The sequence below is a fragment of the Mesoplodon mirus genome (genome assembly GCF_964341445.2).
Source record: "Mesoplodon mirus genome assembly, chromosome: 20".
Lineage (NCBI taxonomy): Eukaryota > Metazoa > Chordata > Mammalia > Artiodactyla > Ziphiidae > Mesoplodon > Mesoplodon mirus.
In genome coordinates this window covers 322,422-431,035 of record NC_138996.1, presented here as the reverse complement: position 1 = coordinate 431,035, position 108,614 = coordinate 322,422, and the positions used below count along the sequence as shown (strand labels likewise).

Sequence of the window (108,614 nt, the reverse complement as noted above, 5' to 3'; positions counted from 1 at the left end):
TCTTTCAGATATTTCCCAGATGCTTACATTCACACTTGTTCTATCTTGTACGTATTTCTACGTAATGGATATCCTGTATTTTATAGAAGAGCAGTATAGTATACACAGTCTACAATGTGTCTTGGATAGTGATGTTCCCAGTCAATTTTTGCATACATCCCTTCTATTCTCTTTAATAGCTGCGTCACATTACATAATTTACATGGCCAGTCCAATATTCATGGACTTTTACTTGTTTTCAGCTTGGGGATATTTTGTTTGCTTTTTGTTTTTGACCTCTGTTACAGATAGGCTGCAATGTGAACCTCTTTATACATGTGTAGAGCTATATATAAATTTCTAGACGTAGAATTTCTGGAATGAAAGAGATGCAAACTTAAAATATTGAAAGATTTTCAATCAATCTAATCTGCCTCATCAACCTTTAAAAATATTCTATCAACTTATACTCCACTCATAGTGAAACATTTATTGGGTTTCCATTATGTGGCTGGTATCATGCTGGAGGTTGGTTGACAGTATGTATTTACGTTTTAGACAATACCACAAAAAGCCTGAGAGAGATAAGAGTGGAGCTCAAGTACAACATTTCCTCACAGTAGCAGGCATAGGGATAAGTACCTGTTAGAAAACCTGTGAGTCCTGCCACAAGTGGAACAGCAAAGAACAGCATGTCCTACAGTACGTCTGAAGGTATAATGGCATACTAAATTCCATTGTTATTTATAATAACAAGTGTTGTTTGTTAGTTTTACTTTTTAGTTTTTCATTTCTGGAAGTATCTTACATACACTGTTAGTAATCTTCACAACCATTTGAGGTGGGTAAACTGAGTCAGGAAGCTCAGAATTATTGAATGAATAATTGAATGAATAATGAATGAATGAGTAAAAAGATCACTACCTTTAACGTATGTGGGACAGTCATAGTCTAACCAAGTTTCAATCCACAAGCATTTATTGACAATTCTGAAAACTTCCACATAATTACAAATGGGACGATACTAGTAAAGTACTATTTAAATAAAGAAAAGATACAAGTGAGCACAACGTACACAACGTACAAACTTACAATTAGGCACAGTCGATTTGGTGCTAAGTCATAAAATATTCTTTTGCAATTTATGAAAATTATCCAATAGGCTTGTAATGGCCAAAAAGTACAACTGATAGAAATATCTATAGACATGACAATGTACAAATTGTGACATAAATCTATCAGAAACTAGAAAATCTATGTTGGCCTTATAGTTCCAGCTTGCTAAAAGACACAGGCTTTGGGTGGGTACACAAAACAATCCAGACCTGGCCAGAACAGGGTTTCCAGAAAGTATGGGAAGTAGCAAAGAGTAGGCCTCTCGATGGGAGTGGGTGCAACATGAGATGAAACAATGCCTTAATGGGTATGTAGTATGCTCGCGTGGAAAATATAGGAGCAAGGGATATTTGGAGAATCACACAGCTAAGTACTTGACACTAACAAAATCGACCAGTATCCCATAGGGCCTCAGGTACCATGCAAGGATTTGAGGGATTCCAGTATTTAATTAAATCACAATGTGACAATGGGAAGAATTAAGGAGAGCCTCAGGGGTAGACGAACTGGGGATGTTACACCAAGACATGTCTCAGTTAACCTGATGGTTTCAAAATGCAGGAAGTGGGTATAGGGGACAAGACAGTACCCTAACTCTAAGAATAAAGGTTCAGGTCAGGGTAGGGCCTGATGTTCCTAAGTGTTGAAAGAGAGGTCTTTAGTTTCCTTCCCCTACATGTAAGATTCTTTTAGAGGTTAGGATGAAGCTGAGCCTGCAAGCTAAAGTTAAATGGCTGGAACTAGGGAGAGAAAATAAGTTACATAGGCTAGGAACCAGGAAAAACCTAACTAAGGGTTTGCCTCAATAGAATTGAATGTTGGAACTGAATATTTTAATATGTAAATATTTTACTGATACCAAAATATCTTACCACACTTCCCCCAATCTCACACCACCCACCCTAACCTGCAGTAGCTATGGGTCCCTTACTTTCCTTGGAAATATAGACAAAAGAGACTGATCTGGCTTGCAGGTATTTAGTAAGTTGTTAGCCTCACATCACATACTAGTATCATGTAAGTAGGCCATCTGAAGTAGGAAGCTTAGGGGAAAAGCCCTGAAAAAAACTTAAAAGCTTAAGCCACATCTCTATACTACAACACCTTTCACAATTTCTTCTCAGATAAGCATCATCCCCATCAGTGAAACAACTCATATCTCGTAACAGGAAAAACAGGCCTAAAAATTACACGTGTGTCTTTCGAGGTCCCCTCTACGGGATATCTTCCTGGTACTAGAAAAGTCCCCAGAAAGATCAATCTTTGCACCCCTCCCTGAAAGCTTACCACCAAGGAAAATGACTAGGTCCCTAGATTTCCTCCCTCAAACCACCTAACCTCACATATAAATCAACAGCAATCAGCCCTTACTCACATTATCACCGTCACAAGAGCAGTTAGGGAGAACAGCACTAACCACGGGAACTAAAACAGAGGCAATCCAGGCCAAATTGGGCTGATGGCAGATATCTGCTCCTTACGCTTGGGTGCATAATTCGATTCACCACAGTGTCTTTTTCACAGACCATTTTTACACTTTCTCCACAAAATACAACAGGTCAAGTTCGTTCATGATGCTTCAAGAGAAAAAATCGTCACGAGAAAAACATGCAATATGCCTTACAATGTTGGAGTCCTTAAAAATATGGCAAGGAAATAACCATTTGAAAAAATTTTTAAAAATTAAAAAAATTAAATAACCATTTAAACCATTTAAATAACCATTAAAAAAAATCTGTATTCTACAAACATACCAGTGAATTCTATTAAGAAGGTAATATGACAAAAAACAAAATGAGAAATACATGTAAGACTGTTCTCTTTAGTGTTCAGAATTCATGGTAGTTGCTGCACTATCGAGCTACTTATATCTATGACTGCCTGTTCTGGTCATACAAAATGCGGCCAAAGTGTGTCTACCTGTTTCCCACAGAAACCAACAAATCTACATGAATCTCTTTTCTCCTGGGCCCTTTCACCTTATCTGCTCCCAGTTCTCCAGCAATGTCCTCTTCCTTCTCTAATTATTCTCCTCTTCATTTAGCTTGGCCTTGCCCCCAAGCATACAAGACAGAGAATCCTAGAGGTCCAAGAGTCTAGAGTGGCTGTTTGAAAGGGGGAGGAGATTACAGTAACTGCCACACTCTATATACTTCTCTGCAAAGAAAAAGCCACAGTATTCAGAATGTCTCTCACATATAAAAGAGCTGGATGGCAGGATACCAGTGTGGCCCAAGGAAACATAGGTAGCAAATTAAGGGCAAAAGAATTGCAACCAAAGGCTGGAAGAGGAAAGGTCTGCAACCAGCTCTGTCTCCTAGCTCTCTGCTATTTGCTTCCCATGGGCAGAGTCTATTCTGTGAAGCATCAGGCACTGAAAAGAAGGCTCCTGCTGCTGGAAGTTGACAGCAAGTAACATCCATGAGGGTAAGAATGCAAGATCAAGGCTTGTCATAGAAACAATGCCCAAAATGGGAAAAAAAAGAAAGAAAGCAGAAGAGAAAGGGAAGTCCAACCTGGCCAAGCCTAGCCCAACCCAAGGAAGGCAGGAGTCAAGGAGAAGAAACTAAAAGAGAAGAGCCTTGGACCACAACATTCCCCACAAGGTACACTCAGCAAACTTCACGCTACTCTTTAACCAAGTTACAAAAAGAGCTTCTGAATCCCTACTTTTGCTCCTTAAAAGCTGCTATAAGTTCACGAATTAGACAGATATGATTTCAGAACAACTGTAATAGTTCAAACTAGATGGCTCTTTCCTTCCTAAGGATATTAATTAAATAACATATATATAGCTCTAAGTATATGATACATAAAATATAATACTCTGTAGAATATAAGTAACTGTTTGTTAATTATATTAATGAACGTCTGTAAGAACCATTGCAATGTTTTCCCTAATGTAAGAGCCAGGGGGAGGTAAATCTGTCTTCTAGGATTTCCTCCCCAGAGCTAAGAAATTTAGGTGGTGTTTTAGCTCTCCTACACCCTCTCCACCCATCCCTACCTTCCTGTTGGGGATCAGACCTCCCCACTGGCTATCTCATATCTTTCAACTGCCTGCTTTCTCACATCATTCTCCTACCAAACCTACTACCACTTGGTAGAGTCTTGGGGTTTCCGTGGAGTTGTCATAAATAAAGTCGGATCATCACAATGGACCAGTGACCAGTGACCAGTGACCAGTATCCAGTGACATTTGTACTGTTCAGCTGCAGCCACTCAGACATCTTCTGGTGTTGTCTCCTCATCCCTTCTATCTGCAGGTGATGTTTCCTCTTCTTCTCTGACCATGTCAGGTAAGAAAAGAAACTTCTTAAAGTTTTTCGTCAGATTAATTTTGCCCCTAAATTTAGTAGTAGATTCAAACTAGCACGGAATAATGAGGGAAACTATTGAACTACAAGTCTGGAGACCTAATTTCACTTTTGACTGTGGCATTTACTTTCTGTGTGACTTTGGACAAATCATTGACTGTCTCACAATGCCTGATTTTTTCCTTCTCTGTTATGTTAGGATACTACTTTGGTTGATCACTCTGATCCCTTTCTTTTCTAATATTGAGCCTTAAAGGGTACCCATGTAGAAAATGGTATCAGAGACTTCTCAAGAGTGTTTCAACAGAAACATAGAAACGCCAGGTGACATAGAAAACTAGCAATATATAGCAAGATGTTCCATCTCTAATGGTCTCCCTCCACTAATATTTCGACTAGTTGAAAGGAGAAAATAGCGAGAGAGGATGGAGAGTACTGGGCTGTAGGGAGGCCCAGAGTCAAACGTAAGGAAGTTTAGGATTGTTTTCATCAGCCCAGACTGATAGGAACCAAGTGATAGGAAAAAATATAAGAATGAAGAGGGAAAGCATAGAGGAGCTCTCAAGTAAAACGTAGTTTGCAATGGAATGTTGATGGGAACCAAAGATTTTAAATTAAAGCAGAAACAGCATAGAGTAAATTCTGCTCAGAGCAGCGCAAAACAAAGTGGATTGTAGCAAATCCTTATTTTAACACACTAAGGAGGAAAGTAAGCCCAGAACAGGGTAGCACCAGGAAAGGCAGATTATCAGAAAAGCCATACTCACTGTTTTTTTTCTTTTATTGCCTCTCTGAATACAGTTGGCACTTGATACTTTTGAATATCAACATTTTAGAAATATGTTTTAGTAATGATGCTTCCTATATGCAAGAAACCAAAGTGGTTATGTAGGGGTCTGCTTTTCAATGTTTTATTCTTCCTAATTTTTAAACTATGTAGACATATTACCAATTACAAATTTTAAATGATATCTTCTAAGTTGAATCAGAAGGACTATTTCCTTTGTGTGATATGTAGGTTCTACGGCAAGGTTGCTTTTCGTCTTTACAGTTCTTTCCCTCCTAACACAGAGAGCACATTGATCAACAGCCACCGTTCGTTTTTAGATCTTAGCTACCTAAGAAGGAAAAGAAAAAGTCAAGCCCCACATCTCTAGTTCCACACTGAGGGAATTCCCTGCCGGTCCAGTGGTTAGGACTGAACGATTTCACTGCCAGGGCCACGCGGCGTGGGAAAAAAAATCTGCATTTATCTAAAACAATATTGTGGAGTCCTTTGGATTTTCTTACATTTGAAAATCTTTTTTAATTGGATTCAAGTGATGATGGTTTTTCTAGGTTTTGGGATGTCATCTTCTTGGATGTTGAAGATGATTATAATCTAAGTTCTAGGATAAATACAAAAACCTTCTTGATACTTTTTAAGCTTCCTTTCTGCTTATGACATATTTCTATTCTTTGAAATATATATTTCTACCAGGCTTAATACCTGTGACTTGCTGGGTAAAAATATGAATGAGCACAATAATGAAATTCTTTTACACTTATTATTTGGCTGTCTGCTTTGTACCAGTTTCAATTGAAATACTTGTCTATATATAATTTGCCTACCTATACATTCATATTGATTGAATTTTGTTGCTTGTTATGCATTTTTACTAATATATCTTTAATTCTTTGAAAGGTCTTGATCAATCCAAACGTCCCGACGTGATGAAAGCCAAAGACACCAGAGCCATTCATCTTAAGATGAATCAGGTACAGGAAAAGCCAAGTGTCCTAAAGGTTCCCTCTGATCAACCCAGGAAGAACAAACATAAAGCCTCTGAGCCTATCAGTGGTGCTCCCAAGGCCAAAATCCAGCCAAAGAATCCAGAGTGCCTGTTAGGGAGAGAAGTGGTTCCATGCAATGCTGCAGTCAGTGACAGGGCTCCTGTGAACACGGCCAAGCATTCTAAAGGCAAACCTCAGAAAACTGCATCCAGAAAGATCAGCAATACTAAGCGCCATGGGCAGGAAAAGATCACAAGGGCCAGGGGAAGAAAGAAGGCTGAAGAGAATAAGCAGTCAGGGAACAAAGTCAAGGCAGAAGAGGAGCCAACAATTCCCCAGATGAAGCGGAAGGAACACCAAACTGAGCTTATCCAAGAGAGCTTTAAAAAGCCTCGAACCTCCCTAGGCATGTGCATGCTGGAGTCTGGGAAGGTTTTTCATGCACTGGGGGAGAAGAATGACAAGAAAACTGGGCTCTCTTCCTGTCGGGTCTTGGGAAATTCAAGCAACCCTAAAGACCCCCAGTCACCCCCACCTAGCCAGCCATGGCAGCGTACCCCACGTGAGGGTAAGAGCCCTGAGAAACCTCAAGTCAAAACCCAGAAACCAGACAGCAGTGCTGAAACAGAGTTTCCATCTCCATCCCAGGATCACTTGCCTCCTCGTGGGAAGGTCAAGTTGATACCTCTGCCTTTTTCTGCCTGGGACAAGCCTCAAGCTCGACCTGCTCCTCGGAGGCCACAGTCTCTGGTCTCACATCTGCCTACTGTGGCAGACCGTGCCCAGACTGCCTCTACTAACTCAGCTCAACCTGCTGCAGCCACTTCATCCCAGCCAGCTCCTGCCTCTTTGCCAGGTCCTGCCAAACCAGCTCAGCCAACTGTGACCAACCCAACCCATCCGGGTTGGACCGACCATACCCAGCCTAGTGTCCCTCAGTCTGTTGCTCCTAGGCCTGCATCCTACAAAACTTCATCTGGCGCTTCTCTCCAGCGGGAGCCGGTTCCCCCTGCTGTGACTAAGCGCCACTCCCCACCCAACCTCCAAACCCCATTTCTACTCCAAGACTTCAGCAAGCAACGAAGACCATGGAGGGAACCCAACGTTTCTGAGCCAGTCATGTCAAAGCCCATCGAACAAGAGCACAGACCAGAGCGGGAGGCCATGAAGAGGCGGGCTCAACAAGAACGTGTGAATGCTGCCAAATACACCTCTTTGGGGAAACTGCAGTTTTTCACTGAGAGGCAAAAAGAAATGGAAATTGCTTACTACTACGGATATTTATAGTAAGAGCTGCTAGGAATGTTGGTGCCGCCTGGGGTACCAGCTGTTCTTCCTTATATAAATAAGATAGGTATAAATTCCTCTATTTATTTTGATATATTTTCAAACAATAAAACTGAATAAGTAAATGTAATAGAATTAATAGATGAGTAATAAACCTTTTGAATTTTGAGATGCTGATAACTCTGGCGTGCTTTAATTTTTTTGGTTTTGTTTTGTTTTTGATGGGGTTGGAATCAAAGTCTGCATGAGAAAGGAAGGACTGAAAGTCGGATGGGAGAATGAAGGAAAGGGGAAGAAAGGGGTAAAAACTGAGGAAAGAGGAAGGAACGTGGCCCAGGGCCAGGAAGGTCAAAAGAGATTCATGGATTTAAGAAAGGAAGCAGGAGTGAGGGTGAAAGGGCAGAAGTGAAAAGCAGGGTCAGAGGTCAGGGTTGAAAGAACAAAATGTGAGTAGAGCTGAAGATGATGGAAGGTGAGTCTAGGTTTACTAGAAGAAATAGAAAAAGTCTCTTGGGGAGGTTGGCCTTAAGTCTCACAACCACCACGGAGGTATTTAAGAAAACAAGAGGTTCAGGACACATGTCTGAAAGGTTTGAGTTGCCTTATGCAGGTGTGATTATAGTGGGGGTATAGGGAAATCTCCCAGAGAAGTGGCTAGGGCTCAGAGTTATCCTAGGGGCAGCTGACGATAGGGGCAGGGCCAAGGGAAGTGCTGCATCAGGAGGGAAACGAATAGGGCCTGGAATGCAAATCACAATATACTCAACACCTAAGCACCAGGGCAGCTAATGCACTATTCAGTTAAGCCTGGCAACGACAGGCAAGGCCAGTATTCCTGTGCCACTTCACTTAGGAGAGGTGCAGCAAAGGGCTGAGGTCACATCGCATGTGGAGGTACAAGGCCTCAATTTGAGGCCCAAATGCCTCTGAAGTCCTCAGTATTTGCAAGTGCCTGCAGGCGTCCAACCTGGCTTTCAGAGCACAGCATGTTGAGGTTACTGGTGGACGAGATCAAACTTCTGGACAGGCCTAAGTATTAACTTGAGGGGCTTCCTCCATCGACCAGGGGGTGTGCCACCTTCTGTAAACATCACCATCAAGTGAAACGCTCGAGAAGAGTCATACAGACGTGCCCACTGTCATGGGTGAGAGCTGTGGGACACGGGCACTGGGCAACGGCTCCAACAGCCACAGGACGCAGGCGCCCAGTGGTTCAGGGGCTCCCTGGGAGGCCTCGTGGGGCTGCTCGGGGGAGTGAGGTTGGCAGATAGTCTCAGGGGTGGGCGTCAAAAGGAATGACGTGGGGAGAAGGGAGAGATGGAGGCAGTGGATAGTGGATAGTGAAAGTGGGAAAACTGGCAATTTTCATTTTCAAAATTATTTTTTGAGATGTCATTCACATGCCATAAAATTCACCTTCGGAGACTGCAAATTCAGTGTCATTTTGTACATTCTCAAGCCAATGCAACCATCACCGTCATCTAACCCATCACGTATTCGTCACTCCAAAAAGAAGCCCCTGTAACCATCAGCTGGCCCTCTTCATCGCCACCTCCTTCAGTCCCTGCAACCATTCATTTCCCTTCTGTCACTATGGTTTGGCCTTTTCTGGACATTTCATGAAATAATACAAATGTGCCCACTGTGTGGGGCTTCTGTCACTTAACATAATGTTTATAGGTTCGTCCATGTCGTAGCATGTGTCAGTACCTCATTCATTTTTACGACTGTATAATATTTCACATACACACCACATTTAAAATTTCCATTATTCCATTGATCGGCATTTCGGTTTTTTACACTAATAATCCCCATTTATTGACAGTTGATTCTGTGCCAGGCAGCACCAGGTTAAGTTACTGACCTTATTTCACAGATAAAGAGGCCTGGAGAGTGTGAAGAGTTTGCCCAAGATTAAGAGCTAGTAACTGGGGGAACTGGGGTTTGAACTCAGACGACCTTCAGAGGTATGAAATTCACACGACAGAACATTAGAAAAGGTACACAGGGGTATTCAATGAAAAGTCACCCTTTTCCCCATGTTCCTCAGCCACACATTTCCCTCCTCAGAGGCATCTGCTTTTGCCATGTTGTGGATCCTTCCAGAGAACTATTTATACCTCAACATGGATGTATCACAATTTATTGACTCATCTGTCCCACGGATTTGATATGTCACTTTCATGGTATAATAGATTCTTATACGTACTTATATTACTCTTTTCAGAGCTGTCCTGACTCCTTTTTGCCTATCCTTTATGCCTTCCATTTCTCTAAAATTCTTTTTATGTTCTATTTGATTTAAAAAACATTTTTCCTTGTCTTGTTTGTTTCTCTTAAGGCACTATCCATTATGTTCATTCACCTGTATTATTTTATTTTATTTATTTCTTTTTGGCAGTGTCGGGTATTAGTTGCAGCACGTGGGCTCTTCGTTGCAGTGCGTGGGCTCTTCCCTGTGACTCGTGGGCAATCTAATTTTGGCATTTGGGTTCCACAGCACGTGGGCTAAGTAGTTGTGGTGTCGGGCTTAGTTGCCCTGCGGCATGTGGGATCTCAGTTCCTCAACCATGGATCGAACCTGCATCTCCTGCATTGGAAGGCAGATTCTTAACCACTGGACAACCAGGGATGTCCCCACTCTTGTATTATTTTAAATTTAGTCGGCTTTTCTAACTTTTTTTCTTTTATTTTGAATTCTGTCCTGAGTTCTAGCATCTTACCTCATTCTGGTTTATGCTGTTCGTTCATGTTTTTTTTTATTATTCTAAAATATACAGAAAACAAAATTTAGTATTTCAACCATTTTTAAGTATACAGTTCAGTAACATTAAAGACATTCACAATGCTGTGCAGCCATCAGCACTATCCAAATTCAAAATAACTATGTCAAGAGCTTCCCTGCTGCTGCAGTGGTTGAGAGTCCACCTGCCGAGGCAAGGGAAACAGGTGCGTTTCCCGGTCCAGGAGGATCCCACATGCCGTACAGCAGCTAGGCCCGTAAGCCATGGCCACTGAGCCTGCGCGTCCGGAGCCTGTGCTCTGCAACGGGAGAGGCCACAACAGTGAGAGGCCCGTGTAGCGCAAAAAAAAAAAATAATAATAATAATTATGTCAAAATATTGAGCAGGACTTCAGAAAGATGGAGGCAGGAGCATAGTTTCTGAATCTCTCCAAACCCTTTCATGGAAGAAGATCAAGTAAAACCAAACACCCATAGGTGGCATTTATCAGCATTTACCATCTCCAGAACTTTTTTCACCATTGCAAACAGAGACTCTATAGCCATTAAAAAGTAACTTCCCATTCCCTCCTCGACACACGTTCTTTCATCTTTTCCATTGATTTTTTAACATCTTTTAGCCAACTATGAAATAATAGCTTACAGTTTTGATCTGTTTTTCGGACCTGTTTTTTCCAACTTGATTTTATTGTCTGAAGAGATGCTATTCTGCTCCTTATTCTCTTTTTTTTTTCTTACACTACCTCTGTACGGGACTTGATCCCAATCCTTTTCTTTTATTGATTTTTGAATGAAAAAGGTTTTAAAGCGCTTTGAAAAGGATGTGAGAGGCCAAGAGGAAACATGGTCTTCATGGCTGTTTCATCAATGCTTCACTTATACTCTTGTGAAATAACTGTTTTCCAGGAGGCATAAACCAGTGGGCTTTATCATTGGACAGAGTGCAGAGAAAGGACCCCATGAAAGCTGATCTCCTTAGCAAAAATGATTTAGTTATGATTTCACCCAAGATTGGTCACAACCCAGCCTGGGAAACTCAATGAACCAGACACGAGGTATAATGCCATCTTTCCTTCTCTCTGCCTCAGCTCTCAAGGGTTGGTCACCTACATGTTATTAGTGATTATTAGTTGGTTTCTGTTCATAATTACTATCAGAAGACACAGCACTTATGGTCCCAATTACACTGCCCAGCTACGCACCATTCTTCTTCGTTTTGGCTTCCCGTCCACCAGCAGGAACCTCATTTATTTTTGTTCTCCCTTCACCACAGCCCAGTAATGTTTGTGAATGACTCTCAGTCTCACCAGAGTCTGTATCTCTCACTCTGCCCCAACACCCCACTGCATCATTCGCTCCCTGAAGTGTACTCTAGAAATTTAGGTAACCTGGATATTTTACCACTGTTCACCATCTCTTATGAAACCGGAAGAAGAGCAGCTTTCTTATGGAACGACAGAGACCTTGTAAAGAGAAAACACCAGTCTGCAGGAGAAAGGGAAGAAGACAATGATGGAAATAGTTTCTGGAAAACTATTTTTACATTAGGTTTTGTTTGTTCCTGGTAAATAAATGGAAATCTTCTAAACATTTAAAGAAAATCTAGGGCTTCCCTGGTGGCGCAGTGCTTGAGAGTCTGCCTGCCGATGCAGGGAACACGGGTTCGGGCCCCGGTCTGGGAGGATCCCACATGCCGCGGCGTGGCTGGACCCGTGAGCCATGGCTGCTGAGCCTGTGTGTCCGGAGACTGTGCTCCACAACGGGAGAGGCCACAACAGTGACAGGCCCACGTACAGCAAAAGAAAAAAAAATCTAAACAACTAAATTCAGTAATACAGGAATATAACATTTTAAAAAATTTTCTTTGGCTGTGCAGCATGTGGGATTGCAGCTCCCCAACTAGGGATTGAACCCACACCTGCTGCATTGGAATGGCAGAGTCTTAACCACTGGAGCACCAGTGAAGCCCTAAGAATATAACTTTTAGAGGAGAAGTTATAAACCCCTTGGTTATATGAACTGCAGATTTTTTTTACTAAGAAGTCATGTATTTTAAATGACTTGGAGCTTTAAAGAAAGGAAAAAAGGAAAGAAGGAAGGAAGGAAGAAAGAAAAAGGGGCTTCCTTGGTTGTGCACTGGATATAATATCAAAAATAAATTAATTAATTAAATAAATTTAAAAAAGAAAAAAATGCTGAAATCCACTGACTAATTATTAAGGCTGTTATATCTATTTCCAGATACATCCCTTTATAAACTTTTACTAAAAGGTTATCTTATGTCAGAAGAAATGAATTACAAACTTTTCTTTTTTCCCAAAATTTGAGAAATTCCCATACACTTCTAACTTCAAATTTTATAAAAACGGAAAAGCAGTGAAATGCCTTATACTTACATCCAATTGCAGCATCTGGCCTCATGCCTTCTCTATCAATCAAATATCTACAAAACAACAAAATTCGAGTCATTTGTAAATAAAAAGAAAAGAAAATCAAGTTTTTGCAAAAAAGGTCCTATTTTGCTTTACAAATATATATATAAAAATCCTAAGAAAATATCAGCACATCTAATCAATAATTATTAAAGAATGATATACACCATGACTACAAAAAGGCGTTACTCCAAGGACGCAAGGATAACGCAACTTTAGAAGGGCTATTAATATAATTATTTACAATAAGACAACAATTTAATTAATAAATGAAAGAGAATAAAATACAGGACCAAACTGGCAGATGTTAAAAAGTTCTCTGATAACATGCAACAGTCAGTTTGGGTGAAAATGCTCTGTATGCTAAAAACAGGAGACTTAATATGACAGAGTACTCATCAAGAACCAACAAATAACAAAAGGAAAATCAGGATAAATATGAACATGATATCTACAAAACCCTATCTAACCAACCATTGGAGCCAGAAACTTAGGAATCACCATCACTGATGGCTATTTCTCCCTCGGCCTCATCCTCAACCCACCACCAGTGCTAACAATGAAGCTGCCTACATACCTCTAGAATCTGTGCACAGCTTTCCACCAAAATGACCACCACACCCTGGTCCACGCCACCATTATCCCCAATTTCTACAACAGTCTCCTAACTTGTTTCCTCTCTTCCACTCTTTCTCCCTGCAGTGCATTCTCCTCTCGGTAGCAAAATGATAGGTTGAAAGGGCAGTTGGGTATGTTCCACACACTCACCTTCAACAAAAAAAGTTCAGTTGTTTTCTATTACTCTTAAAGTCTGAAACCTTAAACATAAGCCTGAACGATCGAGCTCCTACCCCACACTTGTAGCTCCATTATAATCACATGCTCCCCCAACAGCCCCACCTTCCAGGCCAGTTCCTCCAACACAGCATATGCTTTCCTCTTATAGGGTCTTTTGCTATTCCTTATGCTCAGAAATCTCTCCACAACGTCCCTATCTGGTTAATTCCTACTCATCCTTCAGATATCAGCTGAAACATCTGTAAATAAACCTTCTCTAATCTCCATGATGAGATCAAGTCCTCCCTAAAATATGATCTCATGGTACCATGTTCTTCTCCTTGGCACTTGTCAGAGTTGTAATTTTACATGCAGAGTATGATTCTTGAATATCTATTCCCTCTCTGGACTGTTAGAATTCACAAAGCGCAGGTCAAGTCTCTTCACTCACAAAATTTCACAAGTCTTTTTGCTAGCACCCAGCACAGTGCTTAAACATAACACATGCTCAATAAGTATTTCCTGCATGAACAACCATAAACGGGTACAGTGTAGCAACATCCACCAAAAGCATAAGGACATAAACTCTATGATGCAGAAGTTCCATTCTGAATGAAGTAAACTGAGACAAAGCATATATATTAAATAGTGCTCACACAGGAATGTTCATTACTTTCATGTTTTATAATATCAAAAACTTCTGACTTTTATATGTTCATCAGTGAGCAAAGGAACAATGCAGCATTAAAAATAAATAAGTAAACAAATGGGACCTAATGAAACTTAAAAGCTTTTACACAACAAAGGAAAGTGTAAAGAAGATGAAAAGACAACCCTCAGAATGGGAGAAGATATTTGCAAGCGAATCAACAAAGGATTAATCTCCAAAATATATAAATAGGACATGCAGCTCACTATTAAAAAATCAAACAACCCAATCAAAAAATGGGCAGAAGACCTAAATAGACATTTCTCCAAAGAAGACATAGAGACGGCCTCCAAGATGGCCAAGAGGCACATGAAAAGTTGCTCAACAGCACTAATTATTAAGGAAATGCAAATCAAAACTACAATGAGGTATCACCTCACACCGGTTAGAATGGGCATCATCAGAAAATCTACAAAGAACAAATGCTGGAGAGGGTGTGAGGAAAGGGAACCCTCTTGCACTGCTGGTAGGATTGTAAACTGATACAGCCACTACGGAGAACAGTATGGAGGTTCCTTTAAAACTAAAAATAGAATTACCACATGATCCAGCAATCCGGCTACTGGGCATATACCCAGAGAAAACCATAATTCAAAAAGACATATGTACCCCAGTGTTCAAGGCAGCACTATTCACAATAGGTAGGCCATGGAAGCAACCTAAATGCCCATCGACAGATAATAGGATAAAGAAGAAGTGGTACGTATATACAATGGAATATTACTCAGAGATAAAAAAGAACGAAATTGGGTCATTTGTAGAGACGTGGACGGACCTAGAGACTGTCATACAGAGTGAAGTAAGTCAGAAAGAGAAAAACAAATATTGTATATTAATGCATATATGTGGAATCTAGAAAAATGGTACAGAAGAACCGGTTTGCAAGGCAGAAATACAGACACAGATGTAGAGAACTAACGTATGGCCACCAAAGGGGGAAAGTGGGGCAGGGCGGGGTTCGGTGGTGGTGAGATGAATTGGAAGATTGGGATTGACATATATACACTAATATGTAAAAAATAGATAACTGGTAAGAACCTGCTGCATAAAAAATAAATAAATGTTTAAAATGCAAATATAAATTTTAAATAATTAATTAATTAGTTAATTTAAAAAAAAAGAATGAGGTTGGAAGACTGTCAAAACAGCACACGGAACACACACTCAAGCCCTGGAAGATGAGGAAGTGCCTTAAGTCCCCCACTTCGGATGACATCTCCCTGCCTAACAAGTCTCAGTCCAACTGGGCTAGCTTTGCCAAGGGGACAGAGCTGGGTCAGGAGCTGCTGCTGCCATATCTGGATCAAGTTCCAGTTTTGGTCTATCATTCAACACCTAGCCAGGCTCGCCTAGCAACTCAGCTGAGAGGAACCAAATAGGATAGCTCAAAGAATAGGCCTCACACTGCATCAGCCTAAAGGTGTTTATGACCCTGGAAGAAATGGATCAGAAGAAAGGATCCGGGGGACTTCCCTGGTAGTGCACTGGCTAAAGACTCCACACTCCCAATGCAGGGGGCCTGGCTTCATTCCCTGTTCATGGAACTAGATCCCACACGCATGACGCAACTATGAGTTTGCATGCCACAACTAAGGAGCCCAGTGGCTGCAACTAAGACCCGGCACAAACAAACAAGAAAAAATCAATCAATAAAATAAAACCAATATTAAAAACAAGATGCGGGAGTGTGTGATCTGTATGATGGACTTTGCTTACGAGAACCCAGTTTGATTTCTGCTGTGTATGCAGATCACCTGGGCTGTACAGATGACTGGCTGATGAGATCCCTTACGTGCCCCTCCTGCATGGAGACAGTTGATGCAGCACTGCTTTTGTCCTACGAGTCTAACTGAGTCAGTGTCTCTCACCTGACTTCAAGAGAACCATCATTTTTGGTGGTTTTGATCTTTTGTCTTTGAGCCCAAAGAGCCGGGGGTTAGGAATTAAGATCATGCATGAAAGTTTCCTAAAAATTCCTTAACGGCTGCAGATGTTGGGGAAAAGTACGTGATAGTTTAGAAATTTAGGGGGAAAATTAGGATGCTATTTTTATGGAAAGCCTTCACCCAAGGTTTAAAAATATAATTGTATTTAGATCTTGTTATTGCTCCAGTATATAGGATTTATGTAAAGTGTTACAGCACCTATATAGGTTTTAATTCTGTGTCAAGGATTAGCATAAAGACAGTGGTTGTTTTTCCTAAGTGAGATAACATTCTGCTTCCCCCATCCAAATTCTTTCCTGAAGTTGCTGGCATCTCGGTCAAGGTTTTACTTAATAGCTACATTTTATAACACTGGCACACAAAAAAGTAGTTTTAAGCTTGCTTGCATAGTTCTTGTTTTTAAGAGTAAACATAGAGCATTTATTTTTTACTTTATAGGAACTCCACAAGTTAAGGTCCCATTATTCTTTTGCTGTGATTGTTGTTACTATTGATGGTGCTCTTTTCTGTCTTTGCTGGTTCTTTCTAATCTACCATTTGTCCTTATTGGCATACGATCATCTCAGGGTCACAAGATGGCTGCTGTAAAACCAAGGATCATATTCTAACAAAACAAGGAGGAAGCAGAAAAAGAGTCCAAATGGTCATTTTCCTAATGCATATTTATCTTTTTTCAGAGAAAAATATCATTCTCATAAGCACAATAACAGCCTTCCCCTTATTACTCATTTGCCAAAACAGACTGATATGACCATTCATAAGACAATTTATGGCAAAGAGGGGTATGATAATGATTGCCTCAGCCTAACAAGGATTTATCCACTAAAGCTGAATGCTTCACTCCTCAAAGAAATCAACACTTTTCTACATACAAAACACAAGTCTCTTGAAGGGTTCTTCATAAGTGCATTATTGAAGAATTTGGTATGTCATGAGCACTTAAGGATTGGACATTCAACTGTAGTAGTGTCCATGTTGGTTAATTTTCTTACAAGCCCCATGATGAGTTTGAGAAAAACTGAAAGAATCAGAGTATCAGGTTCTATTAAATTCTTACATATATCTTGCTTAAGTTTTTGTTCATTAATTTATATCCAACTACCTAAAGCAAATTTGGAGGAAAAAAATAATAAATAAATAAATAAATAAATAAATAAATAAATAAGATTGAGGTCTCCAAATATTTTCATAGGAAGATGTCCACCATATATTAAATTATAAACCAGAATGTCTAAATACTATACCATTAAATCACATGTACAGTCAGTTCTGTATATCCAACGGTTTCATATCCTACAGATATGGAAGGCCGACAATACTACACCATTTTACATTACGGGACTTGGGCATCCGAGGATTTTGGTATCCATGGGGAGTACTAAAAACAATCCTCTGCAGATACCAAGGGACCATTGTATATGCTTATATCTGGATTTTTTATGTCTCAAAAATATGTGCTAAATTATTACTGGTCATAACCTCTGAGTAGGGGGCAAAATTGCCTTCCACTTCATACATTTCTCTGACTGCATTTTTTGCATTCAGCTTACATTAACTTACATTACTACTGTAAACAGAACAATTTAAACATGGTCTGCCTCTTGGGGTTGGCCACTCACCTGCAGATGACGTAGCCAGTCCTGTTTAAATCAGGGGTACAGTGGACACCAATAAGTCTGTATATAAAAAGGGAATATGGAATTAAGTAAGCAAAGTAGAAACACTAAAAACAAGTTATACAATTTTCTGAAGAGTAGCCTTTATTAGTTACCACAACACGACCACTATCCTGAAAAGGAAAAACTCTGAAGAAAAGAGTGTTTTTGCAAAAACATACTATAATGAATTAAGTACTATAAAGTCAAAATTCATTGTGTTTTGGAATTTTTGCATAGCCTCCAATCAGATGCAATTGTATGGAATGGAGAATGTCCATCAGGAACTGATTTGACTATAGTAAAATGGAGTGGAAAAAAAACAGGCTATCAGAAGAATAGAATTTGTTTTTGAGTGAAAGAAATGGAATGCCTTCACATTTCATGCTCAATATTAAAAAGAACAAACAGTTTCTGAAGGGCTCTTGGGGTCCCAAAGCACCTCCATTCCTTCTCTCATTCACTGCTCCTCACTTGCCATGGGTCTACGTGCCTGAGCAGGTCTCAGGTGAGTAGCACCGTGCTTATTTCACAATGAAAAAGTAAGGCTTCAGACGTAAGCCTAAGCTGCACAGCAGGCAAACAGAAAAGAGACTAGAATCGAGTCTCACATTTTTCCAACTATGCCACAGTATTTCGTGGACCAGCACTTAATAAAATTATATGAGGAAGTAAATAAAAAACAACAACAAGTAGCTGATCTCTGCAAAAGGTATGTCTGTGACTACGTGGTGCATGGCATTCGTCATCTCCTGCCTGGATTACTACCGCCCTACAATTCTAACAATCACTTCTATTTCAACTGATCTTCCACATGGAAGATGTTACCTTTCTAAAATAGAAACTTGGCTGGATTGCTCTGTTCCTTAAATATCTTAACTTAGCACAGAATAAAGCCCAAGTTTTTAGCACAACATTGAGAACTCTTTATAAACAAATACCAGTCTGTCTCTCCAACTGAATGATAAGTTCAAACTAAATTACAAGGACCTACATCATCCACCTCCCTCCTTTCCCCTGCCAGCCTCCCTGATCCCACTCTCCACTGCTCTGCCCTCACTCACTTTCCCCTATCCAGCCACACTGGCCTCCGTACTATTCCTCAAACATGCCAAGCACCGTCGTGCCTCAGGGACTTTGCACCTACTATTCCTTCTGCTTCAGAACATACCCTCCCAAACCATCTCCACTCTCCCTGATATCCAATGGCTCTTTTCTCACTTCAAGGCTCTGCTCAATCGACATCGTAATAGAGGGGACTTCCCTGATCACCTACCACATTCCCTCACCTCTTCTTCTTGTTTTTCTATTCTCCAAAGCATTTACCACCACTTGACATTCCACATATTTACTTATTTACTCATCTCTCTCCCGCACTAGAATGTAAAGTACAGAAGGGCAAGAACTTGGTTCTGTTCCTACTGCCTCGAACAGTGCCTTCAACTTAGAAGGTGTTTTATAAATATTTGGTGTAAAGGAATGTATGAATTCCTTGCCCTTTCACACTACCCTCTAGTCACACAAGAGGCTGCCCCTCCAGAGCACAAGTTCAAGCCCTGTGCCTTTGCTACCTGTTCGCAATAGCTCAGCTGTCCTTTCCTCATTCCAGCAAAATCCTCTTCCACGAAGCTCAGCTCAAATGCTGTCTCCTCAGTCAGGCCTTCCTCAGTTTCTCCTCTATATTCCTGCTGCACTTGATTCTTTTATGATAATTAACCCACTTAGAGTCACTACATGGTTATCTTCCTACATAACTCTAAGTTGCTACTGAACAAAGACTTCTAGTCACCTCTGTATCCCCGTGCCCGAACAACAAACCTATAAGGCTCTCAGTGTTTACTAAAACAATTTATTTTCGGAGTCTCTTCGAATTCTAGGGAGTGGATAGTATCGTCTCCTCCTCATTATCAGTGAGCCTGCCATCTGTGGGAGGGGCTTATAGCAGAGGAAGCCACCAATGGATCATAACTAAGGTCCTGAGACTGCAGTGGCAGAGAGCATGGTGAAGTTAGCCCACTGCATGCAGAAGACCCACAGAGGAGTCAGCATATGCAATGGACTACACTTGGTATAACATGTGAACAATCAAGGTTGACAAACGTGCTCTCATGCACTTGTAAGGATCTTCTAGCCCACGCGGATCACACAGAACACACACAAAGGAGCCTGGAGGAAGTGAGGAGGCCGGCAGCTGCACCCTAACATCTTAAGAGGCCACATTTCTGTGACTACGGTTTACACAAATCAGAAAATTTGCCTCCTTTCTAGACACCCTGGATATCACAGGCAAGGCCAAGTCTCTCAAGTTTAAAAGCTAAAGTACAGGGAAGATCTGTGAATAGGGCTTAAGATATTTAAGAGCTAGGACCTGCATTAAGCAACCAGCTTATAGAATGAAAATTTATCTTGAAATTCCAGTCTCTCCCTCTCTTTCTCACCTCCTATCCACTATCTTCCCACCTCTATCTCTATTCCTTCTCGCTACTCCCTGTTTTATGTATATGTGTTTATCATTTTTTATATATATGGAATATGTACTGTCTGTTAGGTTTATTTAATAAAGTGAACACTCCTCAGGCTAAATTTAGAAAGGAAAAAACGAACACTTTCTCTTGTGGGTCAATGGTGATCCAAAGACAAAAGATACCTCAGTCTTAAAACATGGCAAATACCATGTTCCTTCTGACAGTTAGATGGTAGAAAAAGGCAAGGACGCTATTAAGACCTAGTATCAAGAGAGTACATCTTAAAGCAGAAACAAGAAAACACCAGCCTTTTAAGTTCTTCCTGTCTGTCAAGATAAGAATAAGAGGTCGTAGCGTTCTTCCTCACCTGCACCCAAAGTATAAAAGCAGCAAAAATATCTTAAACACATACGATGAGGAAGCCACTCTTCTGGTCCACTCTGCTTTGTTTGGCTTCTAGGGATCTGTCCCACTCCGAACTTTTGCTTTATGTTTTCTCTTTTATATACGCTAAGAACCTGAGAGTCTTAACCTTTTCTTCCACCTCTCAACCAATAAATAGGACAAAAGAACATTTTTATTTTTTTATGTCTTTTCCATTCAAATGTTTAAAAAAGAGATAAGTAAGCTAGTTCAGTTCATATTTCTCACAAAAATCACTTTCCAAACTAAACTAAATTGTTTGTGACCATAAACAGGAAAAACACCAAACTGTATTAGCACCATCTGACATTTCCACCTTCATGTTACCAAACACAACAGGCCTAATGTCACAACTATTAAAAATGTTAAAAATCCCAACCCCACTCAAAATGCATACCAAAGTTCAGGTAAAGGGAAAAAAAACAAAACAAAAAGAACTCGCCATTATCTTTATTTTCTTTCAGATATCCACTAACAGCACATTGAAATCTAATAATAGTGTCATCATCTGGCACCGGATGCCCAATTGTACAAATGTTTAAATAAGGAATAGTTTCTGCTAAGTCCTATAAGGCAAAACCATGAAAATATGTATTATTTCCTTTGTAGGGAAAGAATAAAAAATTAATTAGAGAAGGCGGAATATAAACCAACAGAGGACATTAAACTTAGTATGTCAGTCATTCTGATAAGAGCCATTTTCTCCAAAGCTGCTTTAACCAGTAAGTATCACTTGATTTTCATTAAAACTGCAGAATGGACAGTTACTAGGCATGAAAAACGAAAAGCAAATCTATGTGAATGAATGCACATGTAACTCAGAATGATATAAACAGTTCTACCTACATTTATGTTCTATCTTACATTTCAGGGGCCATACAGAGGCTGTGATCTAAGTAGAATAGTAGAATAGATTCAGAAGAACTTGGATTCGAATTAGGAAATAGAGCAAATTTCAGGCAGTGTTGAGAACTGGTATTCTTGGGGTGGGAGAAAGTAGACTATCAACAGAAGACAGAAAAGGATAAGTGAAAATTCTCTAGTTCTGAATTTAAATGGAAAGTAGCAGTATGAACCTACGACACATTTTAGAAATATTAGCAACAAACATACATATTGCCTAGCTCTGACTACTGAAAAAGTCTAGAAATAACTGATGTCATGTCAAAAGGACTCAGGAGTCACTGAAAGCTCCAACTGGTCAAACATAGGGCCTCAGTTAGAATAGTAACTGTAGCGGAGTCCACAGTGACATGAATAAATAAATTTAAAAAATTGGTCACCACTGGAGGATATTTGTCCATCAACTCATTATTTTGAAAACTGTTAAATCAAAGAAGAGAATCATGCCTCTCCAACTGGGCAAACAAATAGTTGATGAGGGGAATCTTCTCCTTATAGAAATATACCCAGCTAATAAGTGAAAAAAAGAAAAACAGAATTCACCATTTTATTTATTTATTTATTTAATTTTCAGATACGTGGGCCTCTCACTGTTGTGGCCTCTCCCATTGTGGAACACAGGCTCCGGACACGCAGGCCCAGCAGCCAAGGCTCATGGGCTCAGGCACTCTGCGGCATGTGGGATCTTCCCGGACTGGGGCACGAACCTGTGTCCCTTGCATTGGCAAGAGGACTCTCAGCCACTGTCCCACCAGGGAAGCCCCCACCATTTTTGGAAGCCTCAACTGAATTAATGGATGTAGGTATGAATCATCAGTGACTGCTAATATCACAGAAATAGAAAACTATAAGTCTCCACGGAACAACACATCATCACCTATGAAACTGTCTTGCCAAAACAAAACATGCAAGCTTCATTCTGATCAACTACCAATTTACAGGAAATAAAAGGACTGAAGAATAGGTTAGCAACACATGGAATGTAACCATCAAAATCTACATGGGACAAATTACCTGCTTTCTTTAAAAATAAAATTCAAGGAGGAAAAAAAAGTGAGAAAGACATGGAGGGAGAACTTATAGATTAAATAAGACTTCAGAGACCTAACAATCAACGGCAAAGTGTGCACCTTATTTGGATCTAATTCAAAATTCTTAAAAACAATTTTTTTATGACATTTAGGAGACAACTGCAAATTTGAGCACTCACTGGGTATTTACTATTAAAAAATGATATTAAGGAATAAAAGTCCTATATTTTAAATATACATACCAAATATGTATAGGTGGGCCTTCCCTGGTAGCACAGTGGTTGAGAATCTGCCTACCAATGCAGGGGACAAGGGTTCGGGCCCTGGTCTGGGAAGATCCCACATGCCGCGGAGCAACTAGGTCCGTGAGCCACAACTACTGAGCCTGCGCATCCGGAGCCTGTGCTCCACAGCAAGATAGGCCGCGATAGTGAGAGGCCCACGCACCGTGATGAAGAGGGGTCCCCGCTTGCCACAACTACAGAAAGCCCTCGCACAGAAACCAAGACCGAACACAGCCCAAAGATAGATAAATAAATAAATAAGTAAATAAATAAATAAATAAATAAATTTTTTTTTTAATGTATAGGTATAATTACATGTTGTCTCGGAGCTGCTTCAAGATAACATGGAATGGGGTGAAACAGGTGGGGGTATAGATAAAACATGACAGCCATCAGTTGGTAAATATTAAAGCTGGATGAGTTCACGGGTATACAGGGAAAATTTACAGTATTTTGTATACTTTTGTATATGTTTAAAATTTCTGATAATTGTTTAAAAACAAGACGACACTGTAGACAACCCTTTGGCAGTTTCTCAAATGTTAAACGTAGAGGTACCATACGATCCAACAACTCTGCTACTACCTACACGGCACAGCTAAAAGGACTGAAAGCAGGGATTGGAACAAATATTTGAACACCAATGATCACAGCAGCATGATCCACAATAGCTACAAGGTGGAAACAACCCAAGTGTCAATCAACCGATGAATAACGAAATACGGTATATACACACAGTGGGATTTATTAAGGCAAAAAAGGAATGGCACTGTGTTACATGCTATAACATGGATGAACCTTGAAAACACTAGGCTTAGTGAAATAAGCCAGACATAGAAGGATCAATATTGTAGATTCCACTTACACGAGGTACCTAGAAGAGGCAAATTCATAGACACAGGAAATAGAATAGAGGTTACTAAGGGCTGGTGGGAGGGAACATGGGGTTGTAACTGTTGGACGGTTACAGAGTTTTTGTTGAGGATGATGAACAAGTTTGGGTTATAGACAGTGGTGATAGTTACACAACACTGTGACTGTATTTAATGCCACTGAACAGCATATTTATAAATGGTTAAAATAAATATGATTTATGTATATTTTACCACAGTAAAAAAAAAAGAGGAATAACTGAGTTGAAATTTCAGTTCTTCCTTGTCCGAGACTCAGTTTCATCGTCTGTAAAATTAGTAACTGTAGTTGTCTATCCTCTGAGCTTAGTGCAGAGTAAGCACTCAGAAGGAGATCTCAGTACTACTTCCACTTCAACAGCAAAGGATTGTTGTAAGGATTAACTAAGTCAATGGATATGAAAGAACTTTCTAAATGGCTATACAAATATTAACAAACTTTAGGTGTTACTGTCTCCCAAGGCCATGGAACAGGTCAGAAGAAGGATAATTCTTTTGCACTGGTATGTCCTACATGGGCCAAGAGAATATATGGGTTTCTGTACTCTCTCAGAAGGTATTAGGAAAAGAAAGCATAAAACTTTGAGAACAATTGTCTTTTACCCTGATGCTTAAACATGCTCCGGCAACTGCTGCAAATAATTGCTAAAGACATAATGGACATACCTTTCTTTCCTTTTAGGCTACTAATATTCTTGCTAAAAGTTTACTTCGTTTTCAAAACATAGAACATGGAAGCTTATAGAATTTCTTCAGCATATCTACAGCCTACTGCCAAATACTATAGTTCAATTTATATCTTTCATCTCATTTTGAAACAGCAATTACAAATGTGTATTTAAGGAAACCACTAGCTTCCCTTTCTGAACCCATGAAAAGAAGGCCAGGATTCACCTTAGCATAAGATGATAACTACTGAATTTCTATGAATTATGACAGTATCAGAAAGAAGGTCGTTTTCAACTACGGGTTCCATTTACCTCGGGCTTAGAAGAGCGGCGCGTGTACGTTAGGTCAATTATCAGCCCGAGTTCTTCATTCTGTTCTTGGATTTCCTTAAAAAAGATGCAAGGGGGAAAAACATTCTTCTAGAGCAAGATTCTTTTCAAAACTCTGTCAGAAAGAATAAAATAAGAAGGAACATGTGTCTAAAATCCTTTACTATATTATCCATTTATTCAAACCCTGTGATGCTAACATATGAGACTCAAAGTAATGTTTCCTCCTCTGGAATTTACAAGTGATATTATAATCCTTTCTTCCAGACAGATTAGACAGAAGAAAATAAGCTCACTTCTATATATTTATTTCTATGTGTGTTTATTTCATGTTGGTGTCCTAACTGGGCTGTAAATTCCCAGAAGGCAGGGACCACATCAATTTTGCCTACCACTGGATTGCCAGCTCCAAGCAGAGTGCCTGTAAATAGACACATAAATAAATACTTCTTGAACATCTACCTATATGAAGGATGGCTTTCACTGCTAAATATTCTTTTATGTATTTGGCTTATTTATGTACTCTGTTCCATTGATCTGTTTGGTTATTCAAGTGCCAGCAACACACTTTCTTTTTAAACTAGTTTTAGAGCAGTTTGACATTCACAGCAAAACTGAGCGAAAAGTACACAGTTCCCACTTATACCCTCTCTCCTTCACCCACACAGCCTTCCCCATTATCAACATGCCATACCAGTGTGCTTCATTGGTGAGAATTCATGAACCAACACTGACACACCATTATCAATCGAAGTCCATACTTTATTGCATTCATGGTACAAGTAACTGACTATTTCTTTATTTCTAGTATAGTCATACCCAAACATTTACATACTGAGATACATATTGCTGTCTTAATCATTACTTTATTCTTTATTTATAGTTAGGGCATTCCGTTGGGATTTTTTTTTAATTAAGTACAATAGTAGGTTGTATTTATCTATAAATTCCATTTCTGGATAGTAAAGGAGGTATTAAAAAGTATTTTCTATAAAAAGGCAAAATGGAGTATGACGGTGTTGAGAGCCAGGGCTCTATATGGTGAATTCAGATTTCTGGAAGAATACGGTAATAACTTTTGCTTACCTTTTTTAAAGGAACTTTGAAAGCAATGAAACGAGTCCCAGGCATCCGCTGTCCAACTGGGAGATAGTCCTTCCAACTATTAATATATTTTTGTTAGGCAAATTTTATGTTAGGCTGTTTCCCTGCATAGGATGAATGTGCCCTGCAAATGGAAAGCATATCCCTCTATAGTAGGTCCCTCTTCTTTCTGCTTTGCAATTTGCTGCTCCACTTATTCAACCCCACCTTGTAATAAGCTATACTACCCTTGTTCCTGTTTCCCCATCTTGAAAACAGATAAAAAGCAACAAAACAATGCAAAGGTCTCCACAAATAAGGGATATCTAAACCCAGAGATGGCCAGACCTTCTGTATCCCTGATACAACCTAGCCCGGTGTTGACTACAATGGTATCATTAATACATGCATGTTGACTGAAAGTGTTTGAACTCAATTCTTCCACTTCACAGTTGTGTTTTAGTCCTCATACAAAACCTGATGATAAAATTCGTAATGCTAGGAATCACAGTGAACAATAATATCTGAACTGATTTCTGTAAGATGCGTGAGAACTAAGGTTAATTCAGTGTATCTGAAGCAAAGAAAGTGGGGGCAATAGTGGCACAAGATGGGGCTAGAGAAGCAGAGAGGATTCTAGACCAAGAAGAGTCTTAAAGGCCAACGGTGTGTTTTCTATTCTCAAAACAATGGTTTTGAGCGCTGACTATGAGCAATGTTCCAACTTGCTTTTAAGGTTTCTTGTGTGAAGAATGGATTGGAAGGAAACAAGAAATATGGACACGAGTTAGGACCTAATTGCAACAGACAGGCAAGTTCAGTATTAGCATGTTGAGGAAGAGTTGACAGATTCAAAAGAAACTCAGGAGATAAACTGAAGCGGGCTTAATGGGCTATGAGATGGAGGAAAGGAAGGTCTTAGGGAATTAAAGGGTTTACTGCACACATGAGCCAAGTCCAAAATCAATCATTTGAACGCACAGAGGTAGATCTCTCAAATGACACCGGTTAGCAAGCAACAGTATGGCCTTTATAATTCCTAGAGACACCACAAATCAACTGTTTCGATGGAAAATCCGGCAGTACCCGTGCGTTTTTTCACTCAACTTAGTTGCAGTTCCACTTACTCACATTTTCTCTGCCAAAACAACACAGCTTGAGGAATAGAAGGGGACTCCATTTTGGTAATTAAGGAGTGTCCACAACACTCACAGTCCCATCTTAAAAAGCAGTCCCTCTGCATTTTACCCGAGGAGAAATGGCCAGAGCCTCCCTTTTAAAACGGTGGGGGCAAATCAGAACATCTCACACTGTCCCTTTCAACCACTGTGAACTCAGCCGCGAGACGACCAATACCCTCTATAGCACAGCGCGGACGGGGCAGCGGCCGGGGGCAACAGTGACAGCAGACAGCACAAGACACGAAGCCCAGGCCCAGGGGCTCTGAGCTCCACCGGCAACGCCCAGGGGCCGAGGCATATTACCTTTCCGGGATGTGCTTTCCGCCCTTCCTCCTGGCCGACCAACGTCCGGAAAAGCCGCGACGATGACCCCAGTGCACACGGGCATGATGCCACTGGCTCGTGTCACCCCCAACATGCCAACCACCCAACGCCAAGAGTGCCAAAGTCGCCAACCCGGCGGCCCTGGTGCCAGCACACGGCCCAGAGCCACAAACGCCCAGGCACAAGCCCACGCGGCTCGTGCGCCTCTTTCTACTGCGCATGCGCCACGGCCCGTCCAGATGACGTCATCACGCCGACGGACGGAGACGCTTCATTAGGGAAGAGGCCTCTGACGGCTGCAATTCCCTCCTTAGCCGGAGGCTGGTAGCAGACGTTCATTAGTTCGCGTGTGTACCCTTCAGAATTCCACTCGTACGGGACATGGAAAGTTGTCCCACTCTCCCAGTTTCTTGTGTGGTTCTTTCAGATATTTCCCAGATGCTTACATTCACACTTGTTCTATCTTGTACGTATTTCTACGTAATGGATATCCTGTATTTTATAGAAGAGCAGTATAGTATACACAGTCTACAATGTGTCTTGGATAGTGATGTTCCCAGTCAATTTTTGCATACATCCCTTCTATTCTCTTTAATAGCTGCGTCACATTACATAATTTACATGGCCAGTCCAATATTCATGGACTTTTACTTGTTTTCAGCTTGGGGATATTTTGTTTGCTTTTTGTTTTTGACCTCTGTTACAGATAGGCTGCAATGTGAACCTCTTTATACATGTGTAGAGCTATATATAAATTTCTAGACGTAGAATTTCTGGAATGAAAGAGATGCAAACTTAAAATATTGAAAGATTTTCAATCAATCTAATCTGCCTCATCAACCTTTAAAAATATTCTATCAACTTATACTCCACTCATAGTGAAACATTTATTGGGTTTCCATTATGTGGCTGGTATCATGCTGGAGGTTGGTTGACAGTATGTATTTACGTTTTAGACAATACCACAAAAAGCCTGAGAGAGATAAGAGTGGAGCTCAAGTACAACATTTCCTCACAGTAGCAGGCATAGGGATAAGTACCTGTTAGAAAACCTGTGAGTCCTGCCACAAGTGGAACAGCAAAGAACAGCATGTCCTACAGTACGTCTGAAGGTATAATGGCATACTAAATTCCATTGTTATTTATAATAACAAGTGTTGTTTGTTAGTTTTACTTTTTAGTTTTTCATTTCTGGAAGTATCTTACATGCACTGTTAGTAATCTTCACAACCATTTGAGGTGGGTAAACTGAGTCAGGAAGCTCAGAATTATTGAATGAATAATTGAATGAATAATGAATGAATGAGTAAAAAGATCACTACCTTTAACGTATGTGGGACAGTCATAGTCTAACCAAGTTTCAATCCACAAGCATTTATTGACAATTCTGAAAACTTCCACATAATTACAAATGGGACGATACTAGTAAAGTACTATTTAAATAAAGAAAAGATACAAGTGAGCACAACGTACACAACGTACAAACTTACAATTAGGCACAGTCGATTTGGTGCTAAGTCATAAAATATTCTTTTGCAATTTATGAAAATTATCCAATAGGCTTGTAATGGCCAAAAAGTACAACTGATAGAAATATCTATAGACATGACAATGTACAAATTGTGACATAAATCTATCAGAAACTAGAAAATCTATGTTGGCCTTATAGTTCCAGCTTGCTAAAAGACACAGGCTTTGGGTGGGTACACAAAACAATCCAGACCTGGCCAGAACAGGGTTTCCAGAAAGTATGGGAAGTAGCAAAGAGTAGGCCTCTCGATGGGAGTGGGTGCAACATGAGATGAAACAATGCCTTAATGGGTATGTAGTATGCTCGCGTGGAAAATATAGGAGCAAGGGATATTTGGAGAATCACACAGCTAAGTACTTGACACTAACAAAATCGACCAGTATCCCATAGGGCCTCAGGTACCATGCAAGGATTTGAGGGATTCCAGTATTTAATTAAATCACAATGTGACAATGGGAAGAATTAAGGAGAGCCTCAGGGGTAGACGAACTGGGGATGTTACACCAAGACATGTCTCAGTTAACCTGATGGTTTCAAAATGCAGGAAGTGGGTATAGGGGACAAGACAGTACCCTAACTCTAAGAATAAAGGTTCAGGTCAGGGTAGGGCCTGATGTTCCTAAGTGTTGAAAGAGAGGTCTTTAGTTTCCTTCCCCTACATGTAAGATTCTTTTAGAGGTTAGGATGAAGCTGAGCCTGCAAGCTAAAGTTAAATGGCTGGAACTAGGGAGAGAAAATAAGTTACATAGGCTAGGAACCAGGAAAAACCTAACTAAGGGTTTGCCTCAATAGAATTGAATGTTGGAACTGAATATTTTAATATGTAAATATTTTACTGATACCAAAATATCTTACCACACTTCCCCCAATCTCACACCACCCACCCTAACCTGCAGTAGCTATGGGTCCCTTACTTTCCTTGGAAATATAGACAAAAGAGACTGATCTGGCTTGCAGGTATTTAGTAAGTTGTTAGCCTCACATCACATACTAGTATCATGTAAGTAGGCCATCTGAAGTAGGAAGCTTAGGGGAAAAGCCCTGAAAAAAACTTAAAAGCTTAAGCCACATCTCTATACTACAACACCTTTCACAATTTCTTCTCAGATAAGCATCATCCCCATCAGTGAAACAACTCATATCTCGTAACAGGAAAAACAGGCCTAAAAATTACACGTGTGTCTTTCGAGGTCCCCTCTACGGGATATCTTCCTGGTACTAGAAAAGTCCCCAGAAAGATCAATCTTTGCACCCCTCCCTGAAAGCTTACCACCAAGGAAAATGACTAGGTCCCTAGATTTCCTCCCTCAAACCACCTAACCTCACATATAAATCAACAGCAATCAGCCCTTACTCACATTATCACCGTCACAAGAGCAGTTAGGGAGAACAGCACTAACCACGGGAACTAAAACAGAGGCAATCCAGGCCAAATTGGGCTGATGGCAGATATCTGCTCCTTACGCTTGGGTGCATAATTCGATTCACCACAGTGTCTTTTTCACAGACCATTTTTACACTTTCTCCACAAAATACAACAGGTCAAGTTCGTTCATGATGCTTCAAGAGAAAAAATCGTCACGAGAAAAACATGCAATATGCCTTACAATGTTGGAGTCCTTAAAAATATGGCAAGGAAATAACCATTTGAAAAAATTTTTAAAAATTAAAAAAATTAAATAACCATTTAAACCATTTAAATAACCATTAAAAAAAATCTGTATTCTACAAACATACCAGTGAATTCTATTAAGAAGGTAATATGACAAAAAACAAAATGAGAAATACATGTAAGACTGTTCTCTTTAGTGTTCAGAATTCATGGTAGTTGCTGCACTATCGAGCTACTTATATCTATGACTGCCTGTTCTGGTCATACAAAATGCGGCCAAAGTGTGTCTACCTGTTTCCCACAGAAACCAACAAATCTACATGAATCTCTTTTCTCCTGGGCCCTTTCACCTTATCTGCTCCCAGTTCTCCAGCAATGTCCTCTTCCTTCTCTAATTATTCTCCTCTTCATTTAGCTTGGCCTTGCCCCCAAGCATACAAGACAGAGAATCCTAGAGGTCCAAGAGTCTAGAGTGGCTGTTTGAAAGGGGGAGGAGATTACAGTAACTGCCACACTCTATATACTTCTCTGCAAAGAAAAAGCCACAGTATTCAGAATGTCTCTCACATATAAAAGAGCTGGATGGCAGGATACCAGTGTGGCCCAAGGAAACATAGGTAGCAAATTAAGGGCAAAAGAATTGCAACCAAAGGCTGGAAGAGGAAAGGTCTGCAACCAGCTCTGTCTCCTAGCTCTCTGCTATTTGCTTCCCATGGGCAGAGTCTATTCTGTGAAGCATCAGGCACTGAAAAGAAGGCTCCTGCTGCTGGAAGTTGACAGCAAGTAACATCCATGAGGGTAAGAATGCAAGATCAAGGCTTGTCATAGAAACAATGCCCAAAATGGGAAAAAAAAGAAAGAAAGCAGAAGAGAAAGGGAAGTCCAACCTGGCCAAGCCTAGCCCAACCCAAGGAAGGCAGGAGTCAAGGAGAAGAAACTAAAAGAGAAGAGCCTTGGACCACAACATTCCCCACAAGGTACACTCAGCAAACTTCACGCTACTCTTTAACCAAGTTACAAAAAGAGCTTCTGAATCCCTACTTTTGCTCCTTAAAAGCTGCTATAAGTTCACGAATTAGACAGATATGATTTCAGAACAACTGTAATAGTTCAAACTAGATGGCTCTTTCCTTCCTAAGGATATTAATTAAATAACATATATATAGCTCTAAGTATATGATACATAAAATATAATACTCTGTAGAATATAAGTAACTGTTTGTTAATTATATTAATGAACGTCTGTAAGAACCATTGCAATGTTTTCCCTAATGTAAGAGCCAGGGGGAGGTAAATCTGTCTTCTAGGATTTCCTCCCCAGAGCTAAGAAATTTAGGTGGTGTTTTAGCTCTCCTACACCCTCTCCACCCATCCCTACCTTCCTGTTGGGGATCAGACCTCCCCACTGGCTATCTCATATCTTTCAACTGCCTGCTTTCTCACATCATTCTCCTACCAAACCTACTACCACTTGGTAGAGTCTTGGGGTTTCCGTGGAGTTGTCATAAATAAAGTCGGATCATCACAATGGACCAGTGACCAGTGACCAGTGACCAGTATCCAGTGACATTTGTACTGTTCAGCTGCAGCCACTCAGACATCTTCTGGTGTTGTCTCCTCATCCCTTCTATCTGCAGGTGATGTTTCCTCTTCTTCTCTGACCATGTCAGGTAAGAAAAGAAACTTCTTAAAGTTTTTCGTCAGATTAATTTTGCCCCTAAATTTAGTAGTAGATTCAAACTAGCACGGAATAATGAGGGAAACTATTGAACTACAAGTCTGGAGACCTAATTTCACTTTTGACTGTGGCATTTACTTTCTGTGTGACTTTGGACAAATCATTGACTGTCTCACAATGCCTGATTTTTTCCTTCTCTGTTATGTTAGGATACTACTTTGGTTGATCACTCTGATCCCTTTCTTTTCTAATATTGAGCCTTAAAGGGTACCCATGTAGAAAATGGTATCAGAGACTTCTCAAGAGTGTTTCAACAGAAACATAGAAACGCCAGGTGACATAGAAAACTAGCAATATATAGCAAGATGTTCCATCTCTAATGGTCTCCCTCCACTAATATTTCGACTAGTTGAAAGGAGAAAATAGCGAGAGAGGATGGAGAGTACTGGGCTGTAGGGAGGCCCAGAGTCAAACGTAAGGAAGTTTAGGATTGTTTTCATCAGCCCAGACTGATAGGAACCAAGTGATAGGAAAAAATATAAGAATGAAGAGGGAAAGCATAGAGGAGCTCTCAAGTAAAACGTAGTTTGCAATGGAATGTTGATGGGAACCAAAGATTTTAAATTAAAGCAGAAACAGCATAGAGTAAATTCTGCTCAGAGCAGCGCAAAACAAAGTGGATTGTAGCAAATCCTTATTTTAACACACTAAGGAGGAAAGTAAGCCCAGAACAGGGTAGCACCAGGAAAGGCAGATTATCAGAAAAGCCATACTCACTGTTTTTTTTCTTTTATTGCCTCTCTGAATACAGTTGGCACTTGATACTTTTGAATATCAACATTTTAGAAATATGTTTTAGTAATGATGCTTCCTATATGCAAGAAACCAAAGTGGTTATGTAGGGGTCTGCTTTTCAATGTTTTATTCTTCCTAATTTTTAAACTATGTAGACATATTACCAATTACAAATTTTAAATGATATCTTCTAAGTTGAATCAGAAGGACTATTTCCTTTGTGTGATATGTAGGTTCTACGGCAAGGTTGCTTTTCGTCTTTACAGTTCTTTCCCTCCTAACACAGAGAGCACATTGATCAACAGCCACCGTTCGTTTTTAGATCTTAGCTACCTAAGAAGGAAAAGAAAAAGTCAAGCCCCACATCTCTAGTTCCACACTGAGGGAATTCCCTGCCGGTCCAGTGGTTAGGACTGAACGATTTCACTGCCAGGGCCACGCGGCGTGGGAAAAAAAATCTGCATTTATCTAAAACAATATTGTGGAGTCCTTTGGATTTTCTTACATTTGAAAATCTTTTTTAATTGGATTCAAGTGATGATGGTTTTTCTAGGTTTTGGGATGTCATCTTCTTGGATGTTGAAGATGATTATAATCTAAGTTCTAGGATAAATACAAAAACCTTCTTGATACTTTTTAAGCTTCCTTTCTGCTTATGACATATTTCTATTCTTTGAAATATATATTTCTACCAGGCTTAATACCTGTGACTTGCTGGGTAAAAATATGAATGAGCACAATAATGAAATTCTTTTACACTTATTATTTGGCTGTCTGCTTTGTACCAGTTTCAATTGAAATACTTGTCTATATATAATTTGCCTACCTATACATTCATATTGATTGAATTTTGTTGCTTGTTATGCATTTTTACTAATATATCTTTAATTCTTTGAAAGGTCTTGATCAATCCAAACGTCCCGACGTGATAAAAGCCAAAGACACCAGAGCCATTCATCTTAAGATGAATCAGGTACAGGAAAAGCCAAGTGTCCTAAAGGTTCCCTCTGATCAACCCAGGAAGAACAAACATAAAGCCTCTGAGCCTATCAGTGGTGCTCCCAAGGCCAAAATCCAGCCAAAGAATCCAGAGTGCCTGTTAGGGAGAGAAGTGGTTCCATGCAATGCTGCAGTCAGTGACAGGGCTCCTGTGAACACGGCCAAGCATTCTAAAGGCAAACCTCAGAAAACTGCATCCAGAAAGATCAGCAATACTAAGCGCCATGGGCAGGAAAAGATCACAAGGGCCAGGGGAAGAAAGAAGGCTGAAGAGAATAAGCAGTCAGGGAACAAAGTCAAGGCAGAAGAGGAGCCAACAATTCCCCAGATGAAGCGGAAGGAACACCAAACTGAGCTTATCCAAGAGAGCTTTAAAAAGCCTCGAACCTCCCTAGGCATGTGCATGCTGGAGTCTGGGAAGGTTTTTCATGCACTGGGGGAGAAGAATGACAAGAAAACTGGGCTCTCTTCCTGTCGGGTCTTGGGAAATTCAAGCAACCCTAAAGACCCCCAGTCACCCCCACCTAGCCAGCCATGGCAGCGTACCCCACGTGAGGGTAAGAGCCCTGAGAAACCTCAAGTCAAAACCCAGAAACCAGACAGCAGTGCTGAAACAGAGTTTCCATCTCCATCCCAGGATCACTTGCCTCCTCGTGGGAAGGTCAAGTTGATACCTCTGCCTTTTTCTGCCTGGGACAAGCCTCAAGCTCGACCTGCTCCTCGGAGGCCACAGTCTCTGGTCTCACATCTGCCTACTGTGGCAGACCGTGCCCAGACTGCCTCTACTAACTCAGCTCAACCTGCTGTAGCCACTTCATCCCAGCCAGCTCCTGCCTCTTTGCCAGGTCCTGCCAAACCAGCTCAGCCAACTGTGACCAACCCAACCCATCCGGGTTGGACCGACCATACCCAGCCTAGTGTCCCTCAGTCTGTTGCTCCTAGGCCTGCATCCTACAAAACTTCATCTGGCGCTTCTCTCCAGCGGGAGCCGGTTCCCCCTGCTGTGACTAAGCGCCACTCCCCACCCAACCTCCAAACCCCATTTCTACTCCAAGACTTCAGCAAGCAACGAAGACCATGGAGGGAACCCAACGTTTCTGAGCCAGTCATGTCAAAGCCCATCGAACAAGAGCACAGACCAGAGCGGGAGGCCATGAAGAGGCGGGCTCAACAAGAACGTGTGAATGCTGCCAAATACACCTCTTTGGGGAAACTGCAGTTTTTCACTGAGAGGCAAAAAGAAATGGAAATTGCTTACTACTACGGATATTTATAGTAAGAGCTGCTAGGAATGTTGGTGCCGCCTGGGGTACCAGCTGTTCTTCCTTATATAAATAAGATAGGTATAAATTCCTCTATTTATTTTGATATATTTTCAAACAATAAAACTGAATAAGTAAATGTAATAGAATTAATAGATGAGTAATAAACCTTTTGAATTTTGAGATGCTGATAACTCTGGCGTGCTTTAATTTTTTTGGTTTTGTTTTGTTTTTGATGGGGTTGGAATCAAAGTCTGCATGAGAAAGGAAGGACTGAAAGTCGGATGGGAGAATGAAGGAAAGGGGAAGAAAGGGGTAAAAACTGAGGAAAGAGGAAGGAACGTGGCCCAGGGCCAGGAAGGTCAAAAGAGATTCATGGATTTAAGAAAGGAAGCAGGAGTGAGGGTGAAAGGGCAGAAGTGAAAAGCAGGGTCAGAGGTCAGGGTTGAAAGAACAAAATGTGAGTAGAGCTGAAGATGATGGAAGGTGAGTCTAGGTTTACTAGAAGAAATAGAAAAAGTCTCTTGGGGAGGTTGGCCTTAAGTCTCACAACCACCACGGAGGTATTTAAGAAAACAAGAGGTTCAGGACACATGTCTGAAAGGTTTGAGTTGCCTTATGCAGGTGTGATTATAGTGGGGGTATAGGGAAATCTCCCAGAGAAGTGGCTAGGGCTCAGAGTTATCCTAGGGGCAGCTGACGATAGGGGCAGGGCCAAGGGAAGTGCTGCATCAGGAGGGAAACGAATAGGGCCTGGAATGCAAATCACAATATACTCAACACCTAAGCACCAGGGCAGCTAATGCACTATTCAGTTAAGCCTGGCAACGACAGGCAAGGCCAGTATTCCTGTGCCACTTCACTTAGGAGAGGTGCAGCAAAGGGCTGAGGTCACATCGCATGTGGAGGTACAAGGCCTCAATTTGAGGCCCAAATGCCTCTGAAGTCCTCAGTATTTGCAAGTGCCTGCAGGCGTCCAACCTGGCTTTCAGAGCACAGCATGTTGAGGTTACTGGTGGACGAGATCAAACTTCTGGACAGGCCTAAGTATTAACTTGAGGGGCTTCCTCCATCGACCAGGGGGTGTGCCACCTTCTGTAAACATCACCATCAAGTGAAACGCTCGAGAAGAGTCATACAGACGTGCCCACTGTCATGGGTGAGAGCTGTGGGACACGGGCACTGGGCAACGGCTCCAACAGCCACAGGACGCAGGCGCCCAGTGGTTCAGGGGCTCCCTGGGAGGCCTCGTGGGGCTGCTCGGGGGAGTGAGGTTGGCAGATAGTCTCAGGGGTGGGCGTCAAAAGGAATGACGTGGGGAGAAGGGAGAGATGGAGGCAGTGGATAGTGGATAGTGAAAGTGGGAAAACTGGCAATTTTCATTTTCAAAATTATTTTTTGAGATGTCATTCACATGCCATAAAATTCACCTTCGGAGACTGCAAATTCAGTGTCATTTTGTACATTCTCAAGCCTATGCAACCATCACCGTCATCTAACCCATCACGTATTCGTCACTCCAAAAAGAAGCCCCTGTAACCATCAGCTGGCCCTCTTCATCGCCACCTCCTTCAGTCCCTGCAACCATTCATTTCCCTTCTGTCACTATGGTTTGGCCTTTTCTGGACATTTCATGAAATAATACAAATGTGCCCACTGTGTGGGGCTTCTGTCACTTAACATAATGTTTATAGGTTCGTCCATGTCGTAGCATGTGTCAGTACCTCATTCATTTTTACGACTGTATAATATTTCACATACACACCACATTTAAAATTTCCATTATTCCATTGATCGGCATTTCGGTTTTTTACACTAATAATCCCCATTTATTGACAGTTGATTCTGTGCCAGGCAGCACCAGGTTAAGTTACTGACCTTATTTCACAGATAAAGAGGCCTGGAGAGTGTGAAGAGTTTGCCCAAGATTAAGAGCTAGTAACTGGGGGAACTGGGGTTTGAACTCAGACGACCTTCAGAGGTATGAAATTCACACGACAGAACATTAGAAAAGGTACACAGGGGTATTCAATGAAAAGTCACCCTTTTCCCCATGTTCCTCAGCCACACATTTCCCTCCTCAGAGGCATCTGCTTTTGCCATGTTGTGGATCCTTCCAGAGAACTATTTATACCTCAACATGGATGTATCACAATTTATTGACTCATCTGTCCCACGGATTTGATATGTCACTTTCATGGTATAATAGATTCTTATACGTACTTATATTACTCTTTTCAGAGCTGTCCTGACTCCTTTTTGCCTATCCTTTATGCCTTCCATTTCTCTAAAATTCTTTTTATGTTCTATTTGATTTAAAAAACATTTTTCCTTGTCTTGTTTGTTTCTCTTAAGGCACTATCCATTATGTTCATTCACCTGTATTATTTTATTTTATTTATTTCTTTTTGGCAGTGTCGGGTATTAGTTGCAGCACGTGGGCTCTTCGTTGCAGTGCGTGGGCTCTTCCCTGTGACTCGTGGGCAATCTAATTTTGGCATTTGGGTTCCACAGCACGTGGGCTAAGTAGTTGTGGTGTCGGGCTTAGTTGCCCTGCGGCATGTGGGATCTCAGTTCCTCAACCATGGATCGAACCTGCATCTCCTGCATTGGAAGGCTGATTCTTAACCACTGGACAACCAGGGATGTCCCCACTCTTGTATTATTTTAAATTTAGTCGGCTTTTCTAACTTTTTTTCTTTTATTTTGAATTCTGTCCTGAGTTCTATCATCTTACCTCATTCTGGTTTATGCTGTTTGTTCATGTTTTTTTTTATTATTGTAAAATATACAGAAAACAAAATTTAGTATTTCAACCATTTTTAAGTATACAGTTCAGTAACATTAAAGACATTCACAATGCTGTGCAGCCATCAGCACTATCCAAATTCAAAATAACTATGTCGAGAGCTTCCCTGCTGCTGCAGTGGTTGAGAGTCCACCTGCCGAGGCAAGGGAAACAGGTGCGTTTCCCGGTCCAGGAGGATCCCACATGCCGTAGAGCAGCAAGGCCCGTAAGCCATGGCCACTGAGCCTGCGTGTCCGGAGCCTGTGCTCTGCAACGGGAGAGGCCACAACAGTGAGAGGCCCGTGTAGCGCAAAAAAAAAATAATAATAATAATTATGTCAAAATATTGAGCAGGACTTCAGAAAGATGGAGGCAGGAGCATAGTTTCTGAATCTCTCCAAACCCTTTCATGGAAGAAGATCAAGTAAAACCAAACACACATAGGTGGCATTTATCAGCATTTACCATCTCCAGAACTTTTTTCACCATTGCAAACAGAGACTCTATAGCCATTAAAAAGTAACTTCCCATTCCCTCCTCGACACACGTTCTTTCATCTTTTCCATTGATTTTTTAACATCTTTTAGCCAACTATGAAATAATAGCTTACAGTTTTGATCTGTTTTTCGGACCTGTTTTTTCCAACTTGATTTTATTGTCTGAAGAGATGCTATTCTGCTCCTTATTCTCTTTTTTTTTTCTTACACTACCTCTGTACGGGACTTGATCCCAATCCTTTTCTTTTATTGATTTTTGAATGAAAAAGGTTTTAAAGCGCTTTGAAAAGGATGTGAGAGGCCAAGAGGAAACATGGTCTTCATGGCTGTTTCATCAATGCTTCACTTATACTCTTGTGAAATAACTGTTTTCCAGGAGGCATAAACCAGTGGGCTTTATCATTGGACAGAGTGCAGAGAAAGGACCCCATGAAAGCTGATCTCCTTAGCAAAAATGATTTAGTTATGATTTCACCCAAGATTGGTCACAACCCAGCCTGGGAAACTCAATGAACCAGAGACGAGGTATAATGCCATCTTTCCTTCTCTCTGCCTCAGCTCTCAAGGGTTGGTCACCTACATGTTATTAGTGATTATTAGTTGGTTTCTGTTCATAATTACTATCAGAAGACACAGCACTTATGGTCCCAATTACACTGCCCAGCTACGCACCATTCTTCTTCGTTTTGGCTTCCCGTCCACCAGCAGGAACCTCATTTATTTTTGTTCTCCCTTCACCACAGCCCAGTAATGTTTGTGAATGACTCTCAGTCTCACCAGAGTCTGTATCTCTCACTCTGCCCCAACACCCCACTGCATCATTCGCTCCCTGAAGTGTACTCTAGAAATTTAGGTAACCTGGATATTTTACCACTGTTCACCATCTCTTATGAAACCGGAAGAAGAGCAGCTTTCTTATGGAACGACAGAGACCTTGTAAAGAGAAAACACCAGTCTGCAGGAGAAAGGGAAGAAGACAATGATGGAAATAGTTTCTGGAAAACTATTTTTACATTAGGTTTTGTTTGTTCCTGGTAAATAAATGGAAATCTTCTAAACATTTAAAGAAAATCTAGGGCTTCCCTGGTGGCGCAGTGCTTGAGAGTCTGCCTGCCGATGCAGGGAACACGGGTTCGGGCCCCGGTCTGGGAGGATCCCACATGCCGCGGCGTGGCTGGACCCGTGAGCCATGGCTGCTGAGCCTGTGTGTCCGGAGACTGTGCTCCACAACGGGAGAGGCCACAACAGTGACAGGCCCACGTACAGCAAAAGAAAAAAAAATCTAAACAACTAAATTCAGTAATACAGGAATATAACATTTTAAAAAATTTTCTTTGGCTGTGCAGCATGTGGGATTGCAGCTCCCCAACTAGGGATTGAACCCACACCTGCTGCATTGGAATGGCAGAGTCTTAACCACTGGAGCACCAGTGAAGCCCTAAGAATATAACTTTTAGAGGAGAAGTTATAAACCCCTTGGTTATATGAACTGCAGATTTTTTTTACTAAGAAGTCATGTATTTTAAATGACTTGGAGCTTTAAAGAAAGGAAAAAAGGAAAGAAGGAAGGAAGGAAGAAAGAAAAAGGGGCTTCCTTGGTTGTGCACTGGATATAATATCAAAAATAAATTAATTAATTAAATAAATTTAAAAAAGAAAAAAATGCTGAAATCCACTGACTAATTATTAAGGCTGTTATATCTATTTCCAGATACATCCCTTTATAAACTTTTACTAAAAGGTTATCTTATGTCAGAAGAAATGAATTACAAACTTTTCTTTTTTCCCAAAATTTGAGAAATTCCCATACACTTCTAACTTCAAATTTTATAAAAACGGAAAAGCAGTGAAATGCCTTATACTTACATCCAATTGCAGCATCTGGCCTCATGCCTTCTCTATCAATCAAATATCTACAAAACAACAAAATTCGAGTCATTTGTAAATAAAAAGAAAAGAAAATCAAGTTTTTGCAAAAAAGGTCCTATTTTGCTTTACAAATATATATATAAAAATCCTAAGAAAATATCAGCACATCTAATCAATAATTATTAAAGAATGATATACACCATGACTACAAAAAGGCGTTACTCCAAGGACGCAAGGATAACGCAACTTTAGAAGGGCTATTAATATAATTATTTACAATAAGACAACAATTTAATTAATAAATGAAAGAGAATAAAATACAGGACCAAACTGGCAGATGTTAAAAAGTTCTCTGATAACATGCAACAGTCAGTTTGGGTGAAAATGCTCTGTATGCTAAAAACAGGAGACTTAATATGACAGAGTACTCATCAAGAACCAACAAATAACAAAAGGAAAATCAGGATAAATATGAACATGATATCTACAAAACCCTATCTAACCAACCATTGGAGCCAGAAACTTAGGAATCACCATCACTGATGGCTATTTCTCCCTCGGCCTCATCCTCAACCCACCACCAGTGCTAACAATGAAGCTGCCTACATACCTCTAGAATCTGTGCACAGCTTTCCACCAAAATGACCACCACACCCTGGTCCACGCCACCATTATCCCCAATTTCTACAACAGTCTCCTAACTTGTTTCCTCTCTTCCACTCTTTCTCCCTGCAGTGCATTCTCCTCTCGGTAGCAAAATGATAGGTTGAAAGGGCAGTTGGGTATGTTCCACACACTCACCTTCAACAAAAAAAGTTCAGTTGTTTTCTATTACTCTTAAAGTCTGAAACCTTAAACATAAGCCTGAACGATCGAGCTCCTACCCCACACTTGTAGCTCCATTATAATCACATGCTCCCCCAACAGCCCCACCTTCCAGGCCAGTTCCTCCAACACAGCATATGCTTTCCTCTTATAGGGTCTTTTGCTATTCCTTATGCTCAGAAATCTCTCCACAACGTCCCTATCTGGTTAATTCCTACTCATCCTTCAGATATCAGCTGAAACATCTGTAAATAAACCTTCTCTAATCTCCATGATGAGATCAAGTCCTCCCTAAAATATGATCTCATGGTACCATGTTCTTCTCCTTGGCACTTGTCAGAGTTGTAATTTTACATGCAGAGTATGATTCTTGAATATCTATTCCCTCTCTGGACTGTTAGAATTCACAAAGCGCAGGTCAAGTCTCTTCACTCACAAAATTTCACAAGTCTTTTTGCTAGCACCCAGCACAGTGCTTAAACATAACACATGCTCAATAAGTATTTCCTGCATGAACAACCATAAACGGGTACAGTGTAGCAACATCCACCAAAAGCATAAGGACATAAACTCTATGATGCAGAAGTTCCATTCTGAATGAAGTAAACTGAGACAAAGCATATATATTAAATAGTGCTCACACAGGAATGTTCATTACTTTCATGTTTTATAATATCAAAAACTTCTGACTTTTATATGTTCATCAGTGAGCAAAGGAACAATGCAGCATTAAAAATAAATAAGTAAACAAATGGGACCTAATGAAACTTAAAAGCTTTTACACAACAAAGGAAAGTGTAAAGAAGATGAAAAGACAACCCTCAGAATGGGAGAAGATATTTGCAAGCGAATCAACAAAGGATTAATCTCCAAAATATATAAATAGGACATGCAGCTCACTATTAAAAAATCAAACAACCCAATCAAAAAATGGGCAGAAGACCTAAATAGACATTTCTCCAAAGAAGACATAGAGACGGCCTCCAAGATGGCCAAGAGGCACATGAAAAGTTGCTCAACAGCACTAATTATTAAGGAAATGCAAATCAAAACTACAATGAGGTATCACCTCACACCGGTTAGAATGGGCATCATCAGAAAATCTACAAAGAACAAATGCTGGAGAGGGTGTGAGGAAAGGGAACCCTCTTGCACTGCTGGTAGGATTGTAAACTGATACAGCCACTACGGAGAACAGTATGGAGGTTCCTTTAAAACTAAAAATAGAATTACCACATGATCCAGCAATCCGGCTACTGGGCATATACCCAGAGAAAACCATAATTCAAAAAGACATATGTACCCCAGTGTTCAAGGCAGCACTATTCACAATAGGTAGGCCATGGAAGCAACCTAAATGCCCATCGACAGATAATAGGATAAAGAAGAAGTGGTACGTATATACAATGGAATATTACTCAGAGATAAAAAAGAACGAAATTGGGTCATTTGTAGAGACGTGGACGGACCTAGAGACTGTCATACAGAGTGAAGTAAGTCAGAAAGAGAAAAACAAATATTGTATATTAATGCATATATGTGGAATCTAGAAAAATGGTACAGAAGAACCGGTTTGCAAGGCAGAAATACAGACACAGATGTAGAGAACTAACGTATGGCCACCAAAGGGGGAAAGTGGGGCAGGGCGGGGTTCGGTGGTGGTGAGATGAATTGGAAGATTGGGATTGACATATATACACTAATATGTAAAAAATAGATAACTGGTAAGAACCTGCTGCATAAAAAATAAATAAATGTTTAAAATGCAAATATAAATTTTAAATAATTAATTAATTAGTTAATTTAAAAAAAAAGAATGAGGTTGGAAGACTGTCAAAACAGCACACGGAACACACACTCAAGCCCTGGAAGATGAGGAAGTGCCTTAAGTCCCCCACTTCGGATGACATCTCCCTGCCTAACAAGTCTCAGTCCAACTGGGCTAGCTTTGCCAAGGGGACAGAGCTGGGTCAGGAGCTGCTGCTGCCATATCTGGATCAAGTTCCAGTTTTGGTCTATCATTCAACACCTAGCCAGACTCGCCTAGCAACTCAGCTGAGAGGAACCAAATAGGATAGCTCAAAGAATAGGCCTCACACTGCATCAGCCTAAAGGTGTTTATGACCCTGGAAGAAATGGATCAGAAGAAAGGATCCGGGGGACTTCCCTGGTAGTGCACTGGCTAAAGACTCCACACTCCCAATGCAGGGGGCCTGGCTTCATTCCCTGTTCATGGAACTAGATCCCACACGCATGACGCAACTATGAGTTTGCATGCCACAACTAAGGAGCCCAGTGGCTGCAACTAAGACCCGGCACAAACAAACAAGAAAAAATCAATCAATAAAATAAAACAAATATTAAACCAAGATCCGGGACTGTGTGATCTGTATGATGGACTTTGCTTACGAGAACCCAGTTTGATTTCTGCTGTGTATGCAGATCACCTGGGCTGTACAGATGACTGGCTGATGAGATCCCTTACGTGCCCCTCCTGCATGGAGACAGTTGATGCAGCACTGCTTTTGTCCTACGAGTCTAACTGAGTCAGTGTCTCTCACCTGACTTCAAGAGAACCATCATTTTTGGTGGTTTTGATCTTTTGTCTTTGAGCCCAAAGAGCCGGGGGTTAGGAATTAAGATCATGCATGAAAGTTTCCTAAAAATTCCTTAACAGCTGCAGATGTTGGGGAAAAGTACGTGATAGTTTAGAAATTTAGGGGGAAAAGTAGGATGCTATTTTTATGGAAAGCCTTCACCCAAGGTTTAAAAATATAATTGTATTTAGATCTTGTTATTGCTCCAGTATATAGGATTTATGTAAAGTGTTACAGCACCTATATAGGTTTTAATTCTGTGTCAAGGATTAGCATAAAGACAGTGGTTGTTTTTCCTAAGTGAGATAACATTCTGCTTCCCCCATCCAAATTCTTTCCTGAAGTTGCTGGCATCTCGGTCAAGGTTTTACTTAATAGCTACATTTTATAACACTGGCACACAAAAAAAGTAGTTTTAAGCTTGCTTGCATAGTTCTTGTTTTTAAGAATAAACATAGAGCATTTATTTTTTACTTTATAGGAACTCCACAAGTTAAGGTCCCATTATTCTTTTGCTGTGATTGTTGTTACTATTGATGGTGCTCTTTTCTGTCTTTGCTGGTTCTTTCTAATCTACCATTTGTCCTTATTGGCATACGATCATCTCAGGGTCACAAGATGGCTGCTGTAAAACCAAGGATCATATTCTAACAAAACAAGGAGGAAGCAAAAAAAGAGTCCAAATGGTCATTTTCCTAATGCATATTTATCTTTTTTCAGAGAAAAATATCATTCTCATAAGCACAATAACAGCCTTCCCCTCATTACTCATTTGCCAAAACAGACTGATATGACCATTCATAAGACAATTTATGGCAAAGAGGGGTATGATAATGATTGCCTCAGCCTAACAAGGATTTATCCACTAAAGCTGAATGCTTCACTCCTCAAAGAAATCAACACTTTTCTACATACAAAACACAAGTCTCTTGAAGGGTTCTTCATAAGTGCATTATTGAAGAATTTGGTATGTCATGAGCACTTAAGGATCTGACATTCAACTGTAGTAGTGTCCATGTTGGTTAATTTTCTTACAAGCCCCATGATGAGTTTGAGAAAAACTGAAAGAATCAGAGTATCAGGTTCTATTAAATTCTTACATGTATCTTGCTTAAGTTTTTCTTCATTAATTTATATCCAACTACCTAAAGCAAATTTGGAGGAAAAAAAAATTAAATAAATAAATACATACATACATAAGATTGAGGTCTCCAAATATTTTCATAGGAAGATGTCCACCATATATTAAATTATAAACCAGAATGTCTAAATACTATACCATTAAATCACATGTACAGTCAGTTCTGTATATCCAACGGTTTCATATCCTACAGATATGGAAGGCCGACAATACTACACCATTTTACATTACGGGACTTGAGCATCCGAGGATTTTGGTATCCATGGGGAGTTCTAAAAACAATCCTCTGCAGATACCAAGGGACCATTGTATATGCTTATATCTGGATTATTTATGTCTCAAAATATATGTGCTAAATTATTACTGGTCATAACCTCTGAGTAGGGGGCAAAATTGCCTTCCACTTCATACATTTCTCTGACTGCATTTTTTGCATTCAGCTTACATTAACTTACATTACTACTGTAAACAGAACAATTTAAACATGGTCTGCCTCTTGGGGTTGGCCACTCACCTGCAGATGACGTAGCCAGTCCTGTTTAAATCAGGGGTACAGTGGACACCAATAAGTCTGTATACAAAAAGGGAATATGGAATTAAGTAAGCAAAGTAGAAACACTAAAAACAAGTTATACAATTTTCTGAAGAGTAGCCTTTATTAGTTACCACAACGACCACTATCCTGAAAAGGAAAAACTCTGAAGAAAAGAGTGTTTTTGCAGGAACATACTATAAAGAATTAAGTACTATAAAGTCAAAATTCATTGTGTCTTGGAATTTTTGCCTAGCCTCCAATCAGATGCAATTGTATGGAATGGAGAATGTCCATCAGGAACTGATTTGACTATAGTAAAAGGGAGTGGAAAAAAAAACAGGCTATCAGAAGAATAGAATTTGTTTTTGAGTGAAAGAAATGGAATGCCTTCACTTTTCATGCTCAATATTAAAAAGGACAAACAGTTTCTGAAGGGCTCTTGGGGTCCCAAAGCACCTCCATTCCTTCTCTCATTCACTGCTCCTCACATGCCATGGGTCTACGTGCCTGAGCAGGTCTCAGGTGAGTAGCACCGTGCTTATTTCACAATGAAAAAGTAAGGCTTCAGACGTAAGCCTAAGCTGCACAGCAGGCAAACAGAAAAGAGACTAAAATCGAGTCTCACATTTTTCCAACTATGCCACAGTATTTCGTGGACCAGCACTTAATAAGATTATATGAGGAAGTAAATAAAAAACAACAACATGTAGCTGATCTCTGCAAAAGGTATGTCTGTGACTACGTGGTGTATGGCATTCGTCATCTCCTGCCTGGATTACTACCGCCCTACAATTCTAACAATCACTTCTATTTCAACTGATCTTCCACATGGAAGATGTTACCTTTCTAAAATAGAAACTTGGCTGGATTGCTCTGTTCCTTAAATATCTTAACTTAGCACAGAATAAAGCCCAAGTTTTTAGCACAACATTGAGAACTCTTTATAAACAAATACCAGTCTGTCTCTCCAACTGAATGATAAGTTCAAACTAAATTACAAGGACCTACATCATCCACCTCCTTCCTTTCCCCTGCCAGCCTCCCTGATCCCATTCTCTACTGCTCTGCCCTCACTCACTCTCCCCTATCCAGCCACACTGGCCTCCGTACTATTCCTCAAACATGCCAAGCACCGTCGTGCCTCAGGGACTTTGCACCTACTATTCCTTCTGCTTCAGAATATACCCTCCCAAACCATCTCCACTCTCCCTGATATCCAATGGCTCTTTTCTCACTTCAAAGCTCTGCTCAATCGACATCATAATAGAGGAGACTTCCCTGATCACCTACCACATTCCCTCACCTCTTCATCTTGTTTTTCTATTCTCCAAAGCATTTACCACCACTTGACATTCCACATATTTACTTATTTACTCATCTCTCTCCCGCACTAGAATGTAAAGTACAGAAGGGCAAGAACTTGGTTCTGTTCCTACTGCCTCGAACAGTGCCTTCAACTTAGAAGGTGTTTTATAAATATTTGGTGTAAAGGAATGTATGAATTCCTTGTCCTTTCACACTACCCTCTAGTCACACAAGAGGCTGCCCCTCCAGAGCACATGTTCAATCCCAGTGCCTTTGGTACCTGTTCTCAATAGCTGAGCTGTCCTTTCCTCATTCCAGCAAAATCCTCTTCCACAAGTTCAGCTCAAATGCTGTCTCCTCAGTCAAGCCTTCCTCAGTTTCTCCTCTATATTCCTGCTGCACTTGATTCTTTTATGATAATTAACCCACTTAGAGTCACTACATGTTTATCTTCCTACATAACTCTAAGTTGCTACTGAACAAAGACTTCTAGTCACCTCTGTATCCCCGTGCCCGAACAACAAACCTATAAGGCTCTCAGTGTTTACTAAAACAATTTATTTTCGGAGTCTCTTCGAATTCTAGGGAGTGGATAGTATCGTCTCCTCCTCATTATCAGTGAGCCTGCCATCTGTGGGAGGGGCTTATAGCAGAGGAAGCCACCAATGGATCATAACTAAGGTCCTGAGACTGCAATGGCAGAGAGCATGGTGAAGTTAGCCCACTGCATGCAGAAGACCCACAGAGGAGTCAGCATATGCAATGGACTACACTTGGTATAACATGTGAACAATCAAGGTTGACAAACGTGCTCTCATGCACTTGTAAGGATCTTCTAGCCCACGCGGATCACACAGAACACACACAAAGGAGCCTGGAGGAAGTGAGGAGGCTGGAAGCTGCACCCTAACATCTTAAGAGGTCACATTTCTGTGACTACAGTTTACACAAATCAGAAAATTTGCCTCCTTTCTAGACACCCTGGATATCACAGGCAAGGCCAAGTCTCTCAAGTTTAAAAGCTAAAGTACAGGGAAGATCTGTGAATACGGCTTAAGATATTTAAGAGCTAGGACCTGCATTAAGCAACCAGCTTATAGAATGAAAATTTATCTTGAAATTCCAGTCTCTCCCTCTCTTTCTCACCTCCTATCCACTATCTTCCCACCTCCATCTCTATTCCTTCTCGCTACTCCCTGTTTTATGTATATGTCTTTATCATTATTTATATATATGGAATATGTACTGTCTGTTAGGTTTATTTAATAAAGTGAACACTCCTCAGGCTAAATTTAGAAAGGAAAAAACGAACACTTTCTCATGTGGGTCAGTGGTGATCCAAAGACAAAAGATACCTCAGTCTTAAAACACGGCAAATACCATGTTCCTTCTGACAGTTAGATGGTAGAAAAAGGCAAGGACGCTATTAGGACCTAGTATCAAGAGAGTACATCTTAAAGCAGAAACAAGAAAACACCAGCCTTTTAAGTTCTTCCTGTCTGTCAAGATAAGAATAAGAGGTCGTAGTGTTCTTCCTCACTTGCACCCAAAGTATAAAAGCAGCAAAAATATCTTAAACACATATGATGAGGAAGCCACTCTTCTGGTCCACTCTGCTTTGTTTGGCTTCTAGGGATCTGTCCCACTCCGAACTTTTGCTTTATGTTTTCTCTTTTATATACGCTAAGAGCCTGAGAGTCTTAACCTTTTCTTCCACCTCTCAACCAATAAATAGGACAAAAGAACATTTTTATTTTTTTATGTCTTTTCCATTCAAATGTTTAAAAAAGAGATAAGTAAGCTAGTTCAGTTCATATTTCTCACAAAAATCACTTTCCAAACTCAACTAAATTGTTTGTGACTATAAACAGGAAAAACACCATACTGTATTAGCACCATCTGACATTTCCACCTTCATGTTACCAAACACAACAGGCCTAATGTCACAACTATTAAAAATGTTAAAAATCCCAACCCCACTCAAAATGCATACCAAAGTTCAGGTAAAGGGGAAAAAAACAAAACAAAAAGAACTCGCCATTATCTTTATTTTCTTTCAGAAATCCACTAACAGCACATTGAAATTTAATAATAGTGTCATCATCTGGCACCGGATGCCCAATTGTACAAATGTTTAAATAAGGAATAGTTTCTGCTAAGTCCTATAAGGCAAAACCATGAAAATATGTATTATTTCCTTTGTAGGGAAAGAATAAAAAATTAATTAGAGAAGGCGGAATATAAACCAACAGAGGACATTAAACTTAGTATGTCAGTCATTCTGATAAGAGCCATTTTCTCCAAAGCTGCTTTAACCAGTATCACTTGATTTTCATTAAAACTGCAGAATGGACAGTTACTAGGCATGAAAAACGAAAAGCAAATCTATGTGAATGAATGCACATGTAACTCAAAATGATATACACAGTTCTACCTACATTTATGTTCTATCTTACATTTCAGGGGCCATACAGAGGCTGTGATCTAAGTAGAATAGTAGAATAGAATCAGAAGAACTTGGATTCGAATTAGGAAATAGAGCAAATTTCAGGCACTGTTGAGAACTGGTATTCTTGGGGTGGGAGAAAGTAGACTATCAATAGAAGACAGAAAAGGATAAGTGAAAATTCTCTAGTTCTGAATTTAAATGGAAAGTAGCAGTATGAACCTATGACATATTTTAGAAATATTAGCAACAAACATACATATTGCCTAGCTCTGACTACTGAAAAAGTCTAGAAATAACTGATGTCATGTCAAAAGGACTCAGGAGTCACTGAAAGCTCCAACTGGTCAAACATAGGGCCTCAGTTAGAATAGTAACTGTAGCGGAGTCCACAGTGACATGAATAAATAAATTTAAAAAATTGGTCACCACTGGAGGATATCTGTCCATCAACTCATTATTTTGAAAACTGTTAAATCAAAGAAGAGAATCATGCCTCTACAACTGGGCAAACAAATAGTTGATGAGGGGAATCTTCTCCTTATAGAAATATACCCAGCTAATAAGTGAAAAAAAGAAAAACAGAATTCACCATTTTATTTATTTATTTATTTATTTTTCAGATACGTGGGCCTCTCACTGTTCTGGCCTCTCCCATTGCGGAGCACAGGCTCCGGACACGCAGGCTCAGCAGCCAAGGCTCACGGGCCCAGGCACTCTGTGGCATGTGGGATCTTCCCGGACTGGGGCACAAACCTGTGTCCCTTGCATTGGCAAGAGGACTCTCAGCCACTGTCCCACCAGGGAAGCCCCCACCATTTTTGGAAGCCTCAACTGAATTAATGGATGTAGGTATGAATCATCAGTGACTGCTAATATCACAGAAATAGAAAACTATAAGTCTCCATGGAACAACACATCATCACCTATGAAACTGTCTTGCCAAAACAAAACATGCAAGCTTCATTCTGATCAACTACCAATTTACAGGAAATAAAAGGATTGAAGAATATGTTAGCAACACATGGAATGTAACCATCAAAATCTACATGGGACAAATTACCTGCTTTCTTTAAAAATAAAATTCAAGGAGGAAAAAAAAGTGAGAAAGACATGGAGGGAGAACCTATAGATTAAATAAGACTTCAGAGACCTAACAATCAACGGCAAAGTGTGCACCTTATTTGGATCTAATTCAAAATTCTTAAAAACAATTTTTTTATGACATTTAGGAGACAACTGCAAATTTGAGCACTCACTGGGTATTTACTATTAAAAAATGATATTAAGGAATAAAAGTCCTATATTTTAAATATACATACCAAATATGTATAGGTGGGGCTTCCCTGGTGGCACAGTGGTTGAGAATCTGCCTGCCAATGCAGAGGACACGGGTTCGACCCCTGGTCTGGGAAGATCCCACATGCCGCGGAGCAACTAGGTCCGTGAGCTACAACTACTGAGCCTGCGCATCCGGAGCCTGTGCTCCACAGCAAGATAGGCCGCGATAGTGAGAGGCCCACGCACCGTGATGAAGAGGGGTCCCCGCTTGCCACAACTACAGAAAGCCCTCGCACAGAAACCAAGACCCAACACAGCCCAAAGATAAATAAATAAGTAAATAAATAAATAAATAATTTTTTTAATGTATAGGTATAATTACATGTTGTCTCGGAGCTGCTTCAAGATAACATGGAATGGGGTGAAACAGGTGGGGGTATAGATAAAACATGACAGCCATCAGTTGGTAAATATTAAAGCTGGATGAGTTCATGGGTATACAGGGAAAATTTACAGTATTTTGTATACTTTTGTATATGTTTAAAATTTCTGATAATTGTTTAAAAACAAGACGACACTGTAGACAACCCTTTGGCAGTTTCTCAAATGTTAAATGGAGAGGTACCATACGATCCAACAACTCTGCTACTACCTACACGGCACAGCTGAAAGGACTGAAAGCAGGGATTGGAACAAATATTTGAACACCAATGATCATAGCAGCATGATCCACAATAGCTACAAGGTGGAAACAACCCAAGTGTCAATCAACCGATGAATAACAAAATACGGTATATACACACAGTGGGATTTATTAAGGCAAAAAAGGAATGGCATTGTGTTACATGCTATAACATGGATGAACCTTGAAAACACTAGGCTTAGTGAAATAAGCCAGACATAGAAGGATCAATATTGTAGATTCCACTTACACGAGGTACCTAGAAGAGGCAAATTCATAGACACAGGAAATAGAATAGAGGTTACTAAGGGCTGGTGGGAGGGAAAACGGGGTTGTAACTGTTGGACGGTTACAGAGTTTTTGTTGAGGATGATGAACAAGTTTGGGTTATAGACAGTGGTGATAGTTACACAACACTGTGACTGTATTTAATGCCACTGAACTGCATATTTATAAATGGTTAAAATAAATATGATTTATGTATATTTTACCACAGTAAAAAAATAGAGGAATAACTGAGTTGAAATTTCAGTTCTTCCTTGTCCGAGACTCAGTTTCATCGTCTGTAAAATTAGTAACTGTAGTTGTCTATCCTCTGAGCTTAGTGCAGAGTAAGCACTCAGAAGGAGATCTCAGTACTACTTCCACTTCAACAGCAAAGGATTGTTGTAAGGATTAACTAAGTCAATGGATATGAAAGAACTTTCTAAATGGCTATACAAATATTAACAAACTTTAGGTGTTACTGTCTCCCAAGGCCATAGAACAGGTCAGAAGAAGGATAATTCTTTTGCACTGGTATGTCCTACATGGGCCAAGAGAATATATGGGTTTCTGTACTCTCTCAGAAGGTATTAGGAAAAGAAAGCATAAAACTTTGAGAACAATTGTCTTTTACCCTGATGCTTAAACATGCTCAGGCAACTGCTTCAAATAAGTGCTAAAGACATAATGGACATACCTTTCTTTCCTTTTAGGCTACTAACATTCTTGCTAAAAGTTTACTTCGTTTTCAAAACATAGAACATGGAAGCTTATAGAATTTCTTCAGCATATCTACAGCCTACTGCCAAATACTATAGTTCAATTCATATCTTTCATCTCATTTTGAAACAGCAATTACAAATGTGTATTTAAGGAAACCACTAGCTTCCCTTTCTGAACCCATGAAAAGAAGGCCAGGATTCACCTTAGCATAAGATGATAACTACTGAATTTCTATGAATTATGACCGTATCAGAAAGAAGGTCGTTTTCAACTACGGGTTCCATTTACCTCGGGCTTAGAAGAGCGGCGCATGTACGTTAGGTCAATTATCAGCCCGAGTTCTTCATTCTGTTCTTGGATTTTCTTAAAAAAGATGCAAGGGGGAAAAACATTCTTCTGGAGCAAGATTCTTTTCAAAACTCTGTCAGAAAGAATACAATAAGAAGGAACATGTGTCTAAAATCCTTTACTATATTATCCATTTATTCAAACCCTGTGATGCTAGCATATGAGACTCAAAGTAATGTTTCCTCCTCTGGAATTTACAAGCGATATTACAATCCTTTCTTCCAGAGAGATTAGACGGAAGAAAATAAGTTCGCTTCTATATATTTATTTCTATGTGTGTTTATTTCATGTTGGTGTCCTAACTGGGCTGTAAATTCCCGGAAGGCAGGGACCACATCAATTTTGCCTACCACTGGATTGCCAGCTCCAAGCAGAGTGCCTGTAAGTAGACACATAAATAAATACTTCTTCAATATCTACCTATATGAAGGATGGCTTGCACTGCTAAATATTCTTTTATGTATTTGGCTTATTTATGTACTCTGTTCCATTGATCTGTTTGGTTATTCAAGTGCCAGCAACACACTTTCTTTTTAAATTAGTAGACTAGTTTTAGAGCCGTTTGACATTCACAGCAAAACTGAGCAAAAAGTACACAGTTCCCACTTATACCCTCTCTCCTTCACCCACACAGCCTTCCCCATTATCAACATGCCATACCAGTGTGCTTCATTGGTGAGAATTCATGAACCAACACTGACAAACCATTATCAATCAAAGTCCATACTTTATTGCATTCATGGTACAAGTAACTGACTATTTCTTTATTTCTAGTATAGTCATCCCCAAACATTTACATACTGAGATACATATTGCTGTCTTAATCATTACTTTATTCTTTATTTATACTTAGGGCATTCCATTGGGATTTTTTTTAATTAAGTACAATAGTAGGTTGTATTTATCTATAAACTCCATTTCTGGATAGTAAAGGAGGTATTAAAAAGTATTTGCTATAAAAAGGCAAAATGGAGTATGACGGTGTTGAGAGCCAGGGCTCTATATGGTGAATTCAGATTTCTGGAAGAATACGGTAATAACTTTTGCTTACCTTTTTTAAAGGAACTTTGAAAGCAATGAAATGAGTCCCAGGCGTCCGCTGTCCATCTGGGAGATAGTCCTTCCAACTATTAATATATTTTTGTTAGGCAAATTTTATGTTAGGCTGTTTCCCTGCATAGGATGAGTGTGCCCTGAAAATGGATAGCATATCCCTCTATAGTAGGTCCCTCTTCTTTCTGCTTTGCATTTTGCTGCTCCACATATTCAACCCCACCTTGTAATAAGCTATACTTCCCTTGTTCCTGTTTTCCCATCTTGAAAACAGTTAAAAGGCAACAAAGCAATGCAAAGGTCTCAACAAATAAGGGATATCTAAACCCAGAGATGGCCAGACCTTCTGTATCCCTGATACAACCTAACCCGGTGTTGACTACAATGGTATCATTAATACATGCATGTTGACTGAAAGTGTTTGAACTCAATTCTTCCACTTCACAGTTGTGTTTTAGTCCTCGTACAAAACCTGATAATAAAATTCTTAATGCTAGGAATCACAGTGAACAATAATATCTGAACTGATTGCTGTAAGATGAGTGAGAACTAAGGTTAATTCAGTGTATCTGAAGCAAAGAAAGTGGGGGCAATAGTGGCACAAGATGGGGCTAGAGAAGCAGAGAGGATTCTAGACCAAGAAGAGTCTTAAAGGCCAACGGTGTGTTTTCTATTCTCAAAACAATGGTTTTGAGCGCTGTCTATAAGCAGTGTTCCAACTTGCTTTTAAGGTTTCTTGTGTGAAGAATGGATTGGAAGGAAACAAGAAATATGGACACGAGTTAGGACCTAACTGCAACAGACAGGCAAGTTCAGTATTAGGATGTTGAAGAAGAGTTGACAGATTCAAAAGAAATTCAGGAGATAAACTGAAGCGGGCTTAATGGGCTATGAGATGGAGGAAAGGAAGGTCTTAGGGAATTAAAGGGTTTACTGCACACATGAGCAAAGTCCCAAATCAATCATTTGAACGTACAGAGGTAGATCTCTCAAATGACACCGGTTAGCAAGCAACAGTACGACCTTTATAATTCCCAGACACAACACAAATCAACTGTTTCGATGGAAAATCCGGCAGTACCCGTGCGTTGTTTCACTCAACTTAGTTGCAGTTCCACTTACTCACATTTTCTCTGCCCAAACAACACAGCTTGAGGAATAGAAGGGGACTCCACTTTGGTAATTAAGGAGTGTCCACAACACTCACAGTCCCATCTTAAAAAGCAGTCCCTCTGCATTTTACCCGAGGAGAAATGGTCAGAGCCTCCCTTTTAAAACGGTGGGGGCAAATCAGAACATCTCACACTGTCCCTTTCAACCACTGTGAACTCAGCCGCGAGACGACCAATACCCCCTATAGCACAGCGCGGACGGGGCAGCGGCCGGGGGCAACAGTGACAGCAGACAGCACAAGACACGAAGCCCAGGCCCAGGGGCTCTGAGCTCCACCGGCAACGCCCAAGGGCCGAGGCGTATTACCTTTCCGGGATGTGCTTTCCGCCCTTCCTCCTGGCCGACCAACGTCCGGAGAAGCAGCGACGCTGACCCCAGCGCACACGGGCATGATGCCACTGGCTCATGTCACCCCCAACATGCCAACCACCCAACGCCAAGAGTGCCAAAGTCGCCAACCCGGCGGCCCTGGTGCCAGCACACAGCCCCGAGCCACAATCGCCCAGGCACAAGCCCAAGCTGCTCGCGCACCTCTTTCTACTGCGCATGCGCCACGGCCCGTCCAGGTGACGTCACCACGCCGGCGGACGGAGACGCTTCAGTAGGGAAGAGGCCTCTGACGGCTGCAATTCCCTCCTTAGCCGGAGGCTGGTAGCAGACGTTCATTAGTTCGCGTGTGTACCCTTCAGAATTCCACTCGTATGGGACATGGAAAGTTGTCCCACTCTCCCAGTTTCTTGTGTGGTTCTTTCAGATATTTCCCAAATGCTTACATTCACACTTGTTCTATCTTGTACGTATTTCTACGTAATGGATATCCTGTATTTTATAGAAGAGCAGTATAGTATACACAGTCTACAATCTGTCTTGGATACTGATGTTCCCAGTCAATTTTTGCGTACATCCCTTCTATTCTCTTTAATAGCTGCGTCACATTACATAATTTACATGGCCAGTTCAATATTCATGGACTTTTATTTGTTTTCAGTTTGGGGATATTCTGTTTGCTTTTTGTTTTTGACCTCTGTTACAGATAGGCTGCAATGTGAACCTCTTTATACATGTGTAGAGCTATATATAAATTTCTAGACGTAGAATTTCTGGAATGAAAGAGATGCAAACTTAAAATATTGAAAGATTTTCAATCAATCTAATCTGCCTCATCAACCTTCAAAAATATTCTATCAACTTATACTCCACTCATAGTGAAACATTTATTGGGTTTCCGTTATGTGCCTGGTATCATGCTGGAGGTTGGTTGACAGTATGTATTTACATTTTAGACAATACCACAAAAAGCCTGAGAGAGATTAAGAGTGGAGCTCAAGTATAACATGTCCTCACAGTAGCAGGCATAGGGATCTGTACCTGTTAGAAAAACTGTGAATCCTGCCACAAGTGGAACAGCAAAGAACAGCATGTCCTACAGTACGTCTGAAGGCATAATGGCATACTAAATTCCATTGTTATTTATAATAACAAGTGTTGTTTGTTAGTTTTACTTTTTAGTTTCTCATTTCTGAAAGTATCTTACATACACTGTTAGTAATCTTCACAACCATTTGAGGTGGGTAAACTGAGTCAGGAAGCTCAGAATTATTGAATGAATAATTGAATGAATAATGAATGAATGAGTAAAAAGATCACTACCTTTAACGTATGTGGGACAGTCATAGTCTAACCAAGTTTCAATCCACAAGCATTTATTTACAATTCTGAAAACTTCCACATAATTACAAATGGGACGATACTAGTAAAGTACTATTTAAATAAAGAAAAGATACAAGTGAGCACAACATACACAACGTACAAAATTACAATTAGGCACAGTTGATTTGGTGCTAAGTCATAAAATATTCTTTTGCAATTTATGAAAATTATCCAATAGGCTTGTAATGGCCAAAAAGTACAACTGATAGAAATATCTATAGACATGACAATGTACAAATTGTGACATACATCTATCAGAAACTAGAAAATCTATGTTGGCCTTATAGTTCCAGCTTGCTAAAAGACACAGGCTTTGGGTGGGTACACAAAACAATCCAGACCTGGCCAGAACAGGGTTTCCAGAAAGTATGGGAAGTAGCAAAGAGTAGGCCTCTCGATGGGAGTGGGTGCAACATGAGATGAAACAATGCCTTAATGGGTATGTAGTATGCTCGCGTGGAAAATATAGGAGCAAGGGATATTTGGAGAATCACACAGCTAAGTACTTGACACTAACAAAATCGACCAGTATCCCATAGGGCCTCAGGTACCATGCAAGGATTTGAGGGATTCCAGTATTTAATTAAATCACAATGTGACAATGGGAAGAATTAAGGAGAGCCTCAGGGGTAGACGAACTGGGGATGTTACACCAAGACATGTCTCAGTTAACCTGATGGTTTCAAAATGCAGGAAGTGGGTATAGGGGACAAGACAGTACCCTAACTCTAAGAATAAAGGTTCAGGTCAGGGTAGGGCCTGATGTTCCTAAGTGTTGAAAGAGAGGTCTTTAGTTTCTTTCCCCTACATGTAAGATTCTTTTAGAGGTTAGGATGAAGCTGAGCCTGCAAGCTAAAGTTAAATGGCTGGAACTAGGGAGAGAAAATAAGTTACATAGGCTAGGAACCAGGAAAAACCTAACTAAGGGTTTGCCTCAATAGAATTGAATGTTGGAACTGAATATTTTAATATGTAAATATTTTACTGATACCAAAATATCTTACCACACTTCCCCCAATCTCACACCACCCACCCGAACCTGCAGTAGCTATGGGTCCCTTACTTTCCTTGGATTCCATATAGAGAAAAGAGACTGATCTGGCTTGCAGGTATTTAGTAAGTTGTTAGCCTCACATCACATACTAGTATCATGTAAGTAGGCCATCTGAAGTAGGAAGCTTAGGGGAAAAGCCCTGAAAAAAACTTAAAAGCTTCAGCCACATCTCTATACTACAACACCTTTCACCATTTCTTCTCACATAAGCATCGTCCCCATCAGTGAAACAACTCATATCTCGTAACAGGAAAAACAGGCCTAAAAATTACACGTGTGTCTTTCGAGGTCCCCTCTACGGGATATCTTCCTGGTACTAGAAAAGTCCCCAGAAAGATCAATCTTTGCACCCCTCCCTGAAAGCTTACCACCAAGGAAAATGACTAGGTCCCTAGATTTCCTCCCTCAAACCACCTAACCTCACATATAAATCAACAGCAATCAGCCCTTACTCACATTATCACCGTCACAAGAGCAGTTAGGGAGAACAGCACTAACCACGGGAACTAAAACAGAGGCAATCCAGGCCAAATTGGGCTGATGGCAGATATCTGCTCCTTACGCTTGGGTGCATAATTCGATTCACCACAGTGTCTTTTTCACAGACCATTTTTACACTTTCTCCACAAAATACAACAGGTCAAGTTCGTTCATGATGCTTCAAGAGAAAAAATCGTCACGAGAAAAACATGCAATATGCCTTACAATGTTGGAGTCCTTAAAAATATGGCAAGGAAATAACCATTTGAAAAAATTTTTAAAAATTAAAAAAATTAAATAACCATTTAAACCATTTAAATAACCATTTAAAAAAATCTGTATTCTACAAACATACCAGTGAATTCTATTAAGAAGGTAATATGACAAAAAACAAAATGAGAAATACATGTAAGACTGTTCTCTTTAGTGTTCAGAATTCATGGTAGTCGCTGCACTATCGAGCTACTTATATCTATGACTGCCTGTTCTGGTCATACAAAATGCGGCCAAAGTGTGTCTAACTGTTTCCCACAGAAACCAACAAATCTACATGAATCTCTTTTCTCCTGGGCCCTTTCACCTTATCTGCTCCCAGTTCTCCAGCAATGTCCTCTTCCTTCTCTAATTATTCTCCTCTTCATTTTGCTTGGCCTTGCCCCCAAGCATACAAGACAGAGAATCCTAGAGGTCCAAGATTCTACAGTGGCTGTTTGAAAGGGGGAGGAGATTACAGTAACTGCCACACTGTATATACTTCTGTGCAAAGAAAAAGCCACAGTATTCAGAATGTCTCTCACATATAAAAGAGCTGGATGGCAGGATACCAGTGTGGCCCAAGGAAACATAGGTAGCAAATTAAGGGCAAAAGAATTGCAACCAAAGGCTGGAAGAGGAAAGGTCTGCAACCAGCTCTGTCTCCTAGCTCTCTGCTATTTGCTTCCCATGGGCAGAGTCTATTCTGTGAAGCATCAGGCACTGAAAAGAAGGCTCCTGCTGCTGGAAGTTGACAGCAAGTAACATCCATGAGGGTAAGAATGCAAGATCAAGGCTTGTCATAGAAACAATGCCCAAAATGGGAAAAAAAAGAAAGAAAGCAGAAGAGAAATGTAAGTCCAACCTGGCCAAGCCTAGCCCAACCCAAGGAAGGCAGGAGTCAAGGAAAAGAAACTAAAAGAGAAGAGCCTTGGACCACAACATTCCCCACAAGGTACACTCAGCAAACTTCACGCTACTCTTTAACCAAGTTACAAAAAGAGCTTCTGAATCCCTACTTTTGCTCCTTAAAAGCTGCTATAAGTTCACGAATTAGACAGATATGATTTCAGAACAACTGTAATAGTTCAAACTAGATGGCTCTTTCCTTCCTAAGGATATTAATTAAATAACATATATATAGCTCTAAGTATATGATACATAAAATATAATACTCTGTAGAATATAAGTAACTGTTTGTTAATTATATTAATGAACGTCTGTAAGAACCATTGCAATGTTTTCCCTAATGTAAGAGCCAGGGGGAGGTAAATCTGTCTTCTAGGATTTCCTCCCCAGAGCTAAGAAATTTAGGTGGTGTTTTAGCTCTCCTACACCCTCTCCACCCATCCCCACCTTCCTCTTGGGGATCGGACCTCCCCATTGGCTATCTCATATCTTTCAACTGCCTGCTTTCTCACATCATTCTCCTACCAAACCTACTACCACTTGGTAGAGTCTTGGGGTTTCCGTGGAGTTGTCATAAATAAAGTCGGATCATCACAATGGACCAGTGACCAGTGACCAGTATCCAGTGACATTTGTACTGTTCAGCTGCAGCCACTCAGACATCTTCTGGTGTTGTCTCCTCATCCCTTCTATCTGCAGGTGATGTTTCCTCTTCTTCTCTGACCATGTCAGGTAAGAAAAGAAACTTTTTAAAGTTTTTCGGCAGATTAATTTTGCCCCTAAATTTAGTAGTAGATTCAAACTAGCATGGAATAATGAGGGAAAGTATTGAACTACAAGTCTGGAGACCTAATTTCACTTTTGACTGTGGCATTTACTATCTGTGTGACTTTGGACAAATCATTGACTGTCTCACAACGCCTGATTTTTTCCTTCTCTGTTATGTTAGGATACTACATTGGTTGATCACTCTGATCCCTTTCTTTTCTAATACTGAGCCTTAAAGGGTACCCATGTAGAAAATGATATCAGAGACTTCTCAAGAGTGTTTCAACAGAAACATAGAAAGGACAGGTGACATAGAAAACTAGCAATATATAGCAAGATGTTCCATCTCCCTCCACTAATATTTCGACTAGTTGAAAGGAGAAAATAGGGAGAGAGGATGGAGAGTACTGGGCTCTAGGAAGGCCCAGAGTCTAACGTAAGGATGTTTAGGATTGTTTTCATCAGCCAAGACTGACAGGAACCAAGTGATAGGAAAAAATATAAGAATGAAGAGGGAAAGCATAGAGGAGCTCTCAAGTAAAACGTAGTTTGCAATGGAATGTTGATGGGAACCAAAGATTTTAAATTAAAGCAGAAACAGCATAGAGTGAATTCTGCTCAGAGCAGTGCCAAACAAAGTGGATTGTAGCAAATCCTTATTTTAACAGACTAAGGAGGAAAGTAAGCCCAGAACAGGGTAGCACCAGGAAAGGCAGACTATCAGAAAAGTCATACTCAGTGTTTTTTGCTTTTATTGCCTCTCTGAATACAGTTGGCACTTGATACTTTTGAATATCAACATTTTAGAAATATGTTTTAGTAATGATGCTTCCTATATACAAGAAACCAAAGTGGTTATGTAGGGGTCTGCTTTTCAATGTTTTATTCTTCCTAATTTTTAAACTATGTAGACATATTACCAATTACAAATTTTAAATGATATCTTCTAAGTTGAATCAGAAGGACTATTTCCTTTGTGTGATATGTAGGTTCTACGGCAAGGTTGATTTTCATCTTTACAGTTCTTTCCCTCCTAACACAGAGAGCACACTGATCAACAGCCACCGTTCGTTTTTAGATCTTAGCTACCTAAGAAGGAAAAGAAAAAGTCAAGCCCCACATCTCTAGTTCCACATTGAGGGAATTCCCTGCCGGTCCAGTGGTTAGGACTGAGCGATTTCACTGCCAGGGCCACGCGGCATGGGAAAAAAATCTGCATTTATCTAAAACAATATTGTGGAGTCCTTTGGATTTTCTTACATTTGAAAATCTTTTTTAATTGGATTCAAGTGATGATGGTTTTTCTAGGTTTTGGGATGTCATCTTCTTGGATGTTGAAGATGATTATAATCTAAGTTCTAGGAAAAATACAAAAACCTTCTTGATACTTTTTAAGCTTCCTTTCTGCTTATGATATATTTCTATTCTTTGAAATATATATTTCTACCAGGCTTAATACCTGTGACTTGCTGGGTAAAAATATGAATGAGCACAATAATGAAATTCTTTTACACTTATTATTTGGCTGTCTGCTTTGTACCAGTTTCAATTGAAATACTTGTCTATATATAATTTGCCTACCTATACATTCATATTGATTGAATTTTGTTGCTTGTTATGCATTTTTACTAATATATCTTTAATTCTTTGAAAGGTCTTGATCAATCCAAACGTCCCGACGTGATGAAAGCCAAATACACCAGAGCCATTCATCTTGAGATGAATCAGGTACAGGAAAAGCCAAGTGTCCTAAAGGTTCCCTCTGATCAACCCAGGAAGAATAAACATAAAGCCTCTGAGCCTACCAGTGGTGCTCCCAAGGCCAAAATCCAGCCAAAGAATCCAGAGTGCCTGTTAGGGGGAGAAGTGGTTCCATGCAATGCTGCAGTCAGTGACAGGGCTCCTGTGAACACGGCCAAGCATTCGAAAGGCAAACCTCAGAAAACTGCATCCAGAAAGATCAGCAAAACTAAGAGCCATGGGCAGGAAAAGACAACAAGGGCCAGGGGAAGAAAGAAGGTTGAAGAGAATAAGCAGTCAGGGAACAAAGTCAAGGCAGAAGAGAAGCCAACAATTCCCCAGATGAAGCGGAAGGAACACCAAACTGAGCTTATCCAAGAGAGCTTTAAAAAGCCTCGAACCTCCCTAGGCATGTGCATGCTGGAGTCTGGGAAGGTTTTTCATGCACTGGGGGAGAAGAATGACAAGAAAACTGGGCTCTCTTCCTGTCGGGTCTTGGGAAATTCAAGCAACCCTAAAGACCCCCAGTCACCCCCACCTAGCCAGCCATGGCAGCGTACCCCACGTGAGGGTAAGAGCCCTGAGAAACCTCAAGTCAAAACCCAGAAACCAGACAGCAGTGCTGAAACAGAGTTTCCATCTCCATCCCAGGATCACTTGCCTCCTCGTGGGAAGGTCAAGTTGATACCTCTGCCTTTTTCTGCCTGGGACAAGCCTCAAGCTCGACCTGCTCCTCGGAGGCCACAGTCTCTGGTCTCACATCTGCCTACTGTGGCAGACCGTGCCCAGACTGCCTCTACTAACTCAGCTCAACCTGCTGCAGCCACTTCATCCCAGCCAGCTCCTGCCTCTTTGCCAGGTCCTGCCAAACCAGCTCAGCCAACTGTGACCAACCCAACCCATCCGGGTTGGACCGACCATACCCAGCCTAGTGTCCCTCAGTCTGTTGCTCCTAGGCCTGCATCCTACAAAACTTCATCTGGCGCTTCTCTCCAGCGGGAGCCGGTTCCCCCTGCTGTGACTAAGCGCCACTCCCCACCCAAGCTCCAAACCCCATTTCTACTCCAAGACTTCAGCAAGCAACGAAGACCATGGAGGGAACCCAACGTTTCTGAGCCAGTCATGTCAAAGCCCATCGAACAAGAGCACAGACCAGAGCGGGAGGCCATGAAGAGGCGGGCTCAACAAGAACGTGTGAATGCTGCCAAATACACCTCTTTGGGGAAACTGCAGTTTTTCACTGAGAGGCAAAAAGAAATGGAAATTGCTTACTACTACGGATATTTATAGTAAGAGCAGCTAGGAATGTTGGTGCCGCCTGGGGTACCAGCTGTTCTTCCTTATATAAATAAGATAGGTATAAATTCCTCTATTTATTTTGATATATTTTAAAACAATAAAACTGAATAAGTAAATGTAATAGAATTAATAGATGAGTAATAAACCTTTTGAATTGTGAGATGCTGATAACTCTGGCGTGCTTCAATTTTTTTGGTTTTGTTTTGTTTTTGACGGGGTTGGAATCAATGTCTGCATGAGAAAGGAAGGACTGAAAGTCGGATGGGAGAAGGAAGGAGAGGGGAGGAAAGGGGTAAAAACTGAGGAAAGAGGAAGGAACGTAGCCCAGGGCCAGGAAGGTCGAAAGAGATTCATGGATTTAAGAAAGGAAGCAGGAGTGAGGGTGAAAGGGTAGAAGTGAAAAGCAGGGTCAGAGGTCAGGGTTGAAAGAACAAAATGTGAGTAGAGCTGAAGATGATGGAAGGTGAGTCTAGGTTTACTAGAAGAAATAGAAAAAGTCTCTTGGGGAGGTTGGCCTTAAGTCTCACAACCACCACGGAGGTATTTAAGAAAACAAGAGGTTCAGGACACATGTCTGAAAGGTTTGAGTTGCCTTATGCAGGTGTGATTATAGTGGGGGTATAGGGAAATCTCCCAGAGAGGTGGCTAGGGCTCAGAGTTATCCTAGGGGCAGCTGACGTTAGGGGCAGGGCCAAGGGAAGTGCTGCATCAGGAGGGAAACGAATACGGCCTGGAATGCAAATCACAATATACTCAACACCTAAGCACCAGGGCAGCTAATGCACTATTCAGTTAAGCCTGGCAACGACAGGCAAGGCCAGTATTCCTGTGCCACTTCACTTAGGAGAGGTGCAGCAAAGGGCTGAGGTCACATCGCATGTGGAGGTACAAGGCCTCAATTTGAGGCCCAAATGCCTCTGAAGTCCTTAGTATTTGCAAGTGCCTGCAGGCGTCCAACCTGGCTTTCAGAGCACAGCATGTTGAGGTTACTGGTGGACGAGATCAAACTTCTGGACAGGCCTAAGTATTAACTTGAGGGGCTTCCTCCATTGACCAGGGGGTGTGCCACCTTCTGTAAACATCACCATCAAGTGAAACGCACGAGAAGAATCCTACAGACGTGTCCACTGTCATGGGTGAGAGCTGTGGGACACGGGCACTGGGCAACGGCTCCAACAGCCACAGGACGCAGGCGCCCAGTGGTTCAGGGGCTCCCTGGGAGGCCTCGTGGGGCTGCTCGGGGGAGTGAGGTTGGCAGACAGTCTCAGGGGTGGGCGTCAAAAGGAATGACGTGGGGAGAAGGGAGAGATGGAGGCAGTGAATAGTGGATAGTGGATAGTGAAAGTGGGAAAACTGGCAATTTTCATTTTCAAAATTATTTTTTGAGGTGTCATTCACATGCCATAAAATTCACCTTCGGAGACTGCAAATTCAGTGTCATTTTGTACATTCTCAAGCCTATGCAACCATCACCGTCATCTAACCCATCATGTATTCATCACTCCAAAAAGAAGCCCCTGTAACCATCAACTGGCCCTCTTCATCGCCACCTCCTTCAGTCCCTGCAACCATTCATTTCCCTTCTGTCACTATGGTTTGGCCTTTTCTGGACATTTCATGAAATAATACAAATGTGCCCACTGTGTGGGGCTTCTGTCACTTAACATAATGTTTATAGGTTCGTCCATGTTGTAGCATGTGTCAACACTTCATTCATTTTTACGACTGTATAATATTTCACATACACACCACATTTAAAATTTCCATTCTCCCATTGATCGGCATTTCGGTTTTTTACACTAATAATCCCCATTTATTGACAGTTGATTCTGTGCCAGGCAGCACCAGGTTAAGTTACTGACCTTATTTCACAGATAAAGAGGCCTGGAGAGTGTGAAGAGTTTGCCCAAGATTAAGAGCTAGTAACTGGGGGAACTGGGGTTTGAACTCACGACGACCTTCAGAGGTATGAAATTCACATGACAGAACATTAGAAAAGGTACACAGGGGTATTCAATGAAAAGTCACCCTTTTCCCCATGTTCCTCAGCCACACATTTCCCTCCTCAGAGGCATCTGCTTTTGCCATGTTGTGGATCCTTCCAGAGAACTATTTATACCTCAACATGGATGTATCACAATTTATTGACTCATCTGTCCCACGGATTTGATATGTCACTTTCATGGTATAATAGATTCTTATACGTACTTATATTACTCTTTTCAGAGCTGTCCTGACTCCTTTTTGCCTATCCTTTATGCCTTCCATTTCTCTAAAATTCTTTTTATGTTCTATTTGATTTAAAAAACATTTTTCCTTGTCTTGTTTGTTTCTCTTAAGGCACTATCCATTATGTTCATTCACCTGTATTATTTTATTTTATTTATTTCTTTTTGGCAGTGTCGGGTATTAGTTGCAGCACGTGGGCTCTTCGTTGCAGTGCGTGGGCTCTTCCCTGTGACTCGTGGGCAATCTAATTTTGGCATTTGGGTTCCACAGCACGTGGGCTAAGTAGTTGTGGTGTCGGGCTTAGTTGCCCTGCGGCATGTGGGATCTCAGTTCCTCAACCATGGATCGAACCTGCATCTCCTGCATTGGAAGGCAGATTCTTAACCACTGGACAACCAGGGATGTCCCCACTCTTGTATTATTTTAAATTTAGTCGGCTTTTCTAACTTTTTTTCTTTTATTTTGAATTCTGTCCTGAGTTCTAGCATCTTACCTCATTCTGGTTTATGCTGTTCGTTCATGTTTTTTTTTATTATGGTAAAATATACAGAAAACAAAATTTAGTATTTCAACCATTTTTAAGTATACAGTTCAGTAACATTAAAGACATTCACAATGCTGTGCAGCCATCAGCACTATCCAAATTCAAAATAACTATGTCAAGAGCTTCCCTGCTGCTGCAGTGGTTGAGAGTCCACCTGCCGAGGCAAGGGAAACAGGTGCGTTTCCTGGTCCAGGAGGATCCCACATGCCGTAGAGCAGCTAGGCCCGTAAGCCATGGCCACTGAGCCTGCGCGTCCGGAGCCTGTGCTCTGCAACGGCAGAGGCCACAACAGTGAGAGGCCCGTGTAGCGCAAAAAAAAAAAAATAATAATAATTATGTCAAAATATTGAGCAGGACTTCAGAAAGATGGAGGCAGGAGCATAGTTTCTGAATCTCTCCAAACCCTTTCATGGAAGAAGATCAAGTAAAACCAAACACCCATAGGTGGCATTTATCAGCATTTACCATCTCCAGAACTTTTTCACCATTGCAAACAGAGACTCTATAGCCATTAAAAAGTAACTTCCCATTCCCTCCTCGACACACGTTCTTTCATCTTTTCCATTGTTTTTTCTAACATCTTTTAGCCAACTATGAAATAATAGCTTACAGTTTTGATCTGTTTTTCGGACCTGTTTTTTCCAACTTGATTTTATTGTCTGAAGAGATGCTATTCTGCTCCTTATTCTCTTTTTTTTTTCCTACACTACCTCTGTACGGGACTTGATCCCAATCCTTTTCTTTTATTGATTTTTGAATGAAAAAGGTTTTAAAGCGCTTTGAAAAGGATGTGAGAGGCCAAGAGGAAACATGGTCTTCATGGCTGTTTCATCAATGCTTCACTTATACTCTTGTGAAATAACTGTTTTCCAGGAGGCATAAACCAGTGGGCTTTATCATTGGACAGAGTGCAGAGAAAGGACCCCATGAAAGCTGATCTCCTTAGCAAAAATGATTTAGTTATGATTTCACCCAAGATTGGTCACAACCCAGCCTGGGAAACTCGATGAACCAGAGACGAGGTATAATGCCATCTTTCCTTCTCTCTGCCTCAGCTCTCAAGGGTTGGTCACCTACATGTTATTAGTGATTATTAGTTGGTTTCTGTTCATAATTACTATCAGAAGACACAGCACTTATGGTCCCAATTACACTGCCCAGCTACGCACCATTCTTCTTCGTTTTGGCTTCCCGTCCACCAGCAGGAACCTCATTTATTTTTGTTCTCCCTTCACCACAGCCCAGTAATGTTTGTGAATGACTCTCAGTCTCACCAGAGTCTGTATCTCTCACTCTGCCCCAACACCCCACTGCATCATTCGCTCCCTGAAGTGTACTCTAGAAATTTAGGTAACCTGGATATTTACCACTGTTCACCATCTCTTATGAAACCAGAAGAAGAGCAGCTTTCTTATGGAACGACAGAGACCTTGTAAAGAGAAAACACCAGTCTGCAGGAGAAAGGGAAGAAGACAATGATGGAAATAGTTTCTGGAAAACTATTTTTACATTAGGTTTTGTTTGTTCCTGGTAAATAAATGGAAATCTTCTAAACATTTAAAGAAAATCTAGGGCTTCCCTGGTGGCGCAGTGCTTGAGAGTCTGCCTGCCGATGCAGGGAACACGGGTTCGGGCCCCGGTCTGGGAGGATCCCACATGCCGCGGCGTGGCTGGACCCGTGAGCCATGGCTGCTGAGCCTGTGTGTCCGGAGACTGTGCTCCACAACGGGAGAGGCCACAACAGTGACAGGCCCACGTACAGCAAAAGAAAAAAAAATCTAAACAACTAAATTCAGTAATACAGGAATATAACATTTTAAAAAATTTTCTTTGGCTGTGCAGCATGTGGGATTGCAGCTCCCCAACTAGGGATTGAACCCACACCTGCTGCATTGGAATGGCAGAGTCTTAACCACTGGAGCACCAGTGAAGTCCCAGGAATGTAACTTTTAGAGAAGAAGTTATAAACCCCTTGGTTATATGAACTGCAGATTTTTTTTTTACTAAGAAGTCATGTATTTTAAATGACTTGGAGCTTTAAAGAAAGGAAAAAAGGAAAGAAGGAAGGAAGGAAGGAAGAAAGAAAAAGGGGCTTCCTTGGTTGTGCACTGGATATAATATCAAAAATAAATTAATTAATTAAATAAATTTAAAAAAGAAAAAAATGCTGAAATCCACTGACTAATTATTAAGGCTGTTATATCTATTTCCAGATACATCCCTTTATAAACTTTTAGTAAAAGGTTATCTTATGTCAGAAGAAATGAATTACAAACTTTTCTCTTTTTCCAAAATTTGAGAAATTCCCGTACACTTCTAACTTCAAATTTTATAAAAACGGAAAAGCAGTGAAATGCCTTATACTTACATCCAATTGCAGCATCTGGCCTCATGCCTTCTCTATCAATCAAATATCTACAAAACAACAAAATTCGAGTCATTTGTAAATAAAAAGAAAAGAAAATCAAGTTTTTGCAAAAAAGGTCCTATTTTGCTTTACAAATATATATATAAAAATCCTAAGAAAATATCAGCACATCTAATCAATAATTATTAAAGAATGATATACACCATGACTACAAAAAGGCGTTACTCCAAGGACGCAAGGATAACGCAACTTTAGAAGAGCTATTAATATAATTATTTACAATAAGACAACAATTTAATTAATAAATGAAAGAGAATAAAATACAGGACCAAACTGGCAGATGTTAAAAAGTTCTCTGATAACATGCAACAGTCAGTTTGGGTGAAAATGCTCTGTATGCTAAAAACAGGAGACTTAATATGACAGAGTACTCATCAAGAACCAACAAATAACAAAAGGAAAATCAGGATAAATATGAACATGATATCTACAAAACCCTATCTAACCAACCATCGGAGCCAGAAACTTAGGACTCACCATCACTGATGGCTATTTCTCCCTCGGCCTCATCCTCAACCCACCACCAGTGCTAACAATGAAGCTGCCTACATACCTCTAGAATCTGTGCACAGCTTTCCACCAAAATGACCACCACACCCTGGTCCACGCCACCATTACCCCAATTTCTACAACAGTCTCCTAACTTGTTTCCTCTCTTCCACTCTTTCTCCCTGCAGTGCATTCTCCTCTCGGTAGCAAAATGATAGGTTGAAAGGGCAGTTGGGTATGTTCCACACACTCACCTTCAACAAAAAAAGTTCAGTTGTTTTCTATTACTCTTAAAGTCTGAAACCTTAAACATAAGCCTGAACAATTGAGCTCCTACCGCACACTTGTAGCTCCATTATAATCACATGCTCCCCCAACAGCCCCACCTTCCAGGCCAGTTCCTCCAACACAGCATATGCTTTCCTCTTATAGGGTCTTTTGCTATTCCTTATGCTCAGAAATCTCTCCACAACGTCCCTATCTGGTTAATTCCTACTCATCCTTCAGATATCAGCTGAAACATCTGTAAATAAACCTTCTCTAATCTCCATGATGAGATCAAGTCCTCCCTAAAATATGATCTCATGGTACCATGTTCTTCTCCTTGGCACTTGTCAGAGTTGTATTTTACATGCAGAGTATGATTCTTGAATATCTATTCCCTCTCTGGACTGTTAGAATTCACAAAGCGCAGGTCAAGTCTCTTCACTCACAAAATTTCACAAGTCTTTTTGCTAGCACCCAGCACAGTGCTTAAACATAACACATGCTCAATAAGTATTTCCTGCATGAACAACCATAAACGGGTACAGTGTAGCAACATCCACCAAAAGCATAAGGACATAAACTCTATCATGCAGAAGTTCCATTCTGAATGAAGTAAACTGAGACAAAGCATATATATTGAATAGTGCTCACACAGGAATGTTCATTACTTTCATGTTTTATAATATCAAAAACTTCTGACTTTTATATGTTCAACAGTGAGCAAAGGAACAATGCAGCATTAAAAATAAATAAGTAAACAAATGGGACCTAATGAAACTTAAAAGCTTTTACACAACAAAGGAAAGTGTAAAGAAGATGAAAAGACAATCCTCAGAATGGGAGAAGATATTTGCAAGCGAATCAACAAAGGATTAATCTCCAAAATATATAAATAGGACATGCAGCTCACTATTAAAAAATCAAACAACCCAATCAAAAAATGGGCAGAAGACCTAAATAGACATTTCTCCAAAGAAGACATAGAGACGGCCTCCAAGATGGCCAAGAGGCACATGAAAAGTTGCTCAACAGCACTAATTATTAAGGAAATGCAAATCAAAACTACAATGAGGTATCACCTCACACCGGTTAGAATGGGCATCATCAGAAAATCTACAAAGAACAAATGCTGGAGAGGGTGTGAGGAAAGGGAACCCTCTTGCACTGCTGGTAGGAATGTAAACTGATACAGCCACTACGGAGAACAGTATGGAGGTTCCTTTAAAACTAAAAATAGAATTACCACATGATCCAGCAATCCGACTACTGGGCATATACCCAGAGAAAACCATAATTCAAAAAGACATATGTACCCCAATGTTCAAGGCAGCACTATTCACAATAGGTAGGCCATGGAAGCAACCTAAATGCCCATCGACAGATAATAGGATAAAGAAGAAGTGGTACGTATATACAATGGAATATTACTCAGAGATAAAAAAGAACGAAATTGGGTCATTTGTAGAGACGTGGACGGACCTAGAGACTGTCATACAGAGTGAAGTAAGTCAGAAAGAGAAAAACAAATATTGTATATTAATGCATATATGTGGAATCTAGAAAAATGGTACAGAAGAACCGGTTTGCAAGGCAGAAATACAGACACAGATGTAGAGAACAAACGTATGGACACCAAAGGGGGAAAGTGGGGCAGGGCGGGGTTCGGTGGTGGTGAGATGAATTGGAAGATTGGGATTGACATATATACACTAATATGTAAAAAATAGATAACTGGTAAGAACCTGCTGCATAAAAAATAAATAAATGTTTAAAATGCAAATATAAATTTTAAATAATTAATTAATTAGTTAATTTAAAAAAAAAGAATGAGGTTGGAAGACTGTCAAAACAGCACACGGAACACACACTCAAGCCCTGGAAGATGAGGAAGTGCCATAAGTCCCCCACTTCAGATGACATCTCGCTGCCTCACAAGTCTCAGTCCGACTGGGCTAGCTTTGGCAAGGGGACAGAGCTGGGTCAGGAGCTGCTGCTGCCATATCTGGATCAAGTTCCAGTTTTGGTCTATCATTCAACACCTAGCCAGGCTCGCCTAGCAACTCAGCTGAGAGGAACCAAATAGGATAGCTCAAAGAATAGGCCTCACACTGCATCAGCCTAAAGGTGTTTATGACCCTGGAAGAAATGGATCAGAAGAAAGGATCCGGAGGACTTCCCTGGTGGTGCACTGGCTAAAGACTCCACACTCCCAATGCAGGGGGCCTGGCTTCATTCCCTGTTCATGGAACTAGATCCCACACGCATGACGCAACTATGAGTTTGCATGCCACAACTAAGGAGCCCAGTGGCTGCAACTAAGACCCGGCACAAACAAACAAGAAAAAATCAATCAATAAAATAAAACCAATATTAAAAACAAGATGCGGGAGTGTGTGATCTGTATGATGGACTTTGCTTACGAGAACCCAGTTTGATTTCTGCTGTGTATGCAGATCACCTGGGCTGTACAGATGACTGGCTGATGAGATCCCTTACGTGCCCCTCCTGCATGGAGACAGTTGATGCAGCACTGCTTTTGTCCTACGAGTCTAACTGAGTCAGTGTCTCTCACCTGACTTCAAGAGAACCATCATTTTTGGTGGTTTTGATCTTTTGTCTTTGAGCCCAAAGAGCCGGGGATTAGGAATTAAGATCATGCATGAAAGTTTCCTAAAAATTCCTGAACGGCTGCAGATGTTGGGGAAAAGTACGTGATAGTTTAGAAATTTAGGGGGAAAAGTAGGATGCTATTTTTATGGAAAGCCTTCACCCAAGGTTTAAAAATATAATTGTATTTAGATCTTGTTATTGCTCCAGTATATAGGATTTATGTAAAGTGTTACAGCACCTATATAGGTTTTAATTCTGTGTCAAGGATTAGCATAAAGACAGTGGTTGTTTTTCCTAAGTGAGATAACATTCTGCTTCCCCCATCCAAATTCTTTCCTGAAGTTGCTGGCATCTCGGTCAAGGTTTTACTTAATAGCTACATTTTATAACACTGGCACACAAAAAAAGTAGTTTTAAGCTTGCTTGCATAGTTCTTGTTTTTAAGAATAAACATAGAGCATTTATTTTTTACTTTATAGGAACTCCACAAGTTAAGGTCCCATTATTCTTTTGCTGTGATTGTTGTTACTATTGATGGTGCTCTTTTCTGTCTTTGCTGGTTCTTTCTAATCTACCATTTGTCCTTATTGGCATACGATCATCTCAGGGTCACAAGATGGCTGCTGTAAAACCAAGGATCATATTCTAACAAAACAAGGAGGAAGCAAAAAAAGAGTCCAAATGGTCATTTTCCTAATGCATATTTATCTTTTTTCAGAGAAAAATATCATTCTCATAAGCACAATAACAGCCTTCCCCTCATTACTCATTTGCCAAAACAGACTGATATGACCATTCATAAGACAATTTATGGCAAAGAGGGGTATGATAATGATTGCCTCAGCCTAACAAGGATTTATCCACTAAAGCTGAATGCTTCACTCCTCAAAGAAATCAACACTTTTCTACATACAAAACACAAGTCTCTTGAAGGGTTCTTCATAAGTGCATTATTGAAGAATTTGGTATGTCATGAGCACTTAAGGATCTGACATTCAACTGTAGTAGTGTCCATGTTGGTTAATTTTCTTACAAGCCCCATGATGAGTTTGAGAAAAACTGAAAGAATCAGAGTATCAGGTTCTATTAAATTCTTACATGTATCTTGCTTAAGTTTTTCTTCATTAATTTATATCCAACTACCTAAAGCAAATTTGGAGGAAAAAAAAATTAAATAAATAAATACATACATACATAAGATTGAGGTCTCCAAATATTTTCATAGGAAGATGTCCACCATATATTAAATTATAAACCAGAATGTCTAAATACTATACCATTAAATCACATGTACAGTCAGTTCTGTATATCCAACGGTTTCATATCCTACAGATATGGAAGGCCGACAATACTACACCATTTTACATTACGGGACTTGAGCATCCGAGGATTTTGGTATCCATGGGGAGTTCTAAAAACAATCCTCTGCAGATACCAAGGGACCATTGTATATGCTTATATCTGGATTATTTATGTCTCAAAATATATGTGCTAAATTATTACTGGTCATAACCTCTGAGTAGGGGGCAAAATTGCCTTCCACTTCATACATTTCTCTGACTGCATTTTTTGCATTCAGCTTACATTAACTTACATTACTACTGTAAACAGAACAATTTAAACATGGTCTGCCTCTTGGGGTTGGCCACTCACCTGCAGATGACGTAGCCAGTCCTGTTTAAATCAGGGGTACAGTGGACACCAATAAGTCTGTATACAAAAAGGGAATATGGAATTAAGTAAGCAAAGTAGAAACACTAAAAACAAGTTATACAATTTTCTGAAGAGTAGCCTTTATTAGTTACCACAACGACCACTATCCTGAAAAGGAAAAACTCTGAAGAAAAGAGTGTTTTTGCAGGAACATACTATAAAGAATTAAGTACTATAAAGTCAAAATTCATTGTGTCTTGGAATTTTTGCCTAGCCTCCAATCAGATGCAATTGTATGGAATGGAGAATGTCCATCAGGAACTGATTTGACTATAGTAAAAGGGAGTGGAAAAAAAAACAGGCTATCAGAAGAATAGAATTTGTTTTTGAGTGAAAGAAATGGAATGCCTTCACTTTTCATGCTCAATATTAAAAAGGACAAACAGTTTCTGAAGGGCTCTTGGGGTCCCAAAGCACCTCCATTCCTTCTCTCATTCACTGCTCCTCACATGCCATGGGTCTACGTGCCTGAGCAGGTCTCAGGTGAGTAGCACCGTGCTTATTTCACAATGAAAAAGTAAGGCTTCAGACGTAAGCCTAAGCTGCACAGCAGGCAAACAGAAAAGAGACTAAAATCGAGTCTCACATTTTTCCAACTATGCCACAGTATTTCGTGGACCAGCACTTAATAAGATTATATGAGGAAGTAAATAAAAAACAACAACATGTAGCTGATCTCTGCAAAAGGTATGTCTGTGACTACGTGGTGTATGGCATTCGTCATCTCCTGCCTGGATTACTACCGCCCTACAATTCTAACAATCACTTCTATTTCAACTGATCTTCCACATGGAAGATGTTACCTTTCTAAAATAGAAACTTGGCTGGATTGCTCTGTTCCTTAAATATCTTAACTTAGCACAGAATAAAGCCCAAGTTTTTAGCACAACATTGAGAACTCTTTATAAACAAATACCAGTCTGTCTCTCCAACTGAATGATAAGTTCAAACTAAATTACAAGGACCTACATCATCCACCTCCTTCCTTTCCCCTGCCAGCCTCCCTGATCCCATTCTCTACTGCTCTGCCCTCACTCACTCTCCCCTATCCAGCCACACTGGCCTCCGTACTATTCCTCAAACATGCCAAGCACCGTCGTGCCTCAGGGACTTTGCACCTACTATTCCTTCTGCTTCAGAATATACCCTCCCAAACCATCTCCACTCTCCCTGATATCCAATGGCTCTTTTCTCACTTCAAAGCTCTGCTCAATCGACATCATAATAGAGGAGACTTCCCTGATCACCTACCACATTCCCTCACCTCTTCATCTTGTTTTTCTATTCTCCAAAGCATTTACCACCACTTGACATTCCACATATTTACTTATTTACTCATCTCTCTCCCGCACTAGAATGTAAAGTACAGAAGGGCAAGAACTTGGTTCTGTTCCTACTGCCTCGAACAGTGCCTTCAACTTAGAAGGTGTTTTATAAATATTTGGTGTAAAGGAATGTATGAATTCCTTGTCCTTTCACACTACCCTCTAGTCACACAAGAGGCTGCCCCTCCAGAGCACATGTTCAATCCCAGTGCCTTTGGTACCTGTTCTCAATAGCTGAGCTGTCCTTTCCTCATTCCAGCAAAATCCTCTTCCACAAGTTCAGCTCAAATGCTGTCTCCTCAGTCAAGCCTTCCTCAGTTTCTCCTCTATATTCCTGCTGCACTTGATTCTTTTATGATAATTAACCCACTTAGAGTCACTACATGTTTATCTTCCTACATAACTCTAAGTTGCTACTGAACAAAGACTTCTAGTCACCTCTGTATCCCCGTGCCCGAACAACAAACCTATAAGGCTCTCAGTGTTTACTAAAACAATTTATTTTCGGAGTCTCTTCGAATTCTAGGGAGTGGATAGTATCGTCTCCTCCTCATTATCAGTGAGCCTGCCATCTGTGGGAGGGGCTTATAGCAGAGGAAGCCACCAATGGATCATAACTAAGGTCCTGAGACTGCAATGGCAGAGAGCATGGTGAAGTTAGCCCACTGCATGCAGAAGACCCACAGAGGAGTCAGCATATGCAATGGACTACACTTGGTATAACATGTGAACAATCAAGGTTGACAAACGTGCTCTCATGCACTTGTAAGGATCTTCTAGCCCACGCGGATCACACAGAACACACACAAAGGAGCCTGGAGGAAGTGAGGAGGCTGGAAGCTGCACCCTAACATCTTAAGAGGTCACATTTCTGTGACTACAGTTTACACAAATCAGAAAATTTGCCTCCTTTCTAGACACCCTGGATATCACAGGCAAGGCCAAGTCTCTCAAGTTTAAAAGCTAAAGTACAGGGAAGATCTGTGAATACGGCTTAAGATATTTAAGAGCTAGGACCTGCATTAAGCAACCAGCTTATAGAATGAAAATTTATCTTGAAATTCCAGTCTCTCCCTCTCTTTCTCACCTCCTATCCACTATCTTCCCACCTCCATCTCTATTCCTTCTCGCTACTCCCTGTTTTATGTATATGTCTTTATCATTATTTATATATATGGAATATGTACTGTCTGTTAGGTTTATTTAATAAAGTGAACACTCCTCAGGCTAAATTTAGAAAGGAAAAAACGAACACTTTCTCATGTGGGTCAGTGGTGATCCAAAGACAAAAGATACCTCAGTCTTAAAACACGGCAAATACCATGTTCCTTCTGACAGTTAGATGGTAGAAAAAGGCAAGGACGCTATTAGGACCTAGTATCAAGAGAGTACATCTTAAAGCAGAAACAAGAAAACACCAGCCTTTTAAGTTCTTCCTGTCTGTCAAGATAAGAATAAGAGGTCGTAGTGTTCTTCCTCACTTGCACCCAAAGTATAAAAGCAGCAAAAATATCTTAAACACATATGATGAGGAAGCCACTCTTCTGGTCCACTCTGCTTTGTTTGGCTTCTAGGGATCTGTCCCACTCCGAACTTTTGCTTTATGTTTTCTCTTTTATATACGCTAAGAACCTGAGAGTCTTAACCTTTTCTTCCACCTCTCAACCAATAAATAGGACAAAAGAACATTTTTATTTTTTTATGTCTTTTCCATTCAAATGTTTAAAAAAGAGATAAGTAAGCTAGTTCAGTTCATATTTCTCACAAAAATCACTTTCCAAACTCAACTAAATTGTTTGTGACTATAAACAGGAAAAACACCATACTGTATTAGCACCATCTGACATTTCCACCTTCATGTTACCAAACACAACAGGCCTAATGTCACAACTATTAAAAATGTTAAAAATCCCAACCCCACTCAAAATGCATACCAAACTTCAGGTAAAGGGAAAAAAAACAAAACAAAAAGAACTCGCCATTATCTTTATTTTCTTTCAGAAATCCACTAACAGCACATTGAAATTTAATAATAGTGTCATCATCTGGCACCGGATGCCCAATTGTACAAATGTTTAACTAAGGAATAGTTTCTGCTAAGTCCTATAAGGCAAAACCATGAAAATATGTATTATTTCCTTTGTAGGGAAAGAATAAAAAATTAATTAGAAAAGGCGGAATATAAACCAACAGAGGACATTAAACTTAGTATGTCAGTCATTCTGATAAGAGCCATTTTCTCCAAAGCTGCTTTAACCAGTATCACTTGATTTTCATTAAAACTGCAGAATGGACAGTTACTAGGCATGAAAAACGAAAAGCAAATCTATGTGAATGAATGCACATGTAACTCAAAATGATATACACAGTTCTACCTACATTTATGTTCTATCTTACATTTCAGGGGCCATACAGAGGCTGTGATCTAAGTAGAATAGTAGAATAGAATCAGAAGAACTTGGATTCGAATTAGGAAATAGAGCAAATTTCAGGCACTGTTGAGAACTGGTATTCTTGGGGTGGGAGAAAGTAGACTATCAATAGAAGACAGAAAAGGATAAGTGAATATTCTCTAGTTCTGAATTTAAATGGAAAGTAGCAGTATGAACCTATGACATATTTTAGAAATATTAGCAACAAACATACATATTGCCTAGCTCTGACTACTGAAAAAGTCTAGAAATAACTGATGTCATGTCAAAAGGACTCAGGAGTCACTGAAAGCTCCAACTGGTCAAACATAGGGCCTCAGTTAGAATAGTAACTGTAGCGGAGTCCACAGTGACATGAATAAATAAATTTAAAAAATTGGTCACCACTGGAGGATATTTGTCCATCAACTCATTATTTTGAAAACTGTTAAATCAAAGAAGAGAATCATGCCTCTACAACTGGGCAAACAAATAGTTGATGAGGGGAATCTTCTCCTTATAGAAATATACCCAGCTAATAAGTGAAAAAAAGAAAAACAGAATTCACCATTTTATTTATTTATTTATTTATTTTTCAGATACGTGGGCCTCTCACTGTTCTGGCCTCTCCCATTGCGGAGCACAGGCTCCGGACACGCAGGCTCAGCAGCCAAGGCTCACGGGCCCAGGCACTCTGTGGCATGTGGGATCTTCCCGGACTGGGGCACAAACCTGTGTCCCTTGCATTGGCAAGAGGACTCTCAGCCACTGTCCCACCAGGGAAGCCCCCACCATTTTTGGAAGCCTCAACTGAATTAATGGATGTAGGTATGAATCATCAGTGACTGCTAATATCACAGAAATAGAAAACTATAAGTCTCCATGGAAGAACACATCATCACCTATGAAACTGTCTTGCCAAAACAAAACATGCAAGCTTCATTCTGATCAACTACCAATTTACAGGAAATAAAAGGATTGAAGAATATGTTAGCAACACATGGAATGTAACCATCAAAATCTACATGGGACAAATTACCTGCTTTCTTTAAAAATAAAATTCAAGGAGGAAAAAAAAGTGAGAAAGACATGGAGGGAGAACCTATAGATTAAATAAGACTTCAGAGACCTAACAATCAACGGCAAAGTGTGCACCTTATTTGGATCTAATTCAAAATTCTTAAAAACAATTTTTTTATGACATTTAGGAGACAACTGCAAATTTGAGCACTCACTGGGTATTTACTATTAAAAAATGATATTAAGGAATAAAAGTCCTATATTTTAAATATACATACCAAATATGTATAGGTGGGGCTTCCCTGGTGGCACAGTGGTTGAGAATCTGCCTGCCAATGCAGAGGACACGGGTTCGACCCCTGGTCTGGGAAGATCCCACATGCCGCGGAGCAACTAGGTCCGTGAGCTACAACTACTGAGCCTGCGCATCCGGAGCCTGTGCTCCACAGCAAGATAGGCCGCGATAGTGAGAGGCCCACGCACCGTGATGAAGAGGGGTCCCCGCTTGCCACAACTACAGAAAGCCCTCGCACAGAAACCAAGACCCAACACAGCCCAAAGATAAATAAATAAGTAAATAAATAAATAAATAATTTTTTTAATGTATAGGTATAATTACATGTTGTCTCGGAGCTGCTTCAAGATAACATGGAATGGGGTGAAACAGGTGGGGGTATAGATAAAACATGACAGCCATCAGTTGGTAAATATTAAAGCTGGATGAGTTCATGGGTATACAGGGAAAAGTTACAGTATTTTGTATACTTTTGTATATGTTTAAAATTTCTGATAATTGTTTAAAAACAAGACGACACTGTAGACAACCCTTTGGCAGTTTCTCAAATGTTAAATGGAGAGGTACCATACGATCCAACAACTCTGCTACTACCTACACAGCACAGCTGAAAGGACTGAAAGCAGGGATTGGAACAAATATTTGAACACCAATGATCACAGCAGCATGATCCACAATAGCTACAAGGTGGAAACAACCCAAGTGTCAATCAACCGATGAATAACAAAATACGGTATATACACACAGTGGGATTTATTAAGGCAAAAAAGGAATGGCACTGTGTTACATGCTATAACATGGATGAACCTTGAAAACACTAGGCTTAGTGAAATAAGCCAGACATAGAAGGATCAATATTGTAGATTCCACTTACACGAGGTACCTAGAAGAGGCAAATTCATAGACACAGGAAATAGAATAGAGGTTACTAAGGGCTGGTGGGAGGGAAAACGGGGTTGTAACTGTTGGACGGTTACAGAGTTTTTGTTGAGGATGATGAACAAGTTTGGGTTATAGACAGTGGTGATAGTTACACAACACTGTGACTGTATTTAATGCCACTGAACAGCATATTTATAAATGGTTAAAATAAATGTGATTTATGTATATTTTACCACAGTAAAAAAATAGAGGAATAACTGAGTTGAAATTTCAGTTCTTCCTTGTCCGAGACTCAGTTTCATCGTCTGTAAAATTAGTAACTGTAGTTGTCTATCCTCTGAGCTTAGTGCAGAGTAAGCACTCAGAAGGAGATCTCAGTACTACTTCCACTTCAACAGCAAAGGACTGTTGTAAGGATTAACTAAGTCAATGGATATGAAAGAACTTTCTAAATGGCTATACAAATATTAACAAACTTTAGGTGTTACTGTCTCCCAAGGCCATGGAACAGGTCAGAAGAAGGATAATTCTTTTGCACTGGTATGTCCTACATGGGCCAAGAGAATATATGGGTTTCTGTACTCTCTCAGAAGGTATTAGGAAAAGAAAGCATAAAACTTAGAGAACAATTGTCTTTTACCCTGATGCTTAAACATGCTCAGGCAACTGCTTCAAATAAGTGCTAAAGACATAATGGACATACCTTTCTTTCCTTTTAGGCTACTAACATTCTTGCTAAAAGTTTACTTCGTTTTCAAAACATAGAACATGGAAGCTTATAGAATTTCTTCAGCATATCTACAGCCTACTGCCAAATACTATAGTTCAATTCATATCTTTCATCTCATTTTGAAACAGCAATTACAAATGTGTATTTAAGGAAACCACTAGCTTCCCTTTCTGAACCCATGAAAAGAAGGCCAGGATTCACCTTAGCATAAGATGATAACTACTGAATTTCTATGAATTATGACCGTATCAGAAAGAAGGTCGTTTTCAACTACGGGTTCCATTTACCTCGGGCTTAGAAGAGCGGCGCGTGTACGTTAGGTCAATTATCAGCCCGAGTTCTTCATTCTGTTCTTGGATTTTCTTAAAAAAGATGCAAGGGGGAAAAACATTCTTCTGGAGCAAGATTCTTTTCAAAACTCTGTCAGAAAGAATACAATAAGAAGGAACATGTGTCTAAAATCCTTTACTATATTATCCATTTATTCAAACCCTGTGATGCTAACATATGAGACTCAAAGTAATGTTTCCTCCTCTGGAATTTACAAGCGATATTACAATCCTTTCTTCCAGAGAGATTAGACGGAAGAAAATAAGTTCGCTTCTATATATTTATTTCTATGTGTGTTTATTTCATGTTGGTGTCCTAACTGGGCTGTAAATTCCCAGAAGGCAGGGACCACATCAATTTTGCCTACCACTGGATTGCCAGCTCCAAGCACAGTGCCTGTAAGTAGACACATAAATAAATACTTCTTCAATATCTACATATATGAAGGATGGCTTGCACTGCTAAATATTCTTTTATGTATTTGGCTTATTTATGTACTCTGTTCCATTGATCTGTTTGGTTATTCAAGTGCCAGCAACACACTTTTCTTTTTAAATTAGTAGACTAGTTTTAGAGCAGTTTGACATTCACAGCAAAACTGAGCAAAAAGTACACAGTTCCCACTTATACCCTCTCTCCTTCACCCACACAGCCTTCCCCATTATCAACATGCCATACCAGTGTGCTTCATTGGTGAGAATTCATGAACCAACACTGACACATCATTATCAATCAAAGTCCATACTTTATTGCATTCATGGTACAAGTAACTAACTATTTCTTTATTCCTAGTATAGTCATACCCAAACATTTACATACTGAGATACATATTGCTGTCTTAATCATTACTTTATTCTTTATTTATAGTTAGGGCATTCCGTTGGGATTTTTTTTAATTAAGTACAATACTAGGTTGTATTTATCTATAAATTCCATTTCTGGATAGTAAAGGAGGTATTAAAAAGTATTTGCTATAAAAAGGCAAAATGGAGTATGACGGTGTTGAGAGCCAGGGCTCTATATGGTGAATTCAGATTTCTGGAAGAATACGGTAATAACTTTTGCTTACCTTTTTTAAAGGAACTTTGAAAGCAATGAAATGAGTCCCAGGCGTCCGCTGTCCATCTGGGAGATAGTCCTTCCAACTATTAATATATTTTTGTTAGGCAAATTTTATGTTAGGCTGTTTCCCTGCATAGGATGAGTGTGCCCTGAAAATGGAAAGCATATCCCTCTATAGTAGGTCCCTCTTCTTTCTGCTTTGCATTTTGCTGCTCCACATATTCAACCCCACCTTGTAATAAGCTGTACTTCCCTTGTTCCTGTTTTCCCATCTTGAAAACAGTTAAAAGGCAACAAAACAATGCAAAGGTCTCCAGAAATAAGGGATATCTAAACCCAGAGATGGCCAGACCTTCTGTATCCCTGATACAACCTAGCCCGGTGTTGACTACAATGGTATCATTAATACATGCATGTTGACTGAAAGTGTTTGAACTCAATTCTTCCACTTCACAGTTGTGTTTTAGTCCTCGTACAAAACCTGATAATAAAATTCTTAATGCTAGGAATCACAGTGAACAATAATATCTGAACTGATTGCTGTAAGATGAGTGAGAACTAAGGTTAATTCAGTGTATCTGAAGCAAAGAAAGTGGGGGCAATAGTGGCACAAGATGGGGCTAGAGAAGCAGAGAGGATTCTAGACCAAGAAGAGTCTCAAAGGCCAACGGTGTGTTTTCTATTCTCAAAACAATGGTTTTGAGCGCTGTCTATAAGCAGTGTTCCAACTTGCTTTTAAGGTTTCTTGTGTGAAGAATGGATTGGAAGGAAACAAGAAATATGGACACGAGTTAGGACCTAACTGCAACAGACAGGCAAGTTCAGTATTAGGATGTTGAAGAAGAGTTGACAGATTCAAAAGAAATTCAGGACATAAACTGAAGCGGGCTTAATGGGCTATGAGATGGAGGAAAGGAAGGTCTTAGAAAATTAAAGGGTTTACTGCACACATGAGCAAAGTCCCAAATCAATCATTTGAACGTACAGAGGTAGATCTCTCAAATGACACCGGTTAGCAAGCAACAGTGCGACCTTTATAATTCCCAGACACAACACAAAGCAACTGTTTCGATGGAAAATCCGGCAGTACCCGTGCGTTGTTTCACTCAACTTAGTTGCAGTTCCACTTACTCACATTTTCTCTGCCAAAACAACACAGCTTGAGGAATAGAAGGGGACTCCACTTTGGTAATTAAGGAGTGTCCACAACACTCACAGTCCCATCTTAAAAAGCAGTCCCTCTGCATTTTACCCGAGGAGAAATGGTCAGAGCCTCCCTTTTAAAACGGTGGGGGCAAATCAGCACATCTCACACTGTCCCTTTCAACCACTGTGAACTCAGCCGCGAGACGACCAATACCCCCTATAGCACAGCGCGGACGGGGCAGCGGCCGGGGGCAACAGTGACAGCAGACAGCACAAGACACGAAGCCCAGGCCCAGGGGCTCTGAGCTCCACCGGCAACGCCCAGGGGCCGAGGCATATTACCTTTCCGGGATGTGCTTTCCGCCCTTCCTCCTGGCCGACCAACGTCCGGAAAAGCAGCGACGCTGACCCCAGCACACACGGGCATGATGCCACTGGCTCATGTCACCCCCAACATGCCAACCACCCAACGCCAAGCGTGCCAAAGTCGCCAACCCGGCGGCCCTGGTGCCAGCACACAGCCCCGAGCCACAATCGCCCAGGCACAAGCCCAAGCTGCTCGCGCACCTCTTTCTACTGCGCATGCGCCACGGCCCGTCCAGATGACGTCACCACGCCGGCGGACGGAGACGCTTCAGTAGGGAAGAGGCCTCTGACGGCTGCAATTCCCTCCTTAGCCGGAGGCTGGTAGCAGACGTTCATTAGTTCGCGTGTGTACCCTTCAGAATTCCACTCGTATGGGACATGGAAAGTTATCCCACTCTCCCAGTTTCTTCTGTGGTTCTTTCAGATATTTCCCAAATGCTTACATTCACACTTGTTCTATCTTGTACGTATTTCTACGTAATGGATATCCTGTGTTTTATAGAAGAGCAGTATAGTATACACAGTCTACAATCTGTTTTGGATACTGATGTTCCCAGTCAATTTTTGCGTACATCCCTTCTATTCTCTTTAATAGCTGCGTCACATTACATAATTTACATGGCCAGTTCAATATTCATGGACTTTTATTTGTTTTCAGTTTGGGGATATTCTGTTTGCTTTTTGTTTTTGACCTCTGTTACAGATAGGCTGCAATGTGAACCTCTTTATACATGTGTAGAGCTATATATAAATTTCTAGACGTAGAATTTCTGGAATGAAAGAGATGCAAACTTAAAATATTGAAAGATTTTCAATCAATCTAATCTGCCTCATCAACCTTCAAAAATATTCTATCAACTTATACTCCACTCATAGTGAAACATTTATTGGGTTTCCATTATGTGCCTGGTATCATGCTGGAGGTTGGTTGACAGTATGTATTTACATTTTAGACAATACCACAAAAAGCCTGAGAGAGATAAGAGTGGAGCTCAAGTATAACATTCCTCACAGTAGCAGGCATAGGGATAAGTACCTGTTAGAAAAACTGTGAATCCTGCCACAAGTGGAACAGCAAAGAACAGCATGTCCTACAGTACGTCTGAAGGTATAATGGCATACTAAATTCCATTGTTATTTATAATAACAAGTGTTTTTTTGTTAGTTTTACTTTTTAGTTTTTCATTTCTGGAAGTATCTTACATACACTGTTAGTAATCTTCACAACCATTTGAGGTGGGTAAACTGAGTCAGGAAGCTCAGAATTATTGAATGAATAATTGAATGAATAATGAATGAATGAGTAAAAAGTTCACTACCTTTAACGTATGTGGGACAGTCATAGTCTAACCAAGTTTCAATCCACAAGCATTTATTGACAATTCTGAAAACTTCCACATAATTACAAATGGGACAATACTAGTAAAGTACTATTTAAATAAAGAAAAGATACAAGTGAGCACAACATACACAACGTACAAAATTACAATTAGGCACAGTCGATTTGGTGCTAAGTCATAAAATATTCTTTTGCAATTTATGAAAATTATCCAATAGGCTTGTAATGGCCAAAAAGTACAACTGATAGAAATATCTATAGACATGACAATGTACAAATTGTGACATAAATCTATCAGAAACTAGAAAATCTATGTTGGCCTTATAGTTCCAGCTTGCTAAAAGACACAGGCTTTGGGTGGGTACACAAAACAATCCAGACCTGGCCAGAACAGGGTTTCCAGAAAGTATGGGAAGTAGCAAAGAGTAGGCCTCTCGATGGGAGTGGGTGCAACATGAGATGAAACAATGCCTTAATGGGTATGTAGTATGCTCGCGTGGAAAATATAGGAGCAAGGGATATTTGGAGAATCACACAGCTAAGTACTTGACACTAACAAAATCGACCAGTATCCCATAGGGCCTCAGGTACCATGCAAGGATTTGAGGGATTCCAGTATTTAATTAAATCACAATGTGACAATGGGAAGAATTAAGGAGAGCCTCAGGGGTAGACGAACTGGGGATGTTACGCCAAGACATGTCTCAGTTAACCTGATGGTTTCAAAATGCAGGAAGTGGGTATAGGGGACAAGACAGTACCCTAACTCTAAGAATAAAGGTTCGGGTCAGGGTAGGGCCTGATGTTCCTAAGTGTTGAAAGAGAGGTCTTTAGTTTCTTTCCCCTACATGTAAGATTCTTTTAGAGGTTAGGATGAAGCTGAGCCTGCAAGCTAAAGTTAAATGGCTGGAACTAGGGACAGAAAATAAGTTACATAGGCTAGGAACCAGGAAAAGCCTAACTAAGGGTTTGCCTCAATAGAACTGAATGTTGGAACGGAATATTTTAATATGTAAATATTTTACTGATACCAAAATATCTTACCACACTTCCCCCAATCTCACACCACCCACCCTAAACTGCAGTAGCTATGGGTCCCTTACTTTCCTTGGAAATATAGACAAAAGAGACTGATCTGGCTTGCAGGTATTTAGTAAGTTGTTAGCCTCACATCACATACTAGTATCATGTAAGTAGGCCATCTGAAGTAGGAAGCTTAGGGGAAAAGCCCTGAGAAAAACTTAAAAGCTTCAGCCACATCTCTATACTACAACACCTTTCACCATTTCTTCTCTGATAAGCATCATCCCCATCAGTGAAACAACTCATATCTCCTAACAGGAAAAACAGGCCTAAAAATTACACGTGTGTCTTTCGAGGTCCCCTCTACGGGATATCTTCCTGGTACTAGAAAAGTCCCCAGAAAGATCAATCTTTGCACCCCTCCCTGAAAGCTTACCACCAAGGAAAATGACTAGGTCCCTAGATTTCCTCCCTCAAACCACCTAACCTCACATATAAATCAACAGCAATCAGCCCTTACTCACATTATCACCGTCACAAGAGCAGTTAGGGAGAACAGCACTAACCACGGGAACTAAAACAGAGGCAATCCAGGCCAAATTGGGCTGATGGCAGATATCTGCTCCTTACGCTTGGGTGCATAATTCGATTCACCACAGTGTCTTTTTCACAGACCCTTTTTACACTTTCTCCACAAAATACAACAGGTCAAGTTCGTTCATGATGCTTCAAGAGAAAAAATCGTCACGAGAAAAACATGCAATATGCCTTACAATGTTGGAGTCCTTAAAAATATGGCAAGGAAATAACCATTTGAAAAAATTTTTAAAAATTAAAAAAATTAAATAACCATTTAAACCATTTAAATAACCATTTAAAAAAATCTGTATTCTACAAACATACCAGTGAATTCTATTAAGAAGGTAATATGACAAAAAACAAAATGAGAAATACATGTAAGACTGTTCTCTTTAGTGTTCAGAATTCATGGTAGTCGCTGCACTATCGAGCTACTTATATCTATGACTGCCTGTTCTGGTCATACAAAATGCGGCCAAAGTGTGTCTACCTGTTTCCCACAGAAACCAACAAATCTACATGAATCTCTTTTCTCCTGGGCCCTTTCACCTTATCTGCTCCCAGTTCTCCAGCAATGTCCTCTTCCTTCTCTAATTATTCTCCTCTTCATTTTGCTTGGCCTTGCCCCCAAGCATACAAGACAGAGAATCCTAGAGGTCCAAGATTCTAGAGTGGCTGTTTGAAAGGGGGAGGAGATTACAGTAACTGCCACACTGTATATACTTCTCTGCAAAGAAAAAGCCACAGTATTCAGAATGTCTCTCACATATAAAAGAGCTGGATGGCAGGATACCAGTGTGGCCCAAGGAAACATAGGTAGCAAATTAAGGGCAAAAGAATTGCAACCAAAGGCTGGAAGAGGAAAGGTCTGCAACCAGCTCTGTCTCCTAGCTCTCTGCTATTTGCTTCCCATGGGCAGAGTCTATTCTGTGAAGCATCAGGCACTGAAAAGAAGGCTCCTGCTGCTGGAAGTTGACAGCAAGTAACATCCATGAGGGTAAGAATGCAAGATCAAGGCTTGTCATAGAAACAATGCCCAAAATGGGAAAAAAAAGAAAGAAAGCAGAAGAGAAATGTAAGTCCAACCTGGCCAAGCCTAGCCCAACCCAAGGAAGGCAGGAGTCAAGGAGAAGAAACTAAAAGAGAAGAGCCTTGGACCACAACATTCCCCACAAGGTACACTCAGCAAACTTCACGCTACTCTTTAACCAAGTTACAAAAAGAGCTTCTGAATCCCTACTTTTGCTCCTTAAAAGCTGCTATAAGTTCACGAATTAGACAGATATGATTTCAGAACAACTGTAATAGTTCAAACTAGATGGCTCTTTCCTTCCTAAGGATATTAATTAAATAACATATATATAGCTCTAAGTATATGATACATAAAATATAATACTCTGTAGAATATAAGTAACTGTTTGTTAATTATATTAATGAACGTCTGTAAGAAGCATTGCAATGTTTTCCCTAATGTAAGAGCCTGGGGGAGGTAAATCTGTCTTCTAGGATTTCCTCCCCAGAGCTAAGAAATTTAGGTGGTGTTTTAGCTCTCCTACACCCTCTCCACCCATCCCCACCTTCCTCTTGGGGATCGGACCTCCCCATTGGCTATCTCATATCTTTCAACTGCCTGCTTTCTCACATCATTCTCCTACCAAACCTACTACCACTTGGTAGAGTCTTGGGGTTTCCGTGGAGTTGTCATAAATAAAGTCGGATCATCACAATGGACCAGTGACCAGTGACCAGTATCCAGTGATATTTGTACTCTTCAGCTGCAGCCACTCAGACATCTTCTGGTGTTGTCTCCTCATCCCTTCTATCTGCAGGTGATGTTTCCTCTTCTTCTCTGACCATGTCAGGTAAGAAAATAAACTTCTTAAAGTTTTTTGTCAGATTAATTTTGCCCCTAAATTTAGTAGTAGATTCAAACTAGCATGGAATAATGAGGGAAAGTATTGAACTACAAGTCTGGAGACCTAATTTCACTTTTGACTGTGGCATTTACTATCTGTGTGACTTTGGAGAAATCATTGACGGTCTCACAATGCCTGATTTTTTCCTTCTCTGTTATGTTAGGATACTACATTGGTTGATCACTCTGATCCCTTTCTTTTCTAATACTGAGCCTTAAAGGGTACCCATGTAGAAAATGATATCAGAGACTTCTCAAGAGTGTTTCAACAGAAACATAGAAAGGACAGGTGACATAGAAAACTAGCAATATATAGCAAGATGTTCCATCTCCCTCCACTAATATTTCGACTAGTTGAAAGGAGAAAATAGGGAGAGAGGATGGAGAGTACTGGGCTCTAGGGAGGCCCAGAGTCTAACGTAAGGATGTTTAGGATTGTTTTCATCAGCCAAGACTGACAGGAACCAAGTGATAGGAAAAAATATAAGAATGAAGAGGGAAAGCATAGAAGAGCTCTCAAGTAAAACGTAGTTTGCAATGGAATGTTGATGGGAACCAAAGATTTTAAATTAAAGCAGAAACAGCATAGAGTGAATTCTGCTCAGAGCAGTGCGAAACAAAGTGGATTGTAGCAAATCCTTATTTTAACAGACTAAGGAGGAGGGTAAGCCCAGAACAGGGTAGCACCAGGAAAGGCAGACTATCAGAAAAGTCATACTCAGTGTTTTTTGCTTTTATTGCCTCTCTGAATACAGTTGGCACTTGATACTTTTGAATATCAACATTTTAGAAATATGTTTTAGTAATGATGCTTTCTATATACAAGAAACCAAAGTGGTTATGTAGGGGTCTGCTTTTCAATGTTTTATTCTTCCTAATTTTTAAACTATGTAGACATATTACCAATTACAAATTTTAAATGATATCTTCTAAGTTGAATCAGAAGGACTATTTCCTTTGTGTGATATGTAGGTTCTACGGCAAGGTTGCTTTTCATCTTTACAGTTCTTTCCCTCCTAACACAGAGAGCACATTGATCAACAGCCACCGTTCGTTTTTAGATCTTAGCTACCTAAGAAGGAAAAGAAAAAGTCAAGCCCCACATCTCTAGTTCCACATTGAGGGAATTCCCTGCCGGTCCAGTGGTTAGGACTGAGCGATTTCACTGCCAGGGCCACGCGGCATGGGAAAAAAATCTGCATTTATCTAAAACAATATTGTGGAGTCCTTTGGATTTTCTTACATTTGAAAATCTTTTTTAATTGGATTCAAGTGATGATGGTTTTTCTAGGTTTTGGGATGTCATCTTCTTGGATGTTGAAGATGATTATAATCTAAGTTCTAGGAAAAATACAAAAACCTTCTTGATACTTTTTAAGCTTCCTTTCTGCTTATGATATATTTCTATTCTTTGAAATATATATTTCTACCAGGCTTAATACCTGTGACTTGCTGGGTAAAAATATGAATGAGCACAATAATGAAATTCTTTTACACTTATTATTTGGCTGTCTGCTTTGTACCAGTTTCAATTGAAATACTTGTCTATATATAATTTGCCTACCTATACATTCATATTGATTGAATTTTGTTGCTTGTTATGCATTTTTACTAATATATCTTTAATTCTTTGAAAGGTCTTGATCAATCCAAACGTCCCGACGTGATGAAAGCCAAATACACCAGAGCCATTCATCTTGAGATGAATCAGGTACAGGAAAAGCCAAGTGTCCTAAAGGTTCCCTCTGATCAACCCAGGAAGAATAAACATAAAGCCTCTGAGCCTACCAGTGGTGCTCACAAGGCCAAAATCCAGCCAAAGAATCCAGAGTGCCTGTTAGGGGGAGAAGTGGTTCCATGCAATGCTGCAGTCAGTGACAGGGCTCCTGTGAACACGGCCAAGCATTCGAAAGGCAAACCTCAGAAAACTGCATCCAGAAAGATCAGCAAAACTAAGAGCCATGGGCAGGAAAAGATCACAAGGGCCAGGGGAAGAAAGAAGGTTGAAGAGAATAAGCAGTCAGGGAACAAAGTCAAGGCAGAAGAGAAGCCAACAATTCCCCAGATGAAGCGGAAGGAACACCAAACTGAGCTTATCCAAGAGAGCTTTAAAAAGCCTCGAACCTCCCTAGGCATGTGCATGCTGGAGTCTGGGAAGGTTTTTCATGCACTGGGGGAGAAGAATGACAAGAAAACTGGGCTCTCTTCCTGTCGGGTCTTGGGAAATTCAAGCAACCCTAAAGACCCCCAGTCACCCCCACCTAGCCAGCCATGGCAGCGTACCCCACGTGAGGGTAAGAGCCCTGAGAAACCTCAAGTCAAAACCCAGAAACCAGACAGCAGTGCTGAAACAGAGTTTCCATCTCCATCCCAGGATCACTTGCCTCCTCGTGGGAAGGTCAAGTTGATACCTCTGCCTTTTTCTGCCTGGGACAAGCCTCAAGCTCGACCTGCTCCTCGGAGGCCACAGTCTCTGGTCTCACATCTGCCTACTGTGGCAGACCGTGCCCAGACTGCCTCTACTAACTCAGCTCAACCTGCTGCAGCCACTTCATCCCAGCCAGCTCCTGCCTCTTTGCCAGGTCCTGCCAAACCAGCTCAGCCAACTGTGACCAACCCAACCCATCCGGGTTGGACCGACCATACCCAGCCTAGTGTCCCTCAGTCTGTTGCTCCTAGGCCTGCATCCTACAAAACTTCATCTGGCGCTTCTCTCCAGCGGGAGCCGGTTCCCCCGGCTGTGACTAAGCGCCACTCCCCACCCAAGCTCCAAACCCCATTTCTACTCCAAGACTTCAGCAAGCAACGAAGACCATGGAGGGAACCCAACGTTTCTGAGCCAGTCATGTCAAAGCCCATCGAACAAGAGCACAGACCAGAGCGGGAGGCCATGAAGAGGCGGGCTCAACAAGAACGTGTGAATGCTGCCAAATACACCTCTTTGGGGAAACTGCAGTTTTTCACTGAGAGGCAAAAAGAAATGGAAATTGCTTACTACTACGGATATTTATAGTAAGAGCAGCTAGGAATGTTGGTGCCGCCTGGGGTACCAGCTGTTCTTCCTTATATAAATAAGATAGGTATAAATTCCTCTATTTATTTTGATATATTTTAAAACAATAAAACTGAATAAGTAAATGTAATAGAATTAATAGATGAGTAATAAACCTTTTGAATTTTGAGATGCTGATAATTCTGGCGTGCTTCAATTTTTTTGGTTTTGTTTTGTTTTTGACGGGGTTGGAATCAATGTCTGCATGAGAAAGGAAGGACTGAAAGTCGGATGGGAGAAGGAAGGAGAGGGGAGGAAAGGGGTAAAAACTGAGGAAAGAGGAAGGAACGTAGCCCAGGGCCAGGAAGGTCGAAAGAGATTCATGGATTTAAGAAAGGAAGCAGGAGTGAGGGTGAAAGGGCAGAAGTGAAAAGCAGGGTCAGAGGTCAGGGTTGAAAGAACAAAATGTGAGTAGAGCTGAAGATGATGGAAGGTGAGTCTAGGTTTACTAGAAGAAATAGAAAAAGTCTCTTGGGGAGGTTGGCCTTAAGTCTCACAACCACCACGGAGGTATTTAAGAAAACAAGAGGTTCAGGACACATGTCTGAAAGGTTAGAGTTGCCTTATGCAGGTGTGATTATAGTGGGGGTATAGGGAAATCTCCCAGAGAGGTGGCTAGGGCTCAGAGTTATCCTAGGGGCAGCTGACGTTAGGGGCAGGGCCAAGGGAAGTGCTGCATCAGGAGGGAAACGAATACGGCCTGGAATGCAAATCACAATATACTCAACACCTAAGCACCAGGGCAGCTAATGCACTATTCAGTTAAGCCTGGCAACGACAGGCAAGGCCAGTATTCCTGTGCCACTTCACTTAGGAGAGGTGCAGCAAAGGGCTGAGGTCACATCGCATGTGGAGGTACAAGGCCTCAATTTGAGGCCCAAATGCCTCTGAAGTCCTCAGTATTTGCAAGTGCCTGCAGGCGTCCAACCTGGCTTTCAGAGCACAGCATGTTGAGGTTACTGGTGGACGAGATCAAACTTCTGGACAGGCCTAAGTATTAACTTGAGGGGCTTCCTCCATTGACCAGGGGGTGTGCCACCTTCTGTAAACATCACCATCAAGTGAATCGCACGAGAAGAATCCTACAGACGTGTCCACTGTCATGGGTGAGAGCTGTGGGACACGGGCACTGGGCAACGGCTCCAACAGCCACAGGACGCAGGCGCCCAGTGGTTCAGGGGCTCCCTGGTGGCCTCGTGGGGCTGCTCGGGGGAGTGAGGTTGGCAGATAGTCTCAGGGGTGGGCGTCAAAAGGAATGACGTGGGGAGAAGGGAGAGATGGAGGCAGTGAATAGTGGATAGTGGATAGTGAAAGTGGGAAAACTGGCAATTTTCATTTTCAAAATTATTTTTTGAGATGTCATTCACATGCCATAAAATTCACCTTCGGAGACTGCAAATTCAGTGTCATTTTGTACATTCTCAAGCCTATGCAACCATCACCGTCATCTAACCCATCACGTATTCATCACTCCAAAAAGAAGCCCCTGTAACCATCAGCTGGCCCTCTTCATCGCCACCTCCTTCAGTCCCTGCAACCATTCATTTCCCTTCTGTCACTATGGTTTGGCCTTTTCTGGACATTTCATGAAATAATACAAATGTGGCCACTCTGTGGGGCTTCTGTCACTTAACATAATGTTTATAGGTTCGTCCATGTCGTAGCATGTGTCAGTACTTCATTCATTTTTACGACTGTATGATATTTCACATACACACCACATTTAACATTTCCATTCTCCCATTGATCGGCATTTCGGTTTTTTACACTAATAATCCCCATTTATTGACAGTTGATTCTGTGCCAGGCAGCACCAGGTTAAGTTACTGACCTTATTTCACAGATAAAGAGGCCTGGAGAGTGTGAAGAGTTTGCCCAAGATTAAGAGCTAGTAACTGGGGGAACTGGCGTTTGAACTCAGACGACCTTCAGAGGTATGAAATTCACACGACAGAACATTAGAAAAGGTACACAGGGGTATTCAATGAAAAGTCACCCTTTTCCCCATGTTCCTCAGCCACACATTTCCCTCCTCAGAGGCATCTGCTTTTGCCATGTTGTGGATCCTTCCAGAGAACTATTTATACCTCAACATGGATGTATCACAATTTATTGACTCATCTGTCCCACGGATTTGATATGTCACTTTCATGGTATAATAGATTCTTATACGTACTTATATTACTCTTTTCAGAGCTGTCCTGACTCCTTTTTGCCTATCCTTTATGCCTTCCATTTCTCTAAAATTCTTTTTATGTTCTATTTGATTTAAAAAACATTTTTCCTTGTCTTGTTTGTTTCTCTTAAGGCACTATCCATTATGTTCATTCACCTGTATTATTTTATTTTATTTATTTCTTTTTGGCAGTGTCGGGTATTAGTTGCAGCACGTGGGTTCTTCGTTGCAGTGCGTGGGCTCTTCCCTGTGACTCGTGGGCAATCTAATTTTGGCATTTGGGTTCCACAGCACGTGGGCTAAGTAGTTGTGGTGTCGGGCTTAGTTGCCCTGCGGCATGTGGGATCTCAGTTCCTCAACCATGGATCGAACCTGCATCTCCTGCACTGGAAGGCTAATTCTTAACCACTGGACAACCAGGGATGTCCCCACTCTTGTATTATTTTAAATTTAGTCGGCTTTTCTAACTTTTTTTCTTTTATTTTGAATTCTGTCCTGAGTTCTAGCATCTTACCTCATTCTGGTTTATGCTGTTCGTTCATGTTTTTTTTTATTATGGTAAAATATACAGAAAACAAAATTTAGTATTTCAACCATTTTTAAGTATACAGTTCAGTAACATTAAAGACATTCACAATGCTGTGCAGCCATCAGCACTATCCAAATTCAAAATAACTATGTCAAGAGCTTCCCTGCTGCTGCAGTGGTTGAGAGTCCACCTGCCGAGGCAAGGGAAACAGGTGCGTTTCCCGGTCCAGGAGGATCCCACATGCCGTACAGCAGCTAGGCCCGTAAGCCATGGCCACTGAGCCTGCGTGTCCGGAGCCTGTGCTCTGCAACGGGAGAGGCCACAACAGTGAGAGGCCCGTGTAGCGCAAAAAAAAAAAAATAATAATAATAATTATGTCAAAATATTGAGCAGGACTTCAGAAAGATGGAGGCAGGAGCATAGTTTCTGAATCTCTCCAAACCCTTTCATGGAAGAAGATCAAGTAAAACCAAACACCCATAGGTGGCATTTATCAGCATTTACCATCTCCAGAACTTTTTCACCATTGCAAACAGAGACTCTACAGCCATTAAAAAGTAACTTCCCATTCCCTCCTCGACACACGTTCTTTCTTCTTTTCCATTGTTTTTTCTAACATCTTTTAGCCAACTATGAAATAATAGCTTACAGTTTTGATCTGTTTTTCGGACCTGTTTTTTCCAACTTGATTTTATTGTCTGAAGAGATGCTATTCTGCTCCTTATTCTCTTTTTTTTTTCTTACACTACCTCTGTACGGGACTTGATCCCAATCCTTTTCTTTTATTGATTTTTGAATGAAAAAGGTTTTAAAGCGCTTTGAAAAGGATGTGAGAGGCCAAGAGGAAACATGGTCTTCATGGCTGTTCCATCAATGCTTCACTTATACTCTTGTGAAATAACTGTTTTCCAGGAGGCATAAACCAGTGGGCTTTATCATTGGACAGAGTGCAGAGAAAGGACCCCATGAAAGCTGATCTCCTTAGCAAAAATGATTTAGTTATGATTTCACCCAAGATTGGTCACAACCCAGCCTGGGAAACTCGATGAACCAGAGACGAGGTATAATGCCATCTTTCCTTCTCTCTGCCTCAGCTCTCAAGGGTTGGTCACCTACATGTTATTAGTGATTATTGGTTGGTTTCTGTTCATAATTACTATCAGAAGACACAGCACTTATGGTCCCAATTACACTGCCCAGCTACGCACCATTCTTCTTCGTTTTGGCTTCCCGTCCACCAGCAGGAACCTCATTTATTTTTGTTCTCCCTTCACCACAGCCCAGTAATGTTTGTGAATGACTCTCAGTCTCACCAGAGTCTGTATCTCTCACTCTGCCCCAACACCCCACTGCATCATTCGCTCCCTGAAGTGTACTCTAGAAATTTAGGTAACCTGGATATTTACCACTGTTCACCATCTCTTATGAAACCAGAAGAAGAGCAGCTTTCTTATGGAACGACAGAGACCTTGTAAAGAGAAAACACCAGTCTGCAGGAGAAAGGGAAGAAGACAATGATGGAAATAGTTTCTGGAAAACTATTTTTACATGAGGTTTTGTTTGTTCCTGGTAAATAAATGGAAATCTTCTAAACATTTAAAGAAAATCTAGGGCTTCCCTGGTGGCGCAGTGCTTGAGAGTCTGCCTGCCGATGCAGGGAACACGGGTTCGGGCCCCGGTCTGGGAGGATCCCACATGCCGCGGCGTGGCTGGACCCGTGAGCCATGGCTGCTGAGCCTGTGTGTCCGGAGACTGTGCTCCACAACGGGAGAGGCCACAACAGTGACAGGCCCACGTACAGCAAAAGAAAAAAAAATCTAAACAACTAAATTCAGTAATACAGGAATATAACATTTTAAAAAATTTTCTTTGGCTGTGCAGCATGTGGGATTGCATCTCCCCAACTAGGGATTGAACCCACACCTGCTGCATTGGAATGGCAGGGTCTTAACCACTGGAGCACCAGCGAAGTCCCAGGAATATAACTTTTAGAGGAGAAGTTATAAACCCCTTGGTTATATGAACTGCAGATTTTTTTTACTAAGAAGTCATGTATTTTAAATGACTTGGAGCTTTAAAGAAAGGAAAAAAGGAAAGAAGGAAGGAAGGAAGAAAGAAAAAGGGGCTTCCTTGGTTGTGCACTGGATATAATATCAAAAATTAATAAATTAATTAAATAAATTTAAAAAAGAAAAAAATGCTGAAATCCACTGACTAATTATTAAGGCTGTTATATCTATTTCCAGATACATCCCTTTAAAAACTTTTAGTAAAAGTTTATCTTATGTCAGAAGAAATGAATTACAAACTTTTCTCTTTTTCCAAAATTCGAGAAATTCCCGTACACTTCTAACTTCAAATTTTATAAAAACGGAAAAGTAGTGAAATGCCTTATACTTACATCCAATTGCAGCATCTGGCCTCATGCCTTCTCTATCAATCAAATATCTACAAAACAACAAAATTCGAGTCATTTGTAAATAAAAAGAAAAGAAAATCAAGTTTTTGCAAAAAAGGTCCCATTTTGCTTTACAAATATATATATATAAATCCTAAGAAAATATCAGCACATCTAATCAATAATTATTAAAGAATGATATACACCATGACTACAAAAAGGCGTTACTCCAAGGACGCAAGGATAACGCAACTTTAGAAGAGCTATTAATATAATTATTTACAATAATACAACAATTTAATTAATAAATGAAAGAGAATAAAATACAGGACCAAACTGGCAGATGTTAAAAAGTTCTCTGATAACATGCAACAGTCAGTTTCGGTGAAAATGCTCTGTACGCTAAAAACAGGAGACTTAATATGTCAGAGTATTCATCAAGAACCAACAAATAATAAAAGGCGAATTAGGATAAATATGTACATCATATCTACAAAACCCTATCTAACCAACCATCGGAGCCAGAAACTTAGGACTCACCATCACTGATGGCTATTTCTCCCTCGGCCTCATCCTCAACCCACCACCAGTGCTAACAATGAAGCTGCCTACATACCTCTAGAATCTGTGCACAGCTTTCCACCAAAATGACCACCACACCCTGGTCCACGCCACCATTATCCCCAATTTCTACAACAGTGTCCTAACTTGTTTCCTCTCTTCCACTCTTTCTCCCTGCCTTGCATTCTCCTCTCGGTAGCAAAATGATAGGTTGAAAGGGCAGTTGGGTGTGTTCCACACACTCACCTTCAACAAAAAAAGTTCAGTTGTTTTCTATTACTCTTAAAGTCTGAAACCTTAAACATAAGCCTGAACGATCGAGCTCCTACCGCACACTTGTAGCTCCATTATAATCACATGCTCCCCCAACAGCCCCACCTTCCAGGCCAGTTCCTCCAACACAGCATATGCTTTCCTCTTATAGGGTCTTTTGCTATTCCTTATGCTCAGAAATCTCTCCACAACCTCCCTATCTGGTTAATTCCTACTCATCCTTCAGATATCAGCTGAAACATCTGTAAATAAACCTTCTCTAATCTCCATGATGAGATCAAGTCCTCCCTAAAATATGATCTCATGGTACCATGTTCTTCTCCTTGGCACTTGTCAGAGTTGTAATTTTACATGCAGAGTATGATTCTTGAATATCTATTCCCTCTCTGGACTGTTAGAATTCACAAAGGGCAGGTCAAGTCTCTTCACTCACAAAATTTCACAAGTCTTTTTGCTAGCACCCAGCACAGTGCTTAAACATAACACATGCTCGATAAGTATTTCCTGCATGAACAACCATAAACGGGTACAGTGTAGCAACATCCACCAAAAGCATAAGGACATAAACTCTATCATGCAGAAGTTCCATTCTGAATGAAGTAAACTGAGACAAAGCATATATATTGAATAGTGCTCACACAGGAATGTTCATTACTTTCATGTTTTATAATATCAAAAACTTCTGACTTTTATATGTTCAACAGTGAGCAAAGGAACAATGCAGCATTAAAAATAAATAAGTAAACAAATGGGACCTAATGAAACTTAAAAGCTTTTACACAACAATGGAAAGTGTAAAGAAGATGAAAAGACAACCCTCAGAATGGGAGAAGATATTTGCAAGCGAATCAACAAAGGATTAATCTCCAAAATATATAAATAGGACATGCAGCTCACTATTAAAAAATCAAACAACCCAATCAAAAAATGGGCAGAAGACCTAAATAGACATTTCTCCAAAGAAGACATAGAGACGGCCTCCAAGATGGCCAAGAGGCACATGAAAAGTTGCTCAACAGCACTAATTATTAAGGAAATGCAAATCAAAACTACAATGAGGTATCACCTCACACCGGTTAGAATGGGCATCATCAGAAAATCTACAAAGAACAAATGCTGGAGAGGGTGTGAGGAACGGGAACCCTCTTGCACTGCTGGTAGGAATGTAAACTGATACAGCCACTACGGAGAACAGTATGGAGGTTCCTTTAAAACTAAAAATAGAATTACCACATGATCCAGCAATCCGACTACTGGGCATATACCCAGAGAAAACCATAATTCAAAAAGACATATGGGGCTTCCCTGGTGGCGCAGTGGTTGAGAGTCCGCCTGCCGATGCAGGGGACACGGGTTCGTGCCCCGATCCTGGAAGATCCCACATGCCGCAGAGCGGCTGGGCCCGCGAGCCATGGCCGCGGAGCCTGTGTGCCCGGAGCCTGTGCTCCCCAACGGGAGAGGCCACAGCAGTGAGAGGCCCGCGTACAGCAAAAAAAAAAAAAAAAAAAAAAAAAGGCATATGTACCCCAATGTTCAAGGCAGCACTATTCACAATAGGTAGGCCATGGAAGCAACCTAAATGCCCATCGACAGATAATAGGATAAAGAAGAAGTGGTACGTATATACAATGGAATATTACTCAGAGATAAAAAAGAACGAAATTGGGTCATTTGTAGAGACGTGGACGGACCTAGAGACTGTCATACAGAGTGAAGTAAGTCAGAAAGAGAAAAACAAATATTGTATATTAATGCATATATGTGGAATCTAGAAAAATGGTACAGAAGAACCGGTTTGCAAGGCAGAAATAGAGACACAGATGTAGAGAACAAACGTATGGACACCAAAGGGGGAAAGTGGGGCAGGGCGGGGTTCGGTGGTGGTGAGATGAACTGGAAGATTGGGATTGACATATATACACTAATATGTAAAAAATAGATAACTGGTAAGAACCTGCTGCATAAAAAATAAATAAATGTTTAAAATGCAAATATAAATTTTAAATAATTAATTAATTAGTTAATTTAAAAAAAAAGAATGAGGTTGGAAGACTGTCAAAACAGCACACGGAACACACACTCAAGCCCTGGAAGATGAGGAAGTGCCATAAGTCCCCCACTTCAGATGACATCTCGCTGCCTCACAAGTCTCAGTCCGACTGGGCTAGCTTTGGCAAGGGGACAGAGCTGGGTCAGGAGCTGCTGCTGCCATATCTGGATCAAGTTCCAGTTTTGGTCTATCATTCAACACCTAGCCAGGCTCGCCTAGCAACTCAGCTGAGAGGAACCAAATAGGATAGCTCAAAGAATAGGCCTCACACTGCATCAGCCTAAAGGTGTTTATGACCCTGGAAGAAATGGATCAGAAGAAAGGATCCGGGGGACTTCCCTGGTGGTGCACTGGCTAAAGACTCCACACTCCCAATGCAGGGGGCCTGGCTTCATTCCCTGTTCATGGAACTAGATCCCACACGCATGACGCAACTATGAGTTTGCATGCCACAACTAAGGAGCCCAGTGGCTGCAACTAAGACCCGGCACAAACAAACAAGAAAAAATCAATCAATAAAATAAAACCAATATTAAAAACAAGATCCGGGACTGTGTGATCTGTATGATGGACTTTGCTTACGAGAACCCAGTTTGATTTCTGCTGTGTATGCAGATCACCTGGGCTGTACAGATGACTGGCTGATGAGATCCCTTACGTGCCCCTCCTGCATGGAGACAGTTGATGCAGCACTGCTTTTGTCCTACGAGTCTAACTGAGTCAGTGTCTCTCACCTGACTTCAAGAGAACCATCATTTTTGGTGGTTTTGATCTTTTGTCTTTGAGCCCAAAGAGCCGGGGGTTAGGAATTAAGATCATGCATGAAAGTTTCCTAAAAATTCCTGAACGGCTGCAGATGTTGGGGAAAAGTACGTGATAGTTTAGAAATTTAGGGGGAAAAGTAGGATGCTATTTTTATGGAAAGCCTTCACCCAAGGTTTAAAAATATAATTGTATTTAGATCTTGTTATTGCTCCAGTATATAGGATTTATGTAAAGTGTTACAGCACCTATATAGGTTTTAATTCTGTGTCAAGGATTAGCATAAAGACAGTGGTTGTTTTTCCTAAGTGAGATAACATTCTGCTTCCCACTATCCAAATTCTTTTCTGAAGTTGCTGGCATCTCGGTCAAGGTTTTACTTAATAGCTACATTTTATAACACTGGCACAGAAAAAAGTAGTTTTAAGCTTGTTTGCATAGTTCTTGTTTTTAAGAATAAACATAGAGCATTTATTTTTTACTTTATAGGAACTCCACAAGTTAAGGTCCCATTATTCTTTTGCTGTGATTGTTGTTACTATTGATGGTGCTCTTTTCTGTCTTTGCTGGTTCTTTCTAATCTACCATTTGTCCTTATTGGCATACGATCATCTCAGGGTCACAAGATGGCTGCTGTAAAACCAAGGATCATATTCTAACAAAACAAGGAGGAAGCAAAAAAAGAGTCCAAATGGTCATTTTCCTAATGCATATTTATCTTTTTTCAGAGAAAAATATCATTCTCATAAGCACAATAACAGCCTTCCCCTCATTACTCATTTGCCAAAACAGACTGATATGACCATTCATAAGACAATTTATGGCAAAGAGGGGTATGATAATGATTGCCTCAGCCTAACAAGGATTTATCCACTAAAGCTGAATGCTTCACTCCTCAAAGAAATCAACACTTTTCTACATACAAAACACAAGTCTCTTGAAGGGTTCTTCATAAGTGCATTATTGAAGAATTTGGTATGTCACAAGCATGTAAAGATTTGACATTCTACTGTAGTAGTGTCCATTTTGGTTAATTTTCTTAAAAGCCCCATGATGAGTTTGAGAAAAACTGAAAGAATCAGAGTATCAGGTTCTATTAAATTCTTACATGTATCTTGCTTAAGTTTTTCTTCATTAATTTATATCCAACTACCTAAAGCAAATTTGGAGGAAAAAAAAAAAAAATAAAAAAAAAATAAATAAATAAATAAATAAATAAATAAGATTGAGGTCTCCAAATATTTTCATAGGAAGATGTCCACCATATATTAAATTATAAACCAGAATGTCTAAATACTATACCATTAAATCACATGTACAGTCAATTCTGTATATCCAACGGTTTCATATCCTACAGATATGGAAGGCCGACAATACTACACCATTTTACATTACGGGACTTGGGCATCCGAGGATTTTGGTATCCATGGGGAGTACTAAAAACAATCCCCTGCAGATACCAAGGGACCATTGTATATGCTTATATCTGGATTATTTATGTCTCAAAATATATGTGCTAAATTATTACTGGTCATAACCTCTGAGTAGGGGGCAAAATTGCCTTCCACTTCATACATTTCTCTGACTGCATTTTTTGCATTCAGCTTACATTAACTTACATTACTACTGTAAACAGAACAATTTAAACATGGTCTGCCTCTTGGGGTTGGCCACTCACCTGCAGATGACGTAGCCAGTCCTGTTTAAATCAGGGGTACAGTGGACACCAATAAGTCTGTATATAAAAAGGGAATATGGAATTAAGTAAGTAAAGTAGAAACACTAAGAACAAGTTATACAATTTTCTGAAGAGTAGCCTTTATTAGTTACCACAACACGACCACTATCCTGAAAAGGAAAAACTCTGAAGAAAAGAGTGTTTTTGCAGGAACATACTATAAAGAATTAAGTACTATAAAGTCAAAATTCATTGTGTCTTGGAATTTTTGCATAGCCTCCAATCAGATGCAATTGTATGGAATGGAGAATGTCCATCAGGAACTGATTTGACTATAGTAATATGGAGTGGAAAAAAAACAGGCTATCAGAAGAATAGAATTTGTTTTTGAGTGAAAAAAATGGAATGCCTTCACTTTTAATGCTCAATATTAAAAAGGACAAACAGTTTCTGAAGGGCTCTTGGGGTCCCAAAGCACCTCCATTCCTTCTCTCATTCACTGCTCCTCACATGCCACGGGTCTACGTGCCTGAGCAGGTCTCAGGTGAGTAGCACCGTGCTTATTTCACAATGAAAAAGTAAGGCTTCAGACGTAAGCCTAAGCTGCACAGCAGGCAAACAGAAAAGAGACTAGAATCGAGTCTCACATTTTTCCAACTATGCCACAGTATTTCGTGGACCAGCACTTAATAAAATTATATGAGGAAGTAAATAAAAAACAACAACATGTAGCTGATCTCTGCAAAAGGTATGTCTGTGACTACGTGGTGTATGGCATTCGTCATCTCCTGCCTGGATTACTACCGCCCTACAATTCTAACAATCACTTCTATTTCAACTGATCTTCCACATGGAAGATGTTACATTTCTAAAATAGAAACTTGGCTGGATTGCTCTGTTCCTTAAATATCTTAACTTAGCACAGAATAAAGCCCAAGTTTTTAGCACAACATTGAGAACTCTTTATAAACAAATACCAGTCTGTCTCTCCAACTGAATGATAAGTTCAAACTAAATTACAAGGACCTACATCATCCACCTCCCTCCTTTCCCCTGCCAGCCTCCCTGATCCCATTCTCTACTGCCCTGCCCTCACTCACTTTTCCCTGTCCAGGCACACTGCCCTCCATAGATAAATAAATAAGTAAGTAAGTAAATAAATAAATAAATAAATAACAATTTTTTTTTAATGTATAGGTATAATTACATGTTGCCTCGGAGCTGCTTCAAGATAACATGGAATCGGGTGAAACAGGTGGGGGTATAGATAAAACATGACAGCCATCAGTTGGTAAATATTAAAGCTGGATGAGTTCATGGGTATACAGGGAAAAGTTACAGTATTTTGTATACTTTTGTATATGTTTAAAATTTCTGATAATTGTTTAAAAACAAGACGACACTGTAGACAACCCTTTGGCAGTTTCTCAAATGTTAAATGGAGAGGTACCATACGATCCAACAACTCTGCTACTACCTACACGGCACAGCTAAAAGGACTGAAAGCAGGGATTGGAACAAATATTTGAACACCAATGATCATAGCAGCATGATCCACAATAGCTACAAGGTGGAAACAACCCAAGTGTCAATCAACCGATGAATAACAAAATACGGTATATACACACAGTGGGATTTATTAAGGCAAAAAAGGAATGGCACTGTGTTACATGCTATAACATGGATGAACCTTGAAAACACTAGGCTTAGTGAAATAAGCCAGACATAGAAGGATAAATATTGTAGATTCCACTAACACGAGGTACCTAGAAGAGGCAAATTCATAGACACAGGAAAGAGAATAGAGGTTACTAACGGCTGGTGGGAGGGAAAACGGGGTTGTAACTGTTGGACGGTTACAGAGTTTTTGTTGAGGATGATGAACAAGTTTGGGTTATAGACAGTGGTGATAGTTACACAACACTGTGACTGTATTTAATGCCACTGAACTGCATATTTATAAATGGTTAAAATAAATGTGATTTATGTATATTTTACCACAGTAAAAAAATAGAGGAATAACTGAGTTGAAATTTCAGTTCTTCCTTGTCCGAGACTCAGTTTCATCGTCTGTAAAATTAGTAACTGTAGTTGTCTATCCTCTGAGCTTAGTGCAGAGTAAGCACTCAGAAGGAGATCTCAGTACTACTTCCACTTCAACAGCAAAGGACTGTTGTAAGGATTAACTAAGTCAATGGATATGAAAGAACTTTCTAAATGGCTATACAAATATTAACAAACTTTAGGTGTTACTGTCTCCCAAGGCCATGGAACAGGTCAGAAGAAGGATAATTCTTCTGCACTGGTATGTCCTACATGGGCCAAGAGAATATATGGGTTTCTGTACTCTCTCAGAAGGTATTAGGGAAAGAAAGCATAAAACTTTGAGAACAATTGTCTTTTACCCTGATGCTTAAACATGCTCAGGCAACTGCTTCAAATAAGTGCTAAAGACATAATGGACATACCTTTCTTTCCTTTTAGGCTACTAACATTCTTGCTAAAAGTTTACTTCGTTTTCAAAACATAGAACATGGAAGCTTATAGAATTTCTTCAGCATATCTACAGCCTACTGCCAAATACTATAGTTCAATTCATATCTTTCATCTCATTTTGAAACAGCAATTACAAATGTGTATTTAAGGAAACCACTAGCTTCCCTTTCTGAACCCATGAAAAGAAGGCCAGGATTCACCTTAGCATAAGATGATAACTACTGAATTTCTATGAATTATGACCGTATCAGAAAGAAGGTCGTTTTCAACTACGGGTTCCATTTACCTCGGGCTTAGAAGAGCGGCGCGTGTACGTTAGGTCAATTATCAGCCCGAGTTCTTCATTCTGTTCTTGGATTTTCTTAAAAAAGATGCAAGGGGGAAAAACATTCTTCTGGAGCAAGATTCTTTTCAAAACTCTGTCAGAAAGAATAAAATAAGAAGGAACATGTGTCTAAAATCCTTTACTATATTATCCATTTATTCAAACCCTGTGATGCTAACATATGAGACTCAAAGTAATGTTTCCTCCTCTGGAATTTACAAGCGATATTACAATCCTTTCTTCCAGAGAGATTAGACGGAAGAAAATAAGTTCGCTTCTATATATTTATTTCTATGTGTGTTTATTTCATGTTGGTGTCCTAACTGGGCTGTAAATTCCCAGAAGGCAGGGACCACATCAATTTTGCCTACCACTGGATTGCCAGCTCCAAGCACAGTGCCTGTAAGTAGACACATAAATAAATACTTCTTCAATATCTACCTATATGAAGGATGGCTTGCACTGCTAAATATTCTTTTATGTATTTGGCTTATTTATGTACTCTGTTCCATTGATCTGTTTGGTTATTCAAGTGCCAGCAACACACTTTTCTTTTTAAATTAGTAGACTAGTTTTAGAGCAGTTTGACATTCACAGCAAAACTGAGCGAAAAGTACACAGTTCCCACTTATACCCTCTCTCCTTCACCCACACAGCCTTCCCCATTATCAACATGCCATACCAGTGTGCTTCATTGGTGAGAATTCATGAACCAACACTGACACATCATTATCAATCAAAGTCCATACTTTATTGCATTCATGGTACAAGTAACTAACTATATCTTTATTCCTAGTATAGTCATACCCAAACATTTACATACTGAGATACATATTGCTGTCTTAATCATTACTTTATTCTTTATTTATAGTTAGGGCATTCCGTTGGGATTTTTTTAAATTAAGTACAATAGTAGGTTGTATTTATCTATAAATTCCATTTCTGGATAGTAAAGGAGGTATTAAAAAGTATTTGCTATAAAAAAGCAAAATGGAGTATGACGGTGTTGAGAGCCAGGGCTCTATATGGTGAATTCAGATTTCTGGAAGAATACGGTAATAACTTTTGCTTACCTTTTTTTTTTTTTTTTTTTCTTTTTGCTGTATGCGGGCCTCTCACTGTTGTGGCCTCTCCCGTTGCGGAGCACAGGCTCCGGACGCGCAGGCCCAGCGGCCATGGCTCACGGGCCCAGCCGCTCCGCGGCATATGGGATCCTCCCAGACCGGGGCACGAACCCGTATCCCCTGCATTGGCAGGCGGACTCTCAACCACTGCGCCACCAGGGAGGCCCTTGCTTACCTTTTTTAAAGGAACTTTGAAAGCAATGAAACGAGTCCCAGGCGTCTGCTGTCCAACTGGGAGATAGTCCTTCCAACTATTAATATATTTTTGTTAGGCAAATTTTATGTTAGGCTGTTTCCCTGCATAGGATGAGTGTGCCCTGAAAATGGAAAGCATATCCCTCTATAGTAGGTCCCTCTTCTTTCTGCTTTGCATTTTGCTGCTCCACTTATTCAACCCCACCTTGTAATAAGCTATACTTCCCTTGTTCCTGTTTTCCCATCTTGAAAACAGATAAAAGGCAACAAAACAATGCAAAGGTCTCCACAAATAAGGGATATCTAAACCCAGAGATGGCCAGACCTTCTGTATCCCTGATATAACCTAGCCCGGTGTTGACTACAATGGTATCACTAATACATGCATGTTGACTGAAAGTGTTTGAACTCAATTCTTCCACTTCACAGTTTTGTTTTAGTCCTCATACAAAACCTGATAATAAAGTTCTTAATGCTAGGAATCACAGTGAACAATAATATCTGAACTGATTGCTGTAAGATGAGTGAGAACTAAGGTTAATTCAGTGTATCTGAAGCAAAGAAAGTGGGGGCAATAGTGGCACAAGATGGGGCTAGAGAAGCAGAGAGGATTCTAGACCAAGAAGAGTCTTAAAGGCCAACAGTGTGTTTTCTGTTCTCAAAACAATGGTTTTGAGCGCTGACTATGAGCAATGTTCCAACTTGCTTTTAAGGTTTCTTGTGTGAAGAATGGATTGGAAGGGAACAAGAAATATGGACACGAGTTAGGACCTAATTGCAACAGACAGGCAAGTTCAGTATTAGCATGTTGAGGAAGAGTTGACAGATTCAAAAGAAACTCAGGAGATAAACTGAAGCGGGCTTAATGGGCTATGAGATGGAGGAAAGGAAGATCTTAGGGAATTAAAGGGTTTACTGCAAACATGAGCCAAGTCCAAAATCAATCATTTGAACATACAGAGGTAGATCTCTCAAATGACACCGGTTAGCAAGCAACAGTATGGCCTTTATAATTCCTAGAGACACCACAAATCAACTGTTTCGATGGAAAATCCGGCAGTACCCGTGCGTTTTTTCACTCAACTTAGTTGCAGTTCCACTTACTCACATTTTCTCTGCCAAAACAACACAGCTTGAGGAATAGAAGGGGACTCCATTTTGGTAATTAAGGAGTGTCCACAACACTCACAGTCCCATCTTAAAAAGCAGTCCCTCTGCATTTTACCCGAGGAGAAATGGCCAGAGCCTCCCTTTAAAAACGGTGGGGGCAAATCAGAACATCTCACACTGTCCCTTTCAACCACTGTGAACTCAGCCGCGAGACGACCAATACCCCCTATAGCACAGCGCGGACGGGGCAGCGGCCGGGGGCAACAGTGACAGGAGACAGCACGAGACATGAAGCCCAGGCCCAGGGGCTCTGAGCTCCACCCGCAACGCCCAGGGACCGAGGCGTATTACCTTTCCGGGATGTGCTTTCCGCCCTTCCTCCTGGCCGACCAACGTCCGGAAAAGCCGCGACGATGACCCCAGTGCACACGGGCATGATGCCACTGGCTCGTGTCACCCCCAACATGCCAACCACCCAACGCCAAGAGTGCCAAAGTCGCCAACCCGGCGGCCCTGGTGTCAGCACACGGCCCAGAGCCACAAACGCCCAGGCACAAGCCCACGCGGCTCGCGCGCCTCTTTCTACTGCGCATGCGCCACGGCCCGTCCAGATGACGTCATCACGCCGGCGGACTGAGACGCTTCATTAGGGAAGAGGCCTCTGACGGCTGCAATTCCCTCCTTAGCCGGAGGCTGGTAGCAGACGTTCATTAGTTCGCGTGTGTACCCTTCAGAATTCCACTCGTACGGGACATGGAAAGTTGTCCCACTCTCCCAGTTTCTTGTGTGGTTCTTTCAGATATTTCCCAAATGCTTACATTCACACTTGTTCTATCTTGTACGTATTTCTACGTAATGGATATCCTGTATTTTATAGAAGTGCAGTATAGTATATACAGTCTACAATGTGTCTTGGATACTGATCTTCCCAATTTTTGCGTACATCCCTTCTATTCTCTTTAATAGCTGCGTCACATTACATAATTTACATGGCCAGTCCAATATTCATGGACTTTTACTTGTTTTCAGTTTGGGGATATTTTGTTTGCTTTTTGTTTTTGACCTCTGTTACAGATAGGCTGCAATGTGAACCTCTTTATACATGTGTAGAGCTATATATAAATTTCTAGACGTAGAATTTCTGGAATGAAAGAGATGCAAACTTAAAATATTGAAAGATTTTCAATCAATCTAATCTGCCTCATCGACCTTCAAAAATATTCTATCAACTTATACTCCACTCATAGTGAAACATTTATTGGGTTTCTATTATGTGCCTGGTATCATGCTGGAGGTTGGTTGACAGTATGTATTTACATTGTAGACAATACCACAAAAAGCCTGAGAGAGATAAGAGTGGAGCTCAAGTATAACATGTCCTCACAGTAGCAGGCATAGGGATCTGTACCTGTTAGAAAGACTGTGAATCCTGCCACAAGTGGAACAGCAAAGAACAGCATGTCCTACAGTACGTCTGAAGGTATAATGGCATACTAAATTCCATTGTTATTTATAATAACAAGTGTTGTTTGTTAGTTTTACTTTTTAGTTTCTCATTTCTGAAAGTATCTTACATACACTGTTAGTAATCTTCACAACCATTTGAGGTGGGTAAACTGAGTCAGGAAGCTCAGAATTATTGAATGAATGAATGAATGAATGAATGAGTAAAAAGATCACTACCTTTAACGTATGTGGGACAGTCATAGTCTAACCAAGTTTCAATCCACAAGCATTTATTGACAATTCTGAAAACTTCCACATAATTACAAATGGGACAATACTAGTAAAGTACTATTTAAATAAAGAAAAGATACAAGTGAGCACAACGTACACAACGTACAAACTTACAATTAGGCACAGTCGATTTGGTGCTAAGTCATAAAATATTCTTTTGCAGTTTATGAAAATTATCCAATAGGCTTGTAATGGCCAAAAAGTACAACTGATAGAAATATCTATAGACATGACAATGTACAAATTGTGACATAAATCTATCAGAAACTAGAAAATCTATGTTGGCCTTATAGTTCCAGCTTGCTAAAAGACACAGGCTTTGGGTGGGTACACAAAACAGTCCAGACCTGGCCAGAACAGGGTTTCCAGAAAGTATGGGAAGTAGCAAAGAGTAGGCCTCTCGATGGGAGTGGGTGCAACATGAGATGAAACAATGCCTTAATGGGTATGTAGTATGCTCGCGTGGAAAATATAGGAGCAAGGGATATTTGG

The 108,614-nt window shown here is 40.5% G+C and overlaps 6 pseudogenes across 6 annotated transcripts; 3 read left to right on the top strand and 3 right to left on the bottom strand.

The window, feature by feature from the left end:
• Positions 1–11,632: 11,632 nt before the first annotated feature.
• Positions 11,633–27,558, bottom strand: LOC309795880 (RNA/RNP complex-1-interacting phosphatase-like; annotated as a pseudogene). The gene is made up of 7 exons: positions 27,317–27,558; positions 25,836–25,911; positions 24,732–24,864; positions 21,061–21,188; positions 17,699–17,755; positions 12,612–12,658; positions 11,633–11,700 (listed from the first exon to the last, which is right to left on the bottom strand). The product of its transcript is annotated as an RNA/RNP complex-1-interacting phosphatase-like (transcript).
• An 11,828-nt stretch (positions 27,559–39,386) lies between these two features.
• LOC309795879 (RNA/RNP complex-1-interacting phosphatase-like) lies at positions 39,387–55,148 on the bottom strand (annotated as a pseudogene). The gene is made up of 7 exons: positions 55,048–55,148; positions 53,567–53,642; positions 52,456–52,588; positions 48,806–48,933; positions 45,446–45,502; positions 40,366–40,412; positions 39,387–39,454 (listed from the first exon to the last, which is right to left on the bottom strand). The product of its transcript is annotated as an RNA/RNP complex-1-interacting phosphatase-like (transcript).
• Positions 43,066–43,739, top strand: LOC309795850 (RING finger protein 11-like; annotated as a pseudogene). The gene is made up of 2 exons: positions 43,066–43,345; positions 43,564–43,739. The product of its transcript is annotated as an RING finger protein 11-like (transcript).
• Positions 55,149–67,712: 12,564 nt separating the features above from the next.
• LOC309795906 (RNA/RNP complex-1-interacting phosphatase-like) lies at positions 67,713–82,945 on the bottom strand (annotated as a pseudogene). Its single transcript has 6 exons — positions 82,777–82,945; positions 81,296–81,371; positions 80,184–80,316; positions 76,534–76,661; positions 73,174–73,230; positions 67,713–68,141 (listed from the first exon to the last, which is right to left on the bottom strand). The product of its transcript is annotated as an RNA/RNP complex-1-interacting phosphatase-like (transcript).
• Positions 70,793–71,467, top strand: LOC309795802 (RING finger protein 11-like; annotated as a pseudogene). Its single transcript has 2 exons — positions 70,793–71,081; positions 71,301–71,467. The product of its transcript is annotated as an RING finger protein 11-like (transcript).
• Positions 82,946–98,739: 15,794 nt separating the features above from the next.
• On the top strand, positions 98,740–99,414 carry LOC309795936 (RING finger protein 11-like; annotated as a pseudogene). The gene is made up of 2 exons: positions 98,740–99,019; positions 99,239–99,414. The product of its transcript is annotated as an RING finger protein 11-like (transcript).
• The last annotated feature ends 9,200 nt before the right edge of the window (positions 99,415–108,614 follow it).